Source organism: Orussus abietinus, unplaced genomic scaffold (genome assembly GCF_000612105.2).
Source record: "Orussus abietinus isolate OABI.00-Male unplaced genomic scaffold, Oabi_2.0 scaffold178, whole genome shotgun sequence".
Taxonomy (NCBI): domain Eukaryota; kingdom Metazoa; phylum Arthropoda; class Insecta; order Hymenoptera; family Orussidae; genus Orussus; species Orussus abietinus.
In genome coordinates, this window is record NW_019394458.1 from 66,759 (window position 1) to 191,313 (window position 124,555).

The 124,555-nt window shown below is 38.3% G+C and overlaps 1 protein-coding gene across 1 annotated transcript; it reads left to right on the forward strand.

The window, feature by feature from the left end:
- Positions 1-24,593: 24,593 nt before the first annotated feature.
- On the forward strand, positions 24,594-118,551 carry LOC105697795 (5-hydroxytryptamine receptor 2A-like; the record flags this gene model as incomplete). The annotated part of the gene is made up of 2 exons (XM_023432445.1): positions 24,594-25,014; positions 118,319-118,551. Coding segments are annotated over exons 1-2 (654 nt in total), but the record flags the coding sequence as incomplete, so codon positions are not given.
- Between the last annotated feature and the right edge of the window lie 6,004 nt (positions 118,552-124,555).

Genomic DNA, 124,555 nt, shown 5'->3' on the forward strand with positions numbered 1-124,555 from the left:
CCTCCTGGATTTTTTACGAATGCTGTAGCAACGGTAACAATATTTATAGTAAAGGTTTTTACCATTTTGGAATAGTTAGATTATCTTGTGAATATTGTCAACTCTCGTTGCAAGATGTTGTAATTTACTCTTGGATAGTTTATGTAGTAAAATTAACTTTTTTCATGAATTAGGAAATCTAGTCACGGTTACTATATTGTTTTACCTTTTGAGAGTTGTAAAATGAACTATTCTACGTTTGTTATACATTCCTAGGAAGAGGACCACTAACAAGGAAGGTACCTGAGGCGTCCCCCTCCGATTTTGTTCATTTTTAAATATGTTACAGAGGACTGAAATCTAAGTGACTCGTGTTTTTTTTTATCGGCGGATAAACACTTTTAGGGGATAAAATCAGGCTTCAAAGTTGGCCGTGCAAGGGGGTGAGTTGGCTGTTTCATATAGAAGCACTCGACTGATTTTCATGAAATAACCGTCAAAATGTAGAGAATGAAGAATTATGAAGCATGCATTTGGAATTTTTCGAAAAAATTCATTTTTAAGGGATGAGCCACCCCTTTGAATATTTCTTATACCCCTTACGCGAGCAGTAATTGCTCTATCCATATGAAACTTGGTTAATTTATAGACCAGAACAATACAAAAAAAGTTTCATTTGGATGGAACAATTACTGCTCGCGTAAGGGGTAAAAGAAGTATTCAAAGGGGTGTCTTACCCCTTAAAAATGAATTTTTTCGAAAAGTTCCAAATCCATGTTTCATAATTCTTCATTCGCTACATTTTGACGGTAGTTTCATGAAAATCGGACGATTGCTTCTATATGAAACAGCCAACTCACCCCCTTGCACGGCCAACCTTGAAGCCTGATTTCACCCCCTAAAAGTGTTTATCCGCCGATAAAAAAAACACGGGTCCCTTATATTTTAGTCCTCTATAACATATTTAAAAATGAACAAAATCGGAAGGGGACACCCAAGGTACCTTCCTTGTAAGCTTTCCGGCTAATATCGAGTCGATGATCGGAAACGACCACGAAAGAATATTTAAACATTAAATCCTCCGGATTTATAGATTTCTTTTGACGATAAGGGGGTGAAGTGTAATACACCCAATACCTTTTGCAGGATTTTCTTCCGTTAAACTCGGATTATTCTCCAAGCAACTGCTAGGAGACTGTCAAAATCAGTCCAGGCAACCCATGAAGTGGAATATACGTAAATTAAGGTGAAGTGAAACCCCCTTCAAATCAGTCGATTCGAATACAACACTTTTATTTAAGGGTATTAGACCGAACTGTCCGAAACTTTGGCACATCACTCCTGATGATCTAAGAATTGTCCTGACACATTCAAAATTTGGATTTTTTAACGAAATTTTTTTACTCAGCGCAGACCAGAACCAAAATGGCGTCGAGCTCTCATACTTCGATCAATATACAATTATCGAAGGTTCTGATATGAGAATTGAAAGGGTCAGGACAATTTTACGACAATTTAGAACACTCTGGTAATCGATAAACTCACATTTGAACGGGATAAACGCAAAAAAAGTATTGTATGCGCTTCTATGCCAAAACGAATTTGTCGTAAAATTGTCCTGACCCTTTCGATTCTCATATCAGAGCTTTCGATAATTGTATATTAATCGAAATATGAGAGCTCGACGCCATTTTGGTTCTGGTCTGGGCTGAGTTAAAGAATTAAAAGAAAAAATCCAAATTTTGAATGTGTCAGGACAATTCTTAGATGATCAGGAGTTATGTGTCAAAGTTTCGGACAGTTTGGAATAATACCCATAAAAAAAAAGTGTTGTATTCGAATCGACTGACTTGAAGGGGGTTTCACTTCACCTTAAGACTGGTAAATCAATGTGAACGATTCACGCTTTCGACTGTCGTGATTAGGCACGCAAGCATACACGGCGGGGTCGTTCACGCCCCGTGGGAACCTGGCATAACTATCTTACGCAAAATTTGAGGGAGAGAAGCTCCCCATTCTCTCATTTCCTTCGTCGTTAGATCGATATGCGAGGGACCTGCATCCCCATCATTCTATCGCAACGACCCTGGTAGCCAAAAATTATACGGAATTCGCATATCGCCAAACACCTCCCCTTCCTGCGTTACAGAAGCTTCCAGACCTCCATGTGTTTAATATTTAACGATGCTCAGTTAAGGTTAAGTGAAACACCCTTCAGATCAGTCGATTCGAATACAACTTTTTTTCTAAGGGTATTAGACCAAACTGTCCGAAACTTTGACACATTATTCCTGATTAGCTAAGAATTGTCCTGACACATTGAAAATTTGGATTTTTCAAACAAATTTATTAACTCAGCCCAGACCAGAACCAAAATGGCGTCGAGCTCTGATATTTCGATCGATATACAATTATCGAAGGCTCTGATATGAGAATCGAAAGGGTCAGGACATTTTTACGATAATTTAGAACACTCTGGTAATCGATAAACTCGCATTTAAACGGAATAAAGGCAAAAAAGTGTTGTTTGCGCTTGTCTGCCAAAACGATGGGAATACGAGATCTCGGAGTGAAGATTTAATTGACCTGGAAATCACAGATGGCGCAGGGGGTCTCTCTGCAGTCAATTAGGGCCCCAGAAAGCACGAATGCAGAGGGTGTCTGGAGTTTTACTTCGATTTCTTTATAATTACTGTACAAAAATGACAGATGGAGTATGTCATTTGGTTCAATATCCAATATAATTCGACCCAGCTGTCAATATAAAAACGAACGTCGGCAACGTAGGCATTTAGGAAAATCTTCTTTATCGACGTCGACCAAGTTCCTCTACGTGTTTCACTTCACCTTAAGAGCGCTCACCACTCCAGCGATTTTGCAGGGCCTCACGGGGACAACGATTCCGAACGTATTTCTAAACCGATCGAGCTTAACGAGTGCGCATATCGAAGATGAAATGTTGACCTGTGTTTATATGGGAGCGATTTTCGATAAGTGGTCATTTTCCTATAAAAAAGTGCAACGACATAATTTCAATGCCCTTTTACCTGGGAAGGAGGTGCTTGATCGAAAATCGCTCCCACATAAACACACGTCAACATTTTATCTTTAAAACGAGCACTCGTTGAGCTCGATCGATTGAGAAATACGCTCAAAATCGTTGTCCCCGTGGAGCACCTTTTTCAGGATGTTCGAGTTTCTCGCGAGGAATTTGGGCATTCCTTGGCAACCGTTGCCGACTCTAGGCGGAGCGTCCAACTGGCGTGTGTGTGCGGCTGGGGGTCACACACGTTTCGGCGCCTAGTCCAGAGGTGTCTAGCCGTTGTGTGAGTCCTATACGTGCAAAATACGCACACATTTTTCGCCCGTTGCTAAACACCGCCCATTATGCGTCGTGTCTCCCTCATCCGAGCGAGAAAGAACGTTTTGGTTACCTCCCACCGAATTCGATGCTGATGCCATCTAGCGGTGGAAGTCATCGTCCTCCCTACTTTGGTGGTGAACGCCGTTAAACGGGAAGGATTCATTCGGCCACTACACTGAGAGAAAAAGAACTGGTAAACTTGACACCGGAAACTTGACTGGTAAATTTGATACCGTTGAGGTGTAGGGGGAAACACGTCGAGAAACTTGATCGACGTCGGTAAAAAAGGTTTTTCTAAATACCTATGTTGCCGACGTTCGTTTTTATATTGGCAGCTGGGTCGAATTATATTGGGTATTGTACGAAATGGTATACTTCGTCTGACGTTTTCGAACAGTAATTATGAAGAATTGTAAGTAAAACTCCATAAATACTCTGGATTTATGGTTTCAGAGGCCCTTATTGACTGCAAAGGGACACCCTGCGCCATCTGTGGTTTCCGTGTCAACTGAATTTTCTCTTCGAGACCTCGTATTACCATCGTTTTAGTATGTAAGCGTGTAAGACGGTTTTTTTGCCTTCATCCTGCTCAAGTGCGAGTTTCTCGATTACCAGGGTGTTTTAAATTGTAGTACAACTGTCCTGATTCTTTCGTTTCTCATATTAGATCCTGCAATAATTGGATATCGATTGAAATATGAGAGCTCGACGCCATTTTGGTTCTTTTCTGGGCTAGGTGAACAGTTTTTCAAAAATTGAAATTTTGAAACTGTCAGGATAATTCCTAGGTGCTCACCAGTCATGTGTCAACGTCTCAGACAGTTTTATCCAATACCTTTAACAAAAAGTGTCTTATTCGAACAGACTGATTTGAGAGGGGTTTCACTTCACCTTAATACCTAATTTGCTATACCTATAGACCTAATTTAGACGATTGATTTATGTAGATGCCACTTCATGGGTTAACTGGGAAGTAATATTTACTGCATGGAGTTAAAAAATTAAGGTAATTTCGAGATTGATGGACTACATTTTTAACTCCTGTCAATGATGGAATACCCGAGTTCCCATTTGCTCTCTTCTATGTAAATTTTTCGTATTTCTCAAATAGATGTTAGAGATGCCTGCACAAATTTCTGTCTATTCATTTCGACGTTTGTCCGTAAAAAAATATTTAACCTAATTAGCACATTGACAAAATATTCATCATGAGAGTTATGACGTCAGACTTCGTTGCTGCTAGGTTTCGGCGCTAATGCGCCTCTGAGCGGCGCAGTGCTATTGAATATCACCCTCGTCGATGATTGATCGGCTACCTGGTCTCGATCCTCTTGCAGTTCTCACCGGAATATCCACGATCATGCTTCGGTCACTCAGATTCGTCAGGACCATCAGCCTGGATTAGGCACGCCGCTCGGCATCATCCACACCATACCACGATTCCTGTCTCACCTATGAGACCCACCGCCACTCAGCCAGCTCGTCTCGCCTATGAGACACCTCCGGCACACGGCCGTTCGTCTTATTTAAGAGACACCTCGGCACGGGAATCCCGCTCGCTGGTGACTCCTCAGCCATCTGACCTCCTGTTTCGCTTTAGAGACCCCTCGACACAGCCAGCCTGTTTCGTTCCAGAGACCCCTCGACACAGCCAGCCTGTTTCGCTTTAGAGTCTCTTCGGCACACAGAATCCCCCCGCTTGCGGGAAATCCCTAAGCCCTCGGGACGGTATGATCGGGGAAAGATTCGCCGCCCACTCGGCGCTACACCCGCGGGATCCGGACACGGACACATAAACGTGGAGTTAGACTGGACACAGAACACGCCGCATACAGCCAGTTCGGGACGCAGACACGCGAACCCATGGAGCATAGCTTGACATGGGACGCGCCACACACCCGGGCACCCGGCAGTACCGGTCCCGCGCGCCAAGACATCCGAGCTGCGGACCCAGCACTCTCGACTACCCCGCATCGACTCCGTCCGGTCAAGGGCACTTCCAAACCGACCCGGCATCGCCTAGCCACCGGATTTGGACGCGGATACACGACGTGGAGTTGGACTCGACACAGAACACGCCGCCTAACGCCACACCGGGACGCGGATACGCGCACCCATGGAGCACAGATCCACATGGGGCGCGCCACTCACCCGGGCACCCAAGAGCACCGATCCGGAGGGCACTACAGCCTCAAGACGGCCTTCCCCCGAACGGGTCTCGGAAATCGAACGGTGAAGAACTCCGGGAAGGGTCCGGTCTGGTCTCACCAATCCGCCAAGGCCCGCCGAAGTCGTCTTCTTACCGAACCTTCGGCGCTCCTCCTCCCCCCGGTGCATGCCTCGTACGACGGTCCGATTTTTCCTCATCCTCGATGTCCTTTCAGCTGCTTCCTCGAGGTTCGTGCGTCCGCACCTCTCGAAATGCCAATAGCGACTCCTTCTCGCACCGCTTCCATCCGCTCTGCATAAAACCAACAGCTGCGACTGTTCCGCACTGTCCCAATGACCATTTGTGACTGCTCCGACATAAGTCGGCCATCCACCACCATTCATCGCCACCTATCCTTTTTTCTTGAAATTCCGGCTAATCCTTCAGATAAGCGAATACTCTACCTGAGGTGAAGGTCCTTGCGGAATTCTCGGGTTTCGGGTTTCCCAAGAAACCCAGCAATTAGCGGGTTGTATCTATCGCGTTGACAACCGCAGTTGTTTAAACGGTTGTTACAATAACCGGGTGTCCAGATATTACATTGTTTTTTCGGCAAAGTAGAGGTTTAACGTTTATTAATCAATAGGAATCTAAACTCTTTAAAAAACGCTTTCAGTGAAACGAAAACCGCGAAATTCAGTGTTTTTTTCCTTGAATTACAAAAATAGTTAAAATCGTTTTTCTCCGTAAAGAATGCAAATAAACAATTTTTGCCCAATACGACAGTACTTTCATTTTATTCAAAATTGATATATTTTTAGCAAATTACTGTACATTTTGTTCCACGTAATACAAGTATATCTATGCAAAAAATCAAATTGTCCTTGAAAAACTACATATAGAGTTTTCCATTTTCATGTAACCAAATAAAAAAAGAAGGACAGCGGTAAGAAACGGTCCGTGTAGAAATCTAACGAAATTTACTTGGATCAAAGTGTTTCGGCGTGTAAATTCAGAGGTGACGTTCATGTCTGATGCAAATGACACTATCACGATGAAAATGGCCAATTTTCCGCCATTCTTACATATTTTTACAGTATTTCGATTAATATTGATTTACGAGAAAAAAGGTCCAAAGGTAAAAGTTGTAACTCTAAGAAAATACGTTTTTGTATTCTTTACATTCTTTACGTTTGTGGGAATGGGTCTGCGTATGGGGTAAAATTATATATAAGAATAAGACCACTAAATTATTAACAAAATTTGTTCATAAATGTGAAATTAACCTTAAGGTGAAGTGAAACACGTCGAGGAACTTGATCAACGTCGATAAAGAAGATTTTTCTAAATGCCTACGTTGCCGACGTTCGTTTTTACATTCCTGACTCTTTCGATTCTCATATCAGAGCCTTCGATAATTGTATATTGATCGAAATATGAGCTCGACGCCATTTTGGTTCTGGTCTGGGCTGAGTTAAAGAATTTAAAAAAAAAATCCAAATTTTGAATGTGTCAGGACAATTCTTAGATGATCAGGAGTGATGTGTCAAAGTTTCGGACAGTTTGGTCTAATGCCATTAAAAAAAAGTGTTGTATTCGAATCGACTGATTTGAAGGATGTTTCACTTCACCTTAACTACTTTACATCCATAGACGAGATAAGTCGCGATTGAAAGTTGCTCACGATACCCTTTGGATAGAACATCTCGCCCCCGACCGTTGTTCACAGCACGCTTTGAACGAAATATTTCGAAACTTCGTTCATAATACGCTTTAGACGAGATATCTTATATTGTAACGAAAACGCGAGACATCTTATCTAAAATGTATTGTGAACGAAGTTGAATCGCGGAATATCGCGCCCGGAGCGTACTGTAAATAATGCCGGGTTTCCACGGGCGTGAACCACTGTCGTGAACTACTTTAGCGTGTATGCTTGCTTGGCTAATCACGACAATCGAAAGCGTGAATCGTTCACATTAATTTACCAGTCTTAAGATGAAGTGAAACAGTCGATTCGAATACAACAGTATTTTTTTAAGGGTATTAGACCGAACTGTCCGAAACTTTGACACGTCACTCCTGATCATCTAAGAATTGTCCTGACACGTTCAAAATTTGGATTTTTCAAAAAAATTGTTTAACTCAGTCCAGACCAGAACCAAAATGGCGTCAAGCTCTCATATATCGATCGGTATACAATTATCGAAGGCTCATTTGGAAAAGGCATTTAGAAAAATCTTCTTTATCGACGTCGATCAAGTTCCTCGACGTGTTTCACTTCACCTTAAATCAAACACCGACCATGAATGATCCAGTTGCCGAGGGCTGGGCCGTTTGAATTTATGTTTTATGTGAAATATAGAAAAAAAGAATAGGACATTTCGGTCAAATAACGCTAAAAGGACGTAAAAGAAGACGCTAGTGGGTTAGAGAATGGATACCGCAAGGATGAATGTTGGGAGCAACACTTTTTCTTCGATTCTTGATGATAAGAACTTCTTTAATTTTTTTATTCGGTATTTTTTTTAGCTGCAGTCGTTCGCAAGTCTCGCTCGCGTTATTCTTCTGAAGTAGGATCTTAGTGAACCTTTTCCATTTTATACAAATCTTGCGAACGCGCAGTTTCATTGTCATGAAATTTACTTAATGCGGATGTCATTTTACCGAATTTGAGTAAGGGTGATTTTTTTAAGAAATGCCTCTTTTCAATTTCCGTAAATTGTAGGACGTTACCGAAAAATCGTAGAATATTTTTTGACTTATAAAGTTTATTGTATACTAGTTGAAAAGTTCGAAATATCGCATGAAATTATTCCTTTATTCCAACGAGGTATTCTGAAAATTTATTTTCAATTATTGAAAAAAATACGAATTTCGTGATATTCTACGGTGTTCCAAACGAGAATCTTTATGTAATACTATTGTTCGTTTAAATTAAAAATAATTGGCTGCCGATACCTGCCGTTCTTATCGTACGTGTAGAATAAAGTAAGACACCTTCGTAATGCACATTGTTGATCGCATGATTGCACTTTTTGAAGAGCAAGAAATTATTTCTAATTAAACATCTTCCTTTATTATATATACATTCTTTTTTTGCGCTTCTTATGATTAATGCGCGTACAGTTTTACATTTAGCAGTGTAGTTTTACAACTAAAAAAATGTGCAAATGTGAAGAACTTTAAATATTTATACGTTTCTAGTGTGTTCTTCTTTGTCTAATTTTTCCTTTCTTTAATATTTTCTACTGAGTAACTAAAAACTTAAGGTAAAACTGAAGAAATATAATATTATAATACAACAATTTCACATTCAGGTAGACAAATAGTTTTGAGCAACCTTTTTGTTGTTTCGCCTCTGGGCGACAGAACATGTATTTGTATTGTTTTCTAATATGGTGATTAATGCGTAAAGTTTCTAGGCGATAAATGTTCCCGTTGCATTCTACATACGGGAGAGTTTACATGTTTTTACCATTTCCTCATTTCCGGCTGTTTCGAATATACCAATAGTGAAACAGTTTTTAACCTCCTGATTGCGACATGCGAGGATATCCGGCAAAACGTGTACAAGCAATACGTACAAACATTTACAGAGGGATTTTCGAGGCCTCTGATTACAAACCCGCAAACGAATTTGCAACAATTCAATTAGTGAACTCAAAATAGTGGATCAAAACATACATCGCGATAAGATTATTATCCCCTGAAAACACCTTCGGTGTACAAAAATTCACCCAAATACGTTTATCTTTATTCACTCAATTGCACAAATAGCTCAAATTGCTCCCTTCCCCTAAAAAGCTCAAATCAATTATTTTTGCCAAACAAAGCGGAACATTCATTCCATTAAAAATGTCACAGTACATTTGCTTTCACGTATGTTGTATGTACAAGATTTTCTGCTTCCTCAAACCGAAGACAAATATTAAAAGCCAAATCGAAACAAATAAAAAAATTAGAAACTAAATTTGAAAACAATATCATATTTGGCGAGCACCCGAGGTATACTCCTAGCATATGATCATTTTGGTGCTCGCCAAATAAAATATTGTTTTCAAATTTAGTTTGTAATTTTTTTATTTGTTTCGACATAGTTTTTAATATTTCTCTTCGGTTTGAGGAAGCAGAAAATCTTGTACATGCAATATACATGAAATCCAATGTACTGTGACGTTTGACAAAAAGATTTTAGCTGAGACTTTAAGGTGAAGTGAAACACGTCGAGGAACATGATCAACGTCGATAAAGAAGATTTTTCTAAATGCCTACGTTGCCAACGTTCGTTTTTATATTCACAGCTGTGTCGAATTATATTGGATATTGTACTAAATAGCACACTCCACTTGTCGTTTTCATACAATAATTGTAAAGAACTCGACGTAAAACTCCAGAAATCCACTGGAATCGTACTTTCTGAGGCCCCAATTGACTGCGAAGTGACCCCCTGCGCCATCTCTGGGATTTCGAAAACACGTCGATGAACTTGATCGATGTCGGTAAAAAAGATTTTTCTAAATACCTACGTTGCCGACGTTCGTTTTTATATTGACAACTGTATCGAATTACATTGAATATTGTACCAAATGGCATACTCCACCTGTCGTTTTCGTACAATAAATATTAAGAAATCGAATTAAAACTCCAGAAATCCACTGGATTCAAGCTTTCTAGGGCCCCAATTGACTGCAGAGGGACCCTCTGCGCCATCTGTGATTTCCAGGTCAATTAAATTTTCACTCCGAGACCCCGTATTACCATCGTTTTAGCATAGAAGCGCATACAACTCTTTTTTTCCCCTTATCCCGTTCAAATGCAAGTTTATCGATTACCAGAGTGTTCTAAATTGTCGTAAAATTGTGCTGACCCTTTCGATTCTCATATCAGAGCCTTCGATAATTGTATATCGATCGAAATATGAGAGCTCGACGCCATTTTGGTTGTGGCCTGGGCTGAGTTAAAAAATTTGGTTAAAAAATCCAAATTTTGAACGTGTCAGGACAATTCTTAGATGATCAAGAGTGACGTGTCAAAGTTTCGGACAGTTTGGTCTAATACCCTTAAAAAAAAGTGTTGTATTCAAATCGACTGATTTCAAGGGTGTTTCACTGCACCTTAATGGAATGAATGTTCTACTATATTTGGCAAAAATAGATGATTTGAGCTCTTCATGGGAAAGAAGCAATTTGAGCTATTTTTGCAATTATTTGAATGAAGATAAATGTATTTAGCTAAATTGTTGTGTTTTGTGGATATTGGTTTCGACGTCTATTTCTGGTGATGAAGGACTTGGAGTGCGCTTATTGTTAGCGAGTCGGTAAATATGTGTATATCTCTATCACAGTTTTCCGGGGCTATGTCGAGGGCATCATTAAGGACAATACATTCTGCGGTGTATCCTGCCGAGTAGCCGCTTATGCTTCAAGACACTTCAATGTTTAATTGGGAACACATACAGGCTGTACCCGTGGATAGAGCTCTCTGTACCTTGCTACCGTACGTGAACATTGCGCAATACTTATCGCGGGCTTCGTGTAGAAAAGCATTCATAAAATTAGAGCTGCCTGTAACATGTACTGCTTTTCTTAAGGTGAAGTGAAACACGTCGAGGAACTTGATCAACGTCGATAAAGATTTTTCTAAATGCCTACGTTGCCGGCGTTTGTTTTTATATTGACAGCTGTATCGAATTATATTGGGCATTGTACCATATGGCATACTCCACCTGTCGTTTTCGTACAATAATTATAAAGACATCGAAGTAAAACTCCAGAAATCCCCCGAATTCATGCTTTCTGGGGGCCTAATTGACTGCAGAGGGACCCCCTGCGCCATCTGTGATTTTCAGATCAATTAAATTTTCACTCCGAGACCTCGTATTACGATCGTTTTGGCATAGAAGCGCATACAACACTTTTTTTGCCTTTATCCCGTTCAAATGCGAGTTTCTCGATTACCAGAGTATTCTAAATTGTCGTAGAATTGTCCTGACCCTTTCGATTCTCATATCAGAGCCTTCGATAATTGTATATTGATCGAAATATGAGAGCTCGACGCCATTTTGGTTCTGGTCTGGGCTGAGTTAAAAAATTTTGTTAAAAAATCAAAATTTTGAACGTGTCAGGACAACTCTTAGATGATCAGGAGTGATGTGTCAAAGTTTCGGACAGTTTGGTCTAATACCCTTAAAACAAAGTGTTGTATTCGAATCGACTGATTTAAAGGGGGTTTCACTTCACCTTAATTCGACATCATAAGCTATAGATTGCGATGTATCCGAATAATTGTACCGGTGTATATTATGCAAACTCGTGTTTTCCAAGTGCTCTAGAATTACATCCATTCCTGAGATGTTTTTCATTAGCAGTCTATTTGGTTTTCGTCCATTCTTTTGTAGAGGGTTGTGCGGCTGATAAACTTCGTTTATTATGATGATGTAGCTGGGTATCACGGTATAAGGGCGTATTTTAAAGTGAAGTGAAACACGACGAGGAATTTGATCGACGTCGATAAAGAAGATGTTTCTGAATGCCTACGTTGCCGGTGTTTGTTTTTATATTGACAGCTGTATCGAATTATATTGGGTATCTCGTACCAAATGACATACTTCACCTGTCGTCTTTGCACAATAAATATCAAGAAATCGAAGTAAAACTCCAAAAATCCCTTGCATTCATGGTTTCTGAGGTCCTAATTAACTGCAGAGGGACCCTCTGCACCATCTATGATTACTGTGTCAACTAAATTTTCACTCCAAGATCTCGTATTCCCAGCGTTTTAGCATAGAAGCGCATAAGACATTTCTTTGTCCTAATCATGTTCAAATGCGAGTTTCTCGATTACCAGAGTATTCTAAATTGTCGTAGAATTGTCCTAACCCTTTCGTTTCTCATATTAGGGCCTTTAATTGGATATCGATCGGAATATGAGAGCTAGACGCCATTTTGGTTCTAGCCTGGGCTAACAAGGAAACATTCCCAAGTGTCCGCCTCCGATCTTATTCAGTTTCATATATGTCGAAGAACACAAAAATCTAAGAGACCCGTGTTTTTTTATATCTGCATTGGTCCACATTTAAGGGGTGAAACAACCCCCCAAAGTTTAGCGAAAAATCGGTTTTTTTTTATATTTTTCGTAGGAGCAGTGGAGGGATTTCGACGAAACTTTGTATAAACGTATTCTGTATAAGGACGGTGACAACACAATATTGTTCAGCAATGTTGCACCCCCTCNACGACTTATGTACGATGAATTGGTCACAATATAACCCAATAAAGGTAGTCGGGATATAACCTAATACCACCTACATTCATTGTTTACAACCGATGTGTAAATGTTTATTGGCAAAAAGCAAAAAACACGTGTTTCTTAATTTTTTGCGAGCAATCACATCGCGCAAGTGGAACTTAAGTAGGAGTGCTTGTTTAATGGATATTACAAAAAAATATCACCTAAAGGGTAGTTAACCCCCTTGAGGGGGTGCAATATTGCTGAACAATTTTGTGTTGTCACCGTCCTTATACGGAATACGTTTATGCAAAGTTTCGGCGAAATCCCTCCACTGCTCCTACGAAAAATATTTAAAAAACCGATTTTTCGCTAAACTTTGGGGGGTTGTTTCACCCCTTAAATGTGGACCATTGTAGATATAAAAAAACACGTGTCTCTTAGATTTTTGTGTTCTTCAACATATATGAAACAATAAGATCGGAGGCGGACACTTGGGAATGTTTCCTTGTAAGTTAAAAAAATGTTTTCAAAAATCCAAATTTTGAAAGTGTCAGGATAATTCCTCGGTGCTCACGGGTCATGTGTCAAAGTTTTAGCCAGTTCGATTCAGTACCTTAATAAAAGAGTGTCTTATTTGAATCGACTGACTTGAGGGGGGGGGATTTCACTTCACCTTAAAAGCATCCACGAAAATGAGTCCATGAGCAAAGGTCTACGAGAATTAGAGCTAAAATGTTGAAGTGTTGCAAGCATGAATATGTAACATGGTAAAAAGTAAAAATGTAATAACGCGCATTATCTGCAGCTAGCTTTGAAGATAATGAGCGAGTCAGCTACGTCTCGCAAAAACCAGCGTCCCTCAGCATAATTAAAAATCTCGTTATCCGCGTCCACAGTAATGCAAATTAGTATAAAAAAAACTAAAGTGCCATCCTGTCTGCAAATAAGAAATTATTCCTTCAATGGGAAATTATTGTCAAGAATTGTCAAGGACAGCATCAAATAATAGGGGATACGTGTTCTTTTTTGCACATTTAGGGGATGAAACTACCCTTTACAGTTTTCAAATGCATTTTTACCAAATACGAGCATCAGCGAAATTAACCAATGAAACTCATTGGGAACTTGGTATAAATTGAAACTATGTTAATATAAGTATTCTGGACATTGGTAAGTTTTAAATCCAACCCTCTATGGGGCATTAAAATTATATGAAAGGGTTATTCTTTATATATAAAACGTCAAAATATTTAGGAAACTTTTCTCCAAACAAGATGCAGCGAATCGTTGGAAACGTTAACGTGTGATGGTGAAGGCCTTAAGGTGAAGTGAAACACATCGAGGAACTTGATCGACGTCGATAAAGAAGATTTTTCTAAATGCCTACGTTGCCGACGTTCGTTTTTATATCGACAGCAGGGTCGAATTATATTGGATATTGTACCAAATGGCATACTTCACCTGTCGTTCTCATACAATAATATCAAGAAATCGAAGTGAAACTCCAAAAATCCTCAGGATTCATGCTTTCCGGGCCCTAATTGACTGCAGGGGGACCCCCTGCGCCATCTGTGATTTCCAGGTCAATTAAATTTTCACTTCGAGACCTCGTATTACCGTCGTTCTGGCATAGAAGCACATACAACACTTTTTTTGCCTTTATCCCGTTCAAATGCGAGTTTATCGATTCCCAGAGTGTTCTAAATTGTCGTAAAATTGTCCTGACCCTTTCGATTCTCATATCAGAGCCTTCGATAATTGTATATTGATCGAAATGTGAGAGCTCGACGCCATTTTGGTTCTGGTCTGCGCTGAGTAAAAAAATTTTATTAAAAAATCCAAATTTTGAATGTGTCAGGACAATTCTTAGATGATCAGGAGTGATGTGCCAAACTTTCCGACAGTTCGGTCTAATATCCTTAAAAAAAAGTGTTGTATTCGAATCGTCTGATTTGAAGGGGGTTTCACTTCACCTTAATGCCGACGGAATGGCCTTTCCAGAACACTGATTGGATACCTATTTCTCTTAAAAATTGTCTGAGTTATGAACTTTAGAGTTTCAACACCGTCAGTATTAGCAATATCCCCGGTACGCCGCGTTCAAATTAAGAAACTCGGTAGAGTTTCGCGCCAAATATATATATAGAGGCGCGAAACTCAGACCTAGTCATTATCTGCGATGTTCAGCCTGGCGTGTCAAATTGGACAATGAATGTTGTTTTTTGAACCTTGAATAGTCGGACGTTACATCTCTTTATATACGTATGTGTGTGTCCGTCTGTCCGTTTACAGAGACACACATGCAAAAAGATGTAAATTCCGCTTTTGCAACCTCCATGTGGTGCACACTGCAAAATGCTAATGCTGGCAGTACCGTAAATCCCAAAGCTAATAACTCAGGTAATTTTCAACAGAAATACATCATCGACCAGTGTTCTGGAAAGGCTAATCCATTAGCTTTAATTTGCATGGTAAAAAATGGGTTATTAGATGGAAGAAAATCCTGTCTACCATGGCGAGAAATTGTCACCCCCGCTAAAGTCAAACTGACACGGCTATTCGATAGAATTATCAAAACCTTGAAAGTTTAACCGATATTTTGAAAAACTTAGACCGTCTTCAAATTTTCCTGACATCTTGTATGTATTCTCTCACTTGTTTACATGCGATACAATGTTTTCATGTATCTGGTTTTTATTTAAACATAGGCATTCGTCCGGACCCACACACATTCCGTAAACGTCATCGATACATATATTTTTTGTAAATTACTTACGTGCATGTACAATAGTTAAATCAACATAAAATATACATATATCGCGTGTGTGTGGTGTAGGTAATGAACGCATACATGCAAAAAACAAGAATCCATGAAGGGCAGGGATTGAGTCAAATAATAAACAAAAATGTTGCAATTATCTAGAAAACACTATCGGTGTAAAATATCTCCAATAAATGTATTTTTCTAAAGACAACAATAGCCTCGATCAGCTATGGTTTCTCATCTCATAAGAAAGTCGGATATTTCGACACCACACAATGTTGCAATTAGCAGTATGTGAGTCAAATACCTTGTAACGAGATCAGTGAATGTTATTCCCTGCCAGTGATTTTACTACCGCCCTGATTATAATATTTATCTATACTGAGAGAAAAATCTAATCAAATTAACTACGTTTCAACTAGTTTTCTTTGTTCAAAAAGGACTCAGATACGTTTTATAGTAAAATGACTACCTTCTGAACTAGGAAATCTAGGAACGGTTACTAGATTCTTTTACCTTTTGAGAGGAGTAAAATAAACTATTCTACGTTTACTATACTTTACTAGGAAGAATAACGAAACTTTTCACTATTTATAAAGTATAATTTCGCTTTATCATTAAACTCGCATTTGAACGGGATAACGGCAAAAAAAGTATGTTATGCGCTTCTATGCTAAAACGATGGGAATACGAGGTCTCGGAATGAAAATTTAATTGGGGGTCCCTCTGCAGTCAATTAGGGCCCCAGAAAGCATGAATCCAGAGGATTTCTGAGGTTTTACTTCTATTTCCTTATAATTATTGTACGAAAACGACAGATGGAGTATGCCATTTGGTACAATACCCAATATAATTCAACCCAGCTGTCAATATAAAAACGAACATCGGCAATGTAGGTATTTATAAAAATCTTCTTTATCCACGTCAATCAAGTTCCTCGACGTGTTTTACTTCACCTTAAGGGCCCGTCGATTTGACTCCAATCAACAATACTTGGCCAGGCCTTGCACAAGGAACTTGGCAACAACTGGTCAGATCGTGTGTCCACGATCGTAAAAGAGTTCCACCAAATTTTGGCAACGACCTTTGATAACAACGGCCAACTTTCTTCCGATAAACGGAACACCGATTAACCTTCTGGTTCCCTCTCACTTGCCGCTCACACTTTCCAGAATATTCCAACTGAAAATCCCCTACTCTCATTTTATCTATCTCTATCTCTCTCCATATCTCCCTTTACAAATACGACTTATTAAATATTAAGAATAACCACTATAATAGAGTCAAATTGTTCAGTTTACCAGCTCCTTTTCTCTCGGTGTAGGTTTCAAGTGGAAGAACTAAGTTACTAACTGCTCTATGCTAGAAAAAAGAAATCGATTCTTAGGTAAAACATGGGAATATTTACCGCAGGAAGCAAAAATCTCATGAGGGGTGGTGATCGATAAGCTTGTAATGGTAATTCTTAATGTATCTAGATAATAAGTAATATATGAAAAGGGAGAGATGGAGGGAGAAATAGGGAGAAATGGAGGGAGAAATAAGGAGAAATGAAGAGAGAGGCTCAGAGGTGTTCCGTTGAGGAGATAGAAGTCGGCTGCCTTTGTCAAAGGCCGTTGCCAGAAATTTGAGGAACTCTATTCCGATCGTGGACGCACGATCTGGCCAGACATTATAACGTTCCTCCTGCAAAGCCTGACGAAGTAATATTAATTGGAGTAAAATCGTCGGGTTGCTAAAAAGGCAATCCCTTCTCCTGCCGCACTGACGATCTCTCATACAACTCCAGAAAAATAAGCCTCTCTCTCTCTCTAACATTGTTACTTAGTTGATGCGTTTCGTTCTCGTCATATTTGTCTTTGTAATTCGCCTTTCTGTTTATTTATCTTTTTATTCCTGCGTAGCGTTTTATTTTTAAATTAGTTGTTCTTCTATCGTTATCTTTTCCGTTAGCGCGATTATTTTGTTATTTATTCTTTTAAGTTCGTTTCTGTATTGGTCTCGGTCTCTTTTTATTCTATTTATAATTTGCGCAATTTTTTACTTTATTTATTTGTCTATTCTTGTTTGATTAATAGAGACCTTTTAGACTTCCCCGTTTATTCTCATTGGTTTGTCTCCTAGTTTTTTAGAAGTCCCTCTCTCAGGGTAATCTCCAACCGTTACAAGCTGACAGCGGTGATAATACGACAGGGTGAGTCGAATGGGAGACCAGAGTATCGCAATGTAGCTGCCGGCGACAAACGCTGCCGTTTGTCGTCGACAGAACCGAAGTCGAAGGAAGCGCGGGATGGGGTTCGTGAACTCTCGAAGTTCGTCGGGTTTCCACATCGAGAACGCACCATTCGATCCTCGACCGATATGTGGGAGGTTTCCCCTCTCGATACGTTAAACTGCAACTTCGCTCGACACCCTTCGCCTCCCGGAAGTGAATAGCGGGAAGTTCGCTACACTCGGGGAACTTTCTCGACTCTTCGATTTGACTGTGTTATACCGTCGTGTCACGGGTAATGTTGCTCTCGTCTGCGACTTCATTGTCGCGAGAACCGATGCGCCGATCCGTGCTGACAAAGAAACGTTTCCAGGCTTCCTCATTCTGACAAAAATGACGAAAATGCTGGGTGAGGCTTGAAAGACGAAATGCACATTTCGAGATTGGTGATCGTCGGATGTTGCGTACATGGAAGACAATTTTTTGGTTACAATTACTACAGGAACGTGGGGAACATACCGTGGTAAATGAAACCACACAAATGGTGAAATTGACAATGCGGAATGATGAACGTAACTTTGCCGATAGGCACCGTATCCATAGCGCTGTGTGTTTGGGCTGTTTGGAAATGAGCGCTGAGATAAGTTCCTGGCGGGTAAATTCAGAGTTCATTGAATTTGTACCACGCACAAGTTTGAATAGGAACAACAATAACAGTTTATTCTACTAAAGAAATAACGGATGGAGAATACAATTTATCAATGTGAATTCCCGGTACAATCGCGTGTCCGGGTTACCCACTAAGTCCCAGGGCGGAGACAAACATCCGAATTCTTCGAAGTCCGAGCTGAGACTAAATCTTAAAAAGTATGGAAAGTTGCATTCTCGATACCCTTCCTTCCCTTTTCTCTGTCGCAACCTAGGAAGGGATGCACTTGGAATGCTGAGCCCTGATTGGCTGACTTCAGGATAGCATTTCCGAAAGATTCGGGTTCTGCAGGACGGGCACAGACTTCTTCGAATCCTTGAGAAAATCTGCGATGTCTGTTAGCCATACGATACAGTTTGGAGATGCGTCGCCATGGCAGACCCTGAAGTGACCACTTTGAAGACCCCCCTGGTCGGGGTCAGAAATTTCGAGTCCTTTCTTTAACTATTTTCTAACCACGTGCAGGACACTCCTTCGAGAAAGAGTGCCTCGCATTGTCCATGGCCAAATTTTGCCCAAATGTTCTTCAGGTCGTCTCACTCCAATCAGATGTCCAACACTGTTCTTAAGGTGAAGTGAAACACGTCGACAAACGATCGACGTTGGTAAAAAAGGTTTCTCTAAGTACCTACGTTACCGACGTTCCTTTTTATATTGACAGCTGGGTCGAATTATTTTGGGTATTGTCCTAAATTGCATGATCCATATATCGTTTTCGTACAATAATTCTAAAGAAATCGAAATAAAACTCCCGAAATCCTCAGGATTCTTGGTTTTAGATACCGTGATTGACTGCAGAGTGCCACCCTGCGCCATCTGTGATTTTAGTTTCAACTACAGTTTCTCTCCGAAACCTCGCGTTACCTTCATTTTAGCACAGAAGCGCATAAGACACTTTTTCTGCTCTTTATCCCATTCAAATGCGAGTTTCTCGATTAGCAGAGTGTTCCAAAGTGTACAATTGTCCGGACCCTTTCGCTTCTCTCATTACAGCCTTCAATAATTGTATATCGATCGAAATATAAGAACTCGACGCCATTTTGGTTCTGGTCTGGGCTAATTGTGTTACACAAATTTTTTTCTAAATCTAATCTAAATTTTGAAAGTATCACGATAATTCCTAAGTGCACCCGAATCATGTGTTAAAGTTTCAGACGGTTCGGTTCAATACTCTTAAAAAAAAAAGTGTTTTATTCAGATCGACTGATTTGAGAGGGGGGTTTCACTTGGCCTTAAGAGGTGCAGTAGTGATCAACATGTGGAATGGTAATGTTAACTGTATGAGGATGTTACAATAAGCACGGTAAAATGGAAGGTTTATCTGGTAGCTGTAACCACAACTATAGTAACATTTTACGCGTCGCAACGTTATTCTAAACTTGTTTATGTGATAGCGGGAACAATGGTTTGGCATAATTGGTTTCGACAGAACCGCCAGATGGCCAGGCTTTTTGCAGGCGATGCAGGATACGCGTTTGTATGTAAGACCAGTTACTATTCCTTACGTTTAAGTTATAGCATCCCTACTTAGGCTTTGTTGTGTATGTATTTCGTATAAAACGACTGTTAATTTAAGTCACAAGTTTTTTGCGAGACTCCCGGCAATCGCGATGGCGGCAAGACGTCCGCCATTGCGATCTCCGGGAGTCTCGTGAAAAACTTGGGACTTAAATTAACAATCGTTTTATGCGAAATGCCTACACAACAAAGACCAGTGCATTAAACCAACTGCGCCCAACACAACAAAGCTGAAAACAAAACAACATAACAACATATTAAGACCTAGACAGAAACAAAGCACGCGAGAGGTGTCTAGTAACGCCGCGTCACCACACAAAGAAGCAACCGCATGAGAAGCTAACTCCTCGTGCTCTTACAACTCATAAAGAAGACAAACTAAAATACAGAACAAAGGAATTATACACAAAACAGTTTGACAGTTTGAGTTGGCTAAGGTGTCCTAACGAATACTGCAGGCCAAAATAGGTGCTGCACAGCACCATCACAGAAAACCAGATAAAAAACCAACAACCCTACTTCTTCCCGAGGAAGGAAGAAAAGGGAAGCGATCATCGAAAAACCTCCCTTTTGAGCATCAAATGATATTTTACTAATTAATACTGATAGGAAAATAAGTATAACGTACGTAATCATAAGAATAGAATTTTTTTGTGGAGGGTAAACTTTTTAATGAACATTCCCACCCGTGCATAATGTTGGAACAATTCGTTCCTTGTAGTTACATCAACATATTTATTTTTGGTGCTTACGTATTTCCTTTTCCTGTGCCATCTGTTACGAAAATGCGTAATGACTTTTCCGACAACTCAATGGTTCTATTTCTCTCATTTTACGTAATACCGTAAATACGAAGGTAGTCTATCCAACAATAGGAGTGAGAGAATGAGAAAGAATCCGTTCACTCTCTTTCCCTTTTCTTCCTGGCGGAGAGGAAACTGTTCTTACAAGTAAAGAATACAATGACGGACAATTTTATTTAATTCTTGGAACAGAGGAAAAGGGAGATCTTTACATTTGAAAATAGATTACCCGACAAGAGACGCAAAGGAAATCTAATAAAAGACTCGAAGTCCACGTCGAGCGCGTCTGAAATCACGTAACGGTTCTGACGGTATTTCAGCATTGTCTAGTGAGCGAAGGACCTGTACAATTTAAAGTTATGTCATAAAACTAACCTATGTTACGTTGAAATTCTCGGAAAAACTATATCATTATGAATTATTTGTACGTTTCATAACCCTTAAATTACGAAACGCCACTATAGTGGTTTCCGCCTGAGAGACGTTTTTTTACGAAGCGCCATTATAGTAGCCCCCTCCATTTCCATGTATTCAAAGCGACAAATGAATATCGTGTTCATATAAAGTATGAACACTCCATGGTCGAGTTCTTCGTGGTACATCCCCACGTCCGACACCTTCGTGGTTGAGGTGATGGTTATAAGGTTCAAAATAAACTATAGTGGTTTCCGCCTGAAACACGTTTTTTTACGAAGCGCCATTATAGTAGCCCCCTCCATTTCCATGTATTCAAAGCGACAAATGAATATCGTGTTCATATAAAATATGAACACTCCATGGCTAAGCTCTTCGTGGTACATCCCCACGTCCGACACGGTGGTGGTTGAGGTGATGGTGATAAGGTTCAAAATAAACTATAGTGGTTTGCGCCTGAAACACGTTTTTTTACGAAGCGCCATTATAGTAGCCCCCTTCATTTCCATGCATTCAAAGCGACAAATGAATATCGTGTTCATATAAAATATGAACACTCCATGGCTGAACTCTTCGTGGTACATCTCCACGTCCGACATCGTAGTGGTTAGGGTGATGGGGATAAGGTTCAAAATAGGGCTGAAATTTCAACCCGGGGATCTTATCCCGGGATTTCAGTCCACACGAAGCGCTGATGAAATGCCAAGGTAATGCCACAGTGGAGAAGGACTAAATTGTATCCAATTTGCGTATATATTTTCGTCGAGAGACGTGGTATATCAATTGGGCCAAACGTGAACAAAATGTGTGAGAGACGTGGTACGTCAATCGGACCAAACGTAAACAAAACGTATGAGAGACGTGTGAGACTTTGGACGTTCAGCCAAACCGTGAAATGGCCCGATGTATGACCGACATTTTTGTTCTGTATGGCACGCGCTATTGGAATTTAAATCGTTAGGCAAGGGGTTAAGTAACAAACGCAACCAAATAGATGTGTTTCCTTAAGGTGAAGTGAAACATCCTTCAAATCAGTCGATTCGAATACAACACTTTTTTTTTAAGGGTATTAGACCAATCTGTCCGAAACTTTGACACGTCACTCCTGATCATCTAAGAATTGTCCTGACACATTCAAAATTTGGATTTTACAAAAAAATTTGTTTACTCAGTCCAGACCAGAACCAAAATGGCGTCGAGCTCTCATATTTCGATCAATATACAATTATCGAAGGCGCTGATATGAGAAACGAAAGGATCAGGACAATTTTACAACAATTTAGAATACTCTGGTAATCGATAAACTCGCATTTGAATGGGATAAAGGCAAAAAAAGAGTTGTATGCGTTTCTATGCTAAAACGATGGGAATACGAGGTCTCGGAGTGAAAATTTAATTGACCTGGAAATCACAGATGGCGCAGGAGGTCCCTCTGCAGTCCATTAGGGCCCCAGAAGGCATGAATCCAGAGGATTTCTGGAGTTTTTACTTCAATTTCTTTGCAATTATTGTACGAAAACGACAGGTGGCATATGCCATTTCGTACAATACCCAATATAATTCGACCTAGCTGTCAATATAAAAACGAACGTCGGCGACGTAGGCATTTAGAAAAATCTTCTTTATCGACGTTGATCAAGTTGCTCGACGTGTTTCACTTCACCTTAAGGTGATGTGAGGGGCGTGATGAGGTCTCGTTTATGAAACTTTTCTCTGAACTGAACGTAATGAATCGTTTGAAACTTGACAACGTGAATATGGATACTCTCAGAAACGTCCAGACACCCATAAAGTAAAGTAAATTTGTTAGAAAAAATGAAATGTTATGGGTGCCAGGACCTTCCTCATAGTCTCCATATTTACGCTGTAAAGTTTGAAACGATTCGGTACACCCAGTCGTAGGAAAGTTTCATGAACGGTTGACCTTTTGAAAGCCACTTTCGTATCCTCTTAAAGGGTTAATTAAAGTCGGTGATCAAATTTGTTCTGCGATCCTGAAAGAACTCGCGATTGTTGATCAATCCCCGAGGGTCGTAAATCCTCGGGCTGGGGAAGGCGAACTCGATCAGGACTTTGCTGCAGGAGAAATTAACCGTCGGCAGCTGGTTTCGCGCGTAAAATGAAGATTATTCCGGATTTACGTGACAAAAAACTACATACCTTGGACGGTACAATAGAAGTGTTTGATTCTAAATTTTACAAGTTAACTGGACAACGATTGAATTTAATCTGATCTGTATAAAAAGTAACATGTAAAATATAAGGCGAAATATTTCTCTTATATTTTCAATACATTTAACGAATATCGTACATTTTGTAAATATTTAGTAGACATTTGTAATATTTGCAAATCTTTTACTTTAGAATATTGTCTCTATAATGTTTATGTAACAGTAGCTCCGTGTGTCTTCATAATATTTTTCTACCAGATATACAGAANAACTAAATATGACATTGAGATTTTCAACAAATGTTTCAAATATCTTCGAATGAAATCTACAAGAAATCTTAAAAATGCTGTCGCTTTAGTTATTTAGCAAAGATTACAAAGGAATATTTAGAAATTAATATATGCTACTACGGATGTGTTTCCGAAATATTTTTCACTTACAGATATGCAAAACATTTCATTGCATTTTAATATATGTGTTTTTTTAAATATTATCGGCCGAATACCTATATGAAATGAAGCGCTCCATACGTCATATTGGTAAAGTAACGATAAAGAGATCGATGTAACAATGTCAAAATTCCGTGGATTCGGGCTTTTTCATCCTCTAATGAACCAACGGCGCCATCTGTGTCGTTTAGCAGCAACTAAATTTTTGATCTAAAAACACGCGTTACCCACCGGACAAACTCTTGTTCGCAATTGTTGATGAAAGTATTTACCAGATTTTCCCATCTGACTCTGTAATATTCCATTTCTATGGTATTCTAACTTGTTAGATGTAGGTCCTGAAACTCTTCATCTCGATTCTAAGCTTTCAAAAAGCATAAAATATGAAAAACGTGCACGGACCACGCCACGTTGCTTCTAGTCCATGATAAATATATACATTTTTTATAAGAAATGAAATTTTATCAATTTCAGGGTCTACCCTAGGGCCTCCATTTTCTCGTGATAAAATCTAAAACAAATCGATACATCCAATTCGGAAAATGCTTTCACGAACGATTTGATCTTTCGGATACATACAAGGTGACACTTTCATATCACCTTAATGTGGTCATCCAATGAATGTTGCACTGCAATTAGTATGCCTATTTCATGTACCTTATGTCATAGGATTCATCTGTTTCTAACTCTCACATTGGCGACGTCGTCAATGCTTACACATTTCTTTCATAAAAGTGATTAAGGTACTTCATCATCCGTTCTTCGTGAATGCAGAGCAACGATGGAGTAACGTTAGCCGAATGCAGGGACAGAAGTGATCCCTAAAAAATGGGAAGTGAATTGTTTTCGGAAGTGCCGGTGTATTCCCCGGATATTCCTAAAATGTGGGAGTACCCGATAGATGTAGTCTCCGAAAGTTACGGGGACTTTGTCAGTGAAACAAGCAGAGGTGATTCGCTGGTAGAGACAGTGACGGGAATATTCAACGAAAGTGAGTACAAGGCTTCGACTCTGTACACAAAGGACGCCGAGGACCAAGAGGAGGTGGACGTCCTGAACAACTGGTGGGCCATGTTTGCCCTGGTGCTGGTCATCGGCACTGCGGCGGGGAACATCCTGGTGTGTCTTGCCATTGTCTGGGAGAGACGCCTGCAGAACGTTACCAATTACTTTCTCATGAGCCTCGCCATCACCGACTTGATGGTCGCCGTCTTGGTCATGCCTCTGGGCATCCTCACCTTAGTCAGGGGTAAGTAGATCGTCCGTCAAAGTCAATTGCTAATCCGCATGTGGGGATCCTTCCTGGGGCCAAGATACCGGAGGATGTCGGACACATTCGCGTTCTGCTTTTAGGAAACGACGTAATATGGTGCCTGGGTTTTCCTGAATTTGGTTGGTCGGGACGTAGGGGAGACCGAGGCAAATTGACCAACGTTTTCGGGATTGCTGAATTGTGAGGGGGATGCTGACAATTTTCGAACATGTACATCGAAATGTAGAGCATATATTCACGCGCAATAATTGCAGTCCAAGATTCTTTAATCTTTTGCAAATAATTAAAGAAAAGGTTATTAAGCACGCCGGCGCCGTTGGTCAACTTGCCCCGGGTACGGGGCCACGCCAAATTTGTACACAATTGAAAATAATAAGTTGCAAGATTAGAAATATTGTTTTCATTGTTAACGGTAACAAAATGTACGTTTATAAATATGCAACAATTAATCTTTTTGTACTTTATAATTAATATTTCTGATGCTTTAACTCTCTCTTACCACTTAATGACTTGCTTAAGCAATATAAAATGTTCTTACACTGATTAGTACTTGTTAAAATCACAAATGTGCCAGAAATGTTAAATTGGTACTAATCGGAAACTTTTAGGAGACCTACTAATCACAAAAAATTCACAAGATCTGGTCTTTGTCTGTATTGACGTATTTTTCATGTCGTCCCTGACCACATTGAATGAATTTTACCAGATTTCTTCCTGAAAATTCAAAGAATAAGATTCACCGCACATTAAACGGAATGTCTAATTGTTAGTTTCGTCCTCGCATCTCGTTTCCATTTTTCAGTGTTTTTTTACACACACATCTTTAGATTGTTATTTGAGTGTTTGCTTCGGCTCAGCTTTGGACTGTACATTAGACGTTTTAATGTATTTTTCAATAAATTTAGAGCACACCAAGCTTAGCTTATTATTATAAGCAAACTAATAAATAATTATTTGAAATATACTCAAAGCACAGACGATGACAGATGAACTAACAATTAGCGCGACTCCAAGAGCTTGTCGGGCAACTTGCCTTGCTTGTAAGTCAATTTGTCCCGCACGTCATTTTAACAATCAAAAGCATATTAACAAATGGTAAACAATTTTATTTAAAAATATATACACAGCGGTGCAAAGCTAAATAGATGCTCTTTTTATATGCCATATTTTTAAAATGATAAAAAACGATACACTGTACCAAAAAAGAGAGGATTGAGAACTGAAAAATTTACTTCACATCATAGTTTTTGTATTTTAATTTTTTTTATAAATAAACGTTGCTGCAATAAATTATGTTGAGTTCAGCAAATGCGTGGGACCGAATTAGGAATATATGATAAAATGAAGAACGATGTTAAGTAAAAATCAAAAACTGTATTAAACATTGGTCAATTTACCCCGTAAGACAACTTGCCCCTATATTATAGATCATGGCGTATTAGTTGAAAGTTTCTATTAGCGGAAATTCGAAAAATGGATGACTTTCAAGCTATTCAAACAATAATTGAGACATGGCGCAACTTCAGCCCATTATTGTACATCATCGGTCTAGGCAACTAATCTTTGCTCGGTCATGAATTGCTGGCAAAGATGTTAATAATTGCGCATTTATGTGTAATAGTTGGGTCACAACTAATGTCCAAGCACGGATCGTGGACAGTTACTATCCTCGAATCCAAACAGTTTGCAAATCCCGCACCTTGGCTGTCCTCAAAGATTTAATTAGATATGGAATGATAACAAAGTTTTTACTAGTTTTTACTACTAATCATCTGACACAGTTTTTCCATTATCCAGCCACTACTGGTTCATCACTCGTCGAAATTAATGTTATAATAAATTCAAAGTTTAGTTTTGTTCAAGATAAGTCTCACTTCAGAGGACATGAAACGCGTTAAGAAATTTAATTAACGTCGATAAAGTACAATTCATCTATACCCTTTTTGATGGGAATGCCGTTTTGAATACTCAAGTGGGAACATAAGCTGGCGCGTTCCATTACCGACATTTATATTTATGTCGGTTTTTTACAGTCTACGAAGAGAATTATACGAATTAAAGGATTCTATATGTCATTTCGGTAAAGTAATGATAAAAAGATCGATGTAAAACTGCCGAAATCCCATGAATTCATGACTGTTAAATTTTAACGAACAACGTCGCCATCTGTGACGTTTAGCTGCAATTAAATTTTTGCATTAAAAACACGCGTTAGCCGTAAGACAATCGTTGGCGAAAGTATTTACCACGTTTTCCCATCTGACTCTTGAATATTCCATTTCTACGGTATTCTAAATTGTTCGAGCTAGGTCCTGAAACTCTTCATTTTCGATTCTGCGCCTCCAAGAAGAGAAAAACATCGAAAACGTGCCCGGACTACGCCATGTCGCTTCTAGCCCATGATAAGTAAATCAATTTCGTATGAAAAATAAAATTTCATGAGTTTCAGGACCTACTTTAGGGTCTCTATATTCCCGTGGTAAAATTTGAAACGAATCGGTACCCACAATTCGGAGAATACTTTCTCCGACGATTTGACTTCTCAGATATACATACATAGGCTGACTCTTTCACATGCTCTTCATTTTGGGTACATTTCCTCTTCACGTGAGTAGCTGAATGAAGATATTATTTTGCAATTCTGTTTGCAAACGCAATCGGGATCCATACAACTGCCCGACAAATAAGCCGGGCAGAACACACTGTGAGAAGGGAAGAAGGCGACTGCGTCCGGTACCACACAAACGACGAGTCCACGTCCCTTCTAGATGCCTGCTTATCAAAATTAGTATTAATTCCTTTTCGTAACCAAGTAGTCAGTCCTATGTACAACTTCCGAACCCTTTGAGACAGGACACCCTTCGCGAACATTGTGCATTATAGTAATAAATTGTGACCAAGCCAAAAATGGGAAGCCGGAAAGAAGAAGCCAACCACCCCTCGCGATATAACAATAGGTTCGCGGGCGCACAAGCTGAAGGCGACTATTGTAAGCATAAGAGACCTTGCCTCCGTGGTACACACGATGTTTCCTGCAACAAAAGCGTGGTTTACGCGTCTTTTTGCACATACAAACGTGGGTACTTTATTGTCCTAGGACGTTTTGAGGCGCTCTTTGGTCCTGCTGCCGCTTCCTTCCGTTTGTCTACATCCTTCGCCGCAGAGAGGCCAACTTTAGGTACCGAAAACAGCCGCGAAAAGACGTTAAACCATGCTTGCCTTACATAAAGGTTCTTTTTCTCATTATCTGAATGTCAATGATCTGTTCCGTTTATCAGAGTTTATGTTGGTTTTTAACCAGTTAACTTCGTTCGACGTGTATACACGTCGGTAACCCGTAACGTTACAGGAAATTCCGCAGTTAAGGTGAAGTTAACCCCTTCACTTACAATATCGTGTGAGAGACGTGGTATATCAATCGGGCCAAACGTGAACAAAACGTGTGAGAGACGAGGTATGTCAATCGGGCCAAACGTAAACAAAACGTATGAGAGACGTGTGAGACTTCGAACGTTTGTCCAAACCGTGAAAGGACCCGATGTATGACCGACACTTTTGTTATTTATGCGCTATTGGAATTTAAATCGTAAGGCAAGGGGTTAAACTCCCCCAAAATCATTCGATTCGAATAAGACACCTTATTTTACGGATATTACATCGATCCGCCTGAAATGGTGACACATGACTCGTGAGCACCTAGGAATTATCCTGATACTTTCAAAATTTTGGTTTTTGAAAAAATTGTTGTAACTTAGACTAAAACGAAAATGACGTTGAGCTCACATATTTCGATCGATATACAATTATTAAAGGCTTTAATATGAGGAACGGAAGGGTCAGGACAATTGTATGACAATTTAGAACACTCTGGTAATCGAGAAACTCGCATTTTAACGGGATAAAGAGCAAAAAAAAGGGTCTTCGGCGCTGCTATGCTAAAACGATGGGAATATGAGGTCTCAGAGTGACAATTTAGTTGACACAGAAATCACAGATGGCGCAGGGGGTCCCTCTGCAGTCAATTAGGGCCTCAGAAACCATGACTGCAGGGGATTTCTGGAGTTTTACTCATCTCTCCTGGAGTTACCTTGTAAGAAGTTACCATCAAATCGAAGCATGTTGTACCTTTAAATCTTAAAAGGATATTTATTGCAAACATTCGACACGTATCTGGGCATCGCGACTTAAGTTAGGGATAAATCGATCATCCATCAATGTCAGGTACTAATCCACAAGGGAGATTCTCTTCCTCGGTTGGAAATCACGTGGGGCTCCGGATTTCCTCCTTGTGGGACACTAGAAGGCTAACGAGTAAAAAAATGTCGGAGAAAAGAGCAAGGGGAACGAGGATACTTTTACTGCACTAGAAAAGAGAATTGTTCATTACTCGGGCGGTCAGTTACTGTGGAAAACCTTCATTTAAGTTAAGTACCCCGTAATGTACTTTCTCTTTCGCTTACAATTACATGTAATGAAGTGGATTGTAAAACTACTAACGCGATATCCAGTACTTGGGGTTTACAGGGTATTCCAAAATGTGTAATAGTCCATCTCTAGGAGCACGGAATAATTTCTAAACATTTTTTCCTAATCTTTGCTAAATATCTCAAGCGACTGATTTTTAAAGATTTCTTGTCGATTTGATTCCAAGATATTTGAAATATTTCTTGAAAATCTCAATGACATATTTAGTTTCCATAATTTATAAACATATGGAGAAATTATATATTTTAACTCGTGAGCATAATAAAAATACATCTTTTACTTCACGACTATTATCGAACACTTCATTTGGTATCAAAAAACACGAGAAATTATTGTTATATTTTCGTTCCACTATTTCATTGTGGGAGCAAAACGTGCGATTTTGATTTTAGACATTTTTAAAACGTTTATAATGTATTCGGAAGATAATATTTAAAAATTACTTGTATTAAAATGAAACGAAATGTTTTGTATATCTGGGAGAAAAATATTATGTAAACACCCGGAGCTAATATTATATAAATATTATAGAGATAATATTCTAAAGTAAACGTTTTGCAATTGCTTCAAATGTCTGCAAAATATTTACAAAATTTTGGATATTCGTTAAATATATAGAAAATATACGAGAAATATTTTGTGCTACTAGGGTAAATGGAAGGGGCAGCGATATAATATCAACGTCGAGTGTCCGGAGGAAGTTAGACAGAGAGAGATCTTTTTCGTTTCTAAACTTTTTCGAAAGTACGCGAAGCGTGCAATAAAAGTCTTTTGATACACGAAGTTAAAGCGATACAGTGAATATTGCTTCAATATTTTCTACCCTTGCTCTGTAACAACTTCCGGAAACGCTCAGAGACCGAAGATGTCTCTCTAACCTCTTCCGGACATACTCTTCCTTCCATTGTCTCCGCCTCTTCTATAAACCATGTAGTTCTGACGATGTTTCATGATATGCGCATCTGGTAATTACGTCGTTATCGGGTTGGGTTTGAAGTTAAGGTGAAGTGAAATCCTCCAAGAACCTTTATCGTTGTCGGTAAAATCAGATCCTTCCGAGGGATTAAACATCTCAAATAGCGCGCCCCACTGAACACCAAACCTAACAATTACGTAACTTAAAACTAACAAACAATATACCGTTTGTTACAATATAATAATCTAACAGTTACGTAACTTAAAACTAACAAATAAAATAACGTTTGTTACAATATAATAACCTAACAGTTACGTAACTTAAAACTAACAATTAATATAACGTTTGTTACAATACAATAACCTAATAGTTGCGTCACTTAAAACCAACAAATAATATAACGTTTGTTACAATACAATAACCTAACAGTTGCGTCACTTAAAACTAACAAATAATATAACGTTTGTTACAATATAATAACCTAACAGTTGCGTAACTTAAAACTAACAATTAATATAACATTTGTTACAATACAATAACCTAACAGTTGCGTCACTTAAAACTAACAAATAATATAACGATTGTTACAATATAATAACCTAACAGTTGCGTAACTTAAAACTAACAAATAATATAACGTTTGTAAGAATATAATAACCAAACAGTTACATAACACACAACTAACTAGTTACAAGCCATTTGTTACAATGCAATAACTTAACAGTTATGTAACGTGAAGGTAACAGGTTACATAACATTTATTACTGTCCTGATATTACTGTATATATGAAGCACATATTTGTAACGAAATAGAACTGCATTGGTGGCTGTTATCTATTTTATTACATCGTTGCCATCGCCATTGTCATAATTCATCGTCAAATGTCATAAGATTAATATATGTCATGTTTTGTTTACTACTCGTATGAAAGAATGTGATTTTTATTCGTACGCGCAAATACATTATCAGTAATTGTTTGCTAGTCGAATGAAATCATAATAGTCTCTAAGTAAAATCAGATAGTTTACCATTACATAATTTCATTGAAAGTCCGATCTGTCATTTAATATCTAACTATTGCCAAGTACCAAAAAATAAAAAAATTATATCATTTTTGGATAAAATTGCGTGATTTTTTAAATTAAATATATGAAAAATTAACATTATTTTAAGGTAACTGAAATTATAACATTAATATGACATTAATATAACATGTTACATAACATGTTACCTTACTGAGTGGGAAATAATAACTAACATCTAACTTCCATGTTACTTTTATGCTACATAACATGTTAGTTTTGAAAACGTAACATTTACCCAACAGTGTTCACTGGAGCCATGTTCTTGGCGTTTGCATTTATACAGATAGTCGTCCTACCCTGAGAATTCTACAGAATGGCATATTTCATGTATTGTTTCAGTAAAATGATTATAAAGTGTTCGATGTAAAACTGAAAAAATTCCCTGGATTTGTGATTTTTAATAGTTTAAACGAGTGCAGGAGCATTTGTTGCATTCAATGGCGATTCAATTTGTCCCCGAGAACTTAAGGGGATCTGAAAGAGACGTCAAAGAGGTCTCGTTTATGAAACTTTTCTTCGAACTGCGTGTACCGAATCGTATCAAACTTTACACCTGTGAATATGTACGCTATGAGGAAGGTCCTGACACCCATGAATTTTCAATTTTCAACGAATTTGTTTATACATATTTCTGAAACTTTTTATACAAAATTAAATTTCATGCGTTTCAGGGCCTACATTAGGGCTTTCACATTCACGTTATAAAGTTTGAAACGATTTGGTACATTCAGGTCGTGGAAAAGTTTCATAAACAATAGACCTTTCGGATGCCACTTTCGCATCCCCTTAAGCACTACACGTACTACAATACATTCACCTTACACCGAGAGAAAAAGAGATGGTAAACTCAACAATTTGACATCGTTTGATTTACCATACATTATGTTACCACTTGAGTATCAAAAATGGCGTTACACCAAAAGGGTATAGACGAATTTTATTTTATCGCCGTGAATTAAATTTCATGGCGCATTTCATATCACCTTAATATGAGGCCTCTCTAGGTGGATTTAACTAGAAGTGCTCGACCTTGTAATTTTCCCTAAGAGGTGAGAACGAGAAGAACTTTTCTCGTCGAGGATCGGACGATCCAGCCGACCGTAATCCGCGCGGAATCCCAGTCGAGAAATTGCTATTAAATTGAAATTAAATTCTGCGATGTGTATTCACCGAAGAGCTGTTCACTTGGAAATTAGTGAAAACGTCTTCCTTCTTTCCGAGCCGGTTGCCTTTGATCCCATATTACAAACAACGATGCGTTTCGATATCAAGTGTCGTTCGTTCTTAAAATCCTGAGAACTTGTTGGTGATCTCAAACGATTTCCAGCGATTTCTGCTTGTAATTTTCAGCAGACTTCAACAGGATTTCAAGTGTTAAGGTGGAGTGAAACACGTCGAGGAACTTGATCGACGTCGATAAAGAAGATTTTTCTAAATGCCTACGTTGCCGACGTTCGTTCTTATATTGACAGCTGGGTTGAATTATATTGGATATTGTACCAAATAGCATACTCCACCTGTCGTTTTCGTATAATAAATATCAAAAAATCGAAGTAAAATCACCAGAAATCCCCTAGATTCATGCTTTCTGGGGCCCTAATGGACTGCAGAGGGATCCCCTGCGCCATCTGTGATTTCCAGGTCAATTAAATTTTCACTCCGAGACCTCGTATTCCCATCGTTTTAGCATAGAAACGCATACAATTCTTTTTTTGCCTTTATCCCGTTCAAATGCGAGTTTATCGATTACCAGAGTGTTCTAAATTGTTGTAAAATTGTCCTGACTCTGTCGTTTCTCATATCAGAGCCTTCGATAATTGTATGTTGATCGAAATATGAGAGCTCGACGCCATTTTGGTTCTGGTCTGGGCTGAGTTAAAAAATTCTTTTGAAAAATCCAAATTTTGAATGTGTCAAGACAATTCTTAGATTATCAGGAGTGACGTGTCAAAGTTTCGGACAGTTTGGTCTAATACCCTTAAAAAACAGTGTTGTATTCGAATCGACTGATTTGAAGGGGGTTTCACTTCACCTTAAGGTGATCGTTCCTTCACTTTAAGGTGCTTGATCGACGTCGGTGAAAAAGATTTTTCTAAATACCTACGTTGCCGATGTTTGTTTTTATATTGACAGCTGGGTCGAATTATATTGGGTATTGTACTAAATAGCACACTCCACTTGTCGTTTTCATACAATAATTGTAAAGAACTCGACGTAAAACTCCAGAAATCCGGATTCATGGTTTCTGAGGTCCTAATTTACTGCAGAGGGACTCCCTGCGCCATCTATGATTTCCGTGTCAACTAAATTTTCACTCCGAGACCTCGTATTATCATCCTATTAGCATAGCAGCGCATAAGACACTTGTTTGTCTTTATCCCATACAAATGCGAGTTTCTTGATTACCAGTGTTCTAAATTGTACAGTTGTCCTGGCACTTTCGTTTCTCATACTAGTCTTCAATAATTAGATATCGTTCGAAATATGAGAGCTCGACGCCTTTTTGGATTTGATTTAGGCTGTCAATTTTTTTTTTCGAAAATCCAATTTTTAAAAGTGTCAGGATAGTTTTTAGGTGTTCACGAGTCATGTAGCAAAGTTTCGGAGGGTTCGATCTAATACCCTAGTTGCATAGAATAATTTCTAAATATTTCTTTGTAATCTTCGCTAAATATCTCAAGCGACAGATTTTTAAAGATTTCTTGTAGATTTGATTCCAAGATATTTGAAAAATTTCTTGAAAATCTCAATGACATATTTAGTTTCCATAATTTATAAACATATGGAGAAATTATATATTTTAACTCGTGAGCATAATAAAAATACATTTTTTACTTCATGACTATTATCGGACACTTCATTTGGTATCAAAAAACATGAGAAATTATTGTAATATTTTCGTTCCGCTATTTCATTATGGGAGCAAAACGTGTGATTTTGATTTTAAATATTTTTACAACGTTTATAATGTATTCGGCAGATAATCGACATTTCCGCAATATGTGACACTGTTTTTTGGTGCATCCCCTGCAGAAACGAAATTGGACGCGCAACTTGTGACCCTGTATGTACGCGTCCAGCAATTGAAGCGAGCTCCATCCTTGTTTTCGCTCAAACTAGAAAAGCGTAATAGAGAAAGAGGGGTCCAATGGTTTAATAAAGTCTAACTTTGTTGGATTTTAGTTTCAACGCAGATACTCGAGTACATCCTATGAAATGAAATTGCACTTTCTCTTTCCAGAGATAGAATTTTTTTTTTAATTATGTCCTACACATGCTCCCCCCTCTTTTCAGAATAGGCTAATACAAGTAAATTGTATCAGAGTGGAATAATCATAATAAATAACACGGATGATTTTAATAAGAAATTATTGTTCACGCAGGAATCAAAATAAATGTTATATAACATTTTGATTTTATTCTTCTATGATAAATAATTTCTTATTCAAGTCAACGTATCTTTAGTAGCACAAAATATTTGTCCTATATTTTCTGTGTATTTAACGAATATCGTACATTTTGTAAATATTTAGCAGACATTTGAAATATTTGTAAAACGTTTACTTTTGAATATTATCTTTATAATATTTGTATAATATTAGCTCCTCGTGTTTTCATAATATTTCTCTAACTGATGTACAAAACAAGTATTTCTTAAATATTATCTGTCGAATACATTAGAAACGTTTTAAAATATCTAAAATCAAAATCGCATCTTATGCTCCCATAATGAAATTGCGGAACGAAAATATTACAAAAATCTCTCGTGTTTTTTGATACCAAATGTAGTGTCCGATAATAGTCGTGAAGTAAAAAATGTATTTTTATTATGTTCACAAGTTAAAAAATATAATTCCTCTATATGTGTATAAATTTCTTTCCGCTATTTCATGATGGAAGTAAAACTTGTGATTTTGATTTTAAATACTTATTAAACGTTTATTATACTTTCGGCAGATAATATTTAAGAACTACTTATATTAAAGTGAAACGAAATGTTTTCAATATCTATAAGACAAATATTATGAAAGTAATATTCTAAAATACATGTTTTGCGACTATTTGAAATGTCTGCTAAATATTTACAAAATGTATGATGTTCGTTAAATATACAGAAAATATAAGAGAAATATTTTGTGCTACGAGGGATGGAAACGTATTATAGAAATGTTTACATAAATGGAAATCCATACTTGCTGTTCTTTCCTGAGGAGACTTCGTCAAAACTTGGAAGGGGCCAGAAATAGTACACCTCTCGTTTCTATTTTTGACACTGACCCCATCAGTCTACTGTTTGGTCATACAACTTTAGCTATCCTATATTCCACTTTCGACATGTCGAAGTATTGATCTCTCGACGAAGATTTCCCTTCTGCTCGAAGGACTTAAGGTGAAGTGAAACACGTCGAGGAACTTGATCGACGTCGATAAAGACGATTTTTCTAAATGCCTACGTTGCCGACGTTCGTTTTTATATTGTCANTATGAGAATCGAAAGGGTCAGGACAATTTTACAATTTAGAACACTCTGGTAATCGATAAACTCGCATTTCAACGGGATAAAGGCAAAAAAAGTGTCGTATGCGCTTCTATGCTAAAACGATGGTAATACGAGGTCTCGGAGTGAACATTTAGTTGACAATATTAAAAGATAATTAAACTAATATAAAATTAAAAGATATGAAGTCTCGGAGTGAACATTTAGTTGACTCGGAAATCTCAGAGATGGCGCAAGGGGTCACTTCGCAGTCAATTGGGGCCTCAGAAACTATGAATCCAGGGGATTTCTGGAGTTTGACTTCGAATTCTTTATAATTATTGTACCGAAACGACAGGTGGAATATGCCATTTAGTATAATACCCAATATAATTCGACGCAGCTGTCAATATAAAAACCAACGTGGGCGACCTGGGTATTTAGAAATATCTTTTTTACCGACATCGATCAAGTTCATCAACGTGTTTCCGAAATCCCAGAGATGGCGCAGGGGGTCACTTCGCAGTCAATTGGGGCCTCAGGAACTATTAATCCAGGGAATTTCTGGCGTTTGACTTCGATTCCTTTATAATTATTGTACCGAAACGACAGGTGGAATATGCCATTTAGTGTAATACCCAATATAATTCGACGCAACTGTCAATATAAGAACCAACGTTGGCGACGTAGATATTTAGACAAATCTTTTTTACCGACATCGATCAAGTTCATCGACGTGTTTCACTTCACCTTAACCCTTTCTGCACGACGAACTTCATGAATGTTTAAAGGCTCACTTTCGCGATTACCTTATATTGAGTTCGGAGAATCCTTTCTAATCCGTCTTCGGTCCGTTTTCCGTTTTCCGTTTCTGGGCAACCCTCAGACATTCCCCCTTAATGGGCTATTCTCCCTCCGGGTCGTAACCGTATGTAACCATGTGAACAATCGTCTTAACTGTCGGCAAACCAATTGTGCTGTGCTCTAGTAATTGGGACAGGTTAACGCAATCAGGTGTATGGGGGAGTACAAATGCATAACAAATAAACGCGCAATATTTGGTAAGTTCACGGTAAGAATGATTTTAAAGACTTTGTTCCGCAGGATTTGTTTATCTACGAAAAGAATGTAAAATATTGTTTTAAGGTCAAGTGAAACCCCCTTCAAATCGGTCGATTCGAAGACAACACTTTTTATTAAGGGTATTAGACCAAACTGTCCAAAAGTTTGACACGTCACTCCTGATCGTCTAAGAATTGTCCTGACACATTCATAATTTGGATTTTTGGAAAAAAATGTTAAACTTAGCCCAGACCTGAACCAAAATGGCGTCGAGCTCTCATATTTCGATCGATATATAATTATCGAAGACTCCGATATGAGAAACGAAAGGGCTAGGACAATTTTACGACAATTTAAAACACTGTGGTAATTGATAAACTCGTATTTGAACGGGATAAAGGCAAAAAAAGTGTTGTATGCGCTTCTATGCTAAAACGATGGGAATACGAGGTCTCGGAGTGAAAATTTAATACACCTGGAAATCATAGATGGCGCAGGGAGTCCCTCTCCAGTCAAGTAGGACCTCAGAAAGCATGAATTCAGAAGATTTCTGGAATTTTACTTTTAACTATATAGAGACTATAAGTCAATTAGTATTTCTGTAAATCTACAAAATATAAACTTGTCAATGGTAGATTCGCCTTCGGTAATTTCACCTCCTACGTTATTATTAAAACTCTCTGCTGCGGTGTAATACTGCGTAATCGGTCGCGAATGTAGTAAAATTACAGCATTGAATTTTGATATTATCATGAATTGGAGCGATTTGTAAATTGAAAGACTGCAAAATAAACGGAAAAAATGAAAGAAATAGTTCAGAAGGCCCCTATGTGTAGCTTATGTATGGTGAAAGGTTCAGGTTAGATGACTGAGTGAGCGAAGAAGATTGGGCCAGAGGGAGGGATAAAGGAGGATAGGGAGGGAGAGAGAAGTTAATTACCTCGGATTAATTTGAAACTTCGTACAGTTACGTATCCTTGGCCACTGATCACGAATATGATTGTGAAAATTGCAATAAAAAAGCGTAAATGTCATTTCTAATGTGCAAATGGCCGCCTTTCAATTATTTGTACATTATTTCTATTAACATCAGGAAACTCGGGTAGAGTTTCGCTCCAAATATTAGAATTACACGCGAACAGAACTAACAATAAGTACTTAGCACCAAACTTCGGCACTTCGGTTTCATAGTTATTTATTTCTCAGTTAAGAGAATTTATCACGGAGCTATGTTTAACATAATTAAAGTATATTCCGTCTGGTACTTCCTCTGGTAATTTTTTTGAACGATTTCTCCGCGCCCTCCGCTATCTGCTAATTTGAAAGTACTCAAATTCACGTTTCACTCGATCAATGAGTTCATCCCTTTCTCCTTTCTGATTTGATCGACTCATAGATGGTGAACCACCGGTATAATTTCGTGGTGCCATCTCATGTTCCATGGGGTTGCTGTTAGGGACGCTATGGTAATACGGTGGTCCCAATAAACTCGTCGGGTGCCACACAAAGCGTGGCCTGTCAAAACGTCAAAGACGAAAAATCAATCAGAACCGCGCTTTACGTCATGCTTCACTTTCGCTGCAAATCTTATTGATTTTTATACTTGACGCACCGCACTATAACCTTCAATACACTCAGTGACCCTCCAGCCATAAGTGCTACCTCCTGTGTATCGTGACAAATGGATGATTTTCAGGTCAGCAAATTTCGTTGGAATATTTAAAGCAAACATACGTGCCGTTTTCTGGGCGCTGCGACAAATCAATGAATTTTCAGGTTAACAAACATCGGTGACATTTTCAGGTTAAACGTCCGTGATACTTTCAGGAAAAAATGCATAACATCTTCAAGTTCATCATCCATGATATTTTCAGGTTAAACATTTCATTCATTGTTGAAATTTCCTGGTTACTTATCACTATCCAAACAGTTTCGATTAGAGGCATTATCGATATTTTACAGAAAAATATACAGTTTTTCTTCGATAGTAAATAATACAATCATCGATTGACACTTTTAATTTGGTACTTTATTTAAATCGATCCTTTCAAATTGATGCTTCGCTTGTATTAATATTGAATTATACAGTTAATTCAAATCATTCTATTGATCCCAAATTATTTTATCATTTAATTTCAGACTTTCATAGTTTTAACAGTGACAGTTCCGTATGTAACTGTTATCGATACATTCAAGTTGATGTGATTTTTTTTAGGGGACTGTATTGAACCGTCTGAAACTTTGACACATGACTCGTGAGAACCTAGCAATTATCGTGACACTTTCAAAATCTGGATTTTTGAAAAAAATTCTTTAACTTATCCGAGACCAGAACCAAAATGGCGTCGAGCTCTCATATCTCGATCGATATCCAATTATTGAAGGCTCTAATATGAGAAACGAAAGGGTCATGACAATTGTACGACAATTTAGAACGCTCTGGTAATCGATAAACTCCTATATGAACGAGATAAACGCAAAAAAAAAGTGTATTTGAGCTTCTATGCTGAAACGACGGTAAGAGACGGTGTACGAGGTCTCGGAGTGAAATTTTGGTTGACACGGAAATCACAGATGGTGCAGAATGTCACTCGGTAGTCAATTAGGGCCTCGGAAACCATGAATCCAGGGAATTCGATTTCTTGATAATTATTATACGAAAACGACAGGTGGAGTATACCATTTAGTACAATACCCAATATAATTCGACACTGCTCTCAATATAAAAACGAACGTCGGCAGCGTAGGTATTTAGAAAAATCTTTCTTACCAACGTCGGGCAAGTTTCTCGACGTGTTTCACTTAAAATTAGCCTTAAGGTGAAGTGAAACACCCTTCAAATCAGTCGATTTGAATACAACACTCTTTTTTAAGGGTATTAGACCAAACCGTCTGAAACTTTGACACATCACTCCTGATCATCTAAGAATTGTCCTGACACATTCAAAATTTAGATTTTTTAACCAAATTTTTTAACTCACCCCAGACCAGAACCAAAATGGCGTCGAGCTCTCATATTTCGATCAATATACAATTATTGAAGGCTCTGATATGAGAATCGAAAGGGTCAGGACAATTTTACAATTTAGAACACTCTGGTAATCGATAAACTCGCATTTCAACGGGATAAAGGCAAAAAAAGTGTGGTATGTGCTTCTATGCTAAAACGATGGTAATACGAGGTCTCGGAGTGAAAATTTAATTGACCTGAAAATCACAGATGGCGCAGGGTATCCCTTTGCAGTCAATTAGGGCCCCAGAAAGCTTGAAACCAGAGGATTTCTGGAGTTTTACTTCGATTTCTTGATATGTATTGTACGACAGGTGGAGTACGCCATTTGGTACAATATTCAATGTAATTCAACACAGCTGTCAATATAAAAGCGAACGTCGGCAACGTAGGCATTTAGAAAAATCTTCTTTATCGACGTTGATCAAGTTCCACGACGTGTTTCACTTCACCTTAAAGGGCTGAAATCCAAAAGACTACAGAATACAGAAGTTGATTCACGCTTCGGCGGCAATCCTACCCTCGCAACTGTGATTCGCAGAGCCGACCTCTCGTCGACAAAATCGCATCCATTTTCATTGAAACATGGATCAGGTAGCGGACTCGCTTCTGGGATCCCAAAGGGTGCCAGCCGAATTTCAGCGCCCAACTTGGTGATGTCCCTTTCCTCGTACGTTCGGCTAGCCATCATCTAGTCGGAGATGGGGTGGCTTTTGGCCGCGGAGGAACTGGAAAGGGAGCAAACTACTAAAATAATACGCGTTACGTAAAACTTCGCTTAAGAAGGAGGAAATTCGAGGTACATAAACAAGACCTTAGCTCGCACGCGCAATAGTCCTTCGCTCGGGAACCCGCAAAACCCACCTCCACGAGACGGCGGGAGGAAATTAACGTGGAAGCCCCGTGGTGTTACGCAGTCTCGCGGAAGACCAGTAGAAAGCCATCGGATTCGCTTTCGGAGAACTAACTCCTCAGGAAGCCCCCTTACCGACCGCGAATCGGACTCTAACCACTCAACGGAGCACTGGCGTCAAGGTGAGATCCACATCCACATCCACCCTGCTCCCACGATGCCACCGGTGTTCCGGGTTCTCCTATTCGCTACTGAGGGCCTAAGCCTTGTGAACGCACCGCGGTCGGTCCGGTCAACTCCGCTACTCCCTTAAGGGTCCGGAAAGGTCTATACTTCCTAAAAAACGACCTGATGGACAGCTTCTTTCGGCACGACGCTTCCGCCTCGTGGGGGTACCAGCCTTGAGCCCCAAAAACTCCCGTGGCCTCTCAGCCTCCCCCGTACCGCGGAGGTCCTCGGCCCAAGAAGGACATTGCTTTGAAAAGTAGAGGCGGCTCCACGGTCCACCATGTTAATGTTGATGTGCTAGCGGGTGGACCTTCACGTTCCTAAGATACCTAGAATCATAGATCCTCAACAGCATTCCGCTGGTCCCGAGGGTTAAGGGGATGTGAAACACGTCGAGGAACTTGATCAACGTCGATAAAGAAGATTTTTCTAAATGCCTACGTTGCCGAAGTTCGTTTTTATATTGACAGCTGGGTCGAATTATATTGTGTATTGTGCCAAATGGCATATTTCACCTGTCGTTTTCGTACAATAATTATAAAGAAATCGAAGTAAAACTCTAGAAATGCTCTGGACTCATGCCTTCTGGAGCCCTAATTGACTGCGGAGGGACCCCCTGCGCCATCTGTGATTTCCAGGCCAATTAAATTTTCACTCCGAGACCTCGTATTACCATCGTTTTGGCATAGAAGCGCATACAACACTTTTTTTGCCCTTATCCCGTTCAAATGTGAGTTTATCGACTATCAAAGTGTTCTACATTGTCGTAAAATTGCCCTGACCCTTTCGATTCTCATATCAGAGCCTTCGATAATTGTATACTGATCGAAATATGAGAGATCGACGCCATTTTGGTTCTGATCTGGGCTGAGTTAAAAAATTCTGTTGAAAAATCCAAATTTTGAATGTGTCAGGACAATTCTTAGGTGATCAGGAGTGATGTGTCAAATTTGTGGACAGTTTGGTCTAATGCCCTTAAAAAGAAGTGTTGTATTCGAATCGACTGATTTGAAGGGTGTTTCACTTCACCTTAATCCGTCAGTCCCAGGCCCGCTTTTCTACCTCGGCTTAACGGTTGCTCAACCATAGTTTGTGCAAATCTTAAGGGACTTTGAAAGCATACTCTAGCTCTTCGATATCTGCGGCAGCTGCATGGTAAATACACGCTGTCTTCCCTGTCTTCGCCGTATAACCTGGCTTGTTCACGCATGTAGACCCAAAGGACTGCGTGTCCAGTGCTTTGACTATAAAAATATGGACTACTAGCTACCAATTTCACACAGGTTGTTAGGATTCCAACGCCATCGTGGACCAAGAACTAACGATTCCGTATACCACGCTGTTCTAATTTAAATTCTCAATTAAATAGATTCGCGTTTAATTAAGGAAAATGAACCGCTACTGCATGGTTAAACACTGGCATAGCACAAAATATCAGAGTAAAAATAGAAAGAAACACGCAAACATATTATTTTAAGGCAAGAGATTAACCGATCACATCGAATTAATTGATATCATATTTATAAACAACTAACTTTCCCTCTCCGTGTGACGAAAAGCTTTGAAGTGAAACTGAAAATATTTGTATCATAAAATATTTGAATTAGGTATACGTGGAATAGCATTGAGAGTAAGATTCCACAACTAATCGATAAAAATATTTTCGTTTTAAATTTCGGGACATCTTCCCGTTGTGAACTCGAATGGAAATGCATACAGGTTAAGTTCTTCCAAATGCAGCTTATCTTTTAGTATCTCCTTGACTTAAAGAACCGGCCCCTTAGATTACGTTATCTCGATCGAAATAATTATGTTTGAATTTCCTCCCTTTTTGGTCCAAGACTAGGGCCTACCCCACGGTTCATGTTGGTGTCTCTTTTCGTTCTGCATGATAAAACACGAACTGCTAGCAGTCCATACCTATATGGTCAAAGATCCAGGGAGAAGACCAATCGCTTGTTTGAGCTTGCCTTCCTTCGTCGTCAAAAGTTCCTCGGCTCCACTTGGCGTTGGTGTCCACATTAGTAACTTGGCTTTTGAGCAAGTGGTGTACGTTTTCCAACGGTTCAGATGGATCCGCTCTAAGAAATCTCTAATTAGCCATATGCCTTCCGCAAAAAAAACTCATATGATCTGTCTCATCGTTGCTTCTAGAATTCCCTTTTTGTCCAGGTCATCCACCACATCATTGTCTTGTATTCCTTGGTGTCCGTGGAATGGGGTAACAAAGCAACCACCGCGTGGTGTCCCGCGTAATGGTTACTTTGATGTCTTGCCATGATGGTTACTTTGATGTTTGTCATGATGGTTACTTTGATGTCTCGTCATGATGGTTACGTTGATGTCTCGTCATAATGGTTACTTTGATGTCTTGTCATGATGGTTACTTTGATGTCCTGTCATGATGGTTACTTTGATGTCTCGTCATGATGGTTACTTTGATGTCTTGCCATGATGGTTACTTTGATGTCTTCATGATGACTACTTTGATGTCTTGTCATGATGGTTACTTTGATGTCTTGCCATGATGGTTACTTTGATGTCTTATCATTGATGGTTACTTTGATGTCTCGTCATGATGGTTACTTTGATGTCTCGTCATGATGGTTACTTTGTTTCATAGTAACCATCACAACTTTGTTTCTATCCTACATGCATCCACATACCACAGACAATTTTGTGGTGGCTTTTGCAAGCGCGTATGGCTGACGCATATCATATATACCGCCTGACATATCGTCTATAGACTTACAAGTCTGCCCTGTGTTTTAGAGACAATGACGATAAAGTACACGATTCTAATAATTTAAACTGCTAAATCTCCCCGTGCGTATAAGAGATCGGAGACTGAAAAATTAAAAAAAGATCCTGATTTTTTTATGGATTTTTTGAGTTGGTCGAACGTTCATTTCTTTTTTATAGCAATGGCGAAAATGTATTTCCATTTCCCCCACTCTTGAAATCTTGATCGTTGACGTATAGACCTCTGTATCGTCTCGCTCAAGCTCAAAAGCTCAGGGCGCGATTCTCTCAACACTCGACGCTAGGAGTTTCTCGCTCAAAAATGTATTTACCTCGAAACTCAGCCGAGTTTCTTGTTTGATCGAGCTTCATTTGCGATTCTAAGCTTTCAAAAGCGTAAAACAAGCACAATATGCGCGGGCGACGCTATGTTGATTTTAGTCCATGATAAATAAAACACTTTTCTTTTATAAAAATGAAGTTTCATGAGTTTTAGGACCTAGTGTAAAACCTCCATACTTCTGTAAATATTTTAATTTTTGTTTATTAATGATTAAAACCAATAATTTAAAAGCAATATTGTTTGAAATTTTGCAAGAGAAATACTAATATATCGTACATTGTTAAATTCGTCTTTATTAATACTTTAATAGAATTAAATAAAAAGTACATAGTTCCATTATAAAACATTGATGACTTCGGTAACTCCTGAGAGAAATGACCTTGGAACAATGTCTTTCTTGCTTCAGATGTGGTTGCAATACCCTTCAAGTTTTGTTACACATATTTTCACATATTTACAAATTCAATGCAATCCCATGTGGAACTTTCAATCTTCTGCCTATACTGAGCATGGTTTCAACATTGGGCCAATATTGGTAATTGAGCCTCGCCCGATTATCTTGGCCCAATGTTGAAAATACCATCCTTATATATTAGGGCCGATATCGGTATTACATCTTTAGCCTAAAAATAGCCGATGTTTGGAAATAGATTCAGCGAATATAGGCCCGAGTGTCGGACCAACATCGACAAGTGCATCAGTTTTATGGAAAGCCAACCCTCGGCAAACGATTGGACCAATATAGGACGAAATGTTGGTCCAACATCGACAAATGCATCAGTTTCATAAAAAGCCAACCCTTGGCAAAAGACTGACCCATTCGAAAACCACATATGTAGGAACATCGGTTTCCCATCAATGCTAACCATGGTTTAAACATGGACCAATATTGGTAATTGAGCGTCGCCCGATTATTTTGGCCCGATGTTGAAAATACCGTCGGTACAAGTTAGGGCCGCTATCGGCATTACGATGTTTTTTAACACGCTCGTATGCATTCATTTTTCTTTATAATCGTTGCAAACCAAACCTAATTTATTCCTATTTTTCGGAGTCCCGTCAGTAGATCGGTTCTAGGTTACACCTTTTTTCAGAAGCACGTCTCGGAAACTGCGGCCCACTGTCGTTCTACTTGGCATTTGCCGCCATTAGTTCCAGAGAGATCGGTAGATGGCATTCGTGTCTTTGGAATATCTTGCAAATGGCATGGTTAGTAGTAAGTTTGTATATAAGGCCTGCCATCGTTTTCGAGATTTAAGTCATAATGCTGTACTGGTTTATTGTTTCGGATGCCCATACTTAACTTTAAACCACATTGTTCCTCATTACCGCCACAGTGAAGCCGAAGGAGAATGGGAACTGAAGAAATCTCCACGTATACACCCGCACAATGCACATGTACACCTACCACACCTTGGAAACATGTACCACTAATTAAAATAAGACCATGTAACAATAATCTCACTAATACACAAATATAACAAACGTTATCACCACAAAATTAATTTTTCATACCATATTGGCCCATATTGGCCATCATAGCCAATATTGGCCCAATCCCGGCTCAGCATTGGTTCAACATTGGCCCGAGTCTAGGCAAATCATTCTACCTTGGGTATTCTACCTTTAAGAAATATTGGCCCAGTGAAGGCAAATTAGATCGGACAATACTCCGCTGATGTTATCATTTCCACAATGGGTCAGGCTGGGCAGCCAAGATTGGACCAACCATTTTCGCCATTGGACCAATATTCCGCCGATGGTAAATTTCTACGTGGGAAACTATTCAGGTGTTTGGCTTTAAGTGGACCACTCAATATAGAATGCTACGTTCAGAACCTTCCACAGTTTTCTGTTGGTGGTAATGATCGTCTACCCTGGAAAACGAATAACCCGAAAAAAGCTAGACAACGTAATTATGTAAGAATTCCATTTGCCGTTGTAGGGTATTTTCGGAAGAGATCGACCACCTTTTTTTATTAAAAACGTCTTATTTTCGTGGAAACCAGAGACTGATTAATGAACCAAAAGGCAACATAATGATTACTAATTGCAGTTTAAAAAAACAACATAAACTCTACAAAAACAGAACCTGACATTAATATTTAGTTACAGAGAACAAACCTCAGCGGTTCAAATAACTTATCAAGGGTCAAATGTGTTTTGATCTCAGCTCATGGAATTTTTTCGAATGCACAATCGTAAAAAATCCTAATTTGAAACAAGCATTCGTATAATTGCTTCAGGTGGTAGTTACCACTCCGAGGGATTTTTTTCCGCAAAAAAGCCGATACATGTATCACCAAATTTTCGTTCCCCTTCGAAATGGATACGATTTCATTTGTATAAAGTGATTACTCTACCCCGGAGGGTTAGCGAAAGAGATGTATGGGGTAGTTCACCCCTTCAAAGTGGTCCGACAAAAAAGCCCAAAGTGCATTTATACATGTATGCCCCGAGGAATAATTGTTACGTTCTAATCGAAAGGGTACTTCTTTGCGAAACTGCCAAATAACCCTTTGCAGGGTTGGATTTTCAGGCTAATATCACTCATTAAAACCGTTTCACGGCAGATATAAGAAATGCGTGTCCCTTATAACTGTATGAACTGCAAAATATTAAAAGTAGGACGAAATCAGGGGGGGCACTAAAATACCTTTCCTTATATGTCTTGAGATCCAAAATGGCGTCGCGGTCTCATATTTCGATCAACATCCAATTATTGAAGGCTCTGATGTGAGAAACGAAAGTGCCAGGACAATTGTACAACAATTTAGAATTCTTAAGTAATCCAGAAACTTGCACGTGAACGCATAAACGCAATAGAAGCTAAAAATGTCTTATGAGTATCTATGCTAAACCGAAGATAACACGAGAACTAGGAGAAAAAGTTGAATTGACCCTGAAATCACAGATGGCACAAAGTGGCACATTATAGTCAATTAGGGCATCAACAACTACGAATCTAGTAGACTTCTGGTCCTGTACATAGATTTTTGTATAAATATGGCACGGAAACAACCCATGAAGTATATCATTTACAATTTGACACAACTGTTAATATAAATACGGACGTCGGTAACGTAGGTATTTCGAAAAATCTATTTGAGCGACATCAATTACATTTCTCGACGGGTTTTATGTCACATTAATAAGTCGTATTCTTTCTTTATTTTAAATCGCATAAATTACTGTATTTTTGGCCTCCCAACTCTAGGGATATCCCTTAATGTTTAAATTAAATGCATGGGTTATTTCAGGCGGTGGTTCGTCTCTCCCGGAATGACCTTTAATAAATTCAACAAACATCCTAGAAAAATACACATTCTTGTAGTGAATTCAAATGAGATCGCGGAAGGTCGAAGCTACGCGTGTACGTGTGTATGAAAAGTACCGCACAAATGGAGGGCTGATTTCCCGAGCACAAAAAATAGCGGGTAAATCGAGAGACTGTATTTCCGCCTCGCCGATCGATAGCTTCTAAGCATGCATGTGGTAGGATCCCGGAGAGAAATACAATCACGGGAAGCCATTGTCGATGACAATAATAGTCCGGAAAATGTGTTCACTAATCCGAGTCGTTCCCTCTTCCTGTGTCTGATCCTTTCTCCACGTCCTGCCCCTTGACTGTATTCCTGGCGGGGAATGAAGACGAAACGACCCGGCTCGACTTCCCCGATGCTCCATCAGTGTCTGTTCGGGGACTCGAGGTGCCCGTCAATCGTTTTCCCGGCAATCAGCGACGTCTACGCTCGATAAATGAATGTGGATCTATCCCCGGAGGTTCCTGTTTCATACCGAAGTTCCATTGAAAGTTTCGCATTAACGTCCCGAGAGAAAAACCTAGTTAAATTACCTACTTTTAGCTATATTTCGTACACGGAAAACAATTATTTCGTTACAATTACTATAGTAACATGGTTAAAACATCGTGGGAAGTAAAACCACACAAATGGTGAAATGGACCACATGGAATGGTACCGTATCCATGGCGCTGTTGTTAAAGGTGCAGGAGTGATCACCATTTGCAATAGTAATATTAACTACAGGAAAAGGTTACAATACGCACTGGAAAATGGAAGTTTTATCTGGGAGCATTAACCACATATTATAATAAGGTTATACACGTTGCAAGGTTATTCTAAACTTGCCTATGCGATTGCAGAAAGAATGGTTTGGCCCCATTAGTTTCCGCAGCGCCGCCGGGGGGCAAAACTTTTCGCAGGCGATGCAAATTGCTAGTGTACATATAAGACTCGTTCCTATTCCTTAAGTTTAAATTACAATGACTCTATCCTTTCCCGAAGAAGAGGAAAAAGGGAAGTGATCGTTGAGGAACCACATTTTTGAGCATCAAACGATATTTTACTCCTCGAGGTAGATATGGTTGGGAATCCTGTCAAAAACGTAAGTATAGCGTTCGTAATCATAATAATCGAATTTTTTATGTCGACGGTAAATTTTTTAATGGATATTCCCAACTATACACAATATCGGAACAACTTGTTCCTTGTAGTTATAATGCATTGACCAAATTGTGAAGTGACCCTTCCTGTGTTCTTTTTACTATATCCCAGGCACCGCGAAACGTGGAATATCCGTAAATTAATCCTATATAAATGTTTATTGAACGTATGTAAGATATATATAGATAAGGCTCCAAAATACTAACTAAATCTTTCAGAAACCATTATCAGTACTGTAAAACATGACAGTACTTTATAATTATACATTCAGGCCCGGAAAAGGGTGAAAAGGTTTATCCGCAAATTTGAGGTGTATGATGTGGATAATACATATTCTGTAGATACTTTTAGACCCAAAGTTTGGATGCAATAGATGGCGCCGTTGTCGATTAGGGTACCAAAGATTATGAATTCAGGGATTTCTTCAGTTTTATTTTTTTGCATCTCTTTATAATTATTCTAATGAAACGACTTCTAGATAATGCCATTCCATACAATTCTCATTGTATGACGACACGACTGTCGACATGAATATAATTGTCAGCAGCTTGGCGCGCTATTTCAGGTGATATAACAATTAACAAATGTCTCTACCGAATACTTTTTACATCACCTTAATGTAGTTGGAAAGAGCCTTTACAAATTAAAGGTCATCGAGAAAGCTTACGAAGACTCCAATAGATATTCCATCCTGTTACCGCCTACGCTCCAATCTCTTCAATGCCTCTCCTTTACTATTTAAATCCAGGGTGAACCGAGTCGGAAGAAACATCCATTGGCTCCGATTGAATCCAATTGAATTGAATAATGGTTAGGAGTAGTCCCCGTATTATTCAAATGTAAATTGCCTTTCGAGTAAGCAATTATCTTTTGAAACCAGAGTATCTCACAATTAGGTTGATGGAAAAGTGCATTGTTCGATTAGACACGAATTTAGCAACTCGCAGAATGGCTATTTAAGGTGATATCAAAGAGTCAGCCTATATACAGGGGGTCCCATTTAAAAAATACACCTGAATTATTCCTAAATGAGCGTGGTAATCGAAAAATGTTTCGAACGCGAATTATAGGTTATGGAGGGGGAAAGCTTATGGAAAGAAAATTTTCTGCATAACTGCTTATGTTTTTAAGCTATGTGCTATGCGTCAATTTTATTAAATGGCAACAGTAAATGTCATCCCTCTAAAAGTTCGGCTTGATGAGACAATTTCGACGGTATCATTTGTTATATCATTTTCATCATTTTCAGGCGAAGTTTTACATAAAAACTTAACAAAACGAAACAACGATGTAAATTTTTAATCATCGCGATACACTTAGAAACAAACACAATGCACATCTCTGACTACGTCATTAGGTACTTACTGCCCTAGTAGCACAAAATATTTGTCCTATATTTTCTATATATTTAACGAATATCGTACATTTTGTAAATATTTGCCAGACATTTGAAATATTTGCAAAACGTTTACTTTGGAACATTATCCCTATAATATTTATATAATTATTAGCTCCAGGTGTTTTCATAATATTTTTCTACCAGGAACACAAAATATTTCGTTTCATTTTAATACAAGTTTTTTTAAATATTATCTGCCGAATACATTATAAATGTTTTCAAAATATTTAAAATCAAAATCACACGTTTTGCTCCCATAATAAAATAGCGAAACGAAAATATTAGAAAAATTTCTCGTGTTTTTCTATACCAAATGAAGTGTCCGATAATAGTCGTGAAGTAAAAAATCTTTTTTTTTTATTACATGTTGATAAATTAAAAAATATAATTTCTATATATGCTTATAAATGATTGAAACTAAATATGCCATTGAGAATTTCAACAAATATTTCAGATATCTTCAAATGAAATCTACAAAATATCTTAAAAAATCTGTCGCTTGAGATATTTAGCAAAGATTACTAACAAATATTTAGAAATTATTCCATGCTACTAGGGTGGTGATAAAAAGAAAATCAATGGGGCACAAAATCATATCAATAATTACGCATAAGGCTGTAACCATAATGGTAAATTGACTTCCGGTGTAGCCGCAGCGATGCAAGTGACGTTAGGGTGTTACAAAAATTCAGCTGTACGCATTGCAAAAATAGTTAGTCAAATCGGCTGGAAAGTGAGAAAATTGAAAAAGCATAACAACTGACTCGTAAGTAAAAAGTATCAGAAAATCAGGGTGACAAAGAACGCGTTACAAAACAATGGGACGCAAATCTTTGACTGACACCCAACCATAAGACATGTTTGTGTCAAAATTCATCAGTGTGACAAAAAACACGTTACAAAACAATGGGACACCAATTCTTGACTGACCCCCAACCATAAGACATGTTTGTGTCAAAATGCATGGGGCCGAGTTCCTTCTGTCGGGGAAAAGTGATGAAAACGGTAGAACATAGAATGTGAAAAAAGGGATGATAAAGAACCGATGAGGACAAAGAGATAGAGGCTGGAGTTTAGGCTTTTGAAAGGGAAAAGAGAAGTTACAGGGCAAACACAATGTGGAGTTGGATCGGGCCTCTATTTCGTCGACGTCGCGACGGCCATTTAGGAGTGAACGGGTCAACCTCGAACAGGGTTGGGTAATTCCCCATTTTTCCAATTTTTTCACGTATATTACGTTAACAAACTAGTTTACCGGAGAAAATCATAGAAAACCAGGAGATTACGTTTCCAACATGAAGAATGCCATACATGGACGACATGCAGTATCGGCTAGGTTATAAACGTTTTTTAACACATATGTAAACACGGAAATATGTTAAGGAACAATTCATTCATTTGGCGCTTGTATTCAAAATTCCTTAGTCTTACGTTTTCAATATGGCGGATTCCACATATTCATGATATATGTATTCGCAAGGTTAACGTCTTTTAGCGCATATGTAAATGTATAAAAATTGTCAAGGAATGATTAATCCAGCGCCTGTGTTTAAAATTCTTTCGATTTAACCCAGTTTAATGTGAAATTTCTCCCTGGATTCATTATTTTATTTTTAGAAATAAACGTGCATTATATAATTTACGCTCACGTAGAAAACTATAGACGTACTATACGCTGTAATATACGCGGAGAAAATCACTTATATTACATGACGTATTATTTTTACCTAATCCTGACCACGAAGCTTTTTTCTGAAATTATTCCGTCTTACGGGAAAGAATAGCCGAGATGTTTTTCTTAATTATCTCGGTTAATTATTAAAATCCCTAAGACCTGCGCCCGACAGTATCATATTTCTAAAGAATAATTATTTCTTCTGGAAGAGTATTGATTCGTATTAATATGAACGTTTTCGTATTTGTAACGAATTAAAGTTATATATCTTCAGGAAATTCAGGAAACCTTTAGCAAATCCTAATTATAAAAAAGACTTTGATAATATAAGTTCCCGAGCATTTAAAATTCATAAAAGTGGACGTTTTGATAACGGAGTATTGCGTGGCTTTAGAAATGATATGCATCACCGTGGCGTGAAATTATTTAACCATTAATGCAAAGTGCCTCTTTAACGGACAATTATCATTTGAAAACAGAGACTCCGGGTGCTGATAAAGTACCGGGATATTGTGTTAAACGTAGTTGTAATAACTCGTTCAATGACCATTTAACGGTTCCCTGCATTAGTAAACGTGAAGCACATAATTAATTTTAATGAATTAGTAGGTGTTTGACCAACACCATGTAATAATTTCACATTACCGGGTAACTTCATGGAGTATTAAGGTGTTATGAAAGGGTCATTCTACCCGGTGAAAAGAGGTATCGGAAATTGTAGAATTTTCTACAATACCGTATTGTAAAATGACAAAATTGCTAAATGTATCGTTGTTGACGCAAGTTACATTGAAATGGTCGCTAGTCATATGTTGCAAATTAGTATACGGAAGTGGAATTATTCTAATGGACAGAGTTGCGATGTTGGATGCTAAACCGGATAGGAATATATATTAAAATATTATATATTAACCCTTATCACTGTAAGAATATTAGAAGTGTATTAGAAGTCAGCAGCATTACTACCGGTTGAAGTGATCAGGGTTAATATATTATTACATTAATACTGTACAGCGATCACGTGTATCCAAGTCGCCAGGTATAGATACTTCATAAGTATAAAAACTTACTATGCATGTTTACATTTTTCTACGGTAGAATAGTATAATTTAAAATCTCAACGGATACCATTTCCAGACAGTGTAGTAATTTTCAATTAAAAACGAATGACGAAGCCGTAATTATTACCAAGTTTACGTAACGATTGTAGGATCGGGACTCCCCCATCGTAAGTGAGAATAAATAGGGTTCGAGAAGAGTACCATCGGAGAGCTAACTATATGTCTGTAGTCCTGGCCCGGTCACCCGAAAGTCCAACACTTTTCGGCAACACCTACGCTGGGGGCTGCATTCGGGTGTCTGCGGGGTAGCAGCCTTTCAGGCGTCCTCTTCGCTATTCCTTCTGTTCGGGAACGCGCTTGATTGGCTGAGCTTCACTTACAAGGAAACATTCACAAGTGTCCGCCCCCGATCTTATTGATTTTCATATATGTTGAAGAACATAAAAATCTAAGAGACACGTGTTTTTTTATATCTGCAATGGTTCACATTTAAGGGGCGAAAGAACCCCCTAAAGTTTGGTGATAATTCAATTTTTATAATAATTTTCGTAGAAGCAGAGGTGGGATTTCGACGAAACTTGGTATAAACATATTCCGTATAAGGACGGTGGAAACATAATATTGTCCAGCAATGCTACACCCCCCCCCAAGGGGGTGAACTACCCTTCAGGCAACATTTTTTGTAATATCTAATAAACAAGCACTCCTACTTAAGTTCCACTTACGCGTTGTGATTGTTCACAAAACATGAAGAATCCGTGTTTTTTGCTTTTTACCAATAAACATTTACACATCGGTTGTAAACAATGAATGTAGGTGGTATACGGGTATATTCCGAGTAGCTTAATTAGGTTATATCGTGACCAATTCATTGGACATAAATCTTGTGAACGTGCTAATTCCTCAAAATGTCGTTGGTTTTCATAATATGCAATTATTTACGAATATCGCTAATTCCATTTTCGTAAAAACAGTAAAAATTCAATTTTACCGTTTCACCAAGGAAATTGTATTACTAGCTGGAAACGGGTGATGACTGCGTCATCGGATCTGTTGCGAAACTATTTTAGTCTCTTAAACTTTATTTTAAATTTATTTATAAATAATTGCATGTTATGAAAACCAACGACATTTTGAGGAATTAGCACGTTCACAAGATTTATGTACAATGAATTGGTCACGATATAACCCAATATAGCTAGTCGAAATATACCCGTATACCACCTACATTCATTGTTTAAAACCGATGTGTAAATGTTTATTGGCGAACAGCAAAAAAACACGTATTTCTTCATTTTTTGTGAGCAATCATATGGCGTAAGTGGAACTTAAGTAGGAGTGCTTGTTTAATAGATATTACAAAAAAATGTCGTCTGAAGGGTAGTTCAACCCTTTGGGGGGTTGTAGCATTGCTGAACAATATTGTGTTTTCACCGTCCTTATACAGAATACGTTTATACCAAGTTTCGTCGAAATCCCTCCATTGCTTCTATGAAAATTATTATACAAATCGAATTTTTGCCAAACTTTGGGGGGTTGTTTCACCCCTTAAATGCGGACCATTGCAGATATAAAAAAACACGTGTCTCTTAGATTTTTGTGTTCTTCAACATGTATGAAAATCAATAAAATCTGGGGCGGACACTTGGGAATGTTCCCTTGTTAGTTATTACAGGAAATGTATGTACTGTAGGAAAAAAATAGTACAGGACATCTTGACTCCTTTTTCAACAAGGATAGCGCTGTATAAACCCTGATGAGTTCTGTTACCCCCTGTATATAAAAATGTCAAAATATTTATAAAACTTTTCTGCAAATTGGGCGCACCGAATCATTTGAACCTTGACGTTCTTCCTTAGGGTCTGCACAATCAGTACGTGATTATACAGACCCTACGGAAGAATGACACGCGCATTAAATTCCACTGATCTAAAAAATCCTTGGTTCCAGTGTAGGATAAATGAAAAAAATTCAATTAAGGCGATATGAAAGGCGCCAAGAAATTTAATCGACGTCGATAAAATAAAATTCATCGGTACCCTTTTCGGCGGTAACACCATCAAGAGACGCGGTCGAGTCTCGTACCAAGTATCGAGTAAAATCGATGGTACAGTTGCGGGCATGAATGCCCTCCCTGCGAGTATGGTGCCATCAGTACACGATGGAAGGCATTCATGGCCGACAGTGTGCAGCTGCGCAGCCGACAGAAAACTCTTTACTCGAGCAAACTCTTACGCTATAGGCCGAATATGGCGTCTTCAGGGAATATGATGGACGTGAAGAAATTTGATCGACGTCGGTAAAAAAGATTTGTGTAAATATCTACGTTGCCGACGTTCATATTTATATTGACGGCCGTGTGGAATTACATTAGGTATTGTACTAAGTGGCATAGTCTGCATGTCGTTTCCGTACAATAATCGTAAAGGAATCCAAGTAAAACTCCAGAAATACCCTGGATTCACGGTTTTTGATGCCCTAATTGACCGCGGAGTGCCACCACGCCCCATCTATCATTTCAGTCGCAACTACATTTTCTCTCTGAGACCTCGTGTTACCGTTGTTTCAGCATAGAAGCGCATAAGACACTTTTTTTACCTTTATCCCTTTCGAACGCGAGTTTCTCGATCCCTAAAGTGTTCTCCATTGTTGTACCACTGTCCTGACACTTTCGTTTCTCATAACAAAATCTTCAATAATTATATATCGATCGAAATATAAGAGTTCGACGCCACTTTGGTTTTAATCTGGGCTGAGTCAAACTTTTTTTTCCAAAAAAGAAACTCCAAATTTTGAAAGTGTCGGGACAATTATTAAGAAATGTTCCTCTGTAATGGCCACTGAATTCCCGGTAAGAGGGCTGGAATTGATCATTTTAATTCCAGTGAATACCTGATTTTTCCTTTGCCCTTTATTCCATTGACGATAAAAGAAAGAAGCAAAATCTAATTCCTATCGATTTACTCTGAAAAATAGAGGGGAACGGGATTCAAAGGAATGAAAAAATGCGAGAATAGGAATAGAGCAAAGGAATATGAATCTCAATACTCTTTGTGGAATTGAAACACATTTTTTATTTACACGGAAAAAAAGAAGAAACGAAAAAAGTTCGATTTTTATGATTAAGTACGTTATACTTATATTCCTGTCAGTGTTCTCATATATTTCTACCTTAAGGAGTAAAATAATATTTGATGCTCAAAACGGTGGTTTCTCGATGATAACTTTCCTCGTCCCTCCCTTTCGGGAAGGGGTAGGGTGATTGTAACACAAATGTAAGGAATAATAACAGGTCTTATATGCAAACGAGCTGTCTGAATCGCCTGCGATAAGTCTGGTCATCTGGTGGACCTATCGAAAGTAATGGGGCCAAACCATTGTTTCTGCAGTCGTTTAGGCACGTATAGAATAACCTTGCAACGTGTAAAATTTTACCATAATTGTGGTTACAGGTGTTAGATAAACCTTCCATTTTACCGTGCTTATTGAAACATCTTCATATAGTTAATATTACCATTCCAAATGTTGATCGCTACTGCACTTTTTAAGCACAACGCCATGAATACGGTATCTGTTGGCAAGATTATATTTATCGTTCCATATGGACAATTTCACTCTTTGTGTGGGTTCATTTTCTCTGGTATTTTAACCATGTCGCTGTAGTAATCGTAACCAAATTATTTTTTTTTTCGTGTAGGGCTATCGATGGAAACGTTCCTCTCTAATGGTCACTGAATTCCCGGTAAGAGGGCTGGAATTGATTGGAATTGATCATTTTAATTCCAGTGAATACCTGATTTTTCCTTTGCCCTTTATTCCATTGACGATAAAAGAAAGAAGCAAAATCTAATTCCTATCGATTTACTCTAAAAAATAGAGGGGAACTACAAATGATTTCATGAGCTGTTAAAAAATCAGCTGATATCTCAGCTGTCATCTTTGAAATGCTGCCAGTAAAGCTGTCAGACATCCAGGATCGATCCAGCTGGTAGTGGATTGGCGATTACTTCCGGTATTGCGTTCAGAATCAATTAAATTAGTGTTTGTCAAAATATAACTGTAATCAAAATAGAGTACGGACATTATATAAGATATTTCGTAAATAAATGATACAATTATGTAAGCTATTTGATGTTACAACGGGATAGAGATAAAGATTTATGCTTCCACTTTTCAGGTTATATACTTTACAGCGGGAGGAATGAGAAATACGATGTCAGTATATTTGGTAAATTATTTTCTGTGAAAGAAATGATAATAAAACGTTAGATGTAGTCACTGAAAGTACACGCCTTAAGGTGAAATGAAACACGTCGAGGAACTTGATTGACGTCGATAAAGAAGATTTTTCTAAATGCCTACGTTGCCGACGTTCGTTTTTATATTGACAGCTGTGTCGAATTATATTGGGTATTGTACCAAATGGCATACTCCACCTATCGTTTTCGGACAATACTTATAAAGAAATCGAAGTAAAACTCCAGAAATCCTCTGGATTCATGCTTTATGGGGCCCTAATTGACTACAGAGGGACTCCCTGCGCCATCTGTGATTTCTATGCCAATTAAATTTTCACTCCGAGACCTCGTATTCCCATCGTTTTAGCATAGAAGCGTATACAACACTTTTTTTGCCCTTATCCCGTTCAAATGTGAGTTTATCGACTATCAAAGTGTTCTAAATTGTCGTAAAATTGTCCTGACTCTTTCGATTCTCATATCAGAGCCTTCGATAATTGTATACTGATCGAAATATGAGAGCTCATCGCCATTTTGGTTCTGGTCTAGGCTGAGTTAAAAAATTTGTTTGAAAAATCCAAATTTTCAATGTGTCAGGACAATTCTTAGATGATCAGGAGTGACGTGTCAAAGTTTCGGACAGTTTGGTCTAATACCCTTAAAGAAAAGTGTTGTATTCGAATCGACTGATTTGAAGGGTGTTTCACTAACCTTAAAAAAGAAATGTATTACAACACGAATATACATTTTTGTATGCAGGACGGAACGCAGCGTATTGCTTTGCCATTGTTATAGTTAGGAAAATTGAAACAACAGGCAGGAAAATCCAATCGACAGCTTATTCATGCTCCTGCAGCGTTAATGTGTTCGGAGTGTTCAATTATTGATGAGGGTAATTACAGAGCTATACCTGAAATCACGCGTAATTTTTATTAAGTATTAATAGCACTTTGCTTCCCTTTTGAAAGTATTTTAATGGCGTTAGTTAAATTATTACTCACTAACAAAGGTCACGTGTAATTTTGGATTTATAACGTTACGTTGGTTTATTATTTCAACGCTACCGTCAAATATTGAACACTCAAACACCCTTTAAGGTGAAGTGAAACACGTCGAGGAACTTGATCGACGTCGATAAAGAAGATTACGGCGTTATTACTCGTACCGAGATACCGACCGCGCCTGATGTATTTACTCGAGTTCTTTTCCTCGCAAACCCATCTTGGACTTGACTTGTCCCATCGAATGTACGTGGCACCGAATTATCGACTCGAGTCCAAACTCGAGTTGGTAAAGTTTTCGACTCGTTACATCAATCATTTTTAGCGGAGTAACTACGGTTCTGCAGAACCGTTGTCCTTATGTTAGGGGTACCCATAAGTAATCAATTTTTTTTTACGTTTAGAGCACCTCTTTCAACATAATTGATTACTTATGGGTACCCCTAATATTTAATGGGAGTGTCGGTCATGGTTAACACAATAGTAGCAATGATGACAACTTTTTTCTCTGAGCAAATTGTGCAGCTCTTAGAAATAACAGAGTGCTCACCCAGTGCACGGTTTCCACTATTTGAACAACAAAAATCCTTCTCTATGAATGTGGGAGTGAATCTAACAGTGTCGTTTGTTGTTTAAAAACACAGTCACTCAATTTATTGAAAGCTCAAAGTGATGCTCGATAACGACCAAATTCCGGATGAGTGATAGCCTTCCGTTGAAAATACATGAACGATTGAATTCGAACTTTAGCATCTTATTACACATATACAACGCCCTGAAAATTGTTTCTGCCAGCCACAGCATTAAATAAAATTTCATTCAGTTTATTGTAAAAGGAGTCAAGTTAAAACAACCAGAATTCCGATTATTTGAAATGGATTAGTTTGTTCAATATTCACTTACTATTTTACTGTTTAAAAGTATTCCCACAAGAATACCTTCAGTATAAAAAAAAAATTGTGCCAAATACATTATTTCGTAAAGATTCATTCTACAAACACGTGCCTATAAAATAGCGATTAATGTCCGGAAGTAATGAAATTAGTTACTTTTTCCGTATACGTGCTATATGTATTACATGCAAAGTAAAATGTAATAAAAACATACTCATAGAGTAAGAATGAAACGCACAAAAGCATTGATTCTTTTTTAAATATTTATTTGTCAATATATATTTTTAACATTTTACGCCTTTTGAAAGCTTAGAGTAATAAATGAAGATTTTCAAGTCGTAGACATAACAATTCGGAACGATGCCAGTAAGATGCCAAACTAAATGTATCCATGTTAATATTAACAAGTATTGGAAGAAAATTATGAATTATATGTATACTTTAATATAGATACAAGGAAATTATGCATATTGTGACGTGGCATTTTTTGGGGAATGTACATCACAGAAAGGTGGCCCGAAAAAGAGAAGCAAGGCTGAAAAACGTACACCTACCGGAATCTCATCCCTGAGATTCGAAATAATTAGGCCGATTTCGAACGAAACTTGGAGAAATGACGACTGCCCGAGTCATCGAAACATTAGGATAGATCGTTAGAATAAAATAAATAGGTGACTCGATAAGATAGAAACGAAAACCGGATTAAACCAACTATCGTGAACAGTTAGAGTCAGATGAATTCAAAGGTTGCGCCTCACCCCTCGCTCCACTCCGCACCATCCAGACATTATCTCTAAGGACCGCGAGGTAAATCTCCAAGACCTCGACCAAGACTTCGACCAAGAAAATGGACGCAGGAAGGGCGCTATACTCCAGGACCCACCGACGCCATCCTAAGAATCACGGGCTCCAAGGGCACGTCGGTAACGCCGAGCTGGGTAGCCAGCCACAGACATCAGTTCCATCGAGGGGCAGCCAGGAGTCGGACACACAAGAGGGCAAGGCGCCCCCTGGAGCAGCAGGGTTCCAGAACGCGCCCGCCCGCGAGAAGAACTCCGATCTTCCGGGCAACCCTAATATGGCAAGTGGTCGCTCCTCTACAGGCCCCGATCGCTCCCAATACCGACCGGCCGGACATGACAATGCCCGAGGTGCTGGCTACCCGATCGAACCACTTCGACCGATTCGCCCGGCGATCGCGATGGTGGACATCCGTCCGCCATCGCGAGTCTCCAGTACCAACTACGCACTACGCAATTAAGCGAAATTTTGATTCAACAAAGATATAACACAATAGAACAGTGAAACACTGAAATAATAGAGGAGACAACCACGTTTAAAGGAATAAACACAATAAAACTCCGAAACCATGAAATAAGAAATCATGGTTAAGGCAACGTCTGAAACCAACCAACCACTGACCGTCCGGGATTCGACGACAACTCCTCTCCACGGAGCAGGGGAAACCAACATTTCGGCGTGGATACTGCTGAGGGACCCGACAGGCACCTTCAAGACAGTGGTCCTGATCGCGTCATTAAGATGCACGCCGATATCTGGATATATTCACGATCCTAATTGGGCTACGACTCCACTTTTTTCTGGAAGCGCCCAATCACCGAAAGCCAACCTAACTGACACTCTGAGCTATGTATGGAGGATCTAGAAGCAACATGACTTTCTTCATTCTGACATCGAACTGAATACGCGAGTGCGAGAAAAATACAGCGAAAGTAGCCGCGCTTGAAGACAACCGCCATTGGGACCAGTCGCTCTTCAAATCAGTCAACCACAGCCGCAGCGGGCAGAGGCGAGCATGCAATTTTGGTAAGTTAAATGTTACCGGAACTTCTCCTCCTGTCGCCATCCTATGCCTAGTCGCGTACGCGTCTCAACGCGGTGAGTCTGTGCCGAATAGACCACTTCTGCGTTTCTTTTCACGAAAAGTCCATAACGAGATCCTTCCTCCCATGTTGCGTAGACGGCTGACCCATACCCGTTTATGTCGCAAGTGCGACGGTTCAGTCACGTCATGAAGACCCAGGGAGAGGAGAAGGAGGAGGCCTGGCCCGGTCGTAACCCTTTAGGAAATTCCTAGACAGACCGACGTTGCCCTAGGTGCGGATATTTGCAAAAATTATGGCTCGGGGCGCGGGATTGGCAAAATGCGGTCCGAAATTACGCGGACCGCGAGAAATCTCGTATAGTATTGGGTTGTCCGGAAAGTTCGTGCCGATTTTCGGGAGGTGGCATTAGAACTTAAAAATAGGAACGAGCTTTCCGGACAGCCCAATACGTTTTGTCCGCTATTTCGACGTACATTTGTGCCGATTTTTCTGAGTTCGGTTCCGGTGCTCGTTTATGCCGGTTTTTTTAAGTTCCGCCCGTTGGCTACGTTTGCGTCGAGTTTTCGAGTCCGCTTGAGGAGCGCGTTACGCTAATTCTAAGTTCCGCCCGTTGAGTACGTCTGCGTCGTTCGAGTTCCGTTTGTCGAAAGCGTCGAGGTCGGTTTGAACGCCAACTGCCGAATCCGCCCGCGGAGTTTCCACTTCCGTTTGCGTTGGGTTCGAGCTCATTAGTTGAATCCGTTGAGTTCGTTGCGTTTGCCTGATTTGAGGCCGCAGAGTCTTTTGAATCCGTTAAGCTCATTAAAACCAGTCCGTTGAGTCCGTCTTTGTGTGAATTAGCATCATCCGTGCCTGTGCCGTCCTAGCCACGCTATACTCGCTTATGTCAGGACGGACAATCCCAAATAAACCTCAGCCATTTTATTCGAATCAAAGGGAGAACAAGTTTTAGTTCATCGCCCTTACCCAACTTCTCTCCGTATCCAGTAGGGGATTTTTTTGACCTAGCCAACCCCTATCTGTCGGCTCTCAAAACGCGAAATTTCATTCGTACCCAGGGGTGCCTGGCGCCCAATCTCCGATTTTAATATCAAACACAACCCGAGCCTTAGACGGATGGAGCGAACACTGCCTGACCTCAACGGGGCCACCCTCTTTTGTGATGTAAGCGTTCTATTCTTTTGAATCCATTCCTTTTTTTTTCGTCACAATACCCGTACATAAAACCAAACGTGTTACTGTTAAAACTGTTAAGAAAAAAAAAAAAAACTTGTGAGCTTTAATATTAATATTAGCTTCAATATCATAAGATCTATTATATATTTTGTATGCGTCAAGAAATAAGTAGACGTTTGTAGATCAATAGTGAATATATAATTTTCATCTACAATCGACATATATATATCCTTTAGATATTTTTTTAGGTGGATGATAGACGATATACATTTGCTATACCTATAGACTTAATTTAAACGATTAATTCACGTATATTCCACTTCACGGGTTGCCTGGCTGTTACTCTGTTTCACCCAAAGAAATATACGGTAGATAATTTATCTTTCTAGATCTGTCTTTTTCTCCATGGTGAATACATTTCCAACAAACGGGTGAATGACGTAAAATCGCGACCGTCAATGCTGCGTACATTCCGCGACGCGGAATTTGAAGTGCCACGTATATCATTGTGTGAGTGATAAACGACTTCAGGACACACTAAGGTCGGGGCCATACGAGTATTCTTTCAACGTCTATTGCGACGCACCTGCAGAAAAAGAATTCTTATCGTTACCACAATTGCGTTAAGGGGATGTGAAACACGTCGAGGAACTTGATCGACGTCGAAAAAGACGATTTTTCTAAATGCCTACGTTGCCGACGTTCGTTTTAATATTCACAGCTGGGTCGAATTATATTGGATATTGTACCAAATGGCATACTCCGCCTGTCGTTTTCGTACAATAAATGACAAGAAATCGAAGTAAAAGTCCAGAAATCCTCTGGATTCATGCTTTTTGGAGCCCTAATTGACTGCAGAGGGACACCATGCGCCATCTGTGATTTCCAGGTTAATTAAATTTTCCCTCCGAGACCTCATATTCCCATCGTTTTAGCATAGAAGCGCATACAACACTTTTCTTGCCTTCATCCCGTTCAAATGCGAGTTTATCGATTACCCGAGTGTTCTAAATTGTCGTAAAATTGTCCTGACCCTTTCGTTTCTCATATCAGAGCCTTCGATAATTGTATATCGATCGTAACATGAGAGCTCGACGCCATTTTGGTTCTGGTCTGAGCTAAGTTAAACATTTTGTTCCAAAAATCCAAATTTTGAATGTGTCAGGTCAATTCTTAGACGATCAGGAGTCATGTGTCACACTTTTGGACATTTTGGTCTAATACCCTTAAAAAAAAGTGTTGTATTCGAATTGACTGATTTGAAGGGGGTTTCACTTCACCTTAAGGGGACGTGAAAGTGGCATCCGAAAAGTCAATCGTTCATGAAACTTATCTACAAAGTGAATGCACCGAATCGTTTCAAATTTTACAACGTGAATATAGAGGCCCTAAAGTAGGTCCTGAAACTCATAAAATTTCATTTTTTATATAAAATTTTAAAAACTGTAGACAAATTTTTAAAAAATTGAAATTTCATACATGTCAGGATCTTCTTAATAGTTTCCATATTCATATTGTCCAGTTTGAAATGATTCGGTACATTCATTTCGGAGAAAAGTTTCATAAACGAAGCCTCTTCACGCCACTTTCACATCGCCTTAACCGTGACAGCAATTGTGAGTAAATATAATATAAGGATTGTAGATCTAACGAAGCTGTGGTTACTCTGTTAAAAGTGTGAATGTACGACTTAATTAAAGTATGTATTATTGCAGAGAATGATTATAGTTACAAGGCGAGAGGTATTCCTTTAAAAAGCATAACGGCATGAACTTGTTAATTGGAGCAATGAGTATGTAGGTAAAATGCCAGGTACACATTATACACGAATATGAACGAGGAAAAGTGAAGCAGAACAAATGCCTCGTGCTCAGGGGGTCGATTTTGTATCATTAGTAAAAGTAATCACTTTTCGAACTTTCATCTCACCTAAGATTATTCACTCAATTTGGTAATCTTCGGGAGGGTTAAAATTTGAATGTCAAATCTAGTAAAAATGCTGAAAGCGAGCACGTTCCGCGAGTTTGTAATTGTCCCTAAGGTGAAAGTGTGAGATATTTTAGGTAAGAATTCTCGACAAGAAGTTTCGTTCTGAAATGACGAGATACGAGAGCGAGGAAGAATAGATGCGAGAGAGAGAAAGACAACGACAAAAGCGCGACATAAAAAATGCGGACGTAAAAGACTTAAGTCTGGAGAGGTTAACATTGTCCACCTAGCCATATTGATAATACTTGATGACAAACAGGAAAAAGGACGGAAAAATGAGAACAGCGAAGAGAATACCTCGGTATATTTTAGAATTAATTTCCTATGAGGAATGTTTATTACTAACATAAACACTTTTTTATATTATTATGTATCACGGTACATTAGCAGGAATAAATACTTGCTGTTGCTCTGTAACGTTCGTTTTCATCTCTTCATTATGTCGCATATAAAACTTGCAACTCACCACAATTTTTGTTTGTACGGTACGAGGGATAAAATCGGATAAATTCAAACCTTTTTCAAGTGAAGAGGTATATGTTACTCTTCCGCCCAAATCTTTTCTCCCCATACTTTCAGTCCAGAGATTTCGCATTTTTCCTACAGGATACAAAATTGGACGAATAATCTCAGGTGAGATGAAAGTGCGAGAAATGAGTTCTCCTCCCAAAGATAACTGGCGAGCATTGGCTAATTTCCCTGCGGATATGCTGCCCTCCCCGGCCGTGCGGAACACGCCATGGAATTGGCGCCAAAATTTGAATTGCTGCGGGCGACAAAATCCTTTTTCCAGAGAAAGCAAACATTTAAAAGCAAATAAAATTAAACCAATGTAATAAAACATTATTCTGAAACATCTCAATTTTTTAACGATTAACCTGCTTCGTCCCGTGAATCAAACTATAAGTACATATTGCAAACAAGCGGGAGGTGCCCACTTTTAGCATTTTAACCCGATTTGAGTTACAGAATCGATCCCCAGATGTATACGCGGCAACAATCAAAATAGTCTGGGGCAATGAACGGCATCTTAACGAATTACATTCGAACAGCCTTGGACAAGGTGTCGAATGATTAGAGGCAGTTTGCCGCACTTCAATCAATTATCCACCCTCGTATGTTCACTTTGCCTCATACACGTTCGTGCTCAGATGGGTACCCGACTTAAAATTACTTTCGCGAATGTATTCCTTAATGTTGACCCCCTACCATTTGGTAATGCATTCATTACTGTGGGGATGTCCGGAATATACAATACTCACATGCAGTCACAGAAACATCTAGTTAAATTAACTTTTTTTTTTTACTAATTTTCATAGTTTGAAAGGGACTCGGATACTTTGTGGATTCATGATTTTTGATACTCTAATGGAACAATGGCGCCATCTGTCATGTTTAGCTGCAACCAAATTTTTTGTTTAAAAACACGCGTTACCCGCGCGACAATCGTTCGTGAAAGTATTTTCCATATTTTCCCATCTGACAATGTAATATTCTATTTCTATGGTATTCTAAATTGTTCCACCTAGGTCCTGAAACTCTTCATTTTCTATTCTAAACCTTCAAAAGGCGTAAAACATCGAAAGCGTGCTCGGAACACACCGGGTCGGTTCTAGTCCATGATAAATAAATACATTTTATAGATTAAATGAATCTTTATAAGTTTCAGAACCTACCTTAGGACCTCCATAGTTAAGTGGTAAAATTAAAAATAAATCGATGCATCCATTCCGGGGAATATTTTTACGAAAAGTTTGCGCCTCTCTACATATGTAGGGTGACTATTTCATATCACCTTAACGTGAAGTAAAACCTCTCTCAAATCAGTCGACTCGAATAAGACTTTTTGTAAGGGTATTGGATCGAACTGTCCGAAACTTTCACACCTATTAAGTATCCTGACACTTTCACAATTTGGATTTTCGAAAAAAAAATTGACGTAGCCTAGACCAGAATCATGTCGTCAAGCTCTCATATTTCGATCGATATACAAGTATTGAAGGCTCTGATATGAGAAACGAAGGGGTCAGAACAATTGTCCAACAATTTATAACACTCTAATAACCGAGAAACTCGCATTTGACGGAATAAAGGTAAAAAAAGTGTTATACGCTTCTGTACTAAAACGAAGGTAAAACGAGCTCTCGAAGAGAAAATTTAGTTGACGCCAAAATCACAGATGGCGCAGGGTGGTCCTCTGCAGTCAATTTGGGCATGAAAAACCATGAATTCAGAAGATTTCTGGAGTATTATTTCGATTTCTTTCTGATTATTGTACGGAAACGACAAATGGGGTACGCTATTTGGTACAATACCCAATATAATTCGACACGGCTGTCGATATAAATACGGTCATCGGCAACGTAGGTATTTAGAAGAATCTTTTTTTAGCGACGTCGATCAAATTTCTCGACGTGTTTCACCTCACCTTAAAGTACTCCACAACGTGAATGAAACCAGAAGTAAACTATTGCCCCAAAATAAAGTTGCTTCGAACTTCGAAAGGAAAACCCGTAATGTCTCCCGTCACCTCGAATTTAAGGCCGAGATGCGCACCTCGCACGGTGGTCTTCGGTAAAAATAGGGATAGTACTTAAAATAGACAGCCGATAATATTCATAAGTAGCTCGGAACGATGCTGTAGCTAGGTGACCCAAACGAAGAAGAATTCTTCCGGGTCGGTGATGATCCTTTGGGTGCTTCTAGAATACACTCGCTCGTGCTGCCGTTCGGGAAAATAATAGGTATTAGAGGTTCATTTTCGGCTTTCTCTAAGAAGATCTGAGAAATATTATTGTAACCATTACGTATGCTTCCTTCTATCTAAAAGTATTCTTGGAACTGTAACTACAATTATTGCTGATGTAGTTATAATTTTTGCGTCCTCAGTCATTACGGCGGCAGAGGTGACCACGTACTCTTGCAAATAAATTGCAGTTACATTTGCATAATAAATAAGATTTACACGTGTAAGAATGACTCCTTAAAGACACCTAAGGTGTAAAGAACGTCGCCAAATACATTCTTGTTTCAAGTTTCAAAAATAGTTTAAATGTTTTTTTTCCTTGAAAAAAAATAGGGATCGACGTTTTTTGCCAAATGCGATAGTACTTTCAAACCACAGGCATTTCCTAGGAAGGCTCTAAGGTAGGTTCTGAAACTCATGACATTTTATTTTTCATAAGAAATTTATTTATTTATCATGGACTAGAACCAACATTACATCGTCCGTGGACTTTCATGATATTTTACGGGTTTTGAAGGCTTAGAATCCAAACTAAAGAATTTTAGGACTTAGCTCTAACGATTTAGAATACCAAAGTGGAATATTACAGAGTCAGATGGAAAAATATAGAAAATACTTCCACCAACGATTGCAAGACAATGCTGACTTGTCCGGCAGGTAACGCGTTTTTAAATAAAAAAATCTAGTTGCAGCTAAACGTGACAGATGGCGCCGTTAGTCCATCAGAGAATCAAACCTCAAGAATCCACGGGATTTCGACGGTTTTACTTCAATCTCTTTTTAATTATTCTATCGAAATGGCATAAGGAACGCTTCATATAAGTCTCAACATAGAGCGTAACAGACTTCGACGTAAATATAAATGTCGGTAAAGTGGCGCATCAGTTTATGGTCCAACTTGAGTATCCAAAATGGCGTTACCGCCAAAACGGGTATAGATGAATTTTATTTTATCGGCGTCGATAAAATTTTTATGCGCCTTTCATATCATCTTAAGGTGAAGTGAAACCCCCCTCAAATCAATCGATTCGAATAAGACACTTTTGGAAAGGGCATTGGACCGAATTGTTTGAAACTTTGACACTTGTTTCGTGAGCATCTAGGAAATATCCTGACACTTTCAAACTTTGGATTTCCGAAACAAATTTTTTTTACTTACAATTAACCTAGACCAGAACCAAAATATCTTCCAGTTCTCATATTTCGATCGATATCCAATTATTGGAGGCTTTGATATAAGAAACGAAAGTGTCAGGACAATTGTCCAACGATTTATAACACTCTGGTAAACGAGAAACTCGCATTTGAACGAGATAAATGCAAAAAAGTGTCTTTTGCTGAAACTGCCGCAATACCCGATCTCGAAGAGAAAATTTAGTTGCCACTGAAATCACAGATGGCGCGAGATGGCTCTCCGCAGTCAATTAGGGCATCGAAAACCATAATTTCAGCGGATTTCTAGAGTTTTACTTGGATTTCTTAATAATTATTGTTCGGAAGCGACATATAGGGTATGCCAAGTGGAACAATACCCGATATAATTCGACTCGTCTGCGGATATAAATTCGAACGTGGGTATCGTAGGTATTTGAAAGAATTTTTTTTACCGACGTCGATGAAATTTCTCAAAGTGTTTCACGTCACCTTAAAGTACTATTGGGTTGTTCGGAAAGTAATTTCGTTTTTTTTTATGAAAATGAAAGACGATTTTTTTATAGCGAATAAATATTTTATTGAATTATATATTGTCCATTCCGATCCAATACCTTTTGCCATCTTTCTGGCAGAAGTATGATTCCACGCCCATAAAATGTTTGGTTTTTGCTGTCAAAAAACTGATCCAGGTGATTTTTGATCTCCTCATTTGAAGTAAAGGTTTTACCGTCTAAAAAATGGGGTAAAGACCGGAACAAGTAATAATCAGAAGGTGCCAGATCTGGAGAATATGGTGGGGGTGGCAGTATATCCCATCCAAGCTGTAGAAGCTTTTGGCGAGTTAATAAACTTGTATGAGGTCTCGCATTATCTTAGTGAAACACTACACCTTTTCTATTGATCAATGCTGGTCTCTTCTGTTTAAGTGAATCATTCAATTTGTCCAGCTGGGGACAGTACACTTCAGAATTGATCGTTGGGTTGTTCGGTAGAATCTCAAAAAAAACGATTCCTTTGAAATCCCACCAAACAGATGCCATCACCTTTTTTTGATGAATTTCGGCTTTCGAAGTTCTTTGAGCCGGTTCATCTTTTTTACTCCATGACCTCTTGCGGGTAACATTGTTGTAGACAACCCATTTCTCGTCCCCAGGGATGATGCGCTTCAAAAATGGATCATATTCTTGACGTTTGAGAAGCAAATCACAGACGTCAATATGATGACACAAATTTCTTACCATAAGAACACGAGGAACCCATACGTCGAGCTTTGAAATTAAACATAGGCGTTTCAAATGATCATGAACGGTCGAATTCGATAAATTTAATCTCTCAGCTATTTCACGAGTTGTTATTCGCCGGTTTGCATAAATTACTGCCTTTATTGTGTTTTCATCAGCTTTAAGTGGCCTTCCAGAACGTGGGGCATCTTCGATATCAAAATTGCCGGATCGAAATTTTGCAAACCAGTTTTGACCCTGACATTCTGTCAATACATCTTTTCCATACACATCGGATAATTTTTTTCTTGCTTGAACAGCATTTTTACCTTTTCGATAGTAAAAAAGTAAAATATGCCGAAAACGCCGCTTTTCACTTTCCATATTTGAAAGGGTACCAACCAAAAACTACTGCGTAGAATCAATCAAACTTTCCCACAAGCAAACCTTGCTAGATCAGCTGTCAAAATATATAATGATTATGCGGCTTAAGTGTGAAGTTGGCCGTGAAAAAAAAAATTAAGTCCTCTGTTGGGAAACAACGAAATTACTTTCCGAACAACCCAATATGTAAGACATTCACCGTGGCCCCGACGTTCATCGTTCATTCGCCATAGTGAAAACTTCGGTTCCCGCCATTTTCAGATGAAAAAAATTGCTTTTCCGTTCTACCCCGTGGCGTGGTTTTAGGTCGTAAGTTGTGGAAGCCACGTGTGGCTTCTTCTTTTTCATTTTTCCCCTCGTTTCTCGCATCGGTGTCACTCGCACGTGCGTCTCGACGTTTCCCTCACTGTGGCTATTCATGCAAACAGTTTTTGCTCTCGACCACTGGGAAGCGATCCAAAAATTCTCCATAAGGAACTTCAAACTCCGGCGTGTTTTTAGTCTGTCGAGTGAAAATAGATACAGGGGCCTTCGTGCAATATTTTAACGATTTTCTGAGTTCCACTTGTTACATACTCTGAGAGAAAAAGCGCTGGTAAACCGTACAATTTGACACCAAAGCCATTTTTGTTGAAGGAACGCAATTTATTGTTTGATTTACTATAAATTAGGTGTTACAATTATTTTTTAATAGTTGGGCATCCTTCTGGCTTTTGTACGAATTTTGTAGCAACGATAACAATGTCTATAGTAGAGGTTTTTACCATTTTGGAATAGTTAGATTTCGTTTTAAATATTGTTAACTCTCGTTTCAAGATGTTGTTATTTGCTTTACATTTGGCAGCTGCAACAATAATATATAATATGTTTACCATTGCGGTTAGGTCAAATCAGCTTACAATTTGTCCCGAACGTGACCAAAAACTTTGGTCAAGTTAGTTTTGATACCACCGGTAGATGGCGAAGCTTTCTCGCAAATGATGCGGATCGCTCGTATGCATATAAGATATTCCTCCACCCCAACTGACAATAGGTTTAATAAACGTCAATGATTACACAAAATATTTAATGATTAACGGAACTATTCACGACAGTTAATAATACTATCTGACCATGTAAAATATACGATACATTTATACGTATCATATAAAAAATGAAATGAAATATACATTTCAGTAACGTTAACAATAAATAAGTGAAATTTTATTATATAAATAGTATGAAGTTTTGTTATTCTTCCTAGGTAAACATAGTATTTCCTAGTTCCTAGTGAACCTAGAATAGCATATTTTAATCATCCCAAAAGGTAAAAAGTGTTTGAACCGATAAATTTCTTAGTTCAGAAAAAAAAGGTATTTTTAATATAAAAATTATCCGAGTGTTTTTTGAACTACGAAAACTATTTAAAAAATAATTAATTTAACTACATTTTTCTCTCGGTATACTTTTGTCTCTTATGGAAAACTTGAGATCACTCTTTTCCCGCCTCATCATTCCGATAATTAAACATTTACACAAGTTACACTTAAAAATTAATATTGACTATGTATAAATAAATAATTATATATATACATACATGTTTTTTGTTTCAGTACATAACACAATCGGGCAGGGATCCACTTCCTCACCGAGCTTCCTCTTCGCCTCCTCAACAATCGCATCTAAAATAATGGACACGTATGATGAAATGTAATCCATTAATAATAATTAATTATAAGACCTAATTCTGTACCATCGAAATATATTCATAAGCCAAGATAAATACATAATTGCATCGCGGTCCCACCAATCACGATTATGTAACAATAATATAAACGTTACATAACGTTTGTAACATGTAACGTAACATACATATAATATGAAAGTAAGATTTGTATTACTATTTCCTCATCAGGTACATAACACTGTTATTAAACGAATATTGTAACGTATGTATAACGTATCGGTAACATGTTATATGTTATGTTAATATTATATAACTGCAATGTTAATAAGTTTCATTCGACGTTATATGATATTAATGTATCTTCTGGATCATATTCGTTATATATCATGTTATTCCAGTATTATGTACCTGTAACGTAGTGTGCTTGGTGGGGTATGTGTAAGTTATGTAAGTAGAACATAACAGATACCGTTAAATTTTCTACTCGATACAAATAACGTATTTAAATTGTTAATTACAACTTGCTAGCATATGTAACGTAACAATCCTAGTAGCACGGTATAATTTCTAAATGTTTGTTGTAATTTTGGTAAATATCTCAGGCGACAAATTCTTTTAGATTCCTCGTATATTTCACTCGAAGATGTCTAAAATCTTTGTTGAAAATCTTAATGACATAATTAGTTTTCATAATAATTTATAAACATGTAACAAAATTGTTTTTTAATTTAGAAACAAATAACAAAAATATTTTTTATTTTACGAGTATTATCGAACACTTCATTTGGAATAAAAAAAAAACATTTTTGCAATATTTTCGTATCACTATTTCATTATGGGAGCAAAACGTGTGATTTTGATTTTAAATATTTTTAAAACGTTTATTATGCATTCGGCAGATAATAATTAAAAAATACTTATACTAACGTTAAACGAAATGTTTTGTATGTCTATAAGAAAATATAATAATGTCTAAATAAATATATGTCTATATGAAAATGTAATAATGTCCATAAGAAAATATAAAATATGAGACAAATATTTTGTGCTACTAAGGAAATATCACTGCTTCAAGAAATATGTTATAAAATTGTAATCAATGATGCACAACGCAATTATTTAACAATGTTGCTAATACTACAGTATCTGCTATGTTTTATTTATACAGCTCACATGATTTGAAATTTTGCAATTAATTTATTGAGGACGATCCGCTTAACTCCTGACATTTGAATATATTTCGGATATAAAAATCTTCAAGAATTTTAAACATTATCATAATTCATTTTTGATACAAGAATAATTCTAATTTCAAGGTCATTCTCACCAAACACAATTACGTGACAACGATAAAGCCTTTACATGTGCCTGTATAACATGTAATGCAACGTATACCGAGCGATAAATCTACTTAAATAATCTTTTAACTAGTTTTCATAGTTTAAAAAGAACATAAGATACTTTTCATAGTAAAATTAACTTTTTTTTTTATCCAAGAAATCTAGGATCGATTCAACCATCTTTTTGACATTTGGGAGGAGTAAAATGAACTATTGTACGTTTACTATATTTTCCTAAGAACAATAACCAAATTTTTTTTTATTTATATAGTAAAATTTCACTTCATTATTGTTTACGTATCTGATATCTCACCAAACACGATTACGTAACAATAATATAACCGTTACATAACATAATGTAACATACAAATAATATATACGTAAGATTTGCATTGCTATTTCCTACACACCTGTATAACACTGTTAAAAAACGAATAATATAACATATACATAACATATCCATTACATGTTAAATGTTATGTCAATATTATATAACTGCAATGCTTACAAGTTTGGAACAATGTTACCGAACGGTAATAATTCGACGTTATATGATATTAATGTATCTTTCGAATAACATTCGTTACATATTTTGTTATTCCAGTGCTATGTAACTGTAATATACGGTGTTTGGTGGAATATCATCGTATATATTACATGCCTAGAAAGTATTATTTACTGCTGCAAAACGTTCCGTTGATCATTAAATCTTTTTCTAAAAATAAGTTTTTGTAATTATTGACGTTTATTCAATTTATTATACATGACCTGTCGGTATTCTCGCATGTGTTAGCTTCAGTTTAGGATGGAATAGTATCTTATAAGCATATATAAGCAAGTGAACAATCTTAATCACTTGCGAGAAAGCTTCGCCATCTATCGGTACCATCGAAATTAACTTGAACAAAGTTTTTAGTAATACTTGATACAATACAGAGTAAACAACAACATCTTGCAACGAGAGTTGACAATATTTAAAAGGTAACCTAATTACTCCAAAATGATAAAAACTTTTATTATGAATTTTGTTACCATAGCTACAAAGTTCGTACAACAGCCAGGAGGATGCTGAACTATTAAAAAATAATTGCAGTTACCAATTAATAGTAAATAAAACAATAAAAAAATCTTGGAACAGTGCACAAAAATCAAGCGGAACAGTGCAGGAAGATTTTGAAAAATTACACAAGAACTTTGGAGGTTACTTTTTATTATAAAGTTATCACTGTAGTCATTGGCATATTCTTCAGTGGTGAATAAAAAATATTTGGTCGATTAAATCAAATTTGTGTTGGTTCAACCATAGAATATGGTTATTCTATGACAGATAAACATTTGGGTAACATCACAAAATGTTATTGGTTAAATATGTAGATTAGATAAGACAGATACTTTGTGCTACTCGGGAACTTTTGCAGGATTTATTTGCAATAATGTTTGTTTTGCAGAAATTTACCACAAACTCCCAGATACCCACTAAATGTGCAAAATCGCTCAATTGAAACGACTCAACTTAAATATTCGGTAACAATATAATAATAAACTCATGAACCACGATGCCTCTCAAGTTACTAATTCAAACAGAGATTATTCCACGTCCCTTGAGAAGATGATCAGAAACTTAACACCGGATTTATAATCTCACCTACAGCTCGTACTTACCTTCATCCTTACTGAGGATGCCAACCCTCTACACTACTTCGGAAACTTTAAGGTGAAGCGAAACACGTCGAGGAACTTGGTCGACGTCGATAAAGAAGATTTTTCTAAATGCCTACGTTGCCGACATTCGTTTTTATATTGACAGCTGGGTCAAATTATATCGGGTATTGTACCAAATGACATACTTCACCTGTCGTTTTCGTACAATAATTATAAAGAAATCAAAGTAAAACTCCAGAAATCCTCTGGATTCGTGCTTTCTGGGGCCCTAATTGACTGCAGAGGGACCCCTTGCGCCATCTGTGATTTCCAGGCCAATTAAATCTTCACTCCGAGACCTCGTATTCCCATCGTTTTGGCATACAAGCGCATACAACACTTTTTTTGCCTTCATCCCGTTCAAATGCGAGTTTATCGACTACCAGAGTGTTCTAAATTGTCGTAAAATTGTCCTGACCCTTTCGATTCTCATATCAGGGCCTTCGATAATTGTATATCGATCGAAATATGAGAGCTCGACGCCATTTTGGTTCTCGTTTGGGCTGAGTTAACAAATTTTCTTAAAAAATCCAAATTTTGAGTGTGTCAGGACAATTCTTAGATGATCAGGAGCGGCGTGTCAGAGTTTCGCATAGTTTGGTCTAATACCCTTAAAAAAAAGGGTTGTATTCAAATCGACCGATTTGAAGGGTGTTTCACTTCACCTCAAAAGTGTAACGCGACGGGTCACGGAGCCTCCTCAGCGTTCCAAGGCGGTGCCCTTTCCGGGCCGAAGTAGAGGGGAAGACCGCGCGACCGTGGTTTAAAAGGGCTCGAGGCAGGTGTCTCCACGAAGCGGAAGCACCATGTCGAAAGGGAACATTCCCTCGGGCCACCATATTGGGGAACGCGGACCCTTCCGGACCCTTAAGGGGATGCGAAACTGGCGTCAAAGAGGTCTTCTTTATGAAACTTTTCTCCGAACTGAGGGTACCGCATAGTTTCAAACTTGACAATGTGAATATGGACGCTATAAGGAAGGTTCCGACACCCGGGAAGTTTCAATTTAAAAAGAATTTGTTTATCGATATTGTCAAATTTCTTGTATAAAAAGTGAAATATCATGAGAATCAGGACCTTCCTTATAGTCTCCATGTTCACGATGCAAAGTTTGAAACGATTCGATATACCCAGTTCGTAGAAAAGTTTCATGAACAATTGAGCTTTCGGATGCCACTTTCACATGTCTCAGGAGGGAGGGATGGGAGTCCCGCCCTGGCACCGGGGCTCCGTTGAGCGGCTGGAGCAGGGCCCATAGTTGATAAGGGGGCCTCGCGAGGAGCTATCGCCCCGAAAGCGAATCCAAGATCCTTCTACTGGACTTCCGCGAGACTCCGTGACCCCCCAGGGCCCGGAAGGAAGCAGGTGCGGTGACGGAGGGGTGTCGCCGTGATCCGACCCCTTAGTATGCGTCGTCGATCCGGCACTTGTGATTCGGCCAGACGTTTAGCGTTCGCATTAGATTCCGAATTTGTGGAAAAAGACTTTTTCGGTCTTGCGAGCAGGGTCGGGTCGGTGCCGCGGTTATCGAAGTGTTGGGCGTGTGTGCGCCGGACGCCACCCCGAGGCCGCCCACCCGCAGAGACGACCGGGACCCGACGCTTGAGGGAGGCTGCATGACCGAAGGGAGAGTCGCGTCTTTCGGGGACCGTTTGGACCATTCGGGGCCCCCGCGTTAACCCTTTACCCTCGATAGTCCTCTCTGAGGGGACATTTTAAGTCTAGATTGGATAGCGCCGAGGGCAAAGGGTTAAAGTACTCGCGCCGCCTCGTGGAGGATTTGAGGGCTCCCAAGCGAGGGAGGTACGCGAGCGAGCCAGGGTCTTGCTTTTGTGGTTTTGGACTGCTGGTTTATTTATTTTAATTTATTAAAATCCCCATATAGTTAATCTAACGAAGGGTTTTGGTTTTGTGTCTTCCTTTGCCCTTTTCAGCGATCGTAGTAGTCAGAAGCCACCCCCCGTCCGACTACCAGAGAACCAGTGCTGTCAACCGTACTATAATTATAGTATTTGTACTATCATTTTGTCCAGTGTACTATCCATTTTTCAAACAATAACAGTACGCGACTTATACTATCTTATCATGATGAACGAAAGTGACAATTTGAGTAGGCAGTTTTGCAATTGTTACGCGTGAACAGCGGACCAGTTAGAAGTATTCATACTTATCATTAGAAGCGACGGTTTGTTCTCATTGGTTCCCGATCTGGACATCACGCCTCATATTGCAGCGCCGCTGCATTAAATACATTCCCTCCCTTCGTTTTCGGTTTCCTTGTTTTCTTAGTACTAGCGAACGTTTTATAACAATATTCCAACCGTATAAGATGTACTATAATTTTCCGGATTATATTATAATTCTGGTCCGTTTGTACTATAATTCGCGGGCTCGGAGTTGGCCACACTGCAGGGAGCTAGCCCGTCGGACAGGGACAACAACACTAGAAAGACCGCTTCGGGCGATAAAACCGACTGGCGCTCCTGGCGGAGGGTCGGGGAAGCGAGTCCACTACCCGATCCCAAGTTCGGGAAAAGGGGGCCAAGTTTATCGGCGGAGTACCGGTCCTGCGGTCCGAAGTTGCGGACGTAAGGCCGCCGTCGCAAGAAGTAACCTAACTATTCCAAAATGGTAAAAACCTTTACTACAAATATTGTCACCGTAGCTACAAAGCTCGTACAACAGCCGGGAGGATGCTGAACTATTAAAAAATAGTTGCAGCTGCCAATTTATAGTACATCGAACGATAAATTACGTTCGTTTAACAAAAACACGACACAATACCCGTCACTGACTAGGTTGTTAGGTAGGTACCGTTTACATCCTACAATGTGTGGCAACAAAAAATCAATAGAACACAAAATCGTGTCAATAATTACGTGTAACCAAGGCTGTAACCAGGTGGGTAAATCGGCTCCCTTGCAAAAGAAATCAGCCGAATCGGATGGAAAGGAACAAAACTGGAAAAGCATAGCAACGAACTTTAAGGGAGAAGTATGAGAAAATCGATATGACAAAAAACGCGTTACAAACGATGTGATGGAAATTTTTGCCTGCCCCCCAGCTATAAGACATGTTCAGGTCAAAAAGGAAGTCGTTGTAAATATCTGGAGGGATGATGGCAGAAGCCGAAGGTCGAAATGAGATTCCATCAACCTTCTCGCAAATAATTTTCATGGCGAGGAAAACGGAAATCCGTTTCCGAGATTCACGCCTGAGTGGAAATGTGGTTCAATTATGCAAGTTTCGAAAATACATTTATCAAGCTAACTCCTGCCCACCGGCGTTATCCATCGCCCTGAGAGAAACGTTCAAACTAGGCAATTAAAATTAGGTCTTCGCGTAGTCGAGAATAACTGGCAGCGGATTACACCGCGTCGACGAATTTCCTTGATCTCTGGCTTGTCTTTTGGCAAACCGATAAATAAATGAGGGGCAAAGAATCACAGAGCAAACACCGCTTTGAGTTGCCAGTTTGCCAGGTCGTTTGATCCAACCTCGCAGATGGAATTTCACTCTTACGTGATCCGTGATATAACGCAATCCACATGTTTCGCTTTGTCCCTATGGACTGATAATATATAAATAATTTTTACGTCGATTCAAATTGTAACATATCGTTCACATCGTACAGGCCTCTTCAACAATTTGACAAAGATGTGGTTGTAATTAATTTGTGAGAATACCAAAACCAACATTCTCTCTTTAAACAAGTAGAACCGACTTTTTTAACGTGAAGAGGAACCCTCCTGAAATCAATCGACGCGAATAAGACACTTTTTTTAAGGGTATTGGAGTGAACTTTCCGAAACTTTAGCCCTTGATTCGTGAGCACCAAGAAATTATCCCGACGGTTTCAAAATTTGGATTTTCGAAACATATTCTTCGATTTAGTCTAAACCGGAACCAGAATTGCGTCGAACTCTCATATTTCGGTCGATATACAATTATCGAAGACTCTGATATGAGAAACGAAAGTGTTAGGACAATTGTACAACGATTTGAAACACTCTGGGAATCGAAAAACTCGCATTTGAACGAGATAAAGGCAAAAAAGTGCCTTTTGCCCATACGATGGTAATCGAGGTCTTACAAGGAAGGCACCTAAGGAGTCCCCCTCCGATTTCGTTCATTTTTAAATATGTTATAGAGGACTAAAATCTAAGGGACCCGTGTTTTTTTTTATCGGTGGATAAACATTTTTAGGGGGTGAAATCAGGCTTCAAAGTTGGCCGTGCAAGAGGGTAAGTTGGCTGTTTCATATAGAAGCACTCGACCGATTTTCATGAAACAACCGTCAAAATGCAGGGAATGAAGAATTATGAAACAGGCATTTGCAATTTTAAAAAAAAATTCATTTTTAAGGGGTGAGCCACCCCTTTGAATACTTCTTTTACCCCTTACGCGAGTAGTAATTGTTCTATCGAAATGAAACTGTTTTTGTATTGCTCTGGTCTATAAATTAACCAAGTTTCATTTGGATAGAGCAATTACTACTCGCGTAAGGGGTAAAAGAAGTATTCAAAGGGGTGGCTCACCCCTTAAAAATGAATTTTTTTGAAAAATTACAAATGCCTGTTTCATAATTCTTCATTCCCTGCATTTTGACGGTTGTTTCATGAAAATCGGTCGAGTGCTTCTATACGAAACAGCCAACTTACCCTCTTGCACGGCCAACTTTGAAGCCTGATTTCATCCCCTAAAAATGTTTATCCGCCGATAAAAAAAAACACGGGTCCCTTAGATTTTGGTCCTCTATAACATATTTAAAAATGAACAAAATTGGAGGGGGACATCTCAGGTACCTTCCTTGTTAGAAAGAAAATTTAGTTGCCACTGACATCACAGATGGCGCAAGGTAGCACTCTTCAGTCAATTAGGGCGTCAAAAACCATGAATCCAGGGGATTTATGGTGGAGTATGCCATGTATGGTATGGTATGATAGAGTATGCCATTTGGGACAATACCCAATATAAATCGACACGGCTGTCAATATAAATACAGACGTCCGCCACACAGGTACTTGGGAAGATCTTTTTTACCGACGTCGATCAAATTCCGAGGCGTATTTCACTTCACCTTAATGTGATATGAAAGAGTCAGCCTTTATAGATATCTGAGGTCAAATCGTTCGAGAAAGTAATCCTCGAAATGGATGCACCGATGCGTTTCAAATTTTACCACGGAAATATGGAGGCCCTAAGGTAGGTCCCGAAACTCATGAAATTTCATTTTTTATGAAATCTTTATTTGTCTATCATGGCCTAGAACCGGCATGGCGTGATCCGCGCACGTTTTTAACGTTTTACGTTTTTTTGAAGGCTTCGAATCGAAGGTGAGGAGTTTCCGAACCGAGCTCAAACTATTTAGAATACTATAATAATGGATCAGTATGGAGTTAGATGGGAAAAAATGGAAAATACTTGCACCAAAGATTGTAAGAAAATGTTGGTTTGCCCCGTGAGTAACGGGTATTTTTAATGCAAAAATTGAGTTCCCGCTAAACGTCACAGATGGCGCTGTTGGCCCATTAAGGCTTAAAAAAGTCATGAATTCACGGATTACACAAGGATACGGAAAAATTACAAATTGCATAGTACATTATTTTCGAAGAACGATCTTCTTCGTTTTGTTGTATCTGAGATGGTACATATTGTAATCGGTATGTCTCGGACTAAATTAAATAACGTGAATCGACCACTGGTAAGTGACCAGCACAATATTCGATTCCTCGACTGACGTATGATCGATTCGATGGATTTAACGTCTGAACCCACACAAACGCGTTAAATTCAGTCTTTCGACCTTGCTTTTCTTCACAAAATTCGCAAGAATGCACACACATGCACATGCTCCATTCTCCCGGAGATTTTCTGAAAAAAGGTGTTTTGCGGTGACCACTCCTGTTTGGCAGTGGATTATCTGAATAAAACAAATTTTTAAATAACGTATTTGACCCGTTTAGTGCCGGTCAACAATGTATCTTTGTTTTACAAGTGCTAACGACTTCGCCGGCATTAAAATGGTTAATATATTAGTTTTGATTTTACAGTTTTTGATTTTTCAAGGACTGGTCAAAATATTCACTTGAGATAATATGACTGACACGTGAAGGTGAATTTTCGATTTTTTACCAAAAAAATCCCTTATTTTGAATGAAAAATATATGTAACGAAGAAAATTGTTCATTCAAGGTTAATTTTTTATATTTATAACACGCTTTAAAAGTTCTATACGAACCGATAATGTGGTTTTCGAAAAATCGTGATCCGAGAATATAATTATGAGAAAAACGCGTTCAAAGTTATATTATTAATTAAAATATACATTTTTACAATTTTCCGAGCGTTGTCTGTTCCAGATCCATATAATGAACCTTCAGCAGAATTTGCAGCCTCTAAAATATCTATTCTCTGCTGCGGCGATAAATTCTCCCCGCTTTATACTTCTTTGTACACTGAGAGAAAAAGAGCGGGTAAACTGAACAATTTGACATCGTTAAAGCCATTTTTTTTAAAGCAAGCAATTTATCGTTTGATTTACCACAAATTGATAGCCGCAACTATTTTTTAATAGTTGAGCATTTTCCAAGCTCTTATACGAATTTTGTAGGAACGGTAACAATACTTATAGTAAAGGGTTTTACCATTTTGGAATAGATAGGTTACCTTTTAAATATTGTCAACTCTCGTTGCAAGATGTTGTTACTTACTCTCGTTTAGTAGCGGCAACAATATTACTGGTACAACCGTTTACCAATGCGATTTGGTTAAATTAACTTTCAATTTATTCCCGAGCGTTACTAAAAACTGAGTTAGTTTCGACAGCGCCGATAGATGGCGAGGCTTTCTCACAAATGATATGCGTATGCATATAAAATACTAATCCATCCCTAATTGACGCTAAAACATGCGAAAATATCAATAGATCAATCATAATAAGTTTAATAAACGTCAATAATTATACAAATATTTTTGGAACAAAATTGTTCGCAACAGTTAATAATACTATCTGGGCATGTAAAATATACGAGGATATATCGATTTCATTAGCAATAATATAGTGAAATTTTACTATATAAATATTAAGCAGTTTGGTTATTCTTCCTATGAAAATATAGTAAACATAGAATAGTTTATTTTACTCCTCCCAAAAGGTAAAAAGATGATTAAACCGTTCCTAGATTTCTTGGTTCACAAAAAAGGATACTGTGTACTATGAAAAGTATCCGTGTCCTTTTTAAACTATGAAAACTGGTTAGAAGATAGATAATTTAACTAGATTTTCCCCTCAATAATATCAAGTTTACATTTTCATTAAAATATGCATTTCTTTAACTTAAACAGCGTCGTCTGTTCCAAGTCCGTATAATAAACCTCCACCGGCATTTGCAGCCTTTAAAATATCGATTATTAATTATTAAATATAAATTCTTCCCAGTTAACATTTTTTTCGTAGATATATTTATTCTTTTTCTTCTTTCTCCCAACTCTTGAACCGGCTACATTTCCGTTAATTCTATTCCGTCAATGAACTTAAAAAAAAAAAAATAGTAAAAACCTAAAAATTGATATTTTACAGTTTCTGCCTGAACCAGACTCCTTAATACATTTATAAATATATTTTGTCTGCTCGTGCTGACTCAGTCTACCGATGAATACATCGTATGGTAATAATAGTTGGCGAGAAATTGACTGACAGGATCAGTCCAGTATTTGCATTCATCAATAAATTTACATTAGCTCTAATGGTCGCGTCTAGATGTAGGCGACAGTCAATTGACATGCCATATTTAGTGCCGACTATCGAGTTAATGTTGAAATTCAGATACGATATCAGAACTGACAAGGGCTGCTTTTCACGTTCCCGTTTCCGATTTTGTTCGCTATTATACACGTGATCACGACAAATAAAGAACACGTGTTTTTTTTAATAACTATCTAACTTGCTTTTAAGGAGTTAAGGTGAAGTGAAACCCCCTTCAAATCAGTCGATTCGAATACAACACTTTTTTTTAAAGGTATTAGACCAAACTGTCCGACACTTTGACACATCACTCTCGATCATATAAGAATTGTCCTAACACATTGAAAATTTGGATTTATGGAAAAAATTGTTTAACTTAGCCCAGATCAGAATCAAAATGGCGTCGAGCTCTCATATTTCGATCAATATACAATTATCGAAGGCTCTGATATGAGAAAAGAAAGGGTCAGGACAATTTTACGACAATTTAGAACACTTTGGTAATCTAAAAACTCGCATTTGAACGAGATAAATGTAAAAAAAGTGTCTTTTGCGCTTTTATGCTAAAACGATGGCAACACCCGGTCTCCGAGAGAAAATTTAGTTGCCCCTGAAATCACAGATGGCGCAGAGGGACCCTCTGCACTCTCTTAGGGTATCAAAAACCATGAATCAGGGGGATTTCTAAAGTTTTCCTTCGATCTCTTTATAATTGCTGGACGGAAGTGACATATGAAGTACGCCATTTGGGACAATACCCGAAATAATGCGACACAGCTGTGAATATAAATTCAAAGGTCGGCAACGTATGTATTTAGAAGAATCTTTTTTACCGACGTACAGAAAATTTGTCAACGTTCACCTTAAGGTGAAGGGAAACCCCCCTCAATAAGCCGATTCGAATACAACACTTTTTTTTAAGGGTCTTAAACCAAACTGCCCGAAACTTTGACACATCACTCCTCATCATCTAAGAATTGTCCTGACACATTCAAAATTTGGATTTTTGGAAAAAATTTTGTAACTTAACCCAGGCCGAAACCAAAATGGCGTCGAGCTCTCATATTTCGGCCAATATACAATTATCGAAGGCTCTGATATGAGAAACGAAAGGGTCAGGACAATTTTACGACAATTTAGAACACTCTGGTAATCGATAAACTCGCATTTGAACGGGATAAAGGCAAAAAAAGTGTTGTATGCGCTCCTATGTCAAAACGATGGTAATGCAAGGTCTCGGAGTGAAAATTTAATTGACCTGGAATCACAGATGGCGCAGGGGGTCCCGCTGCAGTCAATTAGGGCCCTAGAAAGCATGAATCCAGAGAATTTCTGGAGTTTTATTCGATTTCTTGATATTTATTGTACGCAAACGACAGGTGGCGTATTCCATTTGGTACAATATCCAATATAATTCGACACAGCTGTCCATATAAAAACGAACGTCGGCAAGGTAGGCATTTAGAAAACTCTTCTTTATCGACGTCGATCAAGTTCCTCAACGTGTTTTACTTCACCTTAACAGGGCTAATAGTTTACTAGCTCTTTATCTCTCTGTGCACTAACCAGGTTTTAAAAAGGCAGATCTAGCGGAAAATACGCTCAATTGGCAACTCTTTACCCAACCCTACAAGGTACCCTACGCATCGCGAATCACGCACCAGAGGGTGCAGAAGCCTTTAGCGGCGCGATGGAAAAATGTGCGTGCACCTTGCACGGATAGGGAGCATAAACAACACATAGAAACCTTTAGCCCGCTTTGATCTGGGCGCTTTAGAGGTCTCTACGGAGAGCCGTCGTAGCCTTTGTTCGCCCGAAAATCGTGAAAAGGGCAATTGGGTTGTCCCAAGATTGTGAACGTATTTTTCAACCGATTGAGCTCAGCAAATATTCCTTTTAAAGATAAAATGCTGGAACGTGTTCGTCTGGAAACCATTCTCGAAGAAGCATTTCCTTCCAGGTTGAAAAATATTTACATATTAAAATGTCTCAAGTTTTTATATAAAAATGATCATTTATCACGTAAATATTTACATGTTAAAATGTCTCGTTTTTATATAAAAATGATCATTCATCATGAATTGTTTCCATACCCGGAAGGAATCATCCTTTGTTCTTAGAATGAGCATTTGATGAATGTCGTCGGTTCAGAAATACGAACACAATTTTTCACTTTTTTTGCCTTTATCCCGTTAAAATACGAGTTTATCGATTACCAGAGTGTTCTAAATTGTCGTAAAATTGTCCTGACCCTTTCGTTTCTCATATCAGAGCCTTCGATAATTGTATAATATATTGATCGAAATATCAGAGCTCGACGTCATTTTGGTTCTGGTCTGGGCTGAGTTAAACAATTTTTTCCAAAAATCCAAATTTTGAATGTGTCAGGACAATTCTTAGATGGTCAGGAGTAGCGTGTCAAAGTTTCGGACAGTTTGGCTAGATACCCTTAAAAAAAAGTGTTGTATTCGAATCGACTGATTTGAAGAGGGTTTCACCTCTCCTTAAGAGGGAGATACATTTTACCGAAATTTTTTTCAATGAATTTTCATGAATTTTTCGTGCCGAAATCGTTAGACCGATTGAAAGATCCTTTTTCATACATGTTTGTCGATATTTTGTCTGCTTGTACAAACTTTTGAAAAACATTTCATTGCGTCGTCCTCGCTCGGTGCGCTGGACCGCAAGAGGCTGCATTTCATCGGTACCCACAATTGCGCCCGTTTGACTGATCCGAAAGAAAAAATCCAGGTATATTATGGTTTGTCAGATGATCCTTTATAGCCGGTAGCTCGGTCGCATCGAAAAATTGAAAAATCACAAAATGGCGACAGGATAACAAATTTTTTTTCTAATTCGGCAGCTTTTTCAGTTTTCTTAAAGTTGTACAGATCGTAATTTTGTATGTAGACTATTCTCCGCGGGAGGGGCTATAACGAGATATACTCTGAACAACCTCGCGAAAATTTTAGGTTAGTTTATGAGATATCGTGGGTACGAGTTTGAAAAATGTGCTTTCGAGAAAAATGCGTTTAAATTTTCGGGATGAATCGCCGCCCTCGGGTCATAATATTAGACCTGCCGCACACTCGTCCATTCAAACCTCTATAACTCCGCCCATTTTGCGAATTTTCTTAATAATATTTGCAGGGAATATTTTCAAGACTACAGAAAGCTAAACTAGACATGCATAAAACCGAAAATCGATTTTTTCATCGGACAAAATGTATCTCCACCCTTAAGGGGTTACATGTAGGTGTCATAGGCGAAATTCAAGAATTTTTTTTTCATAACTAAAATGCATTTTAGTGAATTCATAGTGCAATTATTGAATTTAATATATCATTTTTTTGTCAAGATATATTTAAAAATTGGCGAGGTACAGCAACTCTCTGAAAAAGTTTTTTTCTTTTTTTTCGGCGACCACGATATCGCAAAAAGTATTTCACCGATCGGCTTCAATTTTTTAGGACTCATTCTACACATGGAAGACTGCTGAATGAACGAAGGATTTTTTTTTTTTTATGAAAACTTGCTGTTTTATTAAGGAAAAAGGAAAATGTTGTAAGACGAAAAAAGTGATCTTTCAGTGAAACCCCTGCCATTTTGATAAAAATCGGATTTTCGAAAAATCCTTCATTCATTCAGCAGTCCTCCACGTGTAGAATAAGCCCTAAAAAATTGAAGCCGATCGGTGAAATACTTTTTGAGATATCGTGGCCACCACAAAAAAAAAAACTTTATCGGAGAATTGCTGTACCTCGTCAATTTTTTAATATATCTTAACAAAAAGAATGATATAATAAGCTTAATAATTGTACTATGAAATCACGCGCTGCACTCCATTAAAAAATGCATTTTAGTTATGAAAAAAAATTCTTAAATTTCGCCTATGACACCTGCATATAACCCTTTAAAATTGTGACAATTTGTCGGCGATTTCCAGCCAATTTCCCCATGATTTCAAGCATTAAAATCTATGATTTCCCGAGTGAACATCCTCTCGGATTTTCTTCTTTGAGAATCGATTGCTTTGATTTCATACGATAAACAATACGATTCGGTAAAAAGGGACGTTCGGCCTTAAAATTGTGACAATTTATCGATAATTTCCACCGATTTCCAGCGTTAAGGTGAAGTGAAACACGTCGAGAAACTTGATCAACGTCGATAAAGAAGATTTTTCTAAATGCCTACGTTGCCGACGTTCGTTTTTATATGGACAGCTGGGTCGAATTATATTGGGTATTGTACCAAATGGCATATTTCACCTGTCGTTTTCGTACAATAATTATAAAGAAATCGAAGTAAAACTCCAGAAATCCTCTGGATTCATGCCTTCTGGGGCCCTAATTGACTGCGGAGGGACCCCCTGCGCCATCTGTGATTTCCAGGTCAATTAAATTTTCACTCCGAGACCTCGTATTACCATCGTTTTAGCAAAGAAGCGCATACAACACTTTTTTTGCCTTTATCCCGTTCAAATGTGAGTTTATCGATTACCAGAGTGTTCTAAACTGTCGTAAAATTGTCCTGACCCTTTCGATTCTCATATCAGAGCCTTCGATAATTGTATATCGATCGAAATGTGAGAGCTCGACGCCATTTTGGTTCTGGTCTGGACTGAGTTAAAAAATTCTTTTGAAAAATCCAAATTTTGAATGTGTCAGGACAATTCTTAGATGATCAGGAGTGATGTGTCAATGTTTCGGACAGTTTGGTCTAATACCCTTAAAAAAAAGTGTTGTATTCGAATCGACTGATTTGAAGGATGTTTCACTTCACCTTAAAATCCATGATTTCCTGAGCGAACACCCCCTCGCTCATTGATATAATCGAACAATGGTACTTTCCTCTTATCGAGAAATGATTATTATCGGAATGGACTCCTTGTACAGTACCACTGCCGGTACTCTAGAAACGCCAACAATACGCTGCACTCGGAATGGTTTGGCCAATAACCCTTTCCCAATAGCACTCCAATGGCAGAGTTTGGCAAGGATGGAGAAGCTCTTGGAGGATTGGCTTGCCCCGGACGTGAAGCGCCATGTAAGTGAGTAATTAAGTCGTCAATCAGTTTGCCAACGCAGCGTTAAGCTCTCGTCAGGGTGGAGTGTACGTAACGTCATGCATGTCCCGACCTCGTGTCCCGCCGCTTACGATCTACCGAGTGACCCGTGGTTTAGTCGAGGACCCTGACCAACAATATTTTATACGCAAAATTATTATTGTCTCGTCCGCAAAGATGCGATTCCATTGAACTCAACTAGGGTTGTAAAGCCTGATGTCGCGACCGACAGGTAGTAATCGCGAACACCTTCGGTGGACAGTTTAAGGTGATGTCAAAGTGGCGTCGAAGAGGTTTTGTTTATAAAACTTTTCTCCCAACTCGGTTTACCGAATAATTTGAAACGTTACAACGTGAATAGGGAGACTATAAGGAAGGTCCTAACACTCATGACATTTCAATTCTTTTCAAATTTGTTTATAGGCATTGTAAAAATAATTTATAAGAAATGAAATTTCGCGAGTTTCAGGACCTACCTTAAGGTCTCTCCATATTCACGTTTCAAAGTATGAAACGATTTGAGACACCCAGTTCATAGAAAAGTTTTATGGACGATTGAGCTTTCGGATGCCACTTTCGCAACCACTTAAGAGAATATAAAGGTCAAATTCATCTATACCCTTTTTGATGGGAATGCCATTTTGAGTACTCAAGTGAGAGCATGAGCTGGCGCGTCCCATTATCGACATTTATATTTACGTTGAAGTCGTTTACAGTCTACGTTGAGAATTATACGAAGTGAAGGGCTCTATACGTCATTTCGGTAAAGTAATGATAAACAAGATCGATGTAAAACTGCCGAAATCCCACGGATTCGTGACTGTTTATATTTTGACGAACCAACGTCGTCATCTGTGACGTTTAGCTGCAACTAATTTTTTGCTCCAAAAAACCCGCGTTAGCCGCAGAACAGGCCAGCATTCTCTTGCAATCTTTGGTGAAAGTATTTATCACATTTTCCCATCTGACTGTAATATTCCATTTCTACGGTATTCTAACAAGGAAACATTTCCGAGTGTCCCACCCCGATTTCGATAATTTTTATATTTCTCGTAGAACTCGAAAATCTAAGGGATACGTATTTTTTTTACCTGCTAAGATTGATATCTAGGGGGTGAAAGAACCCCTCAAAGTTTGATGAAAAAATCGATTTTTCTTTTTTTTTTTCATGGAAGCACTCCACGGATTTCAATGAAACTTTGTTAAGACAATTGTACAACAATTTAGAACACTCCGGTAATCGAGAAACTCGCGTTTGAACGGGGTAAAGGCAAAAAAGTGTTTTTGCGCTTCTATGCTAAAACGATGGGAACACAAGATATCTTTTAGAAAATTTAGTTGCCATTGAGATCACAGATGGCGCAGGGTGGCCTCTGCAGTCACTTGAGGCATCGAAAACCACGAATCTAGGGGATTTTTGGAGTTTTACTTCGATTCCTGTATAATTATTGTACGGAAACGACATATGAAGTAAACCATTTCGTACAATACCCAATTTAATTCGACCCGACTGTCGATACAAATACGAACAACCGAGGTATTTAGAGGAACCTGTAAAATGTGACCGACGTCGATGAAATTTCTGGACGTGTTTCACGTAAGCTGAACCGCATTATACAGTAGTACGACATCAGAAATACATGTTAATCAAAGGCTACCCGAGGGACGGTAACAATGAAGAGCAAACCTGAATTCCATGGACGCATGGGTGGTCGTAAACCATTGACCATTGATGCGGTCATGGTTATGAGCTGTAATATCGTGGGTATGGATGCACTTTAACACGATTGAACACTTGATTAGGTCCTCATCGACCCTATTATCTCGGATAGATTCCACGAGGTGTTTATGTAATCCAGATCGCTTCTTTGGGATGCCATTCCCCGAAACATTCAAATTATGCAAAATTCAAATTAAAGCGACGTGAAAGCGGTATTCCTGGGGTTAAATTGTTTGTGACATGTTTGTCCGACTCGAGAGTACCGAAACGTTTGAAATTTTCCCACGTTGATATCGAAACTCTAAGGATTGTCCCGACCAAGGGGTTATTCACTCAGAAATTAGTGAAAATGATTTCCTTCCTTGAGTGCCGATTGCTTTTGATTTCATATGACAAACAATTGTGGCAATGTTTCATACGTCATAATTTACACAGTGGTAAAATATCATTATATATGGTCATCGGCCAAAGAGGAAGTAAATAAAAAATCAGAGTATGGACGAAATTAACAATGTTATCAAGTTGGAATTTAGATATAAACATCAAGTATGTATGAAAAATGTTAGATTACATGAGGTGTCTTTTTATTTTTCTAAACGTATTTTTAACGATGTTGATCAACCTTTGGGAGATGTCTACCAGAGCTATTATATATTTTGTATGCGTCAAGAAATAAGTGGATATTCGTAGATCAATGGTGGATTTATAATCTTCGTCTACAATAGACATAGATATTTATATACAGCGTTTAGATATTTTTTTAGGTGATTGATTGGCTATATACATTTGCTATACCTATGGACCTAATTTAGACGATTAATTTACGTGTATTACACTCCATAAGAAATAAGTAGATATTCGTATATCAATGGTGGATTTATAATTTTCATCTGCAACAGACATAGATATTTATATACAGTCCTTAGATATTTTTTTAGGTGATTGATAGGCCATATACATTTGCTATACCTATGGACCTAATATAGACGATTAATTGACGTGTATTTCACTCCACAAGAAATAAGTATATATTCGTAGATCAATGGTGGATTTATAATCTTCGTCTACAATAGACATAGATATTTATATACAACCTTTAGATATTTTTTTGGGTGGATGATAGGCCATATACATTTGCTATACCTATGGACCTAATTTAGACGATTAATTTACGTGTATTCCACTCCACAAGAAATAAGTAGATATTCGTAGATCAATGGTGGATTTATAATCTTTGTCTACAATAGACGTAGATATTTATATACAGCGTTTAGATATTTTTTTAGGCGATTGATAGGCCATATACATTTGCTATACTTATAGACCGAATTTAGACGATTAATTTACATGTATTCCACTCCACAAGAAATAAGTAGATATTCGTAGATCAATCGTGGATTTATAATTTTCGTCTACAATAGACATAGATATTTATATACAACCTTTAGATATTTTTTTAGGTGATTGATTGGCCATATACATTTGCTATACCTATGGACCTAATTTAGACGATTAATTTACGTGTATTCCACTTCATGGGTTGCCTGGAAAGACCGATAATTTTGCCTTTGTCCCTTTGTGAATATTTCCTTCAAATAAATGTACGTTTCGTTATTAAACACTTGGCAAACTGGATCGTTTGAGTGAACATTTGTCTCCTGATACCTTCGTTTAAAGTCGGTAAACAATTTATCACTTAGACCGTAGATAGTTATTTTCGTTTTAACTCTTATTATCGCACCCTCAGACTTATTTCTTCTTCTACAAATATTTGCACTTTACTGCTGGCAATGATGTGTTTGTTTTTCTTTGGTAACTGTACCGATAGTCGATCCCGTCGAGAATACTCGGAAACTTCTCAAGAAAAGAATCTTCCAAGAAAATACTACAAAAATAAAATTGATCCAAGTATTGATAAAAGTTTAACTTGGCAACATGACCAGGGATTGAAAGAAGATACAAAAAATGTATTCAATCGCCACAAGAGGGATTCAAGCTATAATCGATATCAATAAAGGTTCTGCTAAATATATAGAGCATTTGGTGAAAAAATTTAAAGCATGGTTTCTCTTGAATAAATCTTCCGTAATATGTGAGTTTTGTTTTTTTAATTGCAGGAAAATATCGCTATTTCATTGCCTACTTAAAAAATCTTGCTTTAAATTGATCATAGGGTGATTTTAACCTATGAGATGTATAAAATAGAGCTAAATGAACGTCTAATATACGTATATTATACGTAATACGGTATCTAATATGAGCCGTTTATTTTGAAAGTGGCCTAAGTCCATTTGTCAATTATTTGCGGTTGCCCGTAGTTACATGTGCAACTTGAAGTTATCTATCGATAAAGCATTTGAGGTTAATTATATTCCGAGTATATGCGATAATTTTGAACGCATAAGTTTTCAGAGTTAGTTCAATAATTAAAACCATCATTTTGAAAGTGACCTAACTCTATTTGTATAAGACCTAAATCTATATGTACGTTCTAAATTTGGGTATTCAGAATTTTTATAACGATGATGTTCACATGTACGTTTGGGATGAAACTATTGCATCAAGAGGTGCTCAAGAAATAGCTTCATGCATCCTAAAACATGTTAAAAATTTAAGGTGAAGTGAAACATCCTTCAAATCAATCGATTCGAATACAACACTTTTTTTTAAGGGTATTAGACCAAACTGTCCGAAACTTTGACACATCACTGCTAACCACCTAAGAATTGTGCTGATAGATTAAAAATTTGGATTTTTGGAAACAATTTTTTAACAGTCCAGACCAGAACCAAAATGGCGTCGAGCTCTCATATTTCGATCGATATAGAATTATCGAAGGCTCTGATATGAGAATCGAAAGGGTCAGGACAATTTTACGACAATTTAGAACACTCTGGTAATCGATAAACTCGCATTTGAACGGGATAAAGGCAAAAAAAGTGTTGTATGCGCTTGTATGCCAAAACGATGGTAATACGAGGTCTCGGAGTGAAGATTTAATTGGCCTGGAAATCACAGATGGCGCAGGGGGTCCCTCTGCAGTGAATTAGAGCCCCAGAAAGCACGAATCCAGAGGATTTCTGGAGTTTTACTTCGATTTCTTTATAATTATTCTACGAAAACGACAGGTGGAATATGCCATTTGGGACAATACCCAATATAATTCGACCCAGCTGTCAATTTAAAAACGAACGTCGGCAACGTAGGCATGTAGAAAAATCTTCTTTATCGACGTCGATCAAGTTCCTCGGCGTGTTTCACTTCATCTTAAACACTTACAGGTCTGCGAAGTTTCCGAAATCTGAAAAGCCTTTGTGAGAAAAACTCTCCGCCTTTATGAATCTTTCAAAAGCTCAACCTCGGTCCTGGTAAAAGTAAAATATCAATCGGCTTTCCATTCTTGAAAAAAAGGAAGTGTCATTGGACGCTTTATGTTCCTGCAGGGAAATCAATTTCGGAAACGAGGAAATTCTATCGCATAATGGATCGGTGAATGTAGAGAATAAGTAGACACTGTGGTGACAAATTGATAAGTTTTCTACGCGCTCGAGAACGTAAGAGAGACATGATGGACGATGGTCACACTCTATAGAAAATGACCTAATCTTTCTTGCGGGGATGCGAGCTCGAAATACATAAACAAATCTATACAAAGGAAGGCTATTCGTCTCAACCGACTAAAATTGCAATTTCATTATTACAACTACAATAGGCGGTTAAATTGTTATCAACACGTGGCAAAATTGCATTATTATCAATTTCAAGCAATATTTTATAATGCATAGTGAATATGTTAACTATTACCGATGTTTGTTCGAAGAAGTAGGTTCACCGTAATCAAAAAAAGTTCACAAATTATATGGCATTTGTTGAAACAAATTTTGCCTTGAACTGTTTCCATCAAATTTTCTTAGTCTTCGGTAGAATTCTCCGCGAATAAAAAGAACGAGTTTTTATTTTATTTGTATCAAATGTATAAATAATTTCACTTGTCTTACGTTTACATTAAGGGGTTATAGCACTTTGAATTTTAAAAAAAAGGTTTACGCGTTTATTTTACGCGTTTATACTTTAAACGCGTTTTTTTTAAACTGCATTTTAAAAATCGGTGGGCACTCTAGCTCCGCCAATTTTCAATCAACCGTCTTGATTCTTTTTTTATTTTATTCGTGATATGTTTATCTAGCCAAATACGTATGGTTTTTTCGATGTATTGATATTCGCGTTTTTCATGCAACATTAATTAACGAACTTTAGGGCAAAATACGTATCTTTCCTTTCAAATCGATGCCATTTTGTGAAAAATGCATATTTTTGAAAACGACTACGTTTTTCGCTGGCTTTTGGGCTACAGAAACTAATTCTTTTTCGTTCATTGATCTAGCTTAAACCTGGACTGAGTTATCGTGCCGACCGCACGATCATCGATTTTCGCAGTGCTCCGGTAAATTACCTTTCATGCCGCCATTTTTGTAAATAAAAAAAATACAAAAAAATATTTTGTTGTTTAATAGTAGTATAATACCTTCCTGTACTTTAATTTGGATAAAAACGTTTTGATTTTTAACAAAAAATTGTTGAAAAACCATAATTTTTGGGTGGGTTAAAGTGGTGTAACCCCTTAATGCAAGGGTTGCTTAACGTCTCATATTAAAGGAAACTTCGCGTCTCATCTAGAGTAATTGGGTAAATTGTCCCGAGTTTACGAAAATGCCAATAGAAATGTTTTTGGCAAGGTATTTTAGTAAAGAAATTCACGTTTCATTTATCTGTGAAATTCTGCACGCAACGTACACACGTAAAAGTACATAAATACTATTTAATCCGGTAGACGTCCCTTCCGATACGATGTAAACCGTAAACGTAAATGTGGTAAATTGTACACCGATGAATCGTGCATTCGCGACACCATATCTGCATGAAAGGCATTCATGTCCGCCACTGTACCTCCGGGTAAATCATCCTCTTCTATTGTACTAACTGACTTCCGCAAAGCCGGGGTTGGACTGGGATACTACCACCATCTGCATTAAAAAATTAAAGTGGCTGAAGGAAAATTCAATACAATGGAAACGGCGAGCGAATTGAAACCTTTGTATAGCCCGGTTCGGACCATATTAAAGTATCGCATCGCCCCGTCATTCTGAAAAAAAGTCATTCTAACTACAAGATTTTAGAATCGTATTTATGCGAACGAATCCTGTTAACATCCGTTTATCCCTGCGGCTACCGTTTCGTTGTACTCTTATGCCGCGAAGGGTATTGTGGTTCTCCTCGAAGAATTTGTTAACTCCTTTTTGGCATTTGGATGTGGTTCTTTATTATGCACAAGACAATCACTGTATGACTTACGGTCCGACGGGCTCGGAGTTCGGAATAAGACTGACTGTTCTAAGTTCATGAAGTTATCCCATAGGGATGAGGGTTTCTGATTCCGTGGCGTCATTCTGAAAAAAGTCTTTCTAACTACAAGATTTTAGAATGGTATTTATGCGAACGAATCCTGTTAACATATGTTTATTTCTCCCTGCGGTTACCGTTTCGTTGTACTGTTATGCCGCGAAGGGTATTGGGGTTCTCCTCAAAGAATTTGTTAACTCCTTTTTGGCATTTGGATGTGGTTCTTTATTATGCACAAGACAATCACTGTATGACCTACGGTCCGACGGGCTCGGAGTTCGGAATAGGACTGACTGTTCCAAGTTCATGAAGTTATCCCTACGGGATGAGGGTTTCTGTTTCCGTGGCGCCAGGCTCAACGGTTCTGTCCCATAGTCCCCGGACTCCGTTGCCACGGACGTCGAGATCTCCTCCCACGACGTATTTCGACCCCATGCAGTTCGCAAACTCTCGTGTGTGCATTTCTAAATGACTCTAGACTGACGGCATTACGGTGCGATATTTTCAATACCGAATATCTCCCGCTCAAGTAAAACTCCCGCAAGTTTGTGACTACGGTGTAAACGCCAAAGCAACTTGTTTGCGCCGTTTAGAAATAAGCGCTGAGTTAAGTTCCTGGCGGGTAAATTCAGGGTTCGCTGAATCTGCACCACGCACGAATTTAAATGAAAACAACAATAACAATTTATTGTACTAATAACAACGGATAGAGAAAATACAATTAGTCGGGGTGAATCCGCGGTACAGTCGCGTGTCCGGGTTACACACTAAGTCCCAGGGCGGAGACAAAACATCCGAATGGTTCGAAGTCCTAGTTGAGTCTAATCTCAAAAATGTGCAAAGTTGCATTCGCGATGCACTTTCTTCCCTTTCCTCTGTCGAAAGCTAAGAAGCGATGCACTTGGGATGCCGAGCCCTGATTGGCTGACTTTAGGACAGCATTTCCCAAAGGTTCATTTTTCCAGGTCGGCCCAGACTTCTTCGAATCCTGGAGAAAGTTCGCGATGCCTAGTAGCCATACGATACCCTTTTGGAAATGCGTCGCCATGGCAGACCCTGAAGTGGCCACTTTGAAGAACCCCCTACTCGGGGTCATAAATTTCGAGTCCTTTCTCTAGCTATTTACTAACCACGCCCAGGACCCTCCTTCGAGAAAGAGTGCCTCGCATTGTCCATGGCCAAATGTTGCCAAAATGTTCCTCAGACCGCCTCACTCCAATCAGATGGTTCAATACAAGTTGCTATAGTATGTCGTCCTGCAACTCCTTGCTAGAGCGACTTTCGGCAAGAAATTTGCCGTAAGTTTTCTAATCATGTGCAGGACACTCCTTCGAGAAAGAGTGCCTCGCATTGTCCATGGCCAAATCTTGCCCAAATGTTTTTCAGGCCGCCTCCCTCCAATCAGATGGTTCAAGACAAGTTGCTATACCATGTCGTCCTGCAACTCCTTGCTAGAGCGACTTACGACAAGAAATTTGCCGTAAGTTTTCTAACCACGTCCAGGACACTCCTTCGAGAAAGAGTGCCTCGCATTGTCCATGGCCAAATGTTGCCCAAATGTTCTTCAGGCCGCCTCCCTCCAATCAGATGGTTCAACACAAGTTGCTACAGCGAGTCGTCCTGCAACTCCTTGCTAGAGCGACTTACGGCAAAAAATTTGCCGCAAATTTATAGACAATATACGCGCAAATGCAAGTTGCTCCTGCAAGAAGTGTCGCGAGTTACTTACACGTGGACACGAGTCATTAGTTGTTAACTTTAATCTACGGTTAGGTAATCAATGATTTAATCGAGGAGGAACCGAGCAATAGGGTGCTTCAAAGTACAAGTAGACGAGCATGGCGCCCAGTCGACCCCGCGTACAGCCGGGGCCAATAAACTTGTCCGAGACCCTACCGCGTCTTTTGATCCGCAATTTCGGTCGAATAGATTTGCATGAATACGCGCCCAAGTGGCCCTCCATTATTCACGGCAACGGCTCTCCAAGTTCTCCTCGGAGTACACCTCTTCGGTGACGGTTAGGGCCACAAAGTGGCACGGCCTTGCTCACGAATTAGTTTCGGCCCATTAAGGTGAAGTGAAACCCCCTTCAAATGAGTTGATTCGAATATAACGCTTTTTTTTAAGGGTATTAGACCAAACTGTCCCAAACTTTGACACGTCACTCCCGATCGTCTAAGAATTGTCCTAACACATTCAAAATTTGGATTTTTGGAAAACATTTTTTAACTCAGCCCAGACCAGAACCAAAATGGCGTCGAGCTCTCATATTTCGATCAGTATACAATTATCGAAGGCTCTGATATGAGAATCGAAAGGGTCAGGACAATTTTACGATAATTTAGAACACTCTGGTAATCGATAAACTCGCATTTGAATGGGATAAAGGCAAAAAAAGAGTTGTATGCGTTTCTATGCTAAAACGATGGGAATACGAGGTCTCGGAGTGCAAATTTAATTGACCTGGAAATCACAGATGGCGCAGGGGGTCCCTCCGCAGTCAATTAGGGCCCCAGAAAGCATGAATCCAGAGGATTTCTGGAGTTTTACTTCGATTTCTTGATATTTATTATACGAAAATGACAGGTGGAGTATGCCATTTGGTACAATATCCAATTTAATTCGACCCAGCTGTCAATATAAAAATGAACGTCGGCAACGTAGGCATTTAGAAAAATCATCTTTATCGACGTCGATCAAGTTCCTCGAGGTGTTTCTCTTCACCTTAAAGAGGAAGTCGAGGAGGTTGGACAAATCATTATTTCAATATTGGAAATCAATTTAACCCTCCCGGTCCACGTCGATTTCCCCTTGAATATATAGCTTATGAAACGATACAGTTCCATCTTTAATAATTATAGAACTTAATAATTTCCCTACATCTGGAGGTTCTCATTTTTCCGGCAGTTCTCTTGCTTGAATTGTAGCGATCGGAAGATACGTGTAATCGATTTTCTTTCCTTCCTACGTTGTCGTGAAAAGCTCTAACGATATTTTTTCCACTCTGTAATATCCGGCAAGGGTAGACAATTTTAATAAACATTCTCTTTCAATTTCAACGGTCAACATGTAAGCTAATGATTGCCATATGAAAAAGCCTGGGATATCGTACACTGAGAGAGAAAGAGCTGGTAAATGGAAAATTTCACCCCGTTAAAACCATTTTAGTTAATGGAACGCAATTTATCGTTTGATTTAGTATAAACTGGCAGCTGAAACTATTTTTTTATAGTTGAATCTCTTCCTGGATTTTTTACAAATTTTGTAGGAACGGTAACAATATTTATAGTAACAATGTTTACCATTTTGGGCTAGTTAGGTTACGTATTAAATGCTGTCAACTCTCATTGCAAAATCTTGTTATTTTCTCTGCTTTTAGTAGCTGCAAGAATATTATTAGTGCAACCGTTTACCATTGCGGTTTGGTTAAATCGACTTCCAATTTGTCCCAAACGTTACTAAAAACTTTGAGTTAGTTTCGACGACACCGATAGATGGCGAGGCTTTCTCGCAAATGAAGCGGATCACTCGTTTGCATATAAAGTACCACTTCATCCCTAATTGAAGCTAACAATAAGACGTGCGAAAATGTCAACGGGTCCAGCATAATAATTTTAATAAACGTCCATAATTACAAAAAAATAATACCATCTGGGCATGTAAAATATACGATGACACATCGGTAACGTTAACGATAATAAAGTGAGATTTCACTATATAAATAGCAAAAAGTTTCGTTATTCTTCCTAGGAAAGTACAGTAAACGTAGAATAGTTCATTTTACTTCTTCCAAAAGATAGAAAAATATAGTAATCGCTCCCAAACTTCCTAGTTAAGAAAAAAAGGTAATTTTACTATAAAAGTACTCGAGTCCTTTTTGAATTATGAAAACTATTTTAAAAACGTTTAAATTAACTAAATTTATCTCGGGGTAGAATTCATAAGTTTTTCAGTAATTGAAAATAAATTTTTGGAAGAGTACACCGTTGCCCTTTTGGCAACAAATGCCCAAATTTCCCCGCCATACAACGTATCGGTTCCGAGCAGCTCATTAGGATTTTGAACCATTGTTTCGAAACATACATGCGTTACATTTTCCGATGAACATCGTAAGATAGTTATACCAGAAATAGAACCGTGATTTGGCATCAAAGAAGTTTCAGTTAACGGCAGTGTTAAAGGTTTGGCTGGAATGGTCATTACCTTTTTATTACTTGCAGCGTACGTGCCTTGTTTCGCAATTTCCGGGCCGATAAAAGAAAGCGATATAGAAATAGCGGAATGTACCCCAAAGCACGGAACCGTCGAGTAAGTTTCATTTTGCAAAACGTTTTCCCAACGGAGCCCCACTCGATGTTACATCCGTGAAAAAGAATATAATGGAAGGACCCGAACCTAATGGAATCCCAATAGAGCCTTAAAGCGCGAGCGCAAATCGATCGAGAAGGAAATACTCGATACCGTTGTCGCCCTCTGTTGTCATGCATGTAGATTCGAGGAGAATTAGGTTAACACTATTTCTACCAAAGGTGTCAAAATCCACCTTTTAAAATTTTAACTTGAAATTATTTTCAGTTAATTAATGTTTTGAGTTTTCGTATAATTGTTAAATTTATTTAGCGGTATCATTTTCCTCCAGCTCATCATGGATCTATATATACGTACATGATATACCTATTTCTACCATGAGAAGCCTTTGACACCTTAACGATTTTACAACAATGTCCAATTTTAAATCATTCTACGCGAAGTGAAACATCCTTCAAATCAGTCGATTCGAATACAACACTTTTTTTAAGGGTATTAGACCAAACTGTCCCAAACTTTAACACATTACTCTGATCATCTAAGAATTGTCCTGACACATTCAAAATTTGGATTTTTCAAAAAAATTGTTTAACTCAACCCAGACCAGAACCAAAATGGCGTCGAGCTCTGATATTTCGGTCAATATACAATTATCGAAGGCTCTGATATGAGAATCGAAAGGGTCAGGACAATTTTACGACAATTTAGAACACTCTGGTAATCGATAAACTCGCATTTTAACGGGATAAAGGCAAAAAAAAGTGTTGTATGCGCTTCTATGCCAAAACGATGGTAATATGGGGTCTCGGAGTGCAAATTTAATTGACCTGGAAATCACAGATGGCGCAGGGGGTCCCTCCGCAGTCAATTAGGGCCCCAGAAGGTATAAATCCAGAGGATTTCTGGAGTTTTACTTCGATTTCTTTATAATTATTGTACGAAAACGACAGGTGGAATATGCCATTTGGTACAATACACAATACAATTCGACACAGCTGTCGATATAAAAACGAACGTCGGCAACGTAGGCATTTAGAAAAATCTTCTTTATCGACGTCGATCAAGTTCCTCACGTGTTTCACTTCACCTTAATATCAAAACCATTTGGGTACACCATTTCGGTTGTAATAAAAAATAAGGTAATCCCCGACAGAGTTGCCAGTATCCCAGCAATTGCTGGACTTTTCCATCATTTTTATTTTTTCCCAACATCCCAGCAAAGTAATGATTTTCCCAGCAAAAAAAATTAAAATATAAAGAAACTATACATGACATGAATTAGGCAACAGCGAGGGACTGTAATTTGCCCCTTGGTTTTTGCTTCTTCGTATTATTATACCAAGACATGGAAATTCTGTGCTATATGTTATTCCCAGCAAATTTTAGAGAATATCAGAAATTTTCGCGTAATAATTCCAGCAGTTTGAAAATCTAGAGCGGCAATACTGAATTCCCCGGTATAATTTTTATATTCGGTTGTTGTTTGCTATGTTGCATTTTACTGCAGATCATTGAAGTAATTAGTTGTAAAAGTAATTGTACAACGCAGTTTTGGAGTTCTAGTATTTACTTCGTAGGGTGATGCACATAATAATTTGGGGAAAAAAACCTGGATGAGCGGTACAGACAAAAACCCAGTCTGGCTCATAAATGTAATTAGGAAAGGAATATGTTTTAATAATTATTTCGATAGTTATTTGCACCGAAACGCAAAGGTGTCAAAAGACACCTTTTGGTCGAAATAGGTATACACAAAATTGTGGTAGAAATAGTGTTAAAGCGCGAGCGCAAATCGATCGAGAAAGAGATACTCGACACTGTTTTCATACATGTAGATTCGAGGAGAATTAGGTTAATCATCGCATTCCTCCTACTTGTCAAAATGAAGCGACGTTTACGTACCTACGCGTTTATACCCACAAGAAACAATATATGTTGTTATGCGACTTGACCACGTAAGGTCTTCTAAACTCAACGAAGAAATCGCTAAAGACAAAATTCGTTAAGGTGATGTGAAAGTGGCGTCGAAGAGGTTTTGTTTATCAAACCTTTCTCTCAATTCGGTTTACCAAATAGTTTGGAACTTTACAACGTGAACAGAGAGACTATAAGGAAGGTCCTGAAACTCATGAAATTTCAATTCTTTTCGAATCTGTTTATAGGTGTTTTAAAAATAGTTTAAAAATAATTTAAAAATTAAATTTCGCGAGTTTTAGGACCTACCGTGTGGTCTCCATGTTCACGTTTTAAAGTATGAAACGATTTGAGACCCCCAGTTTGTAGAAAAGTTTTATGAACAATTGAGCTTTCGGATGCCGCTTTCGCATCCCCTTAAGCAACCATCGAACCGAATAAGTCTCTTCTCTTCGAACAATGTAACTCATTGGATCTCAACAAAGAACCCGAATGTATAAATTACAATTATAATAAATTGTATTTTACTGTAAGTGTGCGAAGAAGTTCATAACGTATGTAAAATATACATGAAATATCCATACATCTATACGAAATCTGCATTAATACGATCCGTTGTGCTTTTACGTATTTGTCAACTGATCGTTGATTTCCTTAAATATTCAATCAATTTTTCAAATTAATACGTATGGTTACATTTTCTCCGTCAAGTAATCCTCCCCTATATCGGCAGCAATTGTAACAAAAACATTCGGTACGGAAAATAAAGTTGCCAATTTCCCATGAACTTTTAAAGCGATAAACCATCTTTTGTATGTACCTAGTTTCAATCGTGAAAATCCATTACTACGATTACAATATGATAAATGTAAAAATTGTTACAATTGACCTCGGTCTCCCTTACAATTAGTTCGTGATCGGAACCACGAGGGAGCGCTGAAACTCGTATACGGAGAAATATATTACGAACTTATTAAACTTCCGCCCTATCTAACCCTCTTCGGCTCAGACGAAAGACACCAACAATACTTCATATCCTCGGAAAATTTGAGAGCACCTCATTTGCTTACGAAGAGGTTCTTTTAATGATAATAAAGCCCGGAGTTCGGGAGAAAGACAACTATTGGAATTTATTACAAAATAAATAAGATAAGTAGACGTACGGATAAGTCACAAGATTAGGGAGTAGTTCCGGCAACAAATTACGAGGGTTAATTTTAGATGAAACGCAACTCTAACACGTCACCTCGCGTGACCCCGGGAAGAGATGTTGCTTTCCTCTGACAACCCTAATTACGCCAATCAAATTCTGAAGTAGTGCAGGGGAAAGTGATCACGACGAGACACCGAAATTCATTCTCAATTTGCGAATCTCTGATTGCGAGTCTATATTACTTACAAGTACAGGAAGGATTGTTTCCACTGAGAGAAACCGAACAATTGGACCCTAGTAAGGCCATTGTCAAAGGAACGCCATTTATCGTTTGATTTACTATAAATTGGCATTTGCAACGATTTTTTAATAGTCGAGCATCCTCCTGGCTGTTGTAGGAATTTTGTAGGAACGGTAACAGTATTTATAACAAAGGTTTCTATCATGTTGGAATAGTTAGGTTACCTTTTTGGTATGACCAACACTCGTTGCACGTTGTTGTTAATTAGTTTACGTTTAGTAGCTGCAACAGTAACACTAGTACAACCGTTTACCATTGCGGTTTGGTTAAATCAACTTCCAATTTGTCCCGAACGTTACTAAAAACTTAGTCCGAATTAGTTTCGACGGCACCGATAGATGGCGAGGCTTTCTCGCAAATGATGCGTGTCGCTCATATTTCATTATGGGCGCAAAACGTGTGATGCTTATTTTAAATACTTTTAAAACGATTATAACGTATTCGGCAGATAATACTTAAAAAATACTTGTATTAAAATGAAACGAAATGTTTCGTATATCTGATAGGAAAATATTATGAAAACACACGGAGCTAATATTATGTAAATACCATAGAAATAATATTCTAAAGTAAACGTTTTGCAAATATTTCAAATGTCTNAGAGATAATATTCAAAAGTGAACGTTTTGCAAATATTTCAAATGTCTGCTATATATTTACAAAATGTACGATATTCGTTAAATATATAGAAAACATAGGACAAATATTTTGTGCTACTAGGGATTTGTCGTGATTTTTGTTATCAAACGAAGTGACCAACAGTCAACGTAAAGTAAAAAATGTAGTTTTTAATATATGTTTATCAATGAACAAATATAGTTTTGATACATGTTTACAAATGATTAAAACCAAATATGTGATCGAGGCTATCAGCAAATATTTTAGATGTCTTCGAATGAAATCTGCGAAAAGTCTCAAATAATCTGCCGCTTGAGATATTTATCAAAGAGTACAATAAATATTTATAAATTATTCTGTGCTCCCAGGATTGCCACGTTACATATGCTGGCTGGTTGTAATTAACAATTTAAATATGCTATTTGTATTCAGTAGAACATTTAACGGCATCTGTGTGTTCGACTTACATTACTAACTATTAAGCACACCATGTTAGTTACATAACACTGGAATAACATGAGTTATAACGAATATTATTCAAAAGATGTATTAATATCATACAACGTGGAATTATTACCGTTCGGTAACACTGTAGAGGAAGATGGAAAGAATTGGAGAGTATTCTTTGAATTCAGCTCACTCTTAAGAATTCACTAATTTCTAACCTCTACGCAGGATCGACGGAGAGGGAATAGCCATTTTCCTCAAGGGCGGTGACAAGTAATTTCCTGGTGGAGGAGGCTCCGATGAAACCTCCAGAGAAAGGACCTACTCCTGACACCTCCTCCTGCACCAGTCATAATTCGCGACATAAAATTAAGTAGGACACACCACGGTACTTGCAGCCAACACGAGAACCGTCTTTTGGGAGAAATTAAAATGTACTGCAATAACCACTCTCCTTTCATTAATATACGGTGAGAAATGTCATGAGGTTAAGGTGAAGGGAAACCTCCCTCAATCAGCCGATTTAAATAAGACACTTTTCTTTAAGGCTACTGGATAAAACTGCCCGAAACTTTGAAACATAACTCGTAAGCACCTAGGAATCATCCTGACACTTTCAAAATTTCGATTCTTGAACAACATTCTTTAACTTAGCCCAGACCAGAACCAAAATCGCGTCCAGCTCTCACATTTCAATCGATACCCAATTATTCAAGGCTCTAATACGAGAAACGAAAGGGTTAGAGCAATTGTACGACTATTTAGAACACTCTGGTAATCGAGAAACTCACATTTGAACGAGATAAACGCAAGAAAAAGTGTCTTTTCCGCTTCTATGCTGAAACGAATATAACGCGAGATCTCGGAGAGGAAATTTAGTTGCCCCTGAAATCACAGATGGCGCAACATGGCACTCTGTACTCACGTAAGGCACCAAGAACCATGAATCCAGGGGATTTCTGGAGTTTTACTTCGATTTCTTTATATTTACTGTACGAAAACGACAGATGGAGTATGCCATTTGGTATAAAATCCGATATAATTCGACACGGCTGTCGATATAAATACGGACGCCGGCAACGTAGGTATCTAGAAGAATATTTTTTACCGACGTAGATCAAATTTTTCAACGTGTTTCGCTTTGACTATGGAACCCTTTCGACATATAGGCGAAATTCATGAAGCATGCCGGCAACATTGGACCTTTAGGCGCTTTTGGTAGCCAAAGAATTAATGTGGCACTGAGAAATTTAATCGATGTCGATAAAAAAAATTCATGTATACCCTTTTCGGTGGTAATGCCATTTTGAAAGCTCAAGCGGTAACATAAGGTAGCACGTCACGTTACCGACATTCATATTTACGTTGAAGTCTGTTACACTCTACGTAGAGAATACGAAATGAGGCGTTTATCATTTCGGTAAAGTAATGATAAAGAAATTGACGTAAAACTGTCGAAATCCAGGAGATTTATAATTTATTATACCCCAATAGTCCAACGGCGCCATCTATGACGTTTTAGCTGCAACTAAATTTTTGCACCAAGAACACGCGTTACCCACGGGATAAGTCGGCATTTTCTTGCAATCATTGGTAAAAGTAATTTCCATATTTTCCCATCTAACTCCATATTATTTACGGTTACGTTGAAGAAACGTTATTACGTTTCTTCAACTGGAATAAATCATTCGTTTGAATGAAACATTTATTGAGTTCAAATGAAGCAATTCATTTGATCACATCAAAGAAATATGGTCAATCGACAAATATGTTTCAATGAAGTATATATGTAGGATCAAATTTCAAGTGTCAGGATTAACATGAACGGTTGGTTTATTAATAAAAAAATTAATATAAAGAAGTTGAATACATTGAAGAGTACGTCTTAAAGATCTCAGGAAAAGGGACTTGACTTTCCCTCCGACTTCGCTCGAGCTCTCCTCAGTTAGAACTAACTCTCATTCGATCATTTTCATCCAGCCTCGCTCTAATTTCTTTCTCACTCAATTCATATTCCTCACTCTCTCATTCCCACACTCATCAATACATTTCTTTGTGCGTCAAAATTCTCACTCACTGAGTCATACAGCCGCTCGCACTTCGCGAACTCTCACCCACGCATAAACGGTATCGCCCATCGAGCTGTCATTTAATCTAAATGCTTCTCACTTCACCCCACAATCATACAAACATTACCTTTCACTCTAACTTCTATTTAGTCTTATTCTTAATCTTTATTGCCTTATTGGCGACACAACTATTCCTATAGCTAAACGCTTTCATCTTTTTTTTCTTCTATTAACTTTATTGGATCGCACAGGACACTGACACTACATATACTCGCTCGACTGTACAAGAAAGAAGAAATAATTTTCATTCAAACAATTCACTTTCAATCAAACGGTACGTTACTTCAGCGTCGAGGTTCTCTTTACGATACACCTGTAGTAACGTAAATCTTCGCAGATCTTGTCGACCCGGATTTCTCTAAGCATGGCGTCGAGGGTTTGAATATCTCGCATGGCACTCTTTACAACTTACGTGCAACTTGAAAGGAACCGAGCACTCCGCCCTGATGTACGTATGTACACAGGGAGAATATCGGAAACGGGGTGTACATGCCCCATGGTACATCTGTATTCATTGTAGGCACGTCCGGGTGCAGAAGGTCTGGCAATATGAAACGTTGAATTTATGTATGAAGTAACTTTATTGTTGTATCTTCCTTTTCTTCCTTTTTCCAACTCCTATTTTTTTCACCTGCGGCCATCCCACGAGTTTATATTATTTTTATATGCGCACGTACGTAGAGTTACACCCCTACCCCCCAACACGGTAAAGTAAGAATAATATAATCGTTACCTAATGTTTGTAACGTGTAACGTTACATACAAATAATACATATACGTAAGATTTGTATTGCCGTTTCCTACACACATGTGTAACATCGTTAAAATACGAATAACGCAACGTATACATAACATGTTACATGTTACGTTAATATTATGTAACTGCAATGTTAATAATGTTATGTTACCGGACGGTAATAATTCGACGTTATATGATATCAATGTATTTTTTGAGTAATGTTTGTTATATATCATGTTATTCTAGTGTTATCGGTGAGTAGTAGTAGAAAATAATTTGTAAATATTTATTTTTGTAATCTTTACTAAATATCTCCAACGACAAATATTTTAGGATGTCTCGTAGATTTCACTCGAAGATATCTAAAATATTTGTTGATAATCTCAATGGTATATTTAGTTGTAATAATTTAGAAACACGTGTCCAAATTATATTTTATAATTTTTGTAATTATCGGACACTTTATTTGGTATCAAAAACCACAATAAATTTATGCAACATTCCTGTTCCTCTATTTTATTATGGGAGCAAAACGTGTGACTTTGATTTTACACATTTTTAAAACATCTATAATATATTCCGCAGATAATATTTAAAAAACACTTATATTAAAATGAAACGAAATATTTCGTATATCTATAAGAAAAATATTATGAAAACATATGCTAATGTTATCGGAATATTATAAAAATAATATTCTAAAGTAAATGTTTTGCAAATATTTCAAATGTCTGTTAAATATTTATAAAATGCACAATATTCGTTAAATATATAGAAAATATATGACAAATACTTCGCATTACTACGGACGTTTCGTTTCATCGAATAGCCAAAAACGAACGTTTGTTCATTTTTTCATGTTTTTACTTCTATTATTTTTATTACGTTCTTTTTACTATGCTACTCTGGTTATTGAAACCTCCTACCTACGTGATCCCATATGTTGCCTTGCAATAAGTTTACGACTACCACAATTCTGGTTTGCCTGACCTTTCTTTTTATTCTGCGTATCTTAGAGTCTATTATTTATGTAAAGAAACCAGCGCGCTGTCGATGAAAAATGATTTTGCAGCATATTGAAAGGCAAAAGAAATTCACGATAGAATGGAAGCTACCTACGTGATCCCATATGTTGCCTTGCAATAAGTTTACGACTACCACAATTCTGGTTTGCCTGACCTTTCTTTTTATTCTGCGTATCTTAGAAAATATCCAAAGTCTATTATTTATGTAAAAAAACCAGCGCGCTGTCGATGAAAAATGATTTTGCAGCATATTGAAGGGCAAAAGAAATTCACGATAGAATGGAAGCGGCCGTAAAACGTCGTAGTAACGTCAGCCATCGACTGAGCAGATATTACAGCTACGTGAGAGGTATTACAATGGGCTGTCGTGGAACACGGACGCGTTATAAAATGCAGTTTCGTGCGTTTGGAGTTGCGTTTGCTGCCGCAGAGTCGTAACCCATTTACGTCGCATCTACCCTCACGGTTCTTCGTTAACACATTCGCTTCTCTCTGTCAGTTTATCCCACCGTGTTTCATTTCCTGCTCTACTATTTTCATTCATCCGGAATAGCGGAACTTCGGTTTTCCCCACTTCTCGATTGGCAAATCACGCTTACCCCGGGTTTTTTACCAACCTCGGTTAAATCATTGCTTACTTAAGGTTAAGCGAAACACGTCGAGAAATTTCGTCGACGTCGGTAAAGAAGATTCTTCTAAGTACCTACGTTGTCGATGCGATATTTATATCGACAGTCGTGTGGAATTATAACACATGAAATATTCACCCAGTCCTAACATTGATGATAGGTTAGGTTACCTTTTGGGGGAACGTCTTCCCGTAATCAAGAAGTCACGAACAAGTATAAGGAGATACAACGCCAAGTATCGAAAGCGTCTCCGCTGGAAGGATCCAAGATCTTTAGATTTTTTCTCATCTAGGGCCGAGGCGCCTTCTCGATGAAATTTTATAATTAAAAATTATCGTCTGCTAGCGGGTTCGCTAGTCTTAATCGCGTTAAAAAAAAAAAAATCGAACTCTATACATCAGGCAGGGAGTTTCACTTCACTTTGCGTACCTTAAAGTGAAGTGACACCCGTCGAGGAACTCGATCGACGTCGGTAAAGAAGATTTTTCTAAATGCCTACGTTGCCGACGTTCCTTTTTATATTGACAGCTGTGTCGAATTATATTGAGCATTGTACTAAATGGCATACTCCACCTGTCGTTTTCGTACAATAATTAAACAGAAATCCAAGTAAAACTCCAGAAATCCCCTGGATTCATCGTTTTTGGTGCCTTACGTGACTACAGAGTGCCATGTTGCGCCATCTGTGATTTCAGGGGCAACTAAATTTTCACTCGGAGTCCTCATTTTCTGGTTTGTGCTAACTTAGAAAATTTGTCTCATAAATCCAAATTTTAAGTGTGTCAGGACAATTCTCAAACGATCACGAGGCATGTGTCAAAGTTTCGGACAGTTTGGTCCAATACCCTTAAAAAAAATATGATATTCGAATCGACCGAAATGATTTAGTGACGTAGGATTGGAGTTCCCTCATTTTCCGCAAGTAGCGCTCATGTCGTTAGATCCGAGAAAACTGATATCCCGATTCTGGGGCCACTTTCTGAGGAATCGACCATATGGCATCATGTCTCATTATACTATTTCATGGCTAATAGTCTACTTCTATCTTGATACCTGATGACAGGCATAGAATTCGCGATGACAGTTAATGCTTGATTTGATCGGAGAGGCGGTGATGAAATAAAGATAAAAATGAGAATAAAGCAGATTCGCGCTTACAAAAGACCCTTTAGGCGACCCAGCCTCATGACTGCGAGTGAAACCTTCGCCCCTTGGGGATAACAAAATAAAGGTAAAAATGAAAATGAAGATGGTCCGAGCCTGCCCGATTTCTCGATAATAGAAGCTTTGGAGAAACTGCCGATACGTTACCGGAAATTTCTCATCGTACTTGACATAACTTACCGCGTTTAATACCGTACCTAGAAGGCCCGACCACAAGGGCCGAGGAGCCCTCCACCCGCTGAATGGAGTTACCGCCGCCTCTAAGGGCGAGCCCGAGACTTCTCTGAGTGCCCTGGGCAAAGGGCTTCAAAATCAGTTAGGCACTTACCAGAAGCACTTTCATTCAAACCGATGGCATGTGACATTTATGTCGCGTTCGGTTTCGCGGCAACCTACAGGAATCAGAGCGCGATGTTCTTTTATGGTAATACGAAAGGCACTGAGAAGTTTAATCGACGTCGAAAAATAAAATTCACGTATACCCTTTTCGGTGGTAATGCCATTTTGAAAACTCAAGTGATAACATAAACTGACGCATCAGGTTCCCATCATGCATATTGAAGTTGAAGTCCGTTATACTCTATATTGAGAATTATACGAAATGAAACGTTCCATGCGTCATTTCAATAAAATAATAACGTTTAGCTGCAACTAAATTTTTCCTCTAAAAACATGTGTTAGCCCCGGAACAAGTCTTGCAATCGTTTGTTGAAAGTATTTTCTATATTTCCCCATCTGACTCGATAATATTCCATTTTTATGGAATTTTAAATTGTTCCCGAAACTCTTCATTTTTTATTCTGAGCCTTCATGAAGCATAAAATATCAAGAACATCCACGGATCACGCCATGTAGGTTCTAGTCCATGATAAATGAATACATTTTTTTATAAAAAAAATTTCTTGAGTCTCAGGATCTACCTTAGGACTTCTATGTTGCCACTAGGAAAGTATAGTAAACGTAGGAATATAGTAACCGTTGCTAGATTTCTTAGTTCAGAAAAGAAGTTAATGTCACAATAATAAGTATCCGCGTCCTTTTTGACCCATGAAAACTAGTTAAAATGTAATCAATTTACCTAGATTTTTCTGTCAGTGGAGGAAAATGTATTTTCTGACCACGTAAATTACGATCGCGTATAAAAACTGCCGCGTGTTATAATTTCCAACGTAAAAAAGAGACTAAAAAAGTACCGCGTAAATTGAGGGTGGGGTGTAATTTATAAAAGGAGGCATCGCGTATGAAAAGTGCAATCATTCATTGTTAGCTGACTGGTGGCTTTCGCCGTTCTTCCACATTTTGCTCTTTTGGATCGCGATCACGTTTCGCGGTAGGTCGAGTTTTATGGTCGGCCCGGTTTCATCGTCCAGGGAAATCCCAGCCCATAAACCAAGTACACCATCGGCATCCGGCAATATAGTTCAAGAGAGGTGGGCGCGTTCGTTGGCGAGGTGCTTGGAAATTGTTCCTACTTCCGTCTTCCCTGCAGATCTCATACGGTCTTTCTTGTACACGGAAAAAAAAGGAATGGGCTGGAAAACCACAATTGCGGTAATCGTAACCCTCTTGCAAGGCTACGTACGAGAAAATCTTGGCAGAAAGTCGTAGTAACCAGCGTAACACGGTAAAAAGAACATAGGAAGGGTTACTTCATCATTTGGTCAATGTAACTACAAGGAACGACTTCTTCCAACATTGTGCATAGTTGGAAACATCCATTTAAACATTTACCATAGACATAAAATATTCAATTATTATGATTACGAACGCTATACTTACGTTTCTGTCAGGGTTCTCATACATTTCTACCTCAAGCAGTAAAATATCATTTGATGCTCAGAAATATGGTTTCTCGATGATCACTTCCCTTTTCCTTCTTCTTCGGGGAAGATGTAGAGTCAATGTATCGTAAACGTAAGGAATGGTAATGGGTCTTATATGCACCCGAACAGTCTGCATCGCCGGCAAGAAGTTTTGCCACCTGGCGGCGCTGTCGAAACTAATCGGGCCAAACAATTGTTTCTGGGATCACGTAGGCAAATTTAAAATAACCTTGCAACGGGGATAACCTTACTATAATACGTGGTTACAGCTCCCAGATAAACCTTACATTTTCCTGTGCGTATTGTAACCTATTGTATTCAATATTACCATTTCAAATGGTGATCACTCCTGCACCCTTTAGGCGCAGCGCCATGGATACAGTACCTATTCGCAAGGTTACATTTCCCATTCCACGTGGGAAATTTCACCATTTATGTGGTTTTACTTCCCACAATATTTTAACCATGTCCCTATAGTATTTTTACCCAAATAATTTTTTTCGTGTACACGGGAAAGAAAGATTGGTCAGGAAAACCACAATTGTCGTAATCGTAACCCTATTGTAAGATAACAATACGAATCAAAATTGTCAGAAAGTTGTAGTAACCATCATGACATATTATAAAGAACATAGGAAGGGTTACTTCATCGTTTAGCCTATGTAACTACTAGTCGGACCGTATACGCATAATTCAATTTTAATTCACTAATTCACTCAAGACCATCCGTAATTAGTGGGAACTAAATATTGTCCCCGAAAACACTTGCGACATATCTATACCATGCATTGCAAATGTCCGTTCTTCCCTTTCTATTATCGAATGTGTACATTTGCGTTACTCATCGTACGAATGTGACAATACCGAAAATGAGCTGATTCTCTTCTTGCCCACATGGTTTATTAGAAATTTTATTCTTTCTCGTGGAGTATTTGTAGAATCACATTTCCAACTCCTCCAGGCTCGAAAAATGGGAGTTTAGTAGTATCTCGCTCAAGCTCGAACGCGCAAAGCCTCTCTCATTACTTTTGTTAGCCCTACAAATGTCATGCTTCGAATGTATTTTACTCGAACTTTTCCCGAGTTTCTTGATATTTATAGCGGGATCAACCCTTTCTCCATCGGTACGGAAACTCTTTCACCTTATCTACGTTTGCGGTATCCTCGTATAACGTTAAGCTGTAGAGAACAGGACAACGACACCATTCATGTTTACGAGAAATCCGGAAGTAACGCCACGTCGAAGGGAAATCCCCTATCTATAATACGATATCCCGGTTTAAACGATACCTTCCCTTTAAGGTGAAATGAAACACCCTTCAAATCAGTCGATTCGAATACAACACTTTTTTTTAAGGGTATTAGACCAAAATGTCCGAAACTTTGACACATCCCTCCTGATCATCTAAGAATTGTCCTGACACATTCAAAATTTGGATTTTTCAAAAGAATTTTTTAACTCAGCCCAGACCAGAACCAAAATGGCGTCGATCTCTCATATTTCGATCAGTATATAATTATCGAAAGCTCTGATATGAGAATCGAAAGGGTCAGGACAATTTTACGACAATTTAGAACACTTTGATAGTCGATAAACTCACATTTGAACGGGATAAGGGCAAAAAAGTGTTGTATACGCTTCTATGCTAAAACGATGGTAATACGAGGTCTCGGAGTGAAAATTTAATTGACCTGGAAATCACAGATGGCGCAGGGGGTCCCTCTGCAGTCAATTAGGGCCCCAGAAAGCACGAATCCAGAGGATTTCTGAAATTTTACTTCGATTTCTTTGTAATTACTGTACGATAACGACAGGTGGAGTATGCCATTTGGTACAATACCCAATATAATTCGGTATAGCTGTCGATATAAAAACGAACGTCGGGAACGTAGGCATTTAGAAAAATCTTCTTCTTCGACGTTGATCAAATTCCTCGACGTGTTTCACTTCACCTTAAGGCGATATGGAAGTGGGATCGGAGTGATCAAATCGTTTATGAAACTTTTCTCAGAGCTGGGGGTACCGAATCGTTTTAAATCTTACAATGTGAATATAGAGGCTACAATGAAGGTCCCGACGCCCATAAAATTTCAATTTCTTTATAGCAATTTTAACCATTTTTATCCAAAATGAAAATTCCCGAGTTTCAGGACCTACATTAGGGTCTCTTTATTTATGTAGTAAAATTTGAAACAAATTGGTACACTTAGTTCGGAAAATAATTGCACAAACGATTGACTCCTCAGATGCCACGTTCGTATTCACATTCACATTTCTTTAACCCTTTCACTGCCAACTACGAGATATCTCGAAGTTTGCGCTACAAGTTTAGGTCGATTGCAATTGGTCACGGAATACGTTTATAGCCGTTTGTGTTAGGTATTATCAGAAAAGATGAACAAAAATTGTATATAATATTTTTTGTTAAACAACGCGTTTAATATCACTTTTTGTTATCAAAATAATATTATTTAGTCCTGCTCTGTCTAGCAGATATGGAGTACTTTATACTTCTTCTACATATTGTTGTATTAGTTTTTGTTGAGAAAGTTTGTTGTTTTAGAATGTATAAATTTATTGCGTAATATGCGTACACATATTGCAGACGTTTCATGCAGCATGGAGTGCAACTTGTTTGTAAATCGATTTTTCTCTTTATACGATGATCATGAATTTCTCTCTGGGCAGCTTGACATTAGGATGAAAAAACTGCCGTTTTGCCATAATATAGCCGTGGCCAAAAACCACAACCCAAAAGCGAAATAAATTTCGAAAGTCCCTTTAATTTATAGTCAGTTGCTAAATTAATAGGTAGGGCTTATTTCTTCCTCTACAAAAATTGTATTTAAATGCTAGCAACATTGTTTTTGTTTTTTCTTTCTGGCAAAGACCCTGATAATCAATCCCATCGAGAATGCCTGAAAACCTTTTGGGAAGTTCTCAAGCATTAATACAAGTTTAACGTCATGACCAAAAATTGAAAGACGATACAAAAAGTGCATCCCAAACAAGATTTGGACTGTGATCGTTGTTAAGAGGGATTCCACTAAATGCTAAGAGAATTTTGTGGAATTGTCTAAAATATAATCTTTGTTAAGCAAATGTTGCGCAATATGTTACAATTTTTTTTATTTATTCCAGCAGAATACTTATTTCATATAACGAACATCAATAATAATTCACGCATCCGCTATGAATTTCAAAAATATTGTTTTAATCACTTGGCCACTTTTATATATAGTGCATCGTGTTGTCTCCATAGAATCCTGCTACGTGATCAATGTCTATCAAGCACCCCATTTTTGAAAAACAATTTTGATAAATAAAATTGACACATGTGCATCGTGTTGTCTTCATAGAATTCTGCTACGTGATCAATGTCTATCAAGCACCCCATTTTGAAAAACAATTTTAATAAATAAAAGTGACACAACACTAATCCATATTTCCAGATTGGACGCTCTCCTTTATCTTCAAAGTGCAATAAAGGAGGCTCAGAAAGATATATGATGAAATTTCGCTATTGAAATATGTTCTTTAATTGGAATTTTAATGGCTTCTCTACAATAATGTCTCAAAAGAGAGGCGCGAGGAGGATCTCTTTCATTCGCTGTCTTTTGACGACTAACAAAGACATCTTTTAACCGCGAAATGGAGGTACTACCTAAACGTCTATTTCTCACGAAGTCACTTTGAGCTGTCGTTACCTTCTGTGAACACCGTGCACTCCCTGAGAGCACGTAATAACGCCCAGACGCGCGAATTATACCCTGGGGATTAGAATCTGTGAATATGCAATTCCCTTAGTCGACATCCTCGTCGCACCTAATGGTTATCTGGAATCCACCCCGGCTCCGGTTGGAAAATCTATACCATTTTTAAGAGGATATGAAAGGTGCTAAGGGATTTAATCGACGGTGATAAAGTGAAATTCGTCTATACCCTTTTTGGTGATAATGCCATTTTGAATACTCAAGTGGGAACATAAGCTGGCGCGTCCCATTACCGACATTTTTATTTATGTTCAAGTCTTTTACGGTCCACGTTGAGAATTATACGAACTGAAGCGTTCCATATGTCATTTCAGTAAAATAATGGTAAAAAGATCGACGTAAACCTGTGGAAATCTTGGGAATTCATGACTGTTTATGTTTTGATGGATCAACGTCGCCATCTGTGACGTTTAGCTGCAACTAATTTTTTGCACTAAAAACACGCGTTACTCTCGGGATAAGCCAGTATCGTTGTAAAAGTACTTTCCATATTTCCCCATCTGACTCTGTAATATTCCATTTCTAGTGTATTCTAAATTGTTCGAGCTACCCAGGCACCGCGGAACGTGAAATATCCGTAAATTAATCGTATATAAATGTTTAGTGACTGATTATTGAGTGATTATATACATGCGTGTGTGGATGATAGACGATATACATTTGCTAGACCTAATTTAGACGATTAATTTACGTATATTCCACTTCATGGGTTGCCTGGGTAGATCCTGAAACTCCTCATTTTTTATTCTAAGCCTCCAAGAAGCGTAAAACGTCGAAAACGTGCCCGGACCCCACCATGTTGGTTCTAGTCCATGATAAGTAAATCAAATTTTGATTAAAAATGAAATTTTATGAGGTTTAGGACCTATCTTGAGGTCTCCGTGTTCACGTCGTAAAATTTGAAACGATTCGGTACCTCCAATTTGGAGAATACTTTCCCCAACGATTTGACCTCTCATTGTTGAATATATATAGACTGACTCCTTCATATCACCTTAAGGGGATATGAAAGTGACGTCCGAGGGGTCAATCGTTCGTGAAAGTATTCTACGAACTGAGTGTACCAATTTGTTTCAAATTTTACCACATGAATGAGGACACCCGAAGGAAGGTCCTGAAACTCGCGAAATTTCATTTTTGATACAAAACTTTGAAAATAGCTATAAGAAAATTATCGTGACTGTCAGGGCCTTCTTTGTAGCCTCTACATTCAGGTTGTAAGGTTTAAAACGATTATTCGGTACCCTCAAATCAGAGATAAGTTTCATAAACGAGACCTGTTTGATGCCACTTTCACATCGCCTTAAAGACAATCGGGTCTCGAAGAAGTAAATTGTTTTCACTGATTTCCAACTGAATAGCCTCTCGGTTTGTTGTGTTACATTATTTTCACCCAAGTGTTTGTTCGATCGAAAATGGATCGACATCCAGTAAATATTCTTTAATATGATGTGTCTTCAACCTAATGATGTGGTTCATCGAAGATCTAGGTTCTTTAAACGGATTTCACAGATAGTCAACCCGAGTAATTCACTTTGGCCACCGAATACGATTGGACGTGGTCACGTAAACACCTAGAGCCGAACTTCGAGATAGGACAAACCACTAACTGTCCGATCCGAACTTTATGAGCCCTATGGCCGCTCAAATTTGCCAAACGGATTCTCGAATAGTTTCCCGATTTGGACTACTCCCCTGACCAGCTCCATTTTCCTTCCTGCTTGCATCTTCTGCCTGTACCATTGATTTACGGCCATAATTCTTCACACCTGAATTTTCTTCTCTGAACAGTCAGAACCCCAATTTTGAACCAACCACATTTTGGTCAATGTACTCAATATCGTCCATTCGAAGGAGTCGTTGCATAATCATTTCGCAGCCTGGACATCCCCTGATCATTATAGGGCTATCTAGTTATTCTATACCTTACGTCAGCAGACAATTTCTAGAAATATTACACGGTTCCCCACGTCACCCTGACCAGTCCGAACAATAAGCGTAATAGGGAGGTTTTGAAAGCCTCGAAAGGGATGCACAAAATATTTGTCCTATATTTTCAATATATTTAACGAATATCGTACATTTTGTAAATATTTACCAGACATTTGTAATATTTGCAAAACCGTTTACTTTAGAATATTATCTCTATATTATTTATATAATATTAGCTCCATGTGTTTTCATGATATTTTCCTACCAGATATACAAAACATTTCGTTTCATTTTAATACAAGTATTTTTTAAATATTATCTGTCGAATACGTTCTAAACGTTTTGAAAGTATTTAAAATAAAAATCACACGTTTTGCGCCCATAATGAAATAGCGGAACAAAAATATTAGAAAGATTTCTCGCGTTTTTTAGTACCAAATGAAGTGTCCGATAATAGTCATGAAGTAAAAAATGTATTTTTGTTACGTTAATAAATTAAAAAATATTTCTCTATATGTTTATAAATTATTGAAACTTAACATGTCATTGACATTTTCAAGAAATATTTCAGATATCTTCGAATGAAATCTACAAGAAATCTTAAAAAATCTGTCGCTTCAGATATTTAGCAAAGATTACAAAGAAATATTTAGACATTATTCTATACTACTAGGGGTAGGTATTTGAAATACATGCGTCTACTATTGACAATTTTCTTATATTTCGTATATCTCGCAATCTAGGATAATGGCTTATTATAAGACAAATGTGCGTGTATGCCTCAAAATGTATATTTGTTGAAAATCTCAATCATGTATTTAGTTTCAATAATTTAGAAACATGTATCGAAATTATATTTTTTTATATATAAACATATCACAAAAATACATTTTTTACTTTACGATTATTATCAGACACTTCATTTGGTACCCGAAAACACGATCAATTTTCGCAACATTTTCGTTCCGCTATTTTATTATGAGAGCAAAACGTGTAATTTTGCTTTTACGTATTTTTAAAACGTATATATTGTATTCGACAGATAATATTTAAAAAATACATTAAAACGAAACAATTTTTTGTATATTTACAAAAAAAACACGTGGAGCTAATATTCTACAAATATTATACAAATAATGTTCTAAAGTAAATGTTTTGCAAATATTTCAAATGTCTGCTAAGTATTTACAAAATGTAGGATATTTTTTCCTCCGTGGAGGGATAGGAAACACCGTTACCGGGTGTTTGTTGGCCTACCAGTAAAAAGATAATATTTTACGCGCGATATGAGGCAAGACCGATAACGAGAAAGTCCCCGTGGGACCTATTATCTGATACGGTTTAAAAAGCCCCTCTGCGTTTCATAACGACTCGAGGAATATGGGCGAATTAATCGCTCTAGATATTGCATGAGCCTTAACTATTCCTAAAATAATCATTTTAATCCGTTTTACGGTCGTTTCATAGTAATAAACATAAAACTTCATGCACGCAATTATGTTGCACGATTCGACAAACCAATACACTCTCTTCAGACCGTAAAAACTGCTAAAACATTTTCAGTTCATCTTTAATTCAATTTGTTTTTTACAATGAATCGCAAATATTATGATTCATAATAAATAATGGCAACAGAGTAATAATTGTAAAGAGCATGAAATATACATGCATATACCTTTTGCTTTATCTTAAAGTGATATGAAAGGCTCCAAGAAATTTAATTGATGTCGACATATGGGCTGATCCTTTCATAACACCTTAAGGTGATATGAATGTGTGATATATACATAACAAAAAGTGAAAATATTTATAAAACTCTTCTCCAAACTGGGTGTACCGAATTACCTGACACTTTAACGCGTGATTGTAAAGGCCCTCGTGAAATTTCACATTTCGAAAAAAATATTGTACTTATCTCGGACAAGAACCAGAAAAGATATTTTTTTTCGAAAAATAAAATTTCACGAGGGCCTCCATAATCTCGGGTTAAAATTTTAGATAATGTGGTACACCTAGTTTGGAGAAAAGTTTTATTAATATTTTCTCTTTTTGGTATGTATACATCATACTTTCGTATCACCTTAAGGCCTCCGTGTTCCCGTGGTAAGACTCGAAACGAATCGGTACCCCCAATTCGAAGAATACTTTCACGACTGATTCGACTTCTCCAACTAATGTAGGCTGATCCTTTCATGACACCTTAACGATGATAAATTACTGTTGATTTCAGGATACTTTCCGCTTCCTGCGGTTTACTGCCTCGCTTGGATATGCCTGGATGTGCTTTTCTGCACGGCCAGCATAATGCATCTGTGCACCATCAGCGTAGACAGGTACCTCAGTCTGCGCTACCCCATGAAATTCGGTCGCAACAAGACACGTCGACGAGTCACCCTGAAGATCGTTTTCGTGTGGCTTCTCAGCATCGCGATGAGTCTGCCACTTTGCCTCATGTATTCGAAGGTAAGTTGTGTTTCCAGAAACATTTGCACTGGCTAGGGCGAAAACTGTCCTTTAACCCTTTCGTCACGGCAGTTGTTAGGTCCCAACCTAACATTTTATTTTAAGTAATATTAAGAAAGAGACTAAGCAACGCGTCTCGCGCTCCAAAACGCTCCTGGAGACATGCTCTCCCTCGTTTCTTACCTCCCCTTTGTTTATCCGAGTACTTCCGCACCCCAAACTAGATGACAGCCCTGGGAAACGTCAAACATTCAGATTCTCTGGAAAGAGACGCTTTCCACCTGTTTCCCTTTCGACCTGTCCCCAAGCCAATCACATGAGACATTTCCCCTCTCAATCTTAAAAACCCACCAATAAGCATCCTCCTCCGCGCCTAGGAACATCTTAGGTCAGTATAAAAAGGCCCGCTCCGAAGGGCTCGCTCTCTGATCTATCGAAGTTTGAACTGTCTCCATTCTGTAACCTGCGTGCCAGACACCTGTAACTCTGGGCGAACGCCAGTCTCCTTGGGTTGACCAGTCTACGAGTCGTTCCTGTAAACCAAGAGGCATCGAAAATGAAGTGTCTTCGTTACTTTCCTCGACGAGGTCTTTGGCTGGTTTCAACCACCTGGAAGCGAATCCAAAGAACCAACCCACGAGGCCCAGTCCGATCGACATCCTCGGGCAATCGCTATCGCCGCTCCTGAGTAAACGATCCCCGACCTAAGACAGTCCGTTCCGCCAGACCCCACGCCAAAAGGGTGCACATTGCGTGTTGGCAGTCTTCGGCGTTCGAACTTAACGTCTTTTACCTAAACAACGCCTCCTTGACATCCGTTTGTATGTATACTTTCCTTACAAGGAAACATTCCCAAGTGTCCGCCGCCGACCTTACTGATTTTCATGTATATCGAAGAACACAAAAATCTAAGAGACACGTGTTTTTTTTATCTGCAATGGTCCACATTTACGGGGTGAAACAACCCCCGGAAGTTTGGCGAAGATTCGATTTTTATATTAATTTTTGTAGGAGCAGTGAAGGGATTTCGACGAAACTTGGCATAAACGTTTCTGTATAAAGACGGTGAAAACACAATACTGTCCAGGAATGCTACACCACCTCTAGAGGGTAAACTATCCTTCAGGCGAAATTTTTTTGTAATATCTGTTAAACAGACACTCCTACTTAAGTTCCACTTACGCCATGTGATTGGTCACGAGAAATGAGGAAATACGTGTTGTTTGCCTTTTGCCAATAAACATTTATACATCGGTTGAAAAGAATGGATGTAGGTGGTATATGGATATATCCCGACTATCTTTATTGGGTCATATCGTGACCAATTCATTGTACATAAATCCTGTAAACGTGCTAATTCCTCAAAATGTCGTTGGTTTTCATAACATGGAATTATTTATCAATAAATTAAAAAAACAGTTTAAGTGACTGAAATTGTTTCGCAACAGATTCGATGACGATATGACCCAATAAAGATAATCGGGATATACCCATGTACCACCTACATCCATTGTTTTCAAACGATGTATAAATGTTTATTGGCAAAAAGCAAAAAACACGTATTTCCTCAGTTTTCGTGGGCAGTCACATGGCGTAAGTGAAACTTAAGTAGGAGTGCTTGTTTAATAGATAACAATATTGTTATAGCATAACATATTGTTTTCACCGTCTTTATACAGAATACGTTTATGCCAAGTTTCGTCGAAATCCCTTCACTGCTCCTACGAAAATTGATATAAAAATCGAATTTTCGCCAAACTTCCAGGGGTTGTTTCACCCCTTAAATGTGGACTATTGCAGATACAAAAAAATACGTGTCTCTTAGATTTTTGTGTTCTTCACCATATATGAATATCAATAAGATCGACGGCGGACACTTGGGAATATTTCCTTGTAAGTGTTAAATAATAAGTGTTTTGTATTATTCCATTATTCAATTTCCAAATAAAAGTCTAACCTTGAACTTTTAAAAAATTAAAAGTTATCCCAATCGCTGATCTTCTTGTCTCGTTTCGATGGCCAAAATGTGTTACGGGTGTTCAAAATATACTTTCAGCGTGGTTAATCCAATACGGGTCGATACAATCAAATGATACTCTACGGATATGACAGAAATTGTTACGAAAGGGTTAAGGGGATGTTAAAGTGGCATCTGAGGGATCAATCGTTCATGAAACTTTTCTCCGAACTGAGGGTACCGAATCGTTTCAAACTGTACAACGCGAATACGGAGGCTATAAGAAAGTTCCTAACACCCATGAAATTTCAATTATTAAAAATTTGTTTATAGATATTTCTCAAAATTTGCATAAAATGAAGTTTCAAGGGTGTTCGGACCTTCCTTATAGCGTCTATATTCACATTGTAAAGGTTCATCACTTTCACATCCCCTTAAGAGTAAGAAATTAATGATATTTAATTGCCACAGCTGAAACGAAAACATGATTAAAATTATACTTTTTGCTGAAAATACTTGAAACTTTAATTAGTCGTTATTCTAACGTAATAAACTTATTTTACAATAATTCAGCGCATTTATTCCCACTATTTCAAGGTATTACATTTTACCGGCCATCGTGTAATTACATCCGATGGGGCACTTTGGTAGACAGTTTCGAAATGAAGTCTGTCAAGAATTATATATATTTGTAGAACACCCAAACCTACTGCAGTGGAAAGGAAATTGAATGGCTCGAAAAACCAAGTGGAAACTGCACAGGAGGTGGAATAAGATCGATCGGTATGATTAAATGCAGCGAAGTGTATAATTAATGCATTTCCGTTATCGATTTCTGCAAGGGTTACTATCGGCTTCAACCGAGGAGGAAACCACTTCCCATTAAGGGTTCGTTAAATTTATGTCCTCAAAGTGTTGCATCCGCGCAAATATGAGCGGCCATTCCGCGTCCGTCGATTTCCTCGGTACACCGGTACACCGGTACACCGGTACACCGGTACACCGGTACACGTACAAGTGTACGAGCGGCTCGAAACTCGATTCTCGTCTTACATTTAATTTCCTTGCTTGGCGCGAATCGGCATTATTAATTACGCCGAGGCTGGAACTTAGGAATTAGTCGTCCGGGGAATAATTCGCGTAATCAGTGCGCACTCGTCCTGGAAATTCGCGGAAGAGACCGCCGTTCCTGGAGAGAAATTATGCCGGGGCTGTGCCCATTTCGCGTTCCCGGTAATTTCATTAAATATTCGTTTGCCGGCAGAAAATTCTGCGGAGATGCTCTCGCTGACAAATCTGAAACACTTTCAACGACTCTTACATTTTTTCTTTCAACGGGCGAGCCGACAAAACCAGGAAACGTGGTCAGAGCTGACTTTCAAGGACACTCCACACGAATTCGCGTCCCGATGGTGTTGCATTTATCGATAGAAAACGATCGTTTGTGGAAGATGCACAATGTGTTGGAACGTTTAAAAAATAACAAACATTCCGTGAATGTTGCTAACCTATAATAATTCTACTGTCCCCAGTAGCGCAAAATATTTCTCTTATATTTTCTATACATTTAACGAATATCGTACATTTTGTAAATATTTAGCAGACATTGGAAATATTTGCAAATCACTTACTTTAGAATGTTATTTTTATTATTACTTTTAGTACTTGATAAACGATCGCTTAAGGTGAAGTGAAACACGTCGACAAACTTGATCAACGTCGATAAAGAAGATTTTTCTAAATGCCTACGTTGCCGACGTTCGTTTTTATATCGACAGCTGGGTCGAATTATATTGGGTATTGTACCAAATGGCATATTCCACCTGTCGTTTTCGTACAATAATTATGAAGAAATCGAAGTAAAACTCCAGAAATCCTCTAGATTCGTGCCTTCTGGGGCCCTAATTGACTGCGGAGGGACACCCTGCGCCATCTGTGATTTCCAGGTCAATTAAATTTGCACTCCGAGACCTCATATTACCATCGTTTTGGCATAGAAGCGCATAGAACACTTTTTTTTGCCTTTATTCCGTTAAAATACGAGTTTATCGATTACCAGAGTGTTCTAAATTGTCGTAAAATTGTCCTGACCCTTTCGATTCTCATATCAGAGCCTTCGATAATTGTATATTGATTGAAATATGAAAGCTCGACGCCATTTTGTTTCTAGTCTGGACTGAATTAAAAAATTCTGATGAAAAATCCAAATTTTGAATGTATCAGGACAATTCTTAGATGATCAGGAGTGATGTGTCAAGGTTTCGGATAGTTTGGTCTAATACCCTTAAAAAAAAAGTGTTGTATTCGAATCGACTGATTTGAAGAATGTTTCACTTCACCTTAACGTTTTTCGGAAAGTTAACCCTTTGCGGACGGGACTTTTCCTTTGTAAAGACTTTTGGGCGATTCTCGGCAGACGCGCATTCGCGAAGAGTTAAATGACAATTAATTATACGTAATTATAAATCGAGAGATGCACGAGTAGGAACATTTTCAAACTCGCATACAAATACATTAAAATGACGTCAATCCCAATTGGTAAAATAAGTAAATTCGTAATGATTCGTGTACTTGGCTTTTTAACATAATTCAAATGCTTTTTGTATGGAAACTGTATATGTAATACGCATTTTTGGTGTAAGAGGATCACAGCATTCCTGTAATCGGCGAAGTGTTTTTGTGGGGATCTCACATTACTTATGAGATCTTCCGTCCCTTTTCCGATTTAGGGAGCCCTCCCTTCATCTTTGCAACCCCTGTATCTCCTTACCCATTCATAGGATTAGGAGTTAAAGCCGGAAAGTCTGCATTGTGCCGGCTTTTTGTCTGGTCCATCAATATCCCTCCTGAATGCTCCGTTCTCATTGTCCCCAGTTGCCATATCTTTTGTGATATCGCATTCACTTATTGTTAGCACAAGCTTTCATCCATTATCATAACGTTTTCCGCAAGTAAACCGAAAGTCTGTTAATCATACTCGGTCATAAGTATATAATAGGGGAGATCGAGGTGAAATGTAACAAAGGTTACAAATTTTATCTTTAAACTTGGAAAAACGAATCGAGACGGTGGAAGCTTTCCGATAGCGAAATGAACTTCTCACGGTAATTTCATGTATGTCCGACATTTTTTGTAAAATGGCATAGGTGAGTAACATTTTCATGGATTCGATATTTTTATTTTGTATTAAATTGGGGGAAATGAAACTGATTTTCTCGTGCCACGGCATTGCATATAGAGTAGGTCGTTATATGTTCATCGGATTTAAAGTTAAAATCCCTCTAAGTAGTTATAATCATATCAATCGTTTGACGGAGTACGTTGGGAACAGTAGTACGAGTAAAGTTGACTCCAGTTATCTACATTGTCGAAAAACGCGTTCGATAAAATGTGCACTCTACGCCGAGAAGTATACGAAATGAGGCCTTTCAACCGTAATTTCGGTAAAGTAATAATTAAGAGATCGATGTAAAACTGTCGAAATCCCTCGGATTCATGATTTTTGCTGCTCCAATGGACCAAACGGCGCCATCTGCGACGTTTAACCGCAACTAAATGTTTGCCCGAAAAATTCGCGTTACCCACAGAACAAGCCAGTACTCTCTTGCAGTCGTTGATGAAAGTAATTTTCATATTTTCCCACGTGACTCCGTAATATTCCATTTCTATACTATTATAAATTGTTCGAGCTAGGTTCTGAAACTTATTTTCGATTCTAAGCCTTCGAGAAGCGTAAAACATCGAAAACGGACCCGGACCACGGCATATAGGTTCTAGTCCATGATAAATAAATAAATTTTTTTATAAAAAAATGAAATTTCACGAGGTTGTGGACCTACCTCGTGGCCTCTATATTCGCGTGGTAAGGTTTCAAATGAACGGGTACATCTAATTCGGAGAATACTTTCGCGAACAATTTGACCTCTCGGATACATTTAGGCTGACTTTTTTACGTTAAATTTATGTCCTCAAAGTGTTGCATCCGCGCAAATATGAGCGGCCATTCCGCGTCCGTCGATTTCCTCGGTACACCGGTACACCGGTACA